At 41.3% G+C, this 144,179-nt stretch overlaps 3 protein-coding genes and 1 pseudogene across 4 annotated transcripts; 2 read left to right on the top strand and 2 right to left on the bottom strand.

Moving 5' to 3' along the window:
* Window positions 1-51,086: 51,086 nt before the first annotated feature.
* Window positions 51,087-61,882, bottom strand: CBX3 (chromobox 3). Its single transcript, XM_065883505.1, has 6 exons — window positions 61,806-61,882; window positions 60,580-60,631; window positions 57,524-57,666; window positions 55,918-56,080; window positions 52,886-52,980; window positions 51,087-52,416 (listed from the first exon to the last, which is right to left on the bottom strand). Exons 2-6 carry the CDS (start codon window positions 60,601-60,603, stop codon window positions 52,290-52,292), a joined length of 552 nt encoding a protein of 183 aa, XP_065739577.1. The 5' UTR covers window positions 60,604-60,631; window positions 61,806-61,882; the 3' UTR covers window positions 51,087-52,289.
* Window positions 61,883-62,825: 943 nt separating this feature from the next.
* On the top strand, window positions 62,826-71,262 carry HNRNPA2B1 (heterogeneous nuclear ribonucleoprotein A2/B1). 2 transcript variants are annotated; one of them, XM_065883674.1, is made up of 12 exons: window positions 62,826-63,050; window positions 65,816-65,851; window positions 65,949-66,059; window positions 66,227-66,373; window positions 66,691-66,901; window positions 67,056-67,157; window positions 67,232-67,312; window positions 68,015-68,077; window positions 69,361-69,480; window positions 69,730-69,852; window positions 70,525-70,607; window positions 70,765-71,262. In XM_065883674.1, the coding sequence occupies exons 1-11, from the start codon at window positions 63,045-63,047 to the stop codon at window positions 70,584-70,586; spliced, it is 1,062 nt and encodes a 353-aa protein (XP_065739746.1). In that variant the 5' UTR covers window positions 62,826-63,044; the 3' UTR covers window positions 70,587-70,607; window positions 70,765-71,262. The 2 variants fall into 2 exon arrangements, with proteins under 2 accessions (XP_065739746.1, XP_065739748.1); XM_065883676.1 differs by lacking the exon at window positions 65,816-65,851 and having other exon boundaries at window positions 62,847-63,050.
* Window positions 71,263-77,698: 6,436 nt separating this feature from the next.
* NFE2L3 (NFE2 like bZIP transcription factor 3) lies at window positions 77,699-107,598 on the bottom strand. The gene is made up of 4 exons (XM_065884225.1): window positions 107,023-107,598; window positions 84,303-84,470; window positions 79,634-79,717; window positions 77,699-78,949 (listed from the first exon to the last, which is right to left on the bottom strand). Exons 1-4 carry the CDS (start codon window positions 107,596-107,598, stop codon window positions 77,699-77,701), a joined length of 2,079 nt encoding a protein of 692 aa, XP_065740297.1.
* Window positions 107,599-139,574: 31,976 nt separating this feature from the next.
* Window positions 139,575-140,258, top strand: LOC136127914 (ribulose-phosphate 3-epimerase pseudogene; annotated as a pseudogene).
* Window positions 140,259-144,179: the final 3,921 nt, after the last annotated feature.

Below are 144,179 nucleotides of genomic sequence, written 5' to 3'. Positions count from 1 at the left end.
TTGGCTTAACAACAAAACTTCTAAATCTACAACGTTGTGTCTTAATATCTTGGATCCTGACATTGCATCGCTGAATCTTGAATCACCTGTGTTTAATTTCCTAAAATTGCACCCCAGTTATAACACACAAGTGACTGTAAACATGATCACTTCTGAAAATCGAATTAAAGTGTATTTTTCAAATTCTTTTCCCTATGCTCCACAAAGAAAAGCATTGACTGGAAAACAAAATGCAATATGTGTCTAAGATCCTAAGAGCTTCTGCAAAATTAAAATCTTTCTGGATTACTATCATCAAGGGCACACCCTTACAAATGTGGGCAGAGCAGCAAAAAAAAAAAAACCTTTAGAGAGTCTATAGGAGGTCATTTAAATATCTGTTAGAATTATGGCCCTAGAAGAAAGGAAGAATATGAAAAGAATTCAGAATAGAATGACGCAATGGATTTTAATCCACTCCATCAGGGTAGCTGCTAGGTGGTGTTTCTAGTTTAAGAATTGTACTGTGCAACCTGAATCCAGGGGACTGAGCTAAGCGACCATCAATTTTTTTAGGTTGTGACTTTTTGTTATACTATCAGTGGGCAGGTAAAAAACTGGGACTCTCTTGTGCTTAAGAAATCCTAGCATGCTAATAAAACCACCATAAAATTGCTCTTAAGAAGAAATTCCCTTACCTGCCCCAATCCTGCCTCTGCAGTAGCTCCTAGGGTCAGGTTAACTGATTCAAACCCCAGCTTTACTACCTCTCACTATGTGATCCTGGGGAAATAACTCTGTGGGCCTCATTTTATCATCTGAAAAGGGGAGATAATAATAATAATAGATGATAATAAAGGGGAGATTATAATAATGATGATAATAGAACCACCCTCATAGGGTTGTTGTGAGGGTTGAGTGAAATAATCCGGTAAAACTCCTGAACTGTGCTAGATACATTGTAAGTGCTCGATAAATTTTATTTATTATTATTGAAACCAAGTGGGGCCCTATGGGGCTCCCAGGTACGGAGGCCTTTTTGTCCCCCATTTCTTGTAGGCAAGACTCCAGCCTCCATGATCTTCCCTGAGGTCCAAAGGGCAGATTCAACAGTTGCAAATCAAGGGAGGAGCAGCCAGGAAACCACCTGAGACAAGATTAAAGGGACCAGAGAAGCTCATCAAGATTAGGAGACTGGGGGCTTCCCTGGTGGCACAGTGCTTAAGAATCCACCTGTCAATGCAGGAGACATGGGTTCGAGCCCTAGTCCCCTGGTCCGGGAAGATCCCACATACCGTGGAGCAACTAAGCCTGTGTGCCACAACTACTGAAGCCCGCGCCCCTAGAGTCCGTGCTCCACAACAAGAGAAGCCACCACAATGAGAAGTCCACACACTGCGTGGAAGAGTAGCCACCGCTCTCTGCAACTAGAGAAAGCCCACACACAGCAACAAAGACCCAATGCAGCCAAAAATAATTAATTAATTAATTTAAAAAAAAAGATTAGGAGACCATCTGAGACCCTGCACACCCCCTAATCTTGTTAGCAACCCCACCCTTTTGAAACTGCAGAAGAAAGAAGAATGCAGGACTGTTACTGTCTTGAGCCTTATCCCATACCCCTGACCACAAGCCCTGACTATAAGACCTCTCCCTATTCCCCAGGGAGGGGAGCACAGTTCTTGACATGCCAGCCTGCTGCGTTCCCCTCTTTGCCTGGCAAAGAATGAAGCCACCCTTTCTTTCTCCTCCAAAACTCTGTCTCCATATCTCATTTCGGCATCTGTGTAAAGGGAGCCAAGATTCTGACAGCATTATAATCCTGTTATTATAACGTCATCCTCCTCTTGAATCTCTTCCATCTCCAGGTAAAGTGCCCTTAGTTAGACCTATTAGGGAAAGCCAGCTTTGTGCCCTGCCTCTAACTCAAGAGTCAATAAAAAGACATTGAGTTCTTCATCCATCTCCTGGGAAAACTGCAAAATCCACAGACAATAAAAATGGAAGCTGCCTGAACTTGGTGTTCAGAAGTTATAATTAACTGATACTATGCTATCTAAAACTCTATCTTTAAATTTACATGAATTGTCCCACCTTCTTGAGAAACACTGTCATGGTACATACGCATACTGTACAAAAGATGGTTTTATCGTCAAACAACTAATAATGGGATGGGAGCAAAAATTTTAAACAAATAATTTGGATTTTGATTTCTCATTTTACATCATAATCTTTTTTCAATAGTATGAAGACATGTAGATTAATGTGAATAAAAATAATCACTCGACTATTGTTGATGAAAAATTAATCAATGTAAGAAAGAAATGGAAAATTGTATTCACGCCAAATTGACGATTATAACCCAGGAACAGCCTCTCAGAAAGCTCAGAGAACTGTTCTGCCCATTAGAGGTCAAAGCACTGTTATATAGGTTTTTGAGACAGAGGGCTGTATATTAAATGACATAGTTTTCACCATCCGGATCTGCAGGTACACAGTGGTGGGTCACTGTGACTCCTTACGAAATCAAGAAGGAATGTTATCTTTAAGGAGTTGTCTTGTTGGTGCTAGGAGAATGTTGTTCTTTATGGCTGAGCAGGCATTTCTGCTGGTGGGTAGGTCTGGTAGATGCATAATGCAGATTAGGGCAGGGAGAGGAGGCCAAGGGGCAGACAAAGATTTTTATGTTTAAATTTTCCTTGACTTACCTTAGAATATGAATGTTATGCATGTCATCATATGCTTCCTCTCCTGCTCCAACAATCCCATATTACTGTCCACTGCCCATAAATCTACTTCAAGGAATTTCCCCTTGGTTGCTGTGATGGAGGCAAATTGGGAGAAAAACTTTGTCTCTTTCCTCTCGTGTGAACTTCAGCCCTGACCTTGCCCAGATGTTCTCCCACATTGCTCTCCAGTGCGTGAGACACACCGCCCCAATCAAGTCCACCTATTGCTATGTCGCTGCGCAGGGGAAGACATTTAGCTCTTTCCTCAAGGCAAGGCAGCTTTGAGGAGCATTTCAGGGACTCAGACAACCTGACAACTTCAGAATGGTTTCCTGCCAGCTATGGTTTCCCTTCCTACCCTGGCTGGCACTGGCTCTACTTTACAAGCCTCCCAGCAGCAGCTGGTCTCTGTCTCCATGGCAACAGACAGGCCTGAAGGAGCACACTCTCCAGCTTCCCTCCACAGGACAAAATTAGGGTGCCCACAAGTAGTTCATTAACGAAACAAACACAGTGGATTAAGAGAAAATGGGAGAAATAAAGGAGCAACAGAACAATGATCTGAACAATGAACAAAATAAAAGAATAGAAAGAATAAAATGAACCTATGGACCTAGAGATTACCATACTAAGTGAAGTAAGTCAGACAGAGAAAGACAAATACCATATGATATCAGTATATGTGAAATCTAAACAAATGGTACAAATAAGCTTTGTTACAAAACAGAAACAGATTCACAGACATAGGAAACAAATTTATGGTTGCCAAAGGGGAAAGTCGGGGGAGGGGTAAATTAGGAGTTTGGGATTAGCAGATACAAACTACTATATATAAAATAGATAAACATCAAGGACCCACTGTATAACACAAAGAACTATATTCAATATCTTGTAATAACCTATAATGGAAAAGAATCTGAAAAAGAATATATATATCTGAGTTGCTTTGCTATACACCAGAAACTAACACAACATTGTAAGTCAACTATATTTCAATTTTAAAAAGTTAACAAAAGCAAGAGAAAATATGTAAGGATGGAAAGAAGCAGTGAAAAATGGCAGGTTATAAAAGGTGTGTAAATTACCCTTTCATTTTTGTTTTCTTAGAGAAGGCACATATAGTAAGTACAAAGTGGTAACCATAATCTAATTTTTTCAGCATATGACCCATTCCTCTATTTTGTTTATGAAAATAAATCAAACTCTAAACCCTACTGCACTGGATTAGTGGGAAAGTCAATCTTAGGCGTTACTAAAGGCCTCTTAATGCCTTCCCCACAATCCAATTCCTGCTTCCGTGCCCTGCCAAAAAAGGAGCCAGAGATTTTACTCAGAGCTAAATATATGAGGAAGTTTCAGATCTCTAGTCTCCACTGGTTCTCACTGAGATACCCATTGTCCAAAGTCTCATGGTCCTTTTATGTTATTTTTGTGCCATGGAATTTGATGAAGCTGCATGGAAAAAAAACACTGAATGTTCTAAGGATGTTAAAAGAGACAAACAAATGAGCAATTCCATTAAAGAAAAAAGAAATTATAAATCCATAATAGGCAGAAGAAAAACAAGAATCATTGGATATAAAAAATTGCCAACTAAAACTGAGGAAAACTGTAGTCAATGAAATTTAGAAGTCAATGCATGAGATAAACTCTAGGCTAGACACAGGTGAAGAAAGAATTATTAAACTGGAAAACATAACTGCAGCATTTGCCTAGAATGTATCACAGAGACAGTTAAGAGATGTGGATAATAACATTGAGAGAATCCAAAATAAATACAAGTAGTGCTCAAAAAGAAGACATTGGATTAAATGGTAGTGAAGTGATGTTTAAGGTGATGACAGTTGAGAATTATCCAGAATTGTTAAAAGGCATGATTCTTCAGATAGAAAATTCACTCTAAAATCCAAGAAGGAAAAATAAGAATAAAACTACACTTAGAGCAGTAAAAGTACTATTCTAGAACATCAGGGATAAACGGGTATCCATGAAGCTACCAGAGAGAAAAAGCAGATTATAAAAATTATTTAGGGCTTCCCTGGTGGCGCAGTGGTTGAGAGTCCTCCTGCCGATGCAGGGGACACGGGTTCGCGCCCCGGTCCGGGAAGATCCCACATGCCGCGGAGCGGCTGGGCCCGTGAGCCATGGCCGCTGAGCCTGCGCGTCCGGAGCCTGTGCTCCACAACGCGAGAGGCCACAACAGCGAGAAGCCCGCATACCGCAAAAAAAAAAAAAAAAAAAAATTATTTACACTGGCCATAGAATTCTCAGCGGTAGCAAGATATCAGAAATGCTTAACAAAAGCAACTGACAACCTAGAAATTTTTATCCAGCTAAGTGATCATGCAAGAGTGAAATCAAAATTTGAGATACACATAGATAAAGGGAATTTCCTACCGACAAACAAACAAAATCAGGGCTCTTGAAGCAGCCACAGCTCTGGCCCAGTGAGATCAGGTGTTGCCAAGAAAATGCACTGGCTCTGAAAACAGTTGCCATGAATTGGTGTCCCATGTGCCAGGCATTCTTATGCACCATCTTTATCCTTCAATGCCCCTGCCACAGGAGTGGTCAAAGTACATAAATGTCAAATGGGGGAAATACAGGTATTCCCTGCTATGCGTTACTCTGTCTCTGCCATAACTCATTTTTCTGACATCCTTGGGGAATAGTGTTACACATTTTCCAGATGAGATGAAATAGAAAATAATACCTCCACTCACTAGAGAATTCTGGCCAGAACAACTGCTTGCAACAAAACTCCACAATTATTGCAAAGAAGGTACAAGCCCCATTCCTAAGGCCCAACATCTCACAGGTAGGAGACCCTTAAAACTCAGCTAGACCTCTTTTCCTTTTATTTACTGCAGTTCTTCACTATCAGGTAGCCCAGAAAGCAGAAGTGGACAGGAAATGTTAGAGGTAGATATGACAACACCAGCAAAGAGGGAGAAAAACTTTTTGAAAGCAAGTCTGAAAAGATTCTTGAAGTTCCAACCCTACCACAAGGCTGATGTCCACCCTCCCCACAAGACTATGAGCTTCCTGAGGGCAAGAACTGTGCCTGCAGACATCTGTAGCTCCAGACACAGTGCCTGACACACAGATAGTAGGGCCTCAATAAATAGTCACTAGGATGGAATGGGGAGGAGATGAGGGAAGGAAAGGAAAGGAAAAAGGAAGCGAGCTAAAAGGAATGCTCTGAAAAAAAAAACCAAACAAACCCGCTGAGAAAGCCTCAGTCAGCTTATCCTAAGGTGTATTGATTTGTTTTCTCTATATTTGATGCTCTGCTATTTGGGGTCTTGATCCTGGAGAGACTGTTCCCCACCCCATCCCCAGGGCCAGCCAATTCCTAGAAAAAACAAACGACTCCCCTGCAAGTACGCTTTTGATATACAAACAAACAAACCAATCCAGACAATCCAGCGGTCTCACCCCAGCCCTCTCCTTATCAAACTGTCACACATCAAGCCAGTATTCTCCCTGCCCTAAAATGCCCCAGGGCCAGGTGCTGGCAAGTAGGGACCACCCAAATAGCCCAGGACCTGCTGAAATTATTCAAACCATCCAGTCCTAAATCTCTTCAGTGTACCTACTCTGCCTGGCCATTCCTTTCCAAAAGAATCTCGATAAGGCTCTGGGCCATGCTCTGCCCTCTCCCACTCTTGTGCCTCCTGACTGTCACTGGTCCTTCCCCATGTGGCCCTGTGTGGACGGCGTGGTATGCCTCCTGTATCTAGGGTTTAGGGAGGATAAACATCTTCCTTCATGACAATCATGTCCACGTCTGTGGTCTTACCACATCTGATTAAAACAAATTCTAGGTGCATTTTTTTTTTTTTTTTTTTTTTTTTTTTTATGCGTTACGCGGGCCTCTCACTGTCGTGGCCTCTCCCGTTGCGGAGGACAGGCTCCGGACGCGCAGGCTCAGCGGCCATGGCTCACGGGCCCAGCCGCTCCGCGGCATGTGGGATCTTCCCAGACCGGGGCACGAACCCGTGTCCCCTGCATCGGCAGGCGGACTCTCAACCACTGCGCCACCAGGGAAGCCCTAGGTGCATTTTTAACACATAAAGGTAACCTTTCTTTCCTTAGAAATACATTTCCTGCTAAATAACAGAATTGTGTGGAGAATAGAGAAAGCATTTGTGAATTTTTCCTGTAATATCTATTTCATAAAGCAAAGGGAACCTTGAAAAAAAACCCACAAATTTTCTGAGAAGAAAACAAACAGCCCATATCTTTTCATCAAGCCAAAGATATGAGTTATTGAAAGAGAAGGTCTCTTCTAACTCAGGTTACACCTTGGTCAAGCCCTAAAAAGATTATAGCTTAGTTCTGGAATTTTTCTAAGTGTTACTATCTAGAAAGCCTATTTCAATTTCCAGTTGAGAGAAAATGAAATTAACAAGAGAAATGTTCAGCTCCTTTTGCAATCAGTACAAGTAGCATCGAATTGAGTGAGGCAGCATTGAGACAGAGCTAATCACAGTCTGTCCTTTTCCAGTGCCTTATTTGGAATATTTCTCTTTCTTCAGTTTCACTGTGATTCACTTTTCCTGGAAATTAGTGTGGACCAGATGAAGCCAGTCACACGCTGTTCTGGAGTATTTTTCCTGTACAGAAATTAATATACTTCAGCTGTATATCAATGCCCTAGTTAGAAAACATCACCTCCATACCTACTTATTTTTTTAAAAATATTGAAATCTCTGTTCTCCACAATTCCCTCTGTGTAAGAAAGGCCATCAAAGTAAACTCAGAACCATAGATGATTCCCACCCTTTCCTTTGCCCCTGCTTTGGTTTATATTTATCTTCTTAAAGTTTATTCATTCATTCAATATGTATTTACTGAGCACCCACTAGGTGTCAGTCCACAAGCTAGTTGGCCCACTAGATATTGTCCCTCTCCTCATGGAGCTAACAGTCTAATAAGAGAGACAGATGTTAATCTAATAACCAAAAAGTTAATAAGTATCATCTGTATTAAGTGCTGTGAAGAAAAGGTATTGAATGTTATGAAGGTAAAACCCAAAAGACCTGACCTGGGGGAATCAAGTGAAGTTTCACTGAGAAAATGGGATTTGACACAAGATCTGGAAGGATAGGGAAAGAACACAGGAGAGTGAGGCATTTGGAACAGCATGTGCAAAGGTCCTGTGGCTGAAGCACAGAGCTGGGGGATGACAGCAGGAGATGAAGCTGCTAAGGTAGTTATAGGATAGATAATCGCCAGGTTAGAGATTTGGGGCTAAATTCTAAAGCATCATGAAGCCGGTGAAGCATTTTACATAGGACAGGAATATGATCAGCTTTCTTTTGGAGGAAGATCACTCCGGATTGTGTGGAAATGCGGAAGGGAGTGGGATGGAGAAGAGTGAATACAAGGAGACTAGTTAGGAAGCTATTACAAATGTGTAGGTAGGAGATGATGGCCTAGGGTGTTGGCAATGAATGTGGAGAACATGAAAAGTTTTGAGAAACATTCAGAAAGCAAAACTGAAAGGCTTGATTAACTACAAGTGGTTTGGTTGGCAGTAATTTCAGAAAAGAATGCCATTCTCATAATGCCTGAGAGGTAGCAAGTTAGAATGGGAAAAGCCTGGATTGTGGAAGGAAAAGTACATTCAATTTTTAACTCTGCTGCTTATTAGCTGTGTAGTCTGGGATGTGTTATTTAAACTCTCTGAGCTTTAATTTCTTTGTTTATAAGTAACCCATGTTCATGTCACTCTATAAATTCAGGTGTGCAAGAAACACCTTGACTTTCTTTATATCAACCACCTGGCTCTGGTTCCCCATTTCACTTGACCTGTGAGAAATTCAATCTTAGTTATTCTTGGTGCTACCTCTGCTGTGGTTGGGCAAATGTCTTGGGGTCTTACACAGTTCCAAGGGACCAAGGAGCCCTTGGATCATCAGATAACAACCTATGCTAGTTACCATCAAGTCACCCACAGTTTTAGAGCCCAGGCTCTGCCTCTTTCATGCCTGGCAGGAGGAAAGGATCTGGGGTAAAACCCAGAGGTCATTTGTCAGAGGTCAGACTTCTAAATGTACCACCAAGCCCATAGGCCTCCCAGGGCCCTGGACCTGCCAGAAAATGAAATGCAGCTACCCAGTCCTTCCAGGCAGGGTTCAGACAGAGGCATTGTGTGTAGTTAAGACAAACTACCCAGCCTGAAGTCTGGAAGAGGGTCTAGGACCCAAATATAAACTCATGTAAAGATTTTAGTCTGGGGCACCCTTGCAGGAGGGCCTCCAGTTTTTTCTACCAGGCAGAACAAACTTTTGGTTGTCCTTCTTGGAGAACTTACATACCTTCCATCCAGGGAATCTTTCCATCACATGATATCTCAAAGGCACCCCCTTCTTTCAATTCTTCTGGGACACCTTGAAAAATGTCTCCATCAATGATCTCACAATGGGTAGAACAACACCTTGTCAGGGTGGTAGGGAGAGTAACATATGAGTAAATCTAGCTAAAGTTCTGACATGTTGTCATTCCCCTTCCCTTAAGATTCTGGAAAGGTGATAAGTTTGGGGGAAAAAAAACATGAAAAAAAATGTTCAGGACAGAATAATACACTGAAGATAGTATCTAGAAGGGTAGAAGGCAGGTATAAATCTGCCAGCCTCGGCTGAACACGGTGGCCATATGGACACAGTACTGTGGGACAGAACCACAAGAAGCAAGGGAATAGGATCCTGTTAAGGCTGAGGTTAATTTCCAGTCACTGAAGGAGCAGCTTTTAAAAGAGGAAGTTCAGCCACCGAATGCAGGCAACCATAAGGTTAATCCTGACAGAGAAACACAAGAGGCCAAGATAGCCTAAGGAAGAAGAGTAAGAAGAGTAATTTCTCCCCAGAAAGTATCACTCTTTCCTTGTGACTCTAAGTAGTCTCTTTCCACACTCCAATATCTGGTCAGATTTTTCTCCACATCAGTTTAAATCCAACATGTATGGTCAGGGAAACAAATTACATACTTAGGTTGTTCTCAGACTTTTTCAGAATTGTTTTGAATTCTTGATGTTCTAGTCAGTTCTCAGGTCTCTACCTGAGAGTGGTACAAAGAATTGCAAGGGACAAGAGGACTACACACTGAGGTGAGAGCTGGGCCTGGGGTGTTAACCTAGATGCAGGTCTGGCCTCCACACGCTAAGCTCTAGCCATCATGAACCACTGTGGCAGGATAATATTTTAAAGACATTATCTCATATTCTTCCTTCTCCTCTCCCCACCTCTTGCTCATCCACAGTGCTTTCCTTTTTTTTTTCTCTCCATTCAAGCAAAAACCAGAAATATCATTAAGTCTCCTGGCTGGTTTCCAAAATCCTAACCCCACTGAGATTAACCTAAGTGTCCCTGCGTGACACATCAAGAAAAATCAATATGACTATTAAGAATGTATTTAATCCAACAAACAGTGGTTTAATAAAGAGGATTTTCTTTTTTCCTTATACAACAGATAGTCCTGAGGTAGGGCTTTGCTCTTTGGGTTCAGAAACTCTTCCATACCAGAGTTCTGAGTCCGCATCTTTTGAGTTCTATCTACCTTCCCATCATGGCTGCAAGATGGCTGCAGTGGCTCTCACAACCATTTCAACAGGGCAAGCAAGGTGTGTGTAGCAGATGCGATCACCCCATATTCCTATGGCCTGTTCCATTTTCAGGGGTGCTGGCCCAGCTTCCAACTGCCAGCATCCCTCACCCTGCTGAGGTCTCTCTCTGGCCGCCAAAACCTCCTTGAGCAGCACTCAAGCAAGAGTTGACGAGAGTTGGTGAGTAAACCCTGCTCCTTCGCCCCTGGAAGGGGGATCACATTAAAGTTATGTTCTACATTGCTCCCCCCAGGGGGAATATGTCTCAGTTAGCCACACTGGGTGACTTGCCCTGATAACTCATCTTTTACTGGCTTCACGACCTTCCTGGTCTCTTTTCCCCACTTCCCTACCAATGTTTCCTGGGAACATCTTCCAAATAAACCCCTGATGCTCAAATCCTTGCTTCAGAGTTTGCCTATAAGGGGACAGGAAGTGAGTGACAGCAGCACCAGAAGCCCTATTACCCTGGTGCTCTCCCCTTTGGGGGGAGGGGGAATTTCCCAGAAGCCCTCGGGGGACTCCTCTTACAGCCTATTGGTCAAACTGGGTCACGTGGGCTCCCTCAGCTGTTGAGAGGCTGGGAGAACAGCTCTGGTGGAAGATGGAGGAGAGAGCGGGGCTCGGTCATGGCGCTTGAGTTGGCCAGTATATTAGTTAGGATAAAGCTCAGGGGTAAGGGACGGAAAACCCCAAACAAGGGAGACTTAAGATAGAAGTGTATTTCTAACATAAGAACTGAGAGGCCGGTACACATTGGTTAGGGAATACGCCTGGCTTCGACCCCAAGTTCACCATGTGTTCTGGAAGTTTTCCTACGTGACAGGTACTGTTCTAAACCTCTCATATGCATTACTACATGTAATCCTCTTAACCTTATGACGTAAGTGCTATTATTACGGAGATACGGAGGGCTTAAGTAACTTGCCTGCTGCAAAGTGTCAAAGCCAAAGGCACTCTGCATCTTGAGCCGCGTTTTAAAGATAATATCTTCCTGTCCAGGGACATGGATATATCTGCGTTTAAGTGTTCTTTAATGTCTTGTATACTTTTACCAAATTTATTACCAAGTCCAAGACCTGGGTTCTTGGACTCTTTAATCAATAGCAATTGATAGGGCTTCCCTGGTGGCGCAGTGGTTGAGAGTCCGCCTGCCGATTCAGGGGACGCGGGTTCGTGCTTCGGTCTGGGAAGATCCCACATGCCGCGGAGCGGCTGGGCCCGTGAGCCATGGCCGCTGAGCCTGCGCGTCCGGAGCCTGCGCGTCCGGAGCCTGCGCTCCGCAACTGGAGAGGCCACAGCAGTGAGAGGCCCGCGTGGCGCAAAAAAAAAAAAAAAAAGCAATTGTTAAGATGCGGGATGAGGAATTCAGGCAAGGCTTTATTGGGACTGGTGGAGCAGGAGTGAGTGGGAGAGAGAACAAGTAACAGGCGCCCTTGCTTGTTCCCTGAGGGGGAGGCGGGGGTGGGGAGCTGGTCCTTTAAATGCAACAAGGGTTGAGGGCGGACCTGTGGGTTGGGCGGGAGGGGCGGCGTAGGTGGTCTGCCCACCCCCTTGGTGGTGCTGTGTGCAGGGATCATGTGGTAGTACCTTGCTTTTGCTCCCTGCACCTCAGAAGTGTGGCAGTTGGGTTTTGGCTTTTGTGTATCTCTTTCATAATGTGCCCCAACTGTGCATGCCTGCAGTTATTTTTATTAATTAATTAAATAATTTTTGCTGTGTTGGGTCTTCGTTTCTGTGCGAGGGCTTTCTCTAGTTGCGGCAAGCGGGGGCCACTCTTCATCGCGGTGCGCGGGCCTCTCACTATCGCGGCCTCTCTTGTTGCAGAGCACAGGCTCCAGACGCGCAGGCTCAGTAGTTGTGGCTCACGGGCCTAGTTGCTCCGCGGCATGTGGGATCCTCCCAGACCAGGGAACCCGTGTCCCCTACATTAGCAGGCAGATTCTCAACCACTGCGCCACCAGGGAAGCCCTGCAGTTATTTTTAGTCTCTTATAATTTCATCAGTATTCTGATGCTGGAGGAGACGTGTGTCCAGGTGCAAGCATGACACTAAAAGGCCCCAGGTCCCAGCCTGTCTCATTACTAGGGTCTTTATTTTGCTATTGTTAATGGTATTTTGGAAATTAAGTTATCTTGTGGCTGGTGAATCTAAATATAATGGATTTTTTGTATATTGGCTTTATATCCAGCCATCTTACTAAATGTATTCATTTGTCTGAATAATCTTGGGTTTTCTGTGCAGGTATTTATCATCTGTGAATAAAATCAATTTTGTTTCTTCATTTCTGACCCTAATGTTTGCCTGCCTTTCTTCCCTCCTTCCTTCCTACCTTCGCTTCCTCCCTCCTTCTTCCCTCTTTCCCTTCCTTAATGCACTGGCTAAAACTCTAGTACAGTGTAGAATAGAAGTGATAATAGTGAGCATCTTTTTCTTGTTCCTGGTTTTTAAGGAGAAAGTTTCTAATGTTTTATTACTAAGAATTATTTTGATTGTAGGTTTTTTGTAGATACTCTTTATCTGGCTAAAGAAATTTCACTCTATTTCCTGGTTTGCCAAGGTTTTTTCCACAAATGCTTTCTCAACTATTGAGAATATAAGGGTTTTTCTTCTTTAACCTATTAATGCAATGAATTGCATTTATAAAACGTATAATGCTAGATTAGACTTGTATTCCAGGAATACGGTGAATTTGGTATAGGTGTATTATCTTTTCTGCACATTGCTGGGTTCAGTTTACCAATATTTTGTTTAGGGTTTCTCAGCTATGTTCGTGCATGAGATAGGTCTGTAATTTCCCCTTCTTCCAGAATGAATTGAGGAGTGTTTCTTCCTTTTGCTTTTTTGGTTTGGTTTGGTTTGGTTTCTGGCCACACCTCTCGGCTTGTGGTATCTTAGTTCCCTGACCAGGTACCGAATCCGTGCCCCCTGCAGTGGAAGTGCATATTCTTAACCACCGGGGACTGCCAAGAAAGTCCCCCTTTTGTATTCTTTGGAAGGCTTTTATTAAATTGGAAATGGTCTATTCCTTGAAAGCTCAGCAGAATTTTCTTGTAGGCGTGGTGATTTGTTTTATTTTTTGAACATTGTCTTAACGTTTTGTTTTTGAGTAATTTCAGCTTACTGAAAAGTTGCAAGTACACTACAAAGAATTCCCGTTTATCCTTTACCCAGATTCCCCCAATTGTTAACATTTGATCGTATTTGGCTTATTTTTATCTTTATGTTGCAAATGTATTTTTCTGAGAGATTTAAGAATAAGTTGCAGACATGAAGTCTCATTACATCTTAATTCCTCAGGGTGTATTTCCTAAAAACAAAAATGCTCTTCTACATAACCACATACAACCAACAAAATTAACATAGATATTGTATGTCCATCTATCCACAGACCCCATTCAGATTTCACTGTTAGTTCCAATAATGTCCTTTAAGGTCTGAGATCCAGTCCAAGGTCAAAATTGCACTCATTGTTATGCTTCTGTAGTCTTTTCATTCTGGAACAGTTTGTCTTTCATGTCTTCCATGACCTTCACATGTTTTAAAAGAACAGTTCGGTTACTTTGTAGATCGCACTGAAATTTGGGTTTGCCCGATGATTCCTCGTGATTATGTTCAAGCTATGCACTGTCGGCAAAAAAAACCACACAAGTGATGCTGTGTTCTTCTCAGTGTAACATATCAGAAGGCACATCATATCTATTTGTTCCACTACTGGTGATGTTAACTCTTATCACTTGGTTAAGTTAATGTCTCCCATGTTTTCCCACTGTAAAGTTAATTAGTAAGTATTTTGTACTATTAATAAGTAATCAATGACTATTTTTGTGAAGAGATACTTTATATAAATATCCTGTTTCTCATCCACCTTTCAACCATAAACTTTAGGATTTATTGATGATTCATTTATTCCTATTACAGTGGTTGCCAATTGGTGTTTTTCTAACTTTGTCATTCCTTCTACATTTATTTGGTGGCATATTACTAAAAGGTAGAAATTACTTTCTCCATTTGTTTATCCATTTATTTTTGTGACAACCGACTCAAGGATTCCTATTTTATTCAATAGGTTATAATCTGATGCAATGGCTTATATAAATCAAAATTATTTTTATAGCACAAATTATTATATATTGTACAGTGGGAGCCCCTCAGCACTGGTTTTATGTCCTTTTGACATGCCCCCATAATTCTTTGAGCACTTCCTTACATTTCAGCACAATAAGACATTCCAGGCCCATTTGTAGTCTCTCTGCCCTGGCCCTGAATCAGTCATTTCTCAAGGAGCATTGATTCCTTTTCAGGGAGAATGATGTTTAGTTAATGTAGAAATGAAGACCTGGGTGCTAGGTGTGCTCATTGCTTCTGATATGTCTTGCTTCTAGTCCCTCTCAATGGACAGAGCTGGGAAATGTAAGTATGTATACACATATATACACTTATATCTATCTCAACTTCTAATATATGTATATGTATTCAAAATCATGAGATACATCAATGCCTCCAATTTGATACCACAAGGTTTATTCTTGTCTGCCTGCGTTTCCCCAAGGGAAATCAGAGAGGTTTAAAATAACTCACAAGGTATTGGGCATCTGGGAGATTCCCAAGAGACTTACAACTCGAGGCTTGATTAGGACTATTAGGGCAATAAATAGTAAGTGCTCGATAGCATATATTCTACCACATATATAATACCTGCTCAAGCAGTGGTCATGGATATTAATATACGCAGGGCTGAGGATGAGATAGTAGGAATTTTTCTTCCATGTTATTAGTCCCAGTAGCATAGTCTAACTGTCTTATGCATTTCTTGTAGATGAAATAGGCAATTCTGGCCCTAGTTCCAAACAACTGGCTGATAAATGAACTATTAGAAAATAGCCTCTTCTTCAGTTAAAGGCTGCTGCTGCTTTTTTACTTGTTATTGTCAATTTTGATTACCAGATACCTCAAATTTCAAGTGTATATATAGTCCAGATTGGTGAGAAATGGGAATTTTCTCTTCATTTTATAGCCAGAAACAGAATATAATTGTTCCTTTGTTAGCTCACCAGCACATAAGAATGACTGGAAGAGAACTTTGCTTCTCAATGACTGCCTGCTCTTCAGAGCCGTGCTCCATAAGGTGCATCCCAGAACCAAAAGAAGCCAACAGTAATTAAGCAAAATTTCAAAGAGATTGTGCCTTTGCATGACCAAGATATCTTTCCATTTTCACTCTAAGGCAGGTGCAAATAAGACTTGTTACTGTAGATTGAATTAAGCTGCCTTTAAATTCTCTGTACTGGATTTTAAATGACCTGAAGCCAGACCGGAGCTACCAACCTAAGCAGCGCTGTTTCTTCATAACAACAACAAGAACAATAATAAGTAATATGTAATATAGAATATGTGATAAATCGCAACAATAGTGATATAATATGTATATTGTAAACGTAAAATAGTAGTAAAATGTCATCTGTCAAGTCTTTTCACAGGTGCCCTAATACTCTTAAAATACAAACTAATTCTTCTGGACAGATTTTTTAAAAGACACCTCTCTGAGTTTCAGATGTCTTTTCTTTAAAATGGGAATCAGGGCTTCCCTGGTGGCGCAGTGGTTAAGAATCTGCCTGCCAATGCAGGGGACATGGGTTTGAGCCCTGGTCTGGGAAGATCCCACATGCCGTGGAGCAACTGAGCCCATGTGCCACGACTACTGACCCTGTGCTCTAGAGCCCACGGCCGCAACTACTGAGCGCACATGCCACAACTACTGAAGCCTGTGCACCTAGAGCCCATGCTCCACAACAAGAGAAGCCACAGCAATGAGAAGCCCGTGCACTGAAACGAAGAGTAGCCCCCTCTCACAGCAACTAGAGAAAGCCCGCGCACAGCAACGAAGACCCAACGCAGCCAAAAATAAATAAATAAATTTATAAAAAAAAATAATAAATAAAATGGGAATCAGAAGTCCTTATCTGCCCATTGCAAAGGTTTGTTTAAAGAACCAAATGAAATCATGCACGCATAAGAAGTTTGTGAATAGTAACAGTTGTACAGATATAAAGCTTTGGTTTTGGCTTGAGAAATATTTCCAGATCCATCAGCATTCATCTCTATAGCCATGATGAGCTCCCACCAGCTATTTGTGTCAAGCCAAAAATTAATGTTTTGGTTATAATAAGAATTATAATGACTTAAATAGAGAATAATAATAGCAACAAACACTACATACAGACATTATTTTGAGTGCTTTGTATATATTAACTTATTTAATTTTTATAAAACTTTATAAGGTAGTACCATTATTTTCCCCATTTTATTAATGAGAATTTTGAATCATAGAGTGTTTAAGTAACTTGCTCAAGGTGACACAGCTAGACCCTTGTGTAAACAGAATTAAAATAAGGGGATCTTCTGATGTGATGCAATCAGAAATACACAATATCACCTATGCAGTGTTCTTTCTAAATGATTATGAACAAAGTATTGTCTTTCTTTATTTTCTCTAAATCAATCTAATTATTATCGAGTCTTCATCCCACCACACTGGTGAGAAATTCAATCTCAGTCATTATTGGGGCTCCCTTACCTTCCACACAAGAGACTGGAGGGCTCCAGGGCATCTAGAAAACAACAGAGGACCTCAGATTTCTAGGTCATATCCATTCCATCAGTCACCACTCATATAATCATTTCCAAGCCACATGGTCCCTGTTAAGTCTGGCCACCCTGCGAAGTGGGAGTGGGGGACCAGGAATCCCTGCAGAGGCTAGGATCCCTTTGTCTGGGTCTAGCTTGCCTGCCCCCTGCTGGGGACACTACCAAGTTTGCGGTCTGTTGCCCACCTCTCCCGGGATCTATTCCCGATCCACTGTCCTCCATGCCCATTCCTGGATTCCTAGCATAATCTCTTCACAAAAGGCAGGAATAGCCATTTTCAAGAAGTTTCTTTCTTCAAGTCCTGTAAAAAAGACATAAGACAAGGACATTTAAAGAGCCTAACTACCTCCTTGGAGCGCAGAAATCAAGGAGAACAAAGCATAGAAAGTATCCAACTGCAAATCTAAGTTGTCCTGCTGATACCTGAAGACCAGATCCTTGCTGGTCCTTACAGAACAGTGGTGAAATTCCCTGTAAGATGAGCACCGTCCCTATCTGCTTATGTGGAGCAGATCCAGCCACAGCCATGCCATATAACGTAAGCACCAAATCTAAAAGATGATACTGCATATTAAATCTTGATTGATTTACTTTCTGACTTGAAAGAACACCTAAGTAGAGGGCTTCTAAATGTGACACCAACTAACCAAGTTCTCACAAAACCCCTTTGGAGGACCAGTGAGAAAAGGATAATTCTACTGCATTTTTTTCCCCTTAAAGATCCTCCTCTGATGGCAATCCTTCAATAGTTTCCCACTACAGAGTAAAAGCCGAAGTCCTTTCAGTGATCTACGAGGTTCTACATGTTCTACCCCCTCTACCCCCAGTAATGTTAACTTTAAAACTTCTTATCGAGGGACTTCCTTGGTGTCACAGTGTTTAAGACTTCGCGCTCCCAATATAGGGGGTCCGGGTTCAGTCCCTGGTCCGGGAACTAGATCCTGTATGCCTACTGCAAATAAGAGTTTGCGTGCTACAACTAAGGAGCTGGTGAGCCGCAACTAAGGAGCCTGCTTACTGCAACTAAGACCCAATGCAGCCAAATAAATAAATAAATATTTTTTTAAAAAGACAACTGAGTCATATCTGACTTAAGAAAAACAAACAAACAAACTTATCATCGAAAGCATAAGGCCCCACCTGTGATGACCAGTGCCTTGATGTTGTCACAGCATTTTGGGGTCTCATGCATAGATTTGTGGCTCTAGAAATTTGATTTTGTCCATAAGCCAGAGTTAAGCAGACAGACTTAGGTTAACCATACCATGTCTAGTTGTTAATTTGACAATGAAGAGCACATAAGTATCCAGTGAAGGGAATAGGCATGTCCTCTATCAACTGTATTCCTCTTCTGCCCAGGGGGCAGAAGTACTGACCAAAAGGCTTCCTGGAAGCATGGAATCAGTGTATGGATTTATGGAGGTGAGGGTGGGGACGGTCTGACAGAGGTATATTTACCTTGAACCACAAGGGTTTGAACTGTGCTGTCTACTTATACCAGATTTTTTTCCCACTAAATTCCTACTATAGTTCTACATGATCCACATTTCTTTGAATCCCAGGATGCAGAACCACTTATATGGGGGGGCCGACTGTAAAGTTATATGTGGATTTTGACTTCGTGGAAGTTGACGCCCCTAACCTCCGAGTTGTTCAAGAGTCAACTGTATTTAATCCACGAAGTGGATGCTCTCATACACTTTGATGGCAATGCAGATTGGTATACCTTGGGGGGCAATTAAGTACAATCTATTAAACTTTAAAATGCATATACCTTTTGGTATAATGATTTCACAACTAGGAATATAGTGTGGCTTTCACTTATGGAAAGGACTTCTACCCAGAGATATTCACTGCGGCATTGTTTAGAAACAATCTAAATATCTATTACCAGAGGACTGGTTAAATAAGGAAATGGAATATCAGTTGATAAAAAAGAATAAGTTAGGGGGCTTCCCTGGTGGCGCAGTGGTTGAGAGTCCGCCTGCCGATGCAGGGGACACGGGTTCGTATCCCGGTCCAGGAAGATCCCACATGCCGCAGAGCGGCTGGGCCCGTGAGCCATGGCCGCTGAGCCTGCGCATCCGGAGCCTGTGCTCCGCAACGTGAGAGGCCACAGCAGTGAGAGGCCTGCGTACCGCAAAAAAAAAAAAAAAGAGTAAGTTAGTTATGGATTGAAAAATAATGTCCAAGGTGAATTTGTAACCACTTTGTTAAAAGTTACGTAGAGACACTATCCCTATACTTATATAACCCAGGAAGGACAGATGAGAAATGGTAATAATGTGCAGCTATGGGCAAACCACTTGGGTCCACCCCTACCAGTCAGGGGGCCACACCAGCTTTGAAGTCAGGTAGATGAAATCTGCTTAGCATCCCTGTGATAGGAAATAATGTAAAGCCCTTTTAGTAGCCCTTGTCTCTTTGTGTCCAGAAACGTCCATCCCTCTATCTTGAAAAGAACTTTGGGCAGTGCGATTAGATTATAAGCAAACGGGCTGTGAAGCCAGACCATCTGGGTTTGAATTCCAGCTCCACGGCTCATAAATCCTGCGACCTTGCTCAAGTTACTGAACTCTCTGGGATACAGTGTTCTCAGCTGAAAAATGAGATCATAAATTGAACATATTCTGAGAGTTGGGGGGGAGTTGAATGAGTTAATATTTGTAGGAAGTTTAGTTTCTGGCACGTAGTAACCACTAAAAACAATGTGAGCTATTATCATTACTATACCTAGAGAGGGAAGGAAAGCAATGTCTAACTCTAGCAATCTTAAGACAAGGACACTTGCTTTTTGCTCTATAAATATTAGTAATGTTTGATATTTTTTCCTTTGTGAGCATAATTTCCTTCAGGAGAAAAAAATTATTCTGCTAAATTGAAAAAAAAATCCAGGTCATGGTAGGTTTGAATGAACTATTTAGCTCTCCCCCCAGGGTACCCTGGGGCAGGTCATTTATTCATTCATGAGCATTAGGGTCAGGTTCCCTCTCCCCTCGATACAACTGGCTAAATGCACCCAAATTTGTCATGCATATCGTCCTCTTTTTGTTAATTCTTTCTTAAAGGACAATATAAATGATTCAGTTTGATCTTTCTTAGTCATAACCACATCCGTCCACACTGTCCTGATATTTCATCCAGATGGTTTTAATTGGATTTTGACTACCCTGAAGTGCCAATCCCACCTTCACAGCCTGCTTCACACCTCAGTACTTCACATCAGGTCTCCCTGCCTCTAGGCCTCCTCCTGAAACTCCAGCCCTCACATTGATGAGCTAAGTCCTTCCTTCCCTGCTGAGAAGTTTCACTGGCTCTCTCAACTGCATATAGAAATAAGTACTAATTAAAACCGAGATAGAATAACAAGCTGAGGTTTTTATTTTGTTTGTTTGACTATCTGGTTGGCAAAAATTAAGAAGACAAGGAGTGCCCATTTTGGTAAAGATGTTGAGAAACAAGAATTCTCATACCCTACTGGTGAGGTTAACCATCTCTTGGGATAAATCTGGGAATATGTATTAACATTTTTAATGTGTATGTCCATTGCCTCAGCATTTCCCCTTCTGGAAATTTAATTTAAGAAAATAATCCGAAAATACAAAGGTGGTTGTACAAGAATTAAATGTAGCTTTAAATGATAATAGTAGAGAATTTGTTAATTACTTATGGTGTATTATAGCATGGAATACTTTGCTCCCATTGAAATGATTATACAGATTTATATTTATTGACATGGAAAAATAGTATATAAAACAATGTTTTATATACTATTGTAGATATTCAGTAATATCTATTACATGAATTCATTATAATATATTAGGTTTAAAAAGTTATAAAACAATATGTATGTTTCCATTTTTTGTTTTTTAAAAACATACATATCTCTGTGTTACATTATATTATATATATTATATATGTCTCTGTCTGTCTGTCTCTGTCTCTCTGACCCCCCACTTTCTCTATCTATCATCTGTGTATCTCTACCTTACTATCTGAAAAAATCCTGGAAAGATATTGATAAAACAGTGGAGAGTAGAGTTGGGAGAAGCAGGGTTTTCACTTTCTGCTGATTGGCCTTTGGTACTGCTTAATTTTTTAAATTAACATATATCAATTTTATGATTTATTTCAATTCTGAAAGATCAAAACCATATTGTGTGGAATGTACAAATAAATAGAAATTCATAGTATGATGGAACGGTAAATTCCTACAATCAAGGATAATTTGACATTTTGTTTCAAAATCCTTAAACATTAGCATATCACGTGATGCTGCAACCTCAGTTGAAGGAATTTGTGCTAAGGAAGCAAATAAAATTCCCACTAAAATGTCTAATACTAGAAGGTAGTTAAATAAATTACAATATCCATATGAGGGAGTAAGTTGCAGTTGAACAAAATGTAATTACGTTTGGGGGAGATTAAGAAAGGATCCCCCACATTTCCTAGAACCATTTGCTCTCTCCCCGTTCAATATGTGGTAGTCATCTCAGTGGAAGAGATGAAGATTTTTAAGATTCAAAAGTTGAGGAAGCCAGTGTAGATAGATGAAAATGAGCTCAGACCTGACATTAGCCTTCTCTTCCCTCCCCCCAGCCTTGGGCAGAGAAAGGGGAAGGATATTAACTCTACTGAGAGTCAATTTCTACTCCTAGATGGAAGGGGGCTTGAAAAAAATATTAAGTTCATTTATATAGAAGAGTTTCAAAAGTTACAGTCCTTGCACAGCTGAGTTTATATCTAATATGACTCTAAGATTTTTTAAAGTATGCATGAAAAAGATTGAAGAATATATATCAAAATACATAGTGAATTTTTCTCAATTTTAGCATTTCTTTTTTAGAATGAATAAGAATTACCTTTGGAATTGAAAAATAAAACAATGCTATTAGAAATGCTTCTAAGCACAACTTCTCCTGCTTTGCCTTTAATAATATACTGTAAATACTCAGTTTCCACTTTGCTCTTACCATCAAGGTGTTTTGCTAATAGTTCTTGCTTTGCCAAGCTCGCCTTTTTTACTTTGTATTAAATCCAGTTTTCTGGGGATTTTTCTCTCAATTATGCTTGTGTTTTTCCATGTTCCCATGGTGAAGGCAGAAGTAGGCACTGGAAGCTGTTGTCATGGATATAGATGACACCATGTTGGCTTAGAAGTATGTGATGTTATGGAAGCAACGTAAATGCCCATTGACAGATGAATGGACAAAGAAGATGTGGTACATATATACAATGGATTATTATTCAGCCATAAAAAGGAACGAAATTGGGTCATTTGTTGAGACATGGATGGATCTAGAGACTGTCATACAGAGTTAAGTTAGTCAGAAATAGAAAAACAAGGATCATATATTAACGCATATATGTGGAACCTAGAAAAATGGTACAGATGAACCAGTTTGCAGGGCAGAAATAGAGACACAGATGTAGAGGACAAACATATGGTCACCAAGGAGGGAAAGCCGTGGGGGGGGTGGTGGTGTGATGAACTGGGAGATTGGGATTGACATGTATTCACTGTTGTGTATAAAATGGATAACTAATAAAAACCTGCTGTATAAAAAAATAAATAAAATAAAATTCAAAAAAAAAACCGCAAGAAAAGATGGTGAGCATAGAAAGTGATTGACTTTTAGGTAAATCCAAACAAATATTTCCTTATAAAAAGAATACTGTTTAGGGACAAGGGTACTACTTCTTCGCAGCTTTTTCAGTTTCATCACTGGAGATAAGAGATCATGGAGCTGTACATATTTTCTGTCAACCACCACCTCCCACACCAGCATGTATGCTCCCTGAGAATAGGGTCTCTGTCTGGTTTGTTCACTGCTTGTGTGCAGTGCCCAGAACAGTGCCTGGCACATAGAAGGACTCAATAAGCGTATGTGATGACAAGATAACAAAAAGTAATTATGTAGTCCCTGAGACAAAGTAGTCCTGTTTTAAAAAAAATTGTCAGTGAAAGAAAATTTGACTTGTTTCCCTAGAGTATTTTATGCTTTCATTGTTCTTTTTAAATTATATAGCTATGAAGAGAGATGTCTGGTGGTGTGAAGGTCAAACCTGGACATGACACAAAGCTGATCTTACTTCCGTCACTAATCCACTGTGTTCAAGGTCCTCTGAGCCCATTTCCAAAAGGGTTTAAAAAAATAACCTGGGAAAGCCTCGCAGTGTTCAGAATAGTGCCCTAGCTCCAGTTTTCAAAATCTTTTTGCGTGCAGATTTTTGTGCCTTTCTCTGTACGTTATATATTCTGAAAACAATAAGGTATTTAATTTACAGATGATGAAATTGCGAAAGAGATAGATTAAAAGTTGACCAAGGTCGCTCAGCTGGGTTGGGAGACAACAGAGATCCAAACCCAGGACTTCAGCCCCTGGAACACTAATCACTACAGGAAAAACACACAAGCAACAAACGTTTGTGAAGTGCATCCCGTGGGCAGGCACCGCAACAGGACTCACTCATGGTGCTTTAAATTTCCCCACAGCCACGAAGGCCACGGGAGAATTATCATTCCCATTAAACAGATGAGGAATGGGAGGCACAAGAAGCATTTGTGACTTCCCCATAGGAAAGGGCAGATCTCAGGCATGAACCCAGCACTTCAGGTTCCATGTCAAATGACCTTGAATGGATTTTTGAATAACCATTTCCCCGTGGCTTGTGGGATCTCAGTTCCCTGATCAGGGACTGAACCTGGACCCTCAGCAGTGAGAGCACAGAGTCCCTGGACTGCCAGGAAATTCCTGACCAACCTTTAAATATTAACATTATGGTTAAAATGAAGGTCAGATGACCTCTGGGGTGGGGATGAGGATTGGCTGGAGATGACCGTGAATGAACTCTGTGGGAAGAAGGAAACGTTCTCTACCTCGATCTGGGTGAGTGTTCAATAGTTGTAAACCTATGAAAAAGTCATTGAGCTGTATACTTAAGATTTAGGCATTTTATTGTATGTAAATTATGTCTCAATAAAATACTGTAAAAATATTACTCACTGTTCTACCGCAACACCTGTTTTATATCAGTGTCATCAGTGTGTATGTGCAAGGATGTGATATTTTCTTTTTCACTTATTTTGAAAACATTTTCCCACGTTGTTTCATAATGTCCATATTTGTCATTTTGAAATGATGATGTTGACATGTTTAGAAATATTTTCCTATTCTTTCACTTGATTCTTAAAGCCCCTCTGCAAGATAGGAGAGACCGGCATTATTTTCTCATTTGGTAAACAGAGAAATAAGACTCGGAATTTATTTTCAATCTGCTTTCAAAAAATATTAGAAGTGGCAGTTAAGGGACTTTTCCAAAGCGCTGAAGAAGTAGGGGTAGAACTAAGACTAACTCTGGGATTGCTACTCATTCTCCTGGACCACAGGTTCCCATAGCTGCTCCCATCTGTGCATCTGACAGGGGTGTGTACTAGGGCTCAACACAACTGTCCACATGCCACCTGGACATCAAACTGGCCTCTGATTGTTTCAGGCAAGAAGATAAGAAAGAATATGCAGCACAGCTGTATGCCTAAGTTTCTCCCCCTTTTTAAAATTACAGAAGAACGTACATTTTAATTGTAGAAGAATTGGAAATCCAGGTTAGGCAGAAATTCAAATAATCACCGAAACAGCAATGCTCGGACATAACCACTATTAATATTTCGGACTGCATCCTTTCAAACTTTGTGTTGGTACATGCATAGCTGTATTCTCTTTAGGTTAGCATCATATCAGCAACATTTATCCATATTTATAAACATAAATCTGCATCATCTCAGTAGCTATACAGGTCTCAGGATGTCACCACACAGTTCTCTTGATGTAACTGACCCTATTTTTAGCAGCATAGGTTACTTCTAATATTTCTCTATGATAAATAATGCTTATTTTGAATAATCTTAAATGTATATCTTTTCTATTTTACTTTTTTAGACTACATTTCTAGAAATAGAATTGCTGAGTCAAATTTCTAGGTTTAAAAATATTAATATATTTTAAAATTACTTACACAAGCATATTTTATCAATAAAGGCAATTCATGAAATAAAGTCATTTTAATTCTACCACCTGAACAAACTTTTCTGATCTTTTTGTTTTTCTTTTTATTTATTTATTTTTAACTTTAAAAATTTATTTATTTATCTATTTATTTTTGACGGCATTGGGTCTTCGTTGCTGTGCGCGGGCTTTCTCTAATTGAGGCGAGCAGGGGCTACTCTTCGTTGTGGTGTGCGGGCTTCTCATTGTGGTGGCTTCTCTTGTTGTGGAGCATGAGCCTTAGGCGTGTGGGCTTCAGTAGTTGTGACGTGCGGGCTCAGTAGTTGTGGCTCGTGGGCTCTAGAGTGCAGGCTCAGTAGTTGTGGCATACGGACTTAGTTGCTCTCCGGCATGTGGGATCTTCCTGGACCAGGGCTCAAACCCATGTCCCCTGCATTGGCAGGTGGATTCTTAACCACTGAGCCACCAGGGAAACCATGTTTTTCTTTTTAAGCCTTGTCCATAAGCATAAATGATTTGTATAGTTACAGTTTACTTACTTTTCTGTCTTTTTTTAATTATAACTTTACTATAAACTTATTAGCACCTACTTTTTCTAATTTTCGTTTTTAATGACTGTATACTAGTTTATCAGCTTGAAACACTATATTTTTATTTAACAGTCCCTTATTGTTGGACATTCAGATTGTTTTCAAACTTTCAATTTTATGCTATTTTCGTTGCTGTGGATGCAGGCCTAATAACATTTTGGCTAGGTTTTGAAGTCCAGGATTAGCCTAAAAGGCATGTTCTTGGGTTAGTCCAGTGACCAACCACAGCTTCATGATGACATGGGACATACCAGATGACCTTGCAAAGCAGGGCCTTTAACACCTGGAGCTATAGCTGGTCCCAGTATCAGCACAATTAGGAGAGGCTAGCAAGGGCCTAGGTTGGGCTCACGTAGTCCCTGCATCTTTTGATTTACCTCTGCCACAAGAAATGGTCTTAAAACCCACTGCCTCTAAGACACTCTCTAAAGACTCCCCATCATGTAGAGTTACCTATTAATACCACCAACCCCAGCCCTCCCCCACCATGCTTGGTTGTACAGATTCTGCTCTGCACAACCGTAGTGGGTGCAATACAATGGGATACTCCCTTCTTACCACAAATCCAATCCCAAAATAAAATATATAGTTATGAACTCAACTGTTAAATTATCTGTGTGGCCCCTACCTTGCAAGGAAATTAAAATCACTTAGAAATTTTAAAAAATGCAGTCATGAGTAGGGGTTATGTAATAGGTGTCATCTATTTACTAATACAGACGGTCTCCGACTTAACGGTGGTTTGACTTATAATTCTTCAACTTTAAGATGGTGCAAAAATGATACGATTCAGAAGAAACCATACTTTGAATTTTTTTTATTGAAGTATCGTTGATTTACAATGTTGTGTTAATTACTGCTGTACAGCAAAATGATTCAGTTATACACGTACATACATATTATACATTCTATTTTTTTAAGTTACTGAATTTTTTTAAAAATTAATTTATTTATTTTTGGCTGTGTTAGGTCTTCGTTGCTGTGTGCGGGCTTTCTCTAGTTGTGGCGAGCAGGGGCTACTCTTCATTGCGGTGCGCGGGCTTCTCATTGCAGTGGCTTCTCTTGTTGCAGAGCACGGGCTCTAGGCGTGCGGGCTTCAGTAGTTGTGGCATGTCGGGCTCTAGAGTGCAGGCTCAGTAGTTGTGGCGTGTGGACTTAGTTGCTTCGCGGCATGTGCGATCTTCCCGGACCAGGGCTCGAACCCGTGTCCCCTGCATTGGCAGGCGGATTCTTAACCACTGCACCACCAGGGAAGCCCTAAATGCATTTTTGATTTAAGATATGTTCAATTTATGATAGATTTATTAGGACATAACCCCATAAGTTGAAGATCGGTACTTTATATCTTTGGTGTGTCACAGACATCTTTCTGTCAGTTATCTGTGATTTGCCATGGTGATAGTTTAGTGGGCAAGGAAAGGTGTCTTACTTTGTTTTTTTTTATTATGAAAATGATATGTGTCATGCAGAAAACACAGCGAAGAGAATATGGTTGTTAACTCGTTGCTTGTTTAATATATAACATGCCCTTGTGCTAAATACATTGCCTGTATTTTTTCATTTAATCTTCACATCAATCTTATGAAGTAGGCACTGACATTATTAACATTATCCCCATTTCACAGATTAGGAAACTACAGCATAGAGAGGTAAAGATTAACTAGCAGGCCAAAAGTTATATAGTTGTTAAGTGGCACAGCTAGAATTTTTAACTCCAGACCTACTGGTTGTATTATCCTATGAGGAAACACCTCCTGCTCTACATGCCCTACCAAAAAATTCTCCTATAATGTCACTCCCAGTGACAATCACAATTAAAACTTCATGCATACCCCTTTTCTTCTTTAATGTATATTACTTAGTATTACATTACGTATTCTATATATATATAGTGTAATACTCTATATAGGTATAGTTCTATATTAGCAGTAGATCCATAACGTTTCTCAATTTCAATGTTCTTCATCGAAATTCTTTCAAATGGTTCTATTAAAAGTCCATAATATATCTGTGTCATAATTTACCATTCCTCTGGTGTTTGACATTTTGCTCTTCATGTGCCATTTGAATTTTATTTTTATACCTCATTTAATAGTTTTATAGAAGTAGAAGTTCAATGTACAATTATTGAGTGAGTCGCCAACCCCCTGAAGACAAATGAGGGGAAGTACATAAGTGTTTTCTCTCTCCTTTATCTCAGCAGACATGCTCAACCTAGCATAGTTTCATGGGTATAATGAAAATTTTTTGAAGATTATACAGATGTTAATACTTCATTAATAAAGAATAAACACTAGGGGCCATCTAATGAGGTAGTATTCCTCCTTAAAGGATTATTCACTTGCTTGATTTTTTGTCCTAGGTTTATTTATTTTTTCCCATGCTGGTGTTCTGCTAGATTAGCAAAACTAACTTCATCCAGTTTTCTTAGAGTTCTCTCTGTGAAAGACAAGGAAGTCATCTGTATTAGTTATCTATTGCTGCATAACAAATTATTCCAAAACTTAGCAGTGTAAAACAGCAATCATTTATTATCTCATACTAGTTTCTGAGAGTCAAGGATCTGCGAATGGCTTAGCACAGTGGTTCTGAGAGTGTCTCCAGAAGGTTGCAGTAAAGGTGTTGGCTGGAGCTGCATTTATCTCCAGGCTCATCAGTCCAGTCAGAGAATCTGCTTCCAAGCTCACTCACGAGGTTGTTGGCAGCCCTCAATTCCTCACTGGCTGTCGGCTAGAAGCTTCAGCTCCTGGCCAGGAGGACCACTCCGTAGGACTGCTCACCACAGAGCAAGTGATCTGAGGGGGCAAGGAAGGGACAGGGGTAATTTGAGAGCACCCAGACAGAAGCTTCAATCTTTTATAACCTAATCTTGGAGGTGGCATACCATCTTTTCTGCTGTATGCTCTTGGTCACACAGACCAAGGTTGGTACAATTTGAGAGAGAACTACCTAAGGATGTGAATGCCAGGAGGCAGAGTCCTTGGGGGCCATCTTGGAGGCTGGCTACCACAGCACCTAACCAACGCTTCCTGTCTCTGCAGCCTGCCTATGCCTCATGAAGATCAGTAGAAACAGGGGAATATAATTTCACTTTTAAACAGTGAGCTTCCTACTCAGTCACCCTGGGAATTGTAAGCTTACCCATGGTTCACCAGGCCCTATCTGGTTTGTAGAGGCATATGTTGCTGGGAGTGGGAATTTCCTTGCTCTCTTGGTGGTATTTAATTGGCATTTTGTGCTTATCTGACACCCGGACGTTGTATACTATGTACTGTTGGTATTCGTTATTTTATCGTAGGTCTCTATTTCCTTACTGAAGAAACTAGCTTTATATAACATTTTACCAGTTCTTGACTTATAAGATTACTGGTGTTGTTTTTTTTTTCCCCAGAAGCTTTCCACCTTTATTTTAATAATTATGACATCTTTTCATAGAGTCTTTGTTTTACTGTGAGCTCAAATTCACATATTCCAGCATGTTTCAGAAAAGAAACACACATACCATTGTGGACATTGTGGGCATGCAGCTGTATAATTTACTCTTAAAGTTTCCTATACCTAAATAAAAGCTTCTATTAGTTAACCTACAATTTAACTTAAAAATCTGTGGATGAGGACTTCCCTGGTGGCGCAGTGGTTAAGACTCCGCCTGCCAATGCAGGGCACATGGGTTCGAGCCCTGGTCCTGGAAGATCCCACATGCCGTGGAGCAACTAAACCTGGGCGCCACAACTACTGAGCCTGCGCTCTAGAGCCTGAGCGCCACAACTACTGAGCCCACATGCCCCAACTACTGAAGCCTGCGTGCCTAGAGCCCGTGCTCCGCAACAAAAGAAGCCACTGCAATGAGAAGCCTGCACACCGCAACAAAGAGTAGCCCCTGCTCACCGCAAGCAGAGAAAGCCCACACGCAGCGACGAAGACCCAATGCAGCCATAAATAAATAAATAAATAAATAAATAAATGTTTTTTAAAATCTGTGGATGAAAGGTATTTACAACTAACATTCTACAAAAAGGGATGAGAGATCATGGAAAAAATACTAATACTTTTGCTTTCTCCTTGTGTCATAGGGTAATAGGCATTCTGTTTCTCAATAAAGGATACAAATGCCCAATGAAGGATATTAACTGTGATGGTAATGGTGTAATCTTAGGTAACTGCTCTTTACAGTTAAAAAGGAATTATAGATAGAAATCCACATTTTATTTGTTTTCAGGCTTAGTTTTCTTTTGCTTACTAGATTTTTGCACAATTCAAGTATTTCTGCACACTGTCCAAGGACGTACACCCACTGTTGCAGGACTGAGGGGATTCCTTTCTGGGCCGTTACGCAAATTGGAAGAATGACGACTTCTGACTTCTTTTCAAACAATAAGCTGTCCTCATTCCGGAGTTCTGTCTCACAGCTAGGAGTGTGCTGCTTTCTGCACTGGGGTGCCGAGTAAGATAGCCCATTCCTCGGAAAGAGCCACACTCATCGCTGACTTTTGGCCTTTCTGCCTCTCTCCCATTCCTACTTTGCCCAATAACATTAACAACTCCATCGCCCCTCTGCTCCACCGAATCCTCCAGCTGGGGGTGCCTGCTTTGGTCTTTTGCTTTGGTCTCCTTCGTCCTCCACATCCAGCCTCAGCAGGCCCCACCATCCTCACCCACCTGAGTCTAACTCGGATCTTCATTCCCTCTTCCCGAAGCCTGCACTGAAATGCAACTGCCTGCAATAGTGTTCTCACCAATATAACGTTCCTCTGACTCCAAACTCAGTCTGGCACCTTATTATGGCACAGCTGACACAGTTCATGCCTGTCTTCCTGCCACCACAGCGCTCATGTCCTCACTTACTATGATGGACACACAGCTTGGTGCTCTGTTTCTTGTATGTCCTCTCCTGTAAACTAAACCAGTCTCTTCAAAGCAAGAAGCATTAGGGAATAATGGTGGCCAGGGACTGTGGCAGACACTTTATATAACGCCAGTGGTCCTCAACCAGGGGTTGTTTGTGCCCCCCAGGGGAGAATTGACAACATCTGGAGACATTTTTGGCTGTCATAGCAGGAGGGGGTGTTACTGGCATCTAGTGGGTAGAGGCAAGGGATGTTATTTAACATCCTACAATGCACGGAACAGCACCCACAAGAAGAATTATCCAGCCCCAAATGTCAGTAGTGGCAAGGTTGAGAAACCGTGCTATACACTGTCTCGTTTAGTCTTCACAGAAGCCCCACAAGGATATTATCCTCTTCTTCCAGATAAGGAGGTTTTCCGCTCCTCAGTTTCCTTTTCCAAGAAACTGAGGCTGAGAAGTTTTTGCCCCAGTTTCACCCTGTGGTGGGAGGAGAATTTGCATTCACGTCTTAGAAAAGCTATGGTCTTTTTTCTACTACCTCCTGCCTGGAGCAGGGCTCTCCTGACTGCCAGTCAGGAACAGCTGGGCAGGACTGAGCATGATCTATGGCAGCATTGTTCAAACTGCAGGTTCCCATCTATCAGTGGGTTGTACGTGACATTAGTGGTGGTCTGGGACCAGCAAAATGATAATTATCATCATCATAATAAAAATTAGAAAACGTATTGTTTTGTGAAACTTTAATTTCAGGTATGTGTGTGGGTGGGTGTGTATACTTATGCTCATGTGACGTTTATATCTTACTAAGATTTACCATCAAAATGTTTGAGAAACCTGCTCCATGTAGTTGCTGAGTTGTGGGTGTAACCCATTAAGGAATCCTTAGCTGTGATCTCTGAGGATCATGAAGCCAATTGGATCTAATCCATGGAGGATAGGAAGGGAAAGGTAAAGTGGGGTTAATTACATACTGGAGACACTATCTCCCCAGTAATCATTCGTTCATCAAATATTTACTTAGCATCTGCTCTACCTGGGCTTATTCTAGGTGGTAAAGGTACAGTGGAGAACAAAACAGTTATGCTCTAATAGAGCTTACCTTCTGGTGGGGGAAGGCAGGCAACAGGTAGACAAAAAGTAGAAATGACCCACCTAGTATAGACTGCAGTCACTTTCAGAGCTGCTGTCTTCCTGGGAACTTCCGCCGCCCCAACTCTCCAGTCTGCCATTCCATTCACAGGCTCTACCCTGGTTTCTAGTGATTCCAGTTCCTATCTCCCTTCAGAATCAATGCAGTGATCAGCCTCAGCACACACAGAATTTAGAGACAGGAAAGATTAAAAGAAAAGGGCTGAAAATGAGTGAGAGATCGGATAGTGTAATCCCCAAGCCTTATTATTTACTATAGCTTTTAAAATACTGTTAGGATGCTTCAGAATTGCCATCAGGAGATGGCAATAAATTGTAGAGCTTTTAGCCCTCCACTTAAAAATATTATAAACTCAAGCAATTTGTCCTCCCTCCCAATTTGTTTTTTGAAGAATGGATTTCTTTACAGCTTTTTGGGCATCTATTTCATGCTTATAGATAATGAACAATGGATTCTGTACATAGGAGCAAGTGAGCTATGAATTATTGATATGGAGTCAATAAATAATCAGACTAGTGCTTCCTTTGTTGCTGTGATACAGTAACACTGTGTGATATAGATGTACTGTTACAATATGTTGGACATATTTGGAATTTTACAAGGTGGCGTGTACATACATGAACTGCATCTGTCTAGGGCTGGAAGTGTCTGGTTTGTGAAGTGAGTTGAATTGTTTTGGTCAAAGGCCGGTAAGGACATTATGAAGAATAAACCTGTTAGCTTAGACGGAAATGGTCTTTAGGCTCTGGGAGCATGTGGATGTGTGTGGTGCTTGAACAGGGGTAACTGGTTGAGATTTTATTCACATCTTTGTCAAATGGTTAATAAGAACCAGTTGTGTGTGTGCTAGACTGAGGCTCAAACAGTGACCAGGACACAGTCCCTGTCGCTTAGGAGCTTGTCATAGGAAAACAGGCAAATGAACTAGCAATTACAATACCATGAGAGGTAAGAGGTGTGATGAGGTAGAGACAGGAAGCTCATGGCAGGAAGTCTAACTCATAAATTTCTTTTTAGGGGAAAAGTGTAAATTAGTAGGTAGAGGGTAACTGAAGGCAGAAAGAATTTGGTAAGAAATGGAGGAGGTAAGTAAAAGTAGGGAGAGATCACAGAATGGCAGGGCATGTCTAAGTCTATATGAGCATTCAAAGGGGCACTTTGAGTCCTCTAGCCTACCAGTAATTCCAACTTTGTGTTTGGGTATTGTTTTTATGACACTGTTAAAAGTGCACACATATTTAAAGGATGAGGAAGGAGGGCCAAAGTATTTCCTTAGTTTGCCTAAATACTGTGAATAAACAGTATTTTTGGAGGAGGGGAGTGGGGAATATATAACTCTTTTTAACATAGTAATTAAATTCCACCACAGAAGACAGTGCAAGATTATTTCCCTCTTTTCCATTTAACAAATACAATTGAATAAAAATACTTTCTTTTGCAAGGAGACTTCCTTTCTTCCTTCTACGGATTTCATGGAAGCCCCCTGCGGCCACTCTGATGTAGCTGCAGCATCCACACCTCCAGCTCCAGCTGTGTCCATATCCTCCCACACAAACCACCTTCCCCTTTATGGAGAGGGCTGCATCTCATTTAACATGCCTGCAAATATTACTTAGACGTGATTCTGAAAGATAGGAAACAGGATCTGTGGGTTTGCAAAATGCTGCAGAAAAGAACTGAAACAGTAGTCTTGAACGAACTTTTGGTTGTAGAATTAATTATTTGAGAATATGTTCCAATTATGGGCCACTTCCCCAGACACACACACATGTGCGCACACACACACACACACAGAGTTTTGCATTAAATTCATGGGGTCTCTGGCATCAGGTTAAAAAGGCCCAGCTTAAAGCACAGGTGTGGATAGTCCGCAGTGGAGGAGAGCCGGGGCAGCTGTGGAGGAACCAGTGAGGGCACGGGGAATCTCGGGAAGTGAGGAGGAGGGACTCAAATAGAAATCTCACGATTTTCCAGACATTGGCCCTGGAAGGTAATAGTGTACGATGATTTAAAAAAAGCTATGCCATGCTGGTAATGTAGGGTAAAGATTCTTAACCATTCTTTTAGAGAGAAGGTTTATCCACACGCTTAATGCTGTAGAACAAGCATTGGCAAACTACAGCCTTCAGGCCAAATCCGCCCGTTTTTCTGTGACCCAAAAGCAAAGAACGGGTTTTACATTTTTAAATGGTTGGGAAAATATCAACAAAAGAATACTTTATGACTTGTGAAAAATATATGAAATTCAAATTTCAGTGTCAATAAAGCGTTTTATTGGAACACAGCCACCCTCGTTCATCTATGGCTGCTTTCCTGCTACAGTGGCAGAGTTGGTAGTTACCACAGAAATCATATGGCCCACAAAAGCCTGAACTATGTACTATGTGGTCCTTGATAGGCAAAGTTTGCCATCCTCTGCTTTAAATAAAGCTAGTAGGCGTCGGAAGACCTAAGCGATGATGTGAATTATTTGGGGCTAATATCAATGAAATAATTATTCTCATAAAAACAGATCGTTGCATTTCTTATACACCAGTTGGACTAGAGAGAGATTTTACAAAGATCTTTCTCATGTACTCACATTCATATTAATCCTTAGGGAACATATCACTAAAGCTAAGACAATTTAAAATATGCAATAAATCTACATATGAACTATTAATCTAGGGTGATTCCTTATTTAAAATATAGGGGAAAGTCAAGGGATATAAAATCAAGGTATAATTTTAGAGTTAACTCACTTCACCTTCTACCCCCTTACTGGAATTGTCTGTTCACTGATTGGTATGGATAGCCATTCTGCCAGACTTCAGTGCGGTCATATTTATTTTAGCATCTCTAGCAACTTTCTACGCTACAAATACAAGTACTATGACAATCACAACTTAAAAAAAATTCTTCTAAAATTTAGTTGACCACTTTAGTACAGGAATCCTTTCAATGAGCATGAAATGTGACACCTCTCAGGAAAATTTCAATCAAGGACTCCTCTATGATCTGCAAACTTCTAGAGCCTTTATCCTAAAGAGATTTATTTCTTGTGTTTGAGAATTAAACTCCTGGCTTATTGCTGCATAGGAACAAATTGGTAATAATAGTTAACTTGACACATTAGGAGAAATTATTCCAAAAATTCACCAGCTTTTTTTAGTACTTTATTGTAGGGTTTTTCTTTGGGTTACTTTAGAAATTGCTTTGCATGTTGATTTTGGAATTTGGTTTGGGGGAGGGGGTCAAGGAGAAATCAGTAAAAATCAATCAGTAAACAAACAGTAAAAAATGGGATATTTTTTAACTTTCTGTTGAAAACCTGCCAAAGTTCAAGAACTGTCAAGCCTACCTCAGCCTTTTCTTTAAAAGAAAAATAAACTATTGAGATATAATTTATATACCATAAGGTTCACCTGCTTAAATTGTACAATTCAGTGGCTTTGAATATATTCAACTGGAGGCATGACTCTTAAATGTGGCATATTCTTTCTCTTGGCTGGCTACACGTGGTGTCACAATTGCATGTCTTTTATTCAATGCTTTATTTTCAGGCCAACCTGATTGGGTATTCTCACCAGTGTTCATCTTAAAATGTAAATGCCAGCAGGAAGAGAAGTATGTCTGTCTAAGATAGATCTGGGTCCAACACCTAGGACAGTACCAAACAAGAACAGAGCAAATGGACAACATTTATTTCATAATAATTATACCATTTTAAACTGGAACCTGTTTGTTGGAAGGGATGATAGTGATTTCTGTGGTGTGCTCCAAGGACAAAGAACAAGATAAACTCAAAAGGTCAGAACAAAGAGTTACAGGACTCATATCGCTCTGTCACAATGAGACCACTGCAATGTCCCAGAGCCCTCCGAAGCAGCATGCCTTGCTCCTTTCCCATCCCATATAAAGGTATTCATCCCACTGGAAACATGCAGACCCTACCCAATCGGCAGGTGACTCACAAGTCCCTTTGTTCCCTGGCTATAAAAAGACAAGCAACCCATGCTCATCATCGACTTTGCCTGGCTACCAGGAAGGTGGCCCGCTGTTCTTGCAGCGACCGTTCTCTTTAATAAACTCTATCTTCCTTACTTTCTGCCTTGTGTCTGGAAATTCTTTTCCAACCTGCGCTCAGACCATGACAGTTTCCACCATTGATTTAATTCATCCATGAAAATGAACATGTACTCACAATCTCTAAGTTCTTCTCACTTCTCCTCCTTCCTCTTACTTCTTTCAGGTCAAAATAGGACGATTTGAATCCAGTTTTCTTGGAATATATATGCTGAATGGGGAATGCATATTTGCTACTGAAGACAAATACGCTTTAGTTAGACAAATGAGAAGTAATAGAAGGAGGAATTATAAACAGTTTAAAAACACTGATAAGCACAAGGGAGGCCATTACAAATTACATGGGAGTAAATTCAAGTAGGCTTCATGATTCTGAAAAAAAAAGAGTGAACATTCCCAGACGTATTTTATTAATTCAGGCACTTAACTCACCCAAGCGACAGCACTTTAAATTTTAAAATATATAATTTTGCCCTTTCCAGCCTTAATATGAGGTCCGTATACTGAGCTTGCTCTATTTTAGGGATTTACTTTATTTTTGCCTTTTTAAAATTTATTTATTTTTGGCTGCGTTGGGTGTTCGTTGCTGCGTGCAGGCTTTCTCTAGTTGCGGTGAGCGGGGGCTACTCTTTGTTGTGGTGCGCGGGCTTCTCATTGCGGTGGCTTCTCCCGTTGAGGAGCACAGGCTCTAGGCACGCGGGCTTCAGTCGTTGTGCCACATGGGCTTCAGCAGTTGTGGCTCATGGGCTCAGAAGTTGTGGTACACGGGCTTAGTTGCTCCGTGGCATGTGGGATCTTCCCAGACCGAGGCTCGAACCTGTGTCCCCTGCATTGGCAGGTGGATTCTTAACCACTGCACCACCAGGGAAGTCCCTGCCTTTTTAAAATTAAATTAAATTAAATTTTTTTTACTGAAGTATAGTTAATTCACAATGTCGTGCTAATTTTTGCCGTACAGCAAAGTGACTCAATTATACACATACATACATTCTTTTTTTATATTCTTTTCCATTATTCCAGGAGATTGGGTATAGTTCCCTATGCTATACAGTAGGACCTTGTGGTTTATCCATTCTAAATGTAATAGTTTGCATCTCCTAACCCAAACTCCCAGTCCATCCCTCTCCCTCCCCTGCCTCCCACTTGGCAACCACAAGTCTGTTCTCTACAGCTGTGAGTCTGTTTCTGTTTCATAGATAGGTTCATTTGTGCCATATTTTAGATTCCATATATAAGTGGTATCATATGGTATTTGTCTTTCTCTTTCTAACTTACTTCACTTAGTATGGTAATCTCTAGTTGCATCCATGCTGCTGCAAATGGCATTATTTCATTATTTTTTTATGGCTGAGTAGTATTCCATTGTATATATATGCTGCGTCTTCTTTATCCATTCATCTGTTGATGGACATTTAGGTTGCTTCCATGTCTTGGCTATTGTGAATAGTGCTGCTGTGAACATAGGGGTGCATGTATCTTTTTGAATTATAATTTTGTCTGGGTATATGCCAGATTGCTGGCTCATATGGTAGTTCTATTTTTAGTTTTCTGAGGAACCTCCATACTGTTTTCCATACTGGCTGCACCAACTTACATTCCCACCAACAGTGTAGGAGGGTCCCCTTTTCTCCACACCTAGGTTACGGGTTTACTCTTTTGGCAGATCCATTTTCAGTTTTTGAATGGTAGAAACACTATATTACAAGCCCAAATTTAAATCCAGGGCCCTCTCTCTCTCCATCACTCCCTTCCTCAAATTGATGCCAGGCCCTCTTGTAGGTACTAGGCACACTACAGTGAACAAAGAACAAGTACTTGCTCCCATAGCACTTACATTCTAGAAGGGAGAAAGTAAAAGTTCAGAGTCCTCCTCTGCCCTCAGCTGCATAACACCCACCTGTAGAGAGATCAATATTCTATTTATCTATGATAATATGAGAGAAGTGTAATTTAAGAATCCTCTCCTATTAGGTGTAATGTTCTGGTGCTAGAAGGTTGCTGAGAGTGGCTTTCTCTGGAGAACAACTGAGATTTCAGAGTAAAACTGAGTTTTTCATTGTGTTACCACGCTGTATAGCAAACTGCAAGAAAGCTACAGCATTCGCTCTGCAAACTTTACAAACACTTATCCCTTTCAGCCCATCAGAGATAAGTTTCTAGTACTCCGAAAGTTTTCCTGGTGTAGAGGAATCAGATATCCATGAAAACTAAATAAAGAGACCATAGGAGTGAGGAGGTATGATAGGAGCCTCATTGTGACACTATTTGCTAGAAAGATGAATTCGCTTTAAAGTGAGTCCACCTTGGGATCTATCCAAAGGTATTCAGTTTCTGAAATACCGAAAAAGCCTTGTTAAGTGCTAGCCTGGATCCTGAATGTAATATGAATCTTCTTTGGCTTACCAATCTCATTCTCAAATTTCTCCATGCCCATTCTCACCTAGATTTTTCCCCTGGATATCTGCCCCTCGTTTCTCTTCCCACTTGATTCTCTCCTACTGCTCATCAAAATGGCTAAGAGCTTTGAGTGACCTTGGAGCTCTAAAAATATAAGCTCAATTTATACAACAACCACTTCAGGACATTGTTTTAGGGTGTTATCAGTATCCAATAAAGGCATCAGGGGAAGAGGTAGGTAGGAGTTGGTGGATACCAATGACCTTGATCTGTATAGTCACACTGAAATATCACAATAATGAAAAAGGTTGCTATGCAAGGTCACAATATTAGTTTCAGTGTCATTATTTTCTCCTTTAAGAAGGTAAAATGCAGGACTTCTGAAAAAGGATAAAAGGTTGAATGTATGGTTTTATTTTTAAAAAGTGAGGAATGACGTCACCAAGATGGCAGAATAGGTCATTCCTGACTTTGGTCCCCTTCACGAGAAGAACGACTAACAACCATTCAAGAACAAGACATCACTGAGAGAATCCTAGAACATAAGGGTGAGGCCCCTGCATCAGAGGGCCATGCTGAGAGGTCTCCCTTGAACCTCTAGCTTCTGCAGTGGAAAAAAAGAACCCAGGGAGCTAGTGGAGGGAGCTAACCCCTCTAGCCTTGGGTTGCTTTGTGGGACCCCCAACTCTGATTCACTCCACAAGGAGTGCTCAACAACTGTGAGACTCAACCACTGGGAATCTGTGATGGAGAAGAGGGAAGGGCTTGCAATAACCAGTACACAGATCTTGGCAGACCAAGTTCAAACCTGCAGTGCCCAAGTAGTAATCCCAACCAGCAGCTTTGCTCATATGCAGAACCAAGTCTAGGGTGCACTCTGACCAGGGAACTCAGCAGGGTGCAGCTCTGCCTGATTTGGATCCTCAAATGAGGAGTTTTGCTGGCCATAGAGCTTGGTTTGCCCATGCCCAGGCAAAGAGCCTCATGCACTGTGAAGAGAGTCTTTCAGCTGCATCTGACCAGAGGGGCTGGTGACAATTTCCGGAAACTGTGTCCCAGTGCTGTTGGAGCTGAGAGGTGGGGGAGCACAGTCAGTTGCCTCCAGAGCAAAAGCCAGTACAGGGAGGGTTCCCATGCTATGAGTAGGCAGGGAGATTAATCCATAGCCAAGGCTAAGGGTAGCTCCTGGCCCCTTCCAACCAGAGAGCTGGTTTGGGAAATTGAGAATAGCCTGCAGCAACCCCTCCCCCTCACACCCAGGAAAGGAAGCTGAGACATAGTCCCACTCACTGTGGAGAGTGTCTTCTGGCCCCCTGACCAGAAGGGCTGGTGACAACCCCTGGAAGCTGTGTGGCCCAGCAATGCTTGAGCCCAGAGAAGGGCAGGCAGAACAGATAGTTTGCAAAGTAAAGCCAGTGGCCTTATTCCGCCAGGGAACTTGGGATTTGGGTTGGCTTAAGTTAAGACAACAGACAAAACTCTTCCTCAGCTTTAGAGCTACTTCTCCTGTTGCACTGGGCAGGGAATCTAATTCACAGCCCCACTCATTGCTGAATACAGCCTTCAGCCTGTTTGACCAGGGAACCTAACACAGTTAGCTGCATAGGCCATTCAGCAGCCCTGTGTACTGTGGCACTTGAACAGAAAGCACAGCCTATGGCTTCCCTTGTCTGCAGAACAAAACCAGTAGCCTCACCCAACCAGGGAATTCAGTGCACACTTTGGCCTGATTGAGGTCCCCAAACAATGAGCTGGACCCTATCCTGTTGCCCTGCAAGGGCAAGGAAGCTAATTCATAGCCCATCTACTACTGAATATAGTGCCCAGTCCCAACCATGTAGTAAGCCTGACCAGAGAATCCAGGCAGCCACAGAGCTCATGCTGCAGCATCTCTTGGGTATGCCAGCAGTCCTATTCAAGCCAGCAGTCCTATTCAACTGTTCTCACCAGAGACACCCCACCCCCATCCTCAGAGCTTGAACAGTTGCCTTGCCCCAAAACAGACCATAATAGCAGGTCCCACCTGCCAAAGGACATTACCAGCAGGCATATCCAGAAACCCATACTGAGCTGACTGGTGTAGAACAGTCTCTGCCAGAGCAAACCAGTAAAGTCTAAAAGAGGAGGCTGATCATGAAAAATTAGGTAAATAGGACACCTCCAAAGAAATCTAATGAAACTCCAATAACTGACCCTGAAGAAATGAAGATCTATGAACTGTAGGACAAATAATTCAGAATAATCCTCTTAAGAATGTTTAGTGGGGGCTTCCCTGGTGGCGCAGTAGTTAAGAATCCACCTGCCAATGCAGGGGACACGGGTTTGAGCCCTTGTCTGGGAAGATCCCATATGCCACGGAGCAACGAAGCCCATGCGCCACAGCTACTGAGCCTGTGCTCTAGAGCCCATGGACCACAACTACTGAGCCTGTGTGCCACAACTACTGAAGCCCGCATCCCTAGGGCCTGTGCTCCTCAACAAGAGAAGCCACCGCAATGAGAAGCCTGCGCACCACAATGAAGAGTAGCCCCTGCTCGCAGCAACTAGAGAAAGCCCACACACAGCAATGAAGACCCAACACAGCCAAAAATAAATAAATGAAATAAATAAATTTTAAAAATAATAAAAATAAAAAACTAAAAAAAAAAGAAAGTTTAGTGAACTACAAGAAAATACAGACAACAAAATTAGGAAAACAAGGCATGAACAAAACAAGAAGGTAAACCAAGAAATAGCAACCATAAAACAAACAAAAACAGAAAACAAAATAACAGAAGTCCTAGAGTTAAAAAATACAATTACTAAACTGAAGAATTCAATAGAGAGTTTCAAAAGCAGACTCAATCAGGCAGAAGAAAGAATCAGTGACCTTGAGGATAGGACATTAGAAATCACCCAGTCAGAGGAGCAGAAAGAAAAAAGAATGAAAAAGAGTGAAGAAAGGGCTATGGGGATTATGGAACACAATAAGAAGAAACAATATTCACATTATAGGAATTCCAGAAGGAGAAGAGAAAGAGAAGGGGACACAAAGTATATTTGAAGCAATAATGTCTGAAAACTTCCCCAACCTAGGGAGAAATGGACATTCAGATCCATGAGGCCCAAAGAACCACAAGTAGGTTGAACCTCTATAGGGCTACACCAAGACACATTGTAATTATCAATAAATTGCCCAAAGTCAGAGATAAAGAAGATGTCCTTCAGATACACAATATAAAAGACATGTAAATTGTAACAGCAATAACCTAAAATGTGAGGGGAAGGAGAAGTAAGAGTGCAAAGCTTATGAATTCTAGTGAAGTTAAGTTTTTATCAGTTTAAAACAGGATGCTATCAGTTTAAGATGTTTTATGTAAGCCTCATGGTAACCACAGGGAAAATCCTGTAGTAATTATCCAAAAGAACATAATAAACAAGTCAAAGCATACTTATACCAAAAGAAATCAAAACACACAAAGAAAGACAACTGGATAGGAAACAAAGAACAGTGGATCTACAAAATGACAATAAATCAATTAATAAAATGGCAATACAGGTTGTCCCTCAGTATCATGGGGAATTGGTTCCAGGACCTACTGCAGGTATGAAAATCTGCAGATGCTTAAGTCCCTTTTAAAAATTGGCATAGTATTTGCATGTAATGTACACACATACTCCTGTATACTTTAAATCAGCTCTAGATTACTTAACACAATGTAAATGCTATGTCAGTAGTTGCAGTCCACTGTCAAGTTTTGCTTTTGGAACTTTATGGAAAATTGTTTTCCAAATATTTTTGATCCACATTGGTTGAATCTGTGGATGTGGAACCTGTGGATATAGAAGGCTGACCATAGTAAGTCCTTACGTATCAGTAATTAAACATAAATGGATTAACTTCTCCAATTAAAAGACAGAGAATGGCTGATGTATATTAAAAACAAGATCCAACAATATGCTGCCTATAAGAGACTCACTTTAGCCTTAAAGACACATGTAGTCTGGGAGTGAAGGGATGCAAAAACACATTTCAAGTAAATGGTAACAAAAAAAACAGACAAAAAAACACAGCTATACTTATATCAGAAAAAACAGACTATAAAAATAGTAAAAAAGAAACAAAGAAGGTCATTATATAATGATAAAGGTGTCAATCCATCAAGAAGATATAGCAATAGTAAATATTTATGTGCCCAACGTTGGAACACATAAATATATGTAAAAACTAACAGAACCAACAGGAGAAATAAACAGTAATACAATAATAATTGGGGACTTTAATCCCCACTCTCAACAATGGATAGCTCATTCAGAGTATCAATAAGGAAACAGAGGATTCAAATAACATTATAGACCAAATGGACCTAACAGACATATATAGAATGTTTTATCGAACAACAGCAGACTACACATTCTTCTCAAGTGCACGTGAAACATTTTCTAGGATAGACCATATGTTAGGCCACAAAATAAGTCTTACGTAGCAAATTCAAGAAGATTGAAATCATACCAAGTATCTTCTCTGACCACAATGGCATTAAAATAGAAATCAACTACAAGAGGTAAACTAGAAAATTCACAAATACTTAGAAATTAAATAACACTCTTCTGAACAACCAAAGGATCAAAGAAGAAATTAAAGGGGAAATAAAAAGTTTGAGACAAAGAGAAATGGAAACAGCACATCAGAACAAAATGTGTTGAAGCAAAAGCAGTTCTAAGAGGGAAGTTCATAGCAATAAATGCCTACATTAAGCAGGAAGAAAGATCCCAAATAAACAAGCCAACTCTGCACCTTAAAGAACTAGAAAAAGAAGAACAAACTGAGTCCAAAGTTAGTAGAAGAAATGAAATTACAAAGATTAGAGCAGAAATAAATAAAATAGAGAACAGAAAAACAGTAAAAAAGATTAACTAAGCTAAGAGTTGTTTCTTTGAAAAGATAAGCATTATTGACAAACCCTTAGCTAGACTAGCCAAGGGAAAAAGAGAAAGAACCCAAGTCAACAAAAGTATAAATGAAAAAGGAGACATTACAAATGATAACACAAAAATTCAAAGGATCATAAGAGGCTACCATAAACAGCTATACACCAAAAGACTGGAAGACTACCAAGACTGAATCAGGAAGAAATAGAAACTCTGAAAAGACCAATTACTAGTAAGGAGACTGAATCAGTAATCAAAAATCTCTCAACAAAGAAAAGCCCAGGACCTGATGACTTCACTGGTGAATTTTACCAACCATTCAAATAATTAACACCAGTCCTTCTCAAACTCCTCCAAAAAACCTAAGGGGAGGAAGCACTCCCAAACTCATTTTATGAGACCAGCATTATCCTGATACCAAACTCAGAAAAGAACACTATAACACTATTAGAAAAGAAAACTGGAGGCCAATATGCCTGATGAATATTGATGCAAAAATTCTCAATAAAATACTAGCAAGCTGACTTCAGCAGTATTTTAAAAGGATCATTCATCATGATCAAGTGGGATTTATCCCTGGGATGCAAGGATGGTTCAACATATGCAAATTAATTAATGTGATCCATCACAGTAATGGAGTGAAAGAAAAGAATGATATGATCATCTCAACTGATGCAGAAAAAACATCTGACAAAAATCCAACATACATTCATGATAAAAACTCTTAACAAATTAGGCATAGAAGGAACATATCTCAACATAATAAAGGTCATATATGACAAGCCTACAGCTAACATCATACTCAATGGTGCAAGGTGGAAAGAGTTTCCTCTAAGATCAGGAACAACACAAGGGTGCCCACTCTCACCACTCCTATTCAATATAGTACTGGAAGTCCTAGTTAGAGCAATCAGGTAAGAAAAAGGAAATGAAAGATATCAGAATTAGAGAGGAAGAAGTAAAATTGTCTCTGTTTTTCTTTTTTTAAAATAAATTTATTTACTTTATTCATTTTTGGCCGCACTGGGTCTTTGTTGCTGCGCATGGGCTTTCTCTAGTTGCGGCGAGTGGGGGCTACTCTTCATTGCAGTGCACGGGCTTCTTATTGTGGTGGATTCTCTTGTTGCAGAGCACCAGCTCTAGGCACCTGGGCTTCAGTAGTTGTGGCACGTGGGCTCAGAAGTTGTGGCTCGCGGGCTCTAGAGCACAGGCTCAGTAGTTGTGGCGCACGGGCTTAGTTGCTCCGCGGCATGTGGGATCTTCCCAGACCAGGGCTCGAACCCATGTCTCCTGCATTGGCAGGTGGATTCTTAACCACTGCACCACCAAGGAAGCCCAAAATTGTCTCTATTTGCAGATGACATGCTTTCATGTATAGAAAATCTTAAAGACTCGACCAAAAAACTTTAATCAATGAATTCAGTAAAGTTGCAGGATATAAAATTAACATAAAAAATCAGTAGCATTTCTATACATTAACAATGAATTTTCTGAAAAAGAAAGAAATCGATCCCATTTACAGTAGCACCAAAAACAATAAAATACCAGGAATAAATTTAACTAAGGAAGTGAAAGATCTCTACTCTGAAAACTAAAGGACACTGATGAAAGAAATGGAAGAAAACACAAAGAAATGGAAAGGTATCCTGTGTTCATGAATGAGAGGGATTAATATTTTTTAAAATTTATTTAAGTATAATTTATATGAAGTATAGTTGATTTACAATGTTGCATTAATTTCTGTTGTACAGCAAAGTGATTCAGTTATACATATATATATTCTTTCTCATATTCTTTTCCATTACGGTTTATCACAGGATATTGAATATAGTTCACTGAGCTATACAGTAGGACCTTGTCGTTTATCCATTTTATATATAATAGCGTGCATCTGCTGATCCCAAACTCTCAATCCATCCTGTAATACCTGAAACCGTAAGACTCCTGGAAGAAGACATAGGAGTAAAGCTCCTTGACATGGTGTTTGTAGTGATTTTTTGGATATAACATCTAAAGCACAAGCAACAAAATAAAAAAATAAGTGAGATTACCTAAAACTAAAACCTTTCTGCACAGCAAAAGAAACCATCAACAAAGTGAAGAGACAACCTATGGAATGAATAAAAATATTTGCAAACTATATATCTGATAAGGGGTTAATATCCAAAATATATAAAGAACTCATAGAGCTCAATAGCAAAACCCCACAAATAACCCAATTAAAAACTGGGCAAAGGACCTGAATAGACACTTCTCCAAAGAAGATATATGAAAGACCAACAGGTACATGAAAAGATGTTTAATATCACTAGTCATTAGGGAAATGCAAATTAAAACCACAATGACCTATCACCTCACACCTGTTAGAATGGCTATCATCAAAAAGACAAGAGATAACAAAAATACTGTTGTAGATGTGGAGAAAAGAGAACCCATGTGCACTGTTGGTGAGATTGTAAGTAGGTGCAGCCACTATGGAAAACAATATGAAGGATCCTCAAAAAATTAAAAATAGAACTACAATATGATCTAGCACTTCCACTTCTGGGAATATATCCAAAGGAAACAAAAACACTACACTAACTCAAAAAGTAATCTGGGGGACTTCCCTGGTGGTGCAGTGGTTAAGAATCCACCTGCCAATGCAGGGGACATGGGTTTGAGCCCTGGTCTGGGAAGATCCCACATGCTGTGGAGCAACTAAGCCCGTGTGCCACAACTACTGAAGCCCTTGCACCTAGAGCCCGTGCTCTGCAACACGAGAAGCCACCACAATGAGAAGCCCGCGCACCACAATGAAGAGTAGCCCCCACTCACCGCAACTAGAGAAAGCCCGCACCCAGCAATGAAGACCCAACACAGCCAAAAATATATATATATAAAATAAAATAAAATTTAAAAAAGTAATCTGCATCCCCATAGCAGCATTATTTATAATAGCCAAGATATGGAAACAGTTTGTGTCCATTGATGGATGAATGGATAAAGAAGTTGTGATATATATGTTATATCTATATCTATCTACAGTACACACACACAGGAATGTTATTTAGCCATAAAAAATGCGGAAGTCCTACCATTTGCAACAATATGGATAGATCTGAAGGCATTATGCTAAGTGAAATGTCAGATAGACAGACAAATACTGTATGATCTTACGTAAATGTGGAATCTTAAAACACAAAAACAAAAAACTCAGAAAAAGAAATCAGACTTGTGGTTTCCAGAGGTGGAGGGTGGGTGAGGGGGAATTGGAGGAAGGGGGTCAGAAGGTACAAACTTCCAGTTATAAGATAAATAAGTACTAGGGATGTAATGTACGACATGATGGCTATAGCTAACACTGCTGTAGGATATATAGGTTAGTTACTAAGAGAATAAATCTTAAAAAATTCTCATCACAAGGAGAAAAAATTTTTTTCTTCTTTCTTTTCTTTTTATTGTGCCTGTATGAGAAGATGGATTTTAGCTGAACCTAATGTGGTAATGATTTCACAATATATGTAAATCAAACCCTCATGCTGTATGCCTTAAACAAGTAATGTATGGTAAGTACTTCTCAATAGAGCTGGAAAAAAAAAAAGTGAAAATTCTCTATGCACTCATAGAGCTACAAGAGCAGTTTTAAATATCAATGCTCTTGTCCTACTCTCTCAGGTCAATTTTCCCCCCAATACTTAAATTTAAGTAAAAGGGCAGATTTCAACCTTCATTTGAAAAGTAGAGTTGGTAGGAAGTTCCAGGGTGTTCTAAGACACTGAAAATATTCACATTAGAAGTTTTCTAAAAGGCAAGGACAGAGGGTATTTTAAGAAGGTGTTTTCAAATTGGCTGAAATCCTATGCATTAGTTATACATTTTGTTTATATAAAATATCCACCTTTTTTCTGGAAAGCACTCTTCCAGTGATTGATCCAATTATATTTCTCCACACATTTGGTTATAGTTGATAGTTCCAGGGAGAGCATCTGACCCAAGCCTAACAGACCTCTTAAAGGATTTTTGAATTGGACGTCAGAGAAAGAAAAACTCATCGTTTCTTTAGAGGCAGATTTGGAGATCTGGGAGCTGTCAGCACTTCTGTTTTTGATTTGCAGAGATCAGTTCCAGAGAAGAGAGCCAATAACCAGAGATGGCAAGTCTTGGGGTTGTGCCAGTCCAGGGTTGCAGTCATCCTGAGGTTTACAGTGGAGATTGGTAATATTTATCTGGTCCTTATTAAGTACTGGAGATTCAGCTCTGGGTGTTTTTTATTTAACCTTGAAAAGCCCATGAGATAAATACCATCAAGATCATCCTCCTAGTTTTATAGATGCGAATATTGAGGCATAGGGGTTAAGTAACTACAATAAATAGCTGAGCTGGGATGCAAACCCATGGGGTCAAACTTCAGAGCCCATGCTCTGAACCAGTTATTATTATTATTTTTAAAATAAATTTATTTATTTTTGGCTGCATTGTGTCCTCATTGCTGTGCGCAGGCTTTCTCTAGTTGTATCGAGCGGGGGCTACTCTTCGTTGCAGTGCATGGGCTTCTCATTGCAGTGGCTTCTCTTGTTGTGGAGCACGGGCTCTAGGCACGCAGACTTCAGTAGTTGTGGCGCACGGGCTTAGTTGCTCCGCGGCATGTGGGATCTTCCCAGACCAGGGCTCGAACCTGTGTCCCCTGCCTTGGCAGGCGGATTCTTAACACTGTGCTACCAGGGAAGTCCTGAACCACTGTTATTTTGTCTCTAGGCCAGCAGTAATTTCCCTTATCAAAGCAGGTTTGAGTTGGGTATCTCCTACTTCTGGCCAAATTATGTAATGTGTTCTAAGCATACTAAGTAATATACTAATCAAAGGAATACCTCAATATATGTCCAAAGCCACTTTAATATCCTCCCCTTCAAGGTTTCTCCTAGGTTCCCTTTCTCACTAAATCACATTTTCATCCATCCCAGAAAAAATGAATACTTGGGAGTCATTCTGGATCCCTTTCTTCCTGACCTCCACATCACCTCATTTTATATCCAAAACCACTTTATTCTACAAGCACATATTTGGGACTTACTATGGACAAAACCCTATCCTCAAAACGAGTCCCCTTCTCTTTATTCCCATAGTTAATGCTCTTGTTCATACAACTGACCTTGACCTTCTTCAGCCTTTTTGTGCCCTAGTTTCCTCACCTGTAAAATGGGGTCAATCATGCCTACTCTAGAAGGCTATTTTGAGGATAAATGAGATAAAATATAAAAAAGTATTCATCAACTGTTATTTATTCTACGAATGAAACAATTCTTATGTGTGGTCATGGAAATTTTCATACTGTTTGCTTTTACAGTAAAAACGTGGGCTGTAATGGGAAAATAAAGATTCCAAATGAAGAGTTTCATAGTTTTGTATTTTCCAGGTGACATGATCGCCTGCAGAAATCTTTTAACGTAACATAAATTCTTAAAACACACATAAAACCCCACCAAAAAACCCAACAGCCCTAAATCCCCCCTTCTTATTCGCTATTAGCAGATACGCTGATGATGGTCATGTATCTGAATAGTGCAACACATTTAGAAGAGCTACTACATCCATAAGAAGAATCAAGCTATGAAGATTGGCATCTACTACAATTTCCTTGATTATACCAAATCACCTACTGGAGCTTTAAGTTGTTAAAATTGCTCTCCTTGATCAGTGAATAATTAAAGGTACAAATTCATTTTTTCAACAAAAGATGAAAGGGTCTATGTATCATATAGGTTACATACAAATATACTATTCCTATTCAGCTTTATGTTAAGAGATTTTTATCTTTTGCTCGATGCCAATATTTGTCCAGGTATTTGAACACATTTCAGGCCTTTTATGAAAAAGAAAAACTTCAGTTTTATATGTTGGCCAAGTCTTTTTGTAGTGGCATAATGATTATCTTTGATCCATGAGATTAGGGAAACTGCTACCTACACATCTACTTCTTCAGAAGCACTGATGTCCATCTTGGGAAACAAAAGTCAGAAACCTTCACAAACATATTCAACAAAATCTCAGATTAAAGACCTGACTGTAAAAATGAAATGAAATGAAGAAAATGAAAATAGAAGAAATTTTAAAAGACTATCCATGTAACTTCAGAATGGGAGAGGTATTTTGAAACAAGACATGAAATCCAGAAGACATAAAGACTGACAAGGGTTGACCACATAAAATTTGGTACGACAAAATGGTTATCATAAATCATGTCGAAAAACATTGGCAAAAAATATTTGCAACACAAAAAATTAATAATTACATAAGGAACTGCTACAAATTAAAAAATCTGTAAAATTGGCAATTCATTTATAGATGAGGAAATGCAAATAGTAAGCATGAAAAGAATGTTCAATAAAAATATCAGACATGCAAATTAAAACAAGATGCCATTGAATTGGCAACAAAATCAGTCTTAGTATTATTAATCTGCAGTACAACTAAGGATATGGGGTAATGACTACTGATGGAAGAATCGTACACCAGTACAAGACTGACTTCATTAATTTCTGGAAATCCATCTGTATCTACTTTTCACTATGTATTATGTAAAAGAATGTTCACCACCTTGCTTCCCTGGAGTCCAGTGGTTAAAAGTCTGTGCTAGCAACGCAAGGGGCACCAGTTCAATCCCTGATCTAAGATCCTTGGAACTAAGATCCCACATGCCCCGTGGCATGGCCAAAAAAATAAAAATACCTAGTAATAAATCTAACCAAGGAGATGAAAGACCTGTACTCTGAAAACTATATGCCACTGGAGAAAGAAATTGAAAAGACACAAAATGGATGTTCACCACATTAACAGCAAAAAACTACAAACAACCTAAGTGTTCATACCCAGCAACTGATTAAGTTGGGGAACCTCCATACAACAGCCTATGGTGTCCCTACTAAAAATAGGTAACACACATTGTTATTACCACATACAAGGCATTGTTTTAAGTGTCATATGCTTATATTTCATCTTGATTTACCTCTATTTTATAGATGAGGAAACTAAGGTAGAGAGAGGTGAAGTAACTTGTTGAGACTGTGCTATACTGAAGATGGAAGGGGCCTGGAACCAAGGAATATAGATGGCCTCTAGGAACCAGCCCTAATACCTTGACTTTTTAAAATTTTTAGGCCATGCCGCATGGCGTACGGGATCTTAGTTCCCCGACCAGGGACCAAACCTGTGCTCCCCTGCAGTGGAAGTGTGGAGTCAACCACTGGACTGCCAGGGAAGCCCCAATACCTTGACTTTGTATTTTGGACTCCAGAAATAAAGAAATTTGTTGTTTTAAGCCATTCAAGTTTGTGACAACTTTTTATAGCACCAGTAAGAAACAGATACAACATAAGGGGTATTAAAATACATGGACAACAGTTTCCAGAAGTGCTCTAAAATTCAAGGTACAGTCATCAATTTCTGATCTGAACAAAAGGTTCTGTATCATTTACAAACCCACTGTTGAGAGCAGTGCTAGGTCTACAAAAAATTGATTAACAGCTTAGTATAGATGATTTCCTTTTTTCTGTATAGATTTTGGAAATTAGAAGAAATGTATCACAACAGTATCAGTCCTATCAGAATACCTGTTTTTTTTTTAAGATGGCAGCTTCAACAAACTAGAGTCTGAGTATCAAAATTTCACTTTAATGAAACAAGCTCCTCTTAGGCATCACCTGAAACTTATTTTTTTAAATAAATTTATTTTTGGCTGCGTTGGGTCTTCATTGCTGCACACGGGCTTTCTCTAGTTGCGGTGAACAGGGTCTACTCTTCGTAGCAGTGCGTGGGCTTCTCATTGCAGTGGCTTCTCTTGTTGAGGAGCACGGGCTCTAGGCACACAGGCTTATGTGCTCCGCAGCATGTGGGATCTTCCTGGACCAGGGCCCAAACCCGTGTCCCCTGCATTGGCAGGTGGATTCTTAACCACTGAGCCACCAGGAAGTCCACTGAAACTCATTTTAAGAAGAAAACCTTTTTGTGTTAATACATATTCTACTTGAAATTCCTAAACTCAAAGGATCTAGAACAGGTACTCTTAATGCCTTAGTGATATCACACTATTTACAAATATGAAGTTAATACAGTGAATGTGTTTCTACTCCCACTATAAAGTCATCAGATTAAAAAAAAAAGTCTAATCAATCACATAAAGGAATATAAAACTATTTATTGACCACTGTTCACCAGTATTTACAATAAAGTAAACAATATACAGTTGAATAACATTCTGATTACTACAAAGTTATTGTTTTTCCTGGCTTCTGCTGAACCAGTAACCCAAAATACTGAGAAGACTGAGCCTACATGTAAGGAATGGGTTGGGGTAAAGTTTGAAAAAACATGCAGGTCAAGTTTAGATTAGAAAACTTTGTTCACTCATTTATTCCTGCAGATCCTAAACTGCCAACATCTCTAACCATCTGATTAGGTTTCCATTAACAAGTCTGAGACATTGCATGTATTACAGTCTTTCATTAAATACAGCACACGGATTTCAACTTCTTAGAGTGGTTTGCCAAAAGAAAGCTTTAAATGTCCATTTAACTAAGTCTTGCTTGGCTAATAAAAACATACCAGAATTTTTCTATTTTTTTCATTTGGGTTGACAGAGATAAAATTTTCCTTTCAGGGAGGTTTTACATATAAAACTGCATTTATATGATGGTAGATATGGATGCAGATTCTGATAGGGCTGCTTTAAAAAATTATCCAATTTAAATTGTTTAATTTGTCTCATTAATTACAAAATTATTTAATTTGAAAGGTTAAGGCTTAAATTTTCAATTTAAGTTGAAGTGATTTCTTATATTGCTCAAAATGATAGAATCCCAGAAACATGGGCTCATCCATGGTTGTGAAAGGCTGTTTTTGTTTTGGTAAATGTGTTTAAACAATAACCAAAAAAACCCCAAACGATTTACATATGTATTTTATGTATACACATACAGAAAATCCAGAATGGTCCTTAGGCATATATGAGTTAAATGCAAATTCTAAATTCTGACTGAGTAATGACTATGGAGATTTTCCCCAACATTTAGAAAAGCTGTTCTCTAATGCAGAGGAAATAATATATCATGGTATCAAATGTTCTTTTCTGCTAAAGGAAGCAACTACAGAAAGCTTTTATTTGTTCAAAGTAACCAGTGCTACAGATGCAAAAAAACCAAAAACAAAACTCCCAAAAAACCCCCCAAAACCCAACAAACTTCCCCAATACTACTTCAAAACGAACATATCAAACTTGACTTTCATTAGAATGTAGTTATTTCTTCACACTAATAAATCAAAAAACCAAGAACCAGATTTTATATATATATATAAATATATATAAAAAGCAATGCAAACAATTATTGAGCTTCATCTTCTGGACAAGAATGCCAAGTTAGTCTCTCCTCATAAAAAGCAATTACAATTTGAGGACACTTTACATTTGCCTCTTTTGCCAGCACCAAGTCCGCCTCATCTGAATCTTTCCTGTTGTGAGGAAAAAAAATATTCAGTTAAAAAGTCTAAACTGTTTTTTGTCAATTGATAACCATTCACTTAAGGATCATAACTCAATCAAAAGGTATTGCTTCAGGGTTATGTGGTTACTTGTGGCTGTGTTCCAATAAAACTTAATTTTCCAAAACGGGCCACAGTTTGCCACTTGTTGCTTTAGCAAAGTAACTAGAATCATCCTTCTAGCAGATAATTACTCTCTACTTAATGATGGTCAACTATTTATAAAACCTAGGTAGATATGTTTTCTAAAAATGCACAAGTTTTTAAAAAACATTATCTATTCTTACTGTAAAATATAACAGAAATTCATGAGAAACTTATGAATTTACCACTTCATGAGAAACTTTAATTCTTGAGAATTAAAGTTACCACTTCATGAGAAACATTAATTACCACTTCATGAGAAACATTAATTCTTACCACTTCATGAGAAACTTACCACTTCATGAGAAACATTAATTCTCCACTGCTGTCTGTGGCACCAATTATTCGCTCTGGGTCAAGACCTCTGGCAAAACCTCTTGGTTTATCAGCCTGTTTAAAAGAGGTTAAATGATTATTTACATAAATGTTCCCACACATTTTTTTCAGAGAGCAAACTAACAATGTTAACTTCCAATTTGTTTTCATGATATATAACTTTTAAATAAAAACCTTCTGATGGTGAAACAAATGACCAGAGCAAGAGCCCATATTTAGTACTAAAACACGTATTGATTTCCATTAAACTTACAAGCAGAAAAAACAAATCTGGATGTCTAAAATATTCTGAATCATAAATTAAGAAAACAGACAAAACTTTCTTCATTCAAAGACACCAAAAGGGAGGGAAAAAAACCCCAATCTCTTTTTTTCTGGTAATTCTAAATCAATTAATAATTATAAATTCTTGAAAGTCAGTATTTCAAATTACTTCTAGGAATCGTCTAAATTACCCATGTTATTTTTTTTTTTTTTTTTTTTTTTTTTTTTTTTTTTTTTTTTTTTTAGCGTTACGCAGGCCTCTCACTGTTGTGGCCTCTCCCATTGCGGAGCACAGGCTCCGGACGCACAGGCCCAGCGGCCATGGCTCACGGGCCCAGCCGCTCCGCGGCATGTGGGATCTTCCCGGACCGGGGCACGAACCCGTGTCCCCTGCATCGGCAGGCGGACCCCCAACCACTGTGCCACCAGGGAAGCCCACCCATGTTATTTTTTAAAGCACACAGAAACTATAAATAGCAAAGTAATAAAAACTTCAAAATGAGACTAATCAGTATTGTAATCAATCTGAATTACAGTAAACCTTATAAAATACTTAGTATAAATCAAAACTGTGGCCTGAGGGACTCCTGGGGATGCCTGAGACCTTCTGGAGTATCTGTTTATCTCTGCAAGATCTCCTCTTTTCATGTATCTGTGACTTTAGATTGTCTTTGCATATCTCCACCAAACAACATAGCACAGCAAATCGAATACAGGACTAATGCCTTATTAAGACAGACACTGACAAGATCTGCAAAAATGTAAAATGCCACTCTTCTCATTTAAAGTTATTTTTCATGAAAAGTTATGAATAACATGTAATAATCTTCGTCCTTCTTAACTGAATTTACAAAACTGTGTAAGTTTCTACTTTAATTTCTAATGCAGTTAGTACTGATAGTTATAATCCATATAAACAAGTTTTTTGGGATCCTCAATAATTTTCTAGAGTGTAAAGGGGACTTGAGACCAAAAAAGAGAAGTGCTTACATAACAAATCCTTTCTCCCCATGAGACTTTTTACATCATTATCTCGAGCTCTGGAGTCAGACTGCCTAGGTTATAATGATGACTCTAACCTTCACTCGCTGTGTGGCTTTGGGCAAGTTAACCTCTTTGTGATTCAGGTTCATTTTCTATAAAATACATACAATTAATACTATCTGTTTCATAGAAATTTTAAAGTATATGAAAAGCAAATTAAGTCATTTAGAACACTGCTTGGCACATTACAAGGGCTCAATACAGGATGACTATTGTTATTAAACAGTGCTTCTGTTGAGCATCTGGTTGACTTCCAATTTACTTACAACTGATTCTTAAGATTGTTACCTTTTTGCCTTGGCTGCTAAAGTGTTCAGAACCAAATTTGTAGCCCACCTCTCTTTCCCTTCTGTAAAAAATGCGGGTAATACCTATGATCTTGACAGAACTGTCATTAAGAGTTATTGGACTGGGACTTCCCTGGTGGCACAGTGGTTAAGAATCCACCTGCCGATGCAGGGGACATGGGTTTGAGCCCTGGGCCAGGAAGATCCCACATGCCTCAGAGCAACTAAGCCCGTGTGCCACAACTACTGAGCCTGCGCGCCTAGAGCCCGTGCTCCGCGACAAGAGAAGCCACCGCAATGAGAAGCCCACGCACTGCAATGAAGAGTAGTCCCCACTTGCCGCAACTAGAGAAAAGCCCGCATGCAGCAACGAAGACCCAACACAGCCAAAAAAAAAAAAAAAAAAAAAAAAAAAGTTAATGGACAGCGAAGTACTTAGCATCTAGTTCAAACGATCAAAATTTTTTTTTTTTGCGATATGCGGGCCTCTCACTGTTGTGGCCTCTCCTGTTGCGGAGCACAGGCTCCGGACGCGCAGGCTCAGTGGCCATGGCTCACGGGCCCAGCCACTCCGCGGCATGTGGGATCTTCCCAGACCAGGGCATGAACCCGTGTCCCCTGCATCAGCAGGCGGACTCTCAACCACTGCGCCACCAGGGAAGCCCCCAAATGATCAAATTTTAAATCCCAAGTCCTTATCAATAAATCTGTATTGTATGTTTAGTCCCCAAGCCTAGATATAATTTAGACCCAAGACCTTTTCCCAAATTGCCGTGTTAGGCCAAGAGGCAGGACAAGTATGTTTTAAAGTTGAGGGTAAAAGCAAGGATTTATGTAATTTGCTCAAAGCCACAAAGAAATCAACGAAGAAAAGATTGGCTCAAAATACACATGCAGTGAATGAACCAATTATCTCATTTTATGCTAATAAAAATTAATAAAAAAAATTATTATCCAAGATTATATACTTCAAAATCAAAGTACTGTTTGGCAATACAAGGATCATGTGCCAAAGTTTTAGTCACTGCCACTAATGATCTATCATCAAAATGTGCTATGTAGATTGTTTTCACTGTACTGTAAGGGATTTGCAGTGATCAATCTTGTACTGTTTTTACTTAAGACAACTGGTCTAGATCAGAGGAAATCGTCTGATCTGAAGTCAAATTCATCTCTATCCAAAGTAACACTAGCACAATTTTAAGTGGTGTAAGCACTTACTAGACATTTACACAATGTAGGGTAAACCATGCCTATCCTTTCTGTCCCAAATATTAAATATTTAACAAAGGCCTTTTAATGATATTTTTAAAGTACTTGAGTTTTAAAAAGCATTTAAAAAATCAAGTCATCCTTTTACAAAAAGCCAGTTTGCTGGCCAATGTTTTATACGTACAGCATCTCTTTTCTTCTTTGATTTGCTATCATCAGATTCACTGTCAGATAAAGATTTTCTTTTTGTTCCATCTTTTTCTTTACCAGCTTTTTGAGAATTAAGAAATGCTTCAATCAACTCTGGACAATCTAAATTTTCTTCGGGTTCCCAAGTATTGTCTGCACTGTGTCAGTTAAAAAAAAAAAAAATTCATTCAATTAAACATGGTTCATCACCATCATCCAGATCCATTTAATACATACCTGACAAAAAGTCCTCTGTACTGCAGATATTAATCATTTCCCCCCTCCCCTCACATTCTTTTGAGGAAATCTATACTTCCTTTTGTGTCTACTTTCACAGTTCGTACTAAGTGGGTAATGTTATTACCTCCAAGGTTAACTGAACCTGACTCTAGCAGAATAACTGGAACCAATATTTTTCCAAGTTATGCGGACAACTCACTTTAGAATTTCTCTGGAAGAGTCTTTAAGTAAGGTGGACTCCTGGTTCCCACCTCAAATTACTTTATCAGATTGTTCTTAGGGTTGAGGCCTCCAATACTGTGTTTTAAAACACAGCAATTCAGAGGCGCTCTCAAATGTGAGACAGTATTTTCAATTTCTGCTGGGTACTCAAATTGGGAAGTGATATAAAACAGGGGTTGGCAACTCAAAGTCAAATCCAGCCTTTTGTATGGCTGGCAAACTAAGACTGTTTTTTACATTTTTAATTGGTTGGGAAAAAATGTCACAATAAAAGTCATATGGAATTGAATTTTGGGGCCCATAAACAAAAGCATTATTAGAACACAGCCATGTTCATCTGTTTAACGTATTGCCTATTGCTGCTTTTGTACTACATTCTCAGAATTGAATAGCTGTGACAGAAGCCCACAAAGCCTAGATTATCTACTATGTGACTCTTATTAAAGTTTGCCAATCCCTGATATACGGCAGAGATGACCATTTCCATGTGTTTTTCAGAAGGGCTGGAAAGAAAATGAATATCAATTACCAAGTGTGAAAGTAAGATCACCCTACACCACTAGTTACAAGATTGCTAACTTTGTGTGCTCTGATCCAGAAAGCCTTTACAGAACTAGGCAGAATGAAATTAATCATTTTAGAGATGCTAGGAAAGATACTTTTAACCTCTGATTACAACTTGGTCTATTGATGCCCAGATTCTACTTCTTAGAGATTAAGATACAGTAAACCTAGTGCAGGACCTGAATTATGATGAGCACTTCTGTTTAAGACCCACTAGTATACCTTACATAGCTTCACTATTTTTTAATGTCCTCTGTAGGAAAACCGTGTACATTAGGTATTCTTGGTAGTACAGTATCCAAAGACATTAAAAAGCAAACTGTACTCTATATTATATAAATCTGACTCTCCAAGGTAATCAACTAGACTCAAATCTGCTAGGTTACCTCTGCAGGCAAAAGACATGGATGGCTCCTTTTAAACATACCTCAAACAAGATACCCTGGATTAAAGGTGCTTTTAAATTTAAAGAAACTTACAGAAAATGGATAAAAAGATCTTAGACTAAAAACAAATTTTAAATGTTACTTAAGTGCAGTTAAACATATAATAATAAAAGCACTGAGATCTCTTACTCTGTAAATCCCTTCCACTTCAGGAAATACTCCACCTTCCCATTCACTACACGTCGGTCCAGTACTTTTTCTACCACAAATTCTTCAGGTTCTGCCTCTTCGACTTTTTTACTTTTTCCATTCTGTTTCTTTCCCATTTTTTGCTAAAACAAAACAAGACAGATTTAAGAAATGTCCTTTTTTGATTTTTTTTAGTACATTTTAAAGGCTAGAGTACTTATATTACCATTGCATTTGACACCTAAATTTCCACTTCTATATCCCAGAGCAGATACCTTCTGAAAAGGTAAAAGTTAACAGATAATAAAATAAAGGAATTCTTGATTCTGTGGGTTTAACTCAAAACTATCACCCATCACCCTTCAGTGAAATAATACAATCAAAAACATTCTTTGAAAGCACTGTTTTATCTTTTCCTGGTCTTATTTCTATGTAGTCTACAAGACCAATTTTAGTAAAGTTTTCACTCATTTTAACCACAGGACAGCAACAAACAACTACTAGAGAATGATACAAAGGAGAATAACTAGTAGTGACAGGTCTTATTAGTGAACCATAGACCCATTAAAACTACAGCCCCCAAACACTAAGACCCCCTTTCCCAATTGAAACACTGATGTTAAAAGCCTTGACAATTTAAGAGAAAAGATAACTGCAGAACAAAAACATGGTTCAGAACCCTGGTATCAATTGCAGGGTCAACCAATGAGACCATAAATAGGTTAAAAAGGACAAGATCATTGCCCCATAATCTCTGTACATAATGTCACTGACCACTCGGAACAAACCTATAATGCTGTCACTTTAAGAGGCCAAAATGCTGGATCATTTTAATTATCTAATGTGAAAAAATCCTTTTCTTGGCTTCTCAAGAGAAAGACTCTAAAGTGGTAGCCAATGAAACTAACTTACAAGTTTTTAGGTTAGATTTTATTTTTTTTTTTTGGTATAACACTCTTTGAGAGAAGCAGGAGACCAAGCTCAACAGACCAATAACTCGGAACAGATTTGTTATTGAAAATGGATAAACTTTCAAAAAAACCCAGAAATGGTTATTAAGAGACTAAGGGGGGAAATCTCACGTTATGTTCATCTTGGAATCATTTCACCTTAAAACAGGTGCTATTAAAAAAAAAATTAATTGCTCAGTCACTAAAGTCAGCCCTCCTAAAGCATGTAAGCAGAAAAATTAACAGCTATGCCTCAAGACTGCAAAGGACATTTAAAAATACGTAATCATTTAGAGGTGTACACACACATGTAAGAAATAAAAATCCTCGGAAACTTAAATAATGCAGCAAACACCTGATTTTGTTGGATACCATTCCCCATGCCAGGTCTTATAACTTGCATTAGTCAAGATACTTGGGTACTACTGCACCCAGTCAAATAGCCTTCTGCCTCCATACAGTACAAGGAAGGTAATGATGGTGGTAGTGGAAAGAGTGAAGAAAAACTGGTATAGACCAAAGCTTATCAGACACTGATCCTAAATGAAAAACAAAAAAAGTATGTCCATGAAATTAAGAGGCTAACAGAGTAAACAGGAAAATAAAAACAAACACAGAAAATGAAAGCTAAAAAAAATTTGGTCAAAGAAATAAAGTATTTACTACTATGGCACCCATAAACTAGTTTCAAATGCTCATCCTTTTCTTTATAAAGGAAAATCCACCCACTTTCCCATTTAAATTACAGCACACATTATCTCACAACACTAATAAAATTATTTTAAAATGCAAAGTTAGGTAGATTCTGAAGACTATCAAACTGTATGCAAAGCAATTGAATTTTAATAGAAGCATCTATTTGCTTTCTGTATCTATACTCATCCTCATAGTCTCAGGGACAGCTATTTCGTTTCCCATCCAATACTTCTGATACTGGTGATTGTAAAGCCAATTTAATTATCTACATTTTGGTTTACTGATTATGAAATTTGAAGGACAGTTCAATCCTGAGGAAGCACAGATTATGCTTTGTGCTTTTTCCATTGATGGCTTTGATGGGAATAAATTATGCCACCAGACAGGCTTTATATTTAAATGTTTCTCAGGATGTTTGACTTTGAAGTGCAATCTAATGATGAAACAAATTAAAAATCACCAATGTGCCCTTTATATTGCAAAACTCAAGGGGAGAATACACAAACCAAAACCATTTTGCTTTACTTAGATGTTTACACTCACCTTTATATACTTGCAATTGTTATTAACGCAGTGTGTTAGAATTAAATACCGTGGGAACCATAACTTTGAATTTCGTGATTTTTATGTGAATATTCCAATGATTATGTTAAAACTCCAAAGTTGACATGGCTGAATACATACATGTCTACAGGTTTACAGAAATTTTAATGAAGCCTAAGAATGCAAACTGTGGGTTTAAGAAAACTGCTGGAGAGAAAAAGCTTAATTGCTCAAAAGATGCAGATCTAGTTTCCTCTTTCCTGGACGTATGTGTGATGTTTTTTCATGTTGTGTATTAAAAAAAACCACACTGCAATGATTTAAATTTAAGACCCTTCTGTATTTTAGAATAAGCAAGTTTGAAATATGACAGTGACCAAAACAATTCGAAACATTCAATGACTTTTGTCTCCATCTAAGTGTACAAGGTAACCATTCTTTAAACAGGGCAATGCTGAAAATACCTGCTTTCCCTAGAATTCAGGAGAGTGATTTCGAGAATAGTATGCCAATCAACAAGGGCTTTATTGCTTTGTCTGTGTATGCTTATAACATTCTTCCAGGTCACATAACTTTTTGTATCTTTATTTCAAGATAAGAATACTTGATAAAAATTTATTTCATGCTACTCTCCCAAGATTAGGTTTCCCTAAACGAATCAAGACACTATTAAACCAAGTCAATAAATATCTCAATGTAGTAATTTCCTTTTTGCTCCTAACTCTCCCCATAATAACAGCAGGGAGAGAAGGGACTGGAAACTATTATATGGATGTAAATTTCTCAACCACAGAGATGCAAAGTTATAATTTTTGAAGAAAAAGTTTGTGTTAGATCCTTAAATATTTTAGGTTGTCATTAACTTACCAATGTAGTTTTATTGGACGCCATTTTTTATTGCAGACTTGAAGAGCTATTACTAGAAAAATGCATGACAGTTAAAAAGTTTGCAAGACACGAAAAAGTAGCTAAACATAAGCTTTGTTTGGATTCCAACCCCCACCTAGGTAACTCACGTTATCAAACATGTATACAAATCCACAGAGAAGCAGTTTTGAGATTCTGCACAAACTAGTGATACATGCCTAAGAGTATATCAGTGTTGTAACTAAGTGTACCTAGATAAGCTTACCGGGCACGTTAGTACCCGAGAAAGCTTTAGATAAAAAATAGACAATTTTTTTTTCCCAATCCAAATCCCACTTATAACCATAGTCAGAATTTTTTAAAAAATGGCCAAATAGTTTGGTTCAAAATCAAACGACTGCCCGAACGATCACAATAACCAATTATTGTGAATTTCTCCTCTACACTTAACAGTCCAAAGAGTCGCCTATGTAATGTAATCCCAACCTGGTTTCTTCTTAGCAACCCTCCCTTTCCAATCACTAGTTAAAAAATTGAAGGAAAAACACACCGAGATGTTCCAGTCCCATTTCGTGCCACTTTTGAAACCAAATCACTTCTTTTCTGCACTTTCATCCGCTCCCCTCAAGCCCCTGCCCCACTCGGCTTAACAAGGCCTTAGCGCCCGGCCCCCGCCCCGCCCCCTCCCCCCTCGGGAGCGCGGGCCTCGTGGTCAGCGCATCCGCGGGGAGAAACAAAGGCCGTGGCGCGGGGGCTCAAGGGCACTGCGCCACGGGGCCCGCGCCTCCCCCGACCAGGCGGCGGCCACGTAACGGAGCGCCCGCCGCAGCCTCCGGACATCGGGCCGCGCGGATACGGGAGAATGCACCGCCCTCCCTGGAGGCCCAAGTCGCCGACCGAGGCCGGGAGGGAAAGGAGAGCCCCTCTTCTTGATCCGGGATGGGGGAGGGGAGAAAGAAATGCGCTTTGTCTAGAAATAAGGCAGTTGTCGCCACAGCTTTCAACCTTGGGGAGGAGTCTCTCGTCCCCTAAACCAACTACAGTCGCCGGCCCAGCGCCAGGCCCGCCGCGGGGGCTCTGTTCGCTTCTCCTTTCCTTCCCACCAGCTCCTGATTCAGGGTCGGGCGGAGAAGGGATGGGAAGCGGGGGAACTGGGGGCCTCTGGGGCGCATATGGTATATTAAGCAACACTCTAGTGAAAGCTAGAGAAAAAGAAAGACACCGACTTCACCGCCTCCGAGCTGCTCCGGGTCCCCGGTCTGCACCGTCTCCGGCCCTGCGCGCCTCAAGCTCCAGCCACATCCGAAGGAGGGGGCTGGGGAGCTGCGCGCGGGGCCGCCGCCGGGGGGAGGGGAAGGTGGCACCGCCCACGCCCGGCGGCCGCGAGGGGCGGGGTGGGCGCGCGCCGCGCAGTGCCCGCCGGGAGCCCGAGCCCGGGAGGGAGAGGGGGAGGGGGCGGCGACAGTGGCGCTTACCGTTCGTGGCGTGGCGCCTGGTGGTCCCCGGAGGGAGGGGAGGGAGAGTTAAGGTTGGGGGGTGTTGAGGGCCGTGACCGAAGTCTCGGCGGAGGTTTTTTCTGCTTTGCAGCAGTAGTGGCTGGCGCCAAAACAGGACTCCGCCCACTTCCTTGCCCCTGGGGTTGGGTGCCTCCGAACGCTGGGGGTAGGTGGGGGGGGGGAAATCGGGAAATAAAAACGAGCGCCCCTTTCGACTACCCGCGAGGTCGACCCCGAAAGCGTTGGACAGGGTTGGGTTGGTGGAGCGTGAAGTGTAATTTTTTGACTAGAAGTCGCTTCGGGTGTTTCCGGAAGGGGCCGAGTCGGTCCTCCGCGCAAAGGAGGAAGGGTGGGGGAGGGAAAAAGCCGTAGAGAAGGCTACTAGGTTTTTTTTAAGACAGGGGTGGGGGGAGATTATCAAAGCGTTGCTATAAAGACCACCTCCGGGGTTGAGGGGGCTGGACCTCTGGGCTGAAGATTAAGCTCCTCCCAACAGCGTTAATTTCAAAATGCGCGACCGTTTCTCACCTGCCCTGCGCTAAGGCGGGGGCTGGACCCACTTCCGAGAGTCAAATACGCAGAACTCGAGCCTTCCACAATTCACAGAGCCCTTTTACGCAACTGACGTCAAGCACCACTACTGGCCGCAAGGGGGAGGGGCACGTACTTGGCGCAAGGAGGTCGTAGAGCGTTCCCGCCATTGGCGGCGGTTAGGGCGTTTACGCAACGGCCTGACGTAGGGGAGGACGCGTTAGTCGGGGGGAAGGTTCTAGAAAAGCGGCGGCAGCGGCTCTAGCGGCAGTAGCAGCAGCGCCGGGTCCAGAGTGGAGGTGCTCCTAGCGGTGTTGTTTCTCGACCAGCGGCAGTTCTCACTACAGCGCCAGGACGAGTCCGGTTCGTGTTCGTCCGCGGAGATCTCTCTCATCTCGCTCGGCTGCGGGAAATCGGGCTGAAGCGACTGAGTCCGCGATGGAGGTAACGGGTTTGAAATCAATGAGTTGTTGGAAAGGGCATGGTGAGGCCGTTGGCGCCTCATTGGAAGTCGGCCATCCGCCTCCGTGGGAGAGCGGCAGCGAAATTGGGCCACTTCAGAAGCGGCTGGTCTCAGGATGTTTTTGAAGAGGGGTCGTTAGTGAGGCCTGATTGTACAGCGCTTTCCCCACCCTCAGTCTCCCGGCGCCATTTCCCTTTGCTGGGGGTGGGGGATGGGGAGCTTCCACATGGCGGACGCAGCCCCACTTTAGTGAAAATGGGGCGCGGAGGCAGGAATTCTTACTCCCTTTTTACAGCACGCTGGTTTGGGGGCCCCGGCGTGTCCGCGCTTGAGCGTTTCGGCGGGCCTCGGGTCCTCGCGAGCGGGACTGCGGAGCTTCCCCTCCCCCCTCCCGGGAACCGGATTTGGCGGCCGCCATTTTCATTTCTCTCTTTCCTCGCAGTGTTTTCCTTTTAACTCTCTAAGTTCAACTAGTTTGACTCTTTTAACAAAGAATAGAACTGGTTAACTATTTTTTTTTTCTCGGACTGTTTTCATGCCGTTTCGAGGTGGACTCCTAGTGTCTTGTGAGCTCGGGTCTTTAAAGTCTTGCGCACCTCATTAGAGGCTCGCTCCCTTCCCCTCGATGAAATGGCGCCATTGCGTTCAGGAGCCGCACCGAAGGGCGGGGGAGGGGGCGGCGTTCTCCGGGGCGGGTTCGCAAGGCTTAGGAGGTAAAGCCGTGTAGGGTGTCGGGCCCGGTTTAAGGCGAGCGGTAGTATGAAGACCACAGTTTGTTTTCCAGCCCTTGTTTATTTGAGTAATTGTTTTATCTGGGTCTGCGGTAACTAAAAAGGCAGTTGAATCGTAGGAAACTTCAGAAATGAAGAATCAGATTTAGAGCCATCAGCTTACTACCGACTATGTGGGGAGGCCGTGGGGGAAGGAGGTCTGTGGGGGGCGGTATTTGGTTCAGAATCCTTTATTTTCCTGAAGGATTCTCTTTGAAACGTAGTATTTGTATTTTAAATATTATTTTTACTGGGAAATTTAATCTTTACTGGGCAAGACCACAGGTATTTATTAGTGGTAAGTTAGAAATCATGATGAAAATGAAATAAAAATGACTTTATAGTTGTACTCTGGTTAAAACATGGCTCAGTCCTTCAATGCGTGTATTGCTATATACAGCACTTTTAGGCTGGGCCGCTATGTTTTTGAACTTTGTCACTTGCTTTTCTCGTTTATGTTTGCAATCATGGTTGATGATTACATTGATAAGCATAAGGTCTCAAGCGAAGGGGGTCTACCTGGGTATTTTCCTTGACCCTAAGCACGCTTATAAAATAACTTTGTTTGTAATCGATAGTGGACAGCGGGTAAGTTTGGAAGATGAGGTAAGTAATGAGTTTTTGCCTTTGTTAGTGATTTGTAAAAGTTGTTGTAGATGTATTTTTTAATCTATTTAATTTATTTGGGTTTTAAAAGGCCTATTAACTGACAATATTTGGAGTAAATAAAATTTGCTTAAGAGTTCAAATATCAGTATGCTAAGTAACTTCTATAATTGTTTTTTAAGTGTCTCAGGAGCTAGTTTGATAATTTGTTTTCAAAATTTTCCGAATCCTGAAAAGTTAACTATACAGGGAAAAAACTGAATTGCTTATCGCTGTATTTTCTGAGCTGTTGGGAGAATGTCATGCATGGAGAGAGGAACTTAATAGAACTATGGGTTGAAAGTTGTAATGCTGTTTGATAACAGTTGGTCACGGACATTGTGACTAACTTTCATTTCTGAATATTCTTAGTTTTTTAACCTAGTCAACTGAAAACAATGACCCAGCCTGCTTTAACTCATAGCCCCAAATACAGAGCTGTTAATGCAACTTATTTGCTTGCTGGTGTAAGGATTGAGTTTTCAGCCCAGGCTCTTTTTCTTTTCACATGTGAAAGTTGTTTATGCTGTGTAATTTGCCAGAAGACCACTAAGTTCAACATGGTGAAGTGTAAATTGTAGTACTTTGTAGCTACGGGATAGTCACAGTGGTCATTTAAATATTTTTATGGCTTTGAAAAGTGAGATGATCACAGTGTCTTCCTATGTTTCTGCTTTTAAGCTCAGTAACGGTTCAGATTGTTTCTGTGTTGTCTGCATGTTAAAAACTAGCTATGTTAAAACTTTACTAAGTTTTAGACACCGTTAATTATGAAAGTTATTCTGCCTTGGTCAGAAGAGAGGTAAATTTTATGGATATTTTGGTACATACATTGAACGCTTAAAATTTTCTGTAATGGAGAGTTGGTATATGGGGAGAGAACAATACTAGGTTTTTGAAAATTGCGTTACATTAGAATCACCACCAGAGGGAGCAATGAAGAGAAACTCTTTTCAAATAACTGAATCCTGAAATAAATGGCAACTCTTGGTTATAAAAAGGCAACAGTTTTTAATATTAAAAATTTATATTTAAACGGAATATTTAAAAGTTCTCTGTTCTGGGTTATAGGATTGAATGCAGGTTTTGATAAGAATCTTAACTTTTCAGTCACCAGGGAGTAGATTTGCTCCTTTTTCTTCAGAAAGTTTTTTTTAAACTAAGTTATGCTAGATTTGTTTAAAATAATTTAATGTGAAGTAAATTTAGATCAAGCGTTAATGATTTTGAAACTTGTGTAATTCAGCTGAGGCAATTTTTTTGGTGTAACACAACTAATGCAGTTTAACATATGGTTTAAATTTGATGTAAGTTTTTTTTTTCCCCCCCAGAAAACTTTAGAAACTGTTCCTTTGGAGAGGAAAAAGGTACTCTGCCAGCAGGTCACCTCATATTTAAGAATTTAATTTCCTGCATACAAAGAGAAAATGTAAATAAAAATTGAAATGATGTTTTCCTTTGCAGAGAGAAAAGGAACAATTCCGTAAACTCTTTATTGGTGGCTTGAGCTTTGAAACTACAGAAGAAAGTTTGAGGAACTACTACGAGCAATGGGGAAAACTTACAGATTGTGTGGTACGTTAAGTGTGGAAGTGCTTAGGGATAGTAGTCCTTCAAGTGTTGGGTTTCTCTGTTTAAAATGAGTGAATCATGGAGAAAATCACTTTAAAATTCATATTCATTATTTTAAAATGCTGTAAGTGATGAGATTAAATGGTAACATCACTCCTTTGGATTTAAAGGTAATGAGGGATCCTGCAAGCAAAAGATCAAGAGGATTTGGTTTTGTAACTTTTTCATCCATGGCTGAGGTTGATGCTGCCATGGCTGCAAGACCTCATTCAATTGATGGGAGAGTGGTTGAGCCAAAACGTGCTGTTGCAAGAGAGGTGAGCAAGTACATAACTTGTTTGTTCAAACAGTTTTGAGGAAAATTCCATTTCGCTCTTGCTCAAGATTAGAAAGTGATTTTTGAAAGAACAAAGTTATCTGTATTTAGCTCAAAGTGTTTTTGTTTCTTTAATAGAGCTTCGTTGGGTTTCTGTACTTATAATTTCCTAGACTTAAGTTATTTCAAAGATTAGGTTCTTATTCATAAGGCGCCTTAGTATTTGGTCATAGGATAGAAGCCATGTATGTTATTCAGATAGTGTGCCTTCGTTCATGTTTGTGGTTTCTTCAGTCAGGATGATTTTTTCTGTTTCAGGAATCTGGAAAGCCAGGGGCTCATGTAACTGTGAAGAAGCTGTTTGTAGGTGGAATTAAAGAAGATACTGAGGAACATCATCTTAGAGATTACTTTGAGGAATATGGAAAAATTGATACCATTGAGATAATTACCGATAGGCAGTCTGGAAAGAAAAGAGGCTTTGGGTTTGTTACTTTTGATGACCATGATCCTGTGGATAAGATTGTGTGTAAGTGTCCATAAGTGCTAGGGGTGTGGCTTTTTCACATTTTAAGTTTTGAGTATGTTAACACCTAAAACTTTGTTAAAGTAAAGTTTAACTTGTAACTTGGCTAATATTATATAGGATGCTGACTTAATGGACTCTGAACTTTTCATTCCAGTGCAGAAATACCATACTATCAATGGTCATAATGCAGAAGTAAGGAAGGCTTTATCTAGACAAGAAATGCAGGAAGTCCAAAGTTCTAGAAGTGGAAGAGGAGGTAACTTCAATTCCATTTTTTTCTTAAGATTTATTTGTATAAGTGTTTGTTACTAACCAGGGTATTTATTGTAGGCAACTTTGGTTTTGGAGATTCTCGCGGTGGTGGTGGAAATTTTGGACCAGGACCAGGAAGTAACTTCAGAGGAGGATCTGGTAAGTCCGCCTTCTATGTTTAGAAGGGTGAATGTGCTTGAAAACTGAGTTTTAATTAGAATCTAGGAAATCCAGGCTAATTTTTAAAAAGTTATTCTTAAGTTCTAATGTAGGTTCTGTCCTGATGGGATATTCTGATTTGGCTAGGCAAGAGGTAACATTTTAAAAGTCCTGTAGTTATAGTCAAGGGCAAATAATTGCATAGATCCTTTATGGTTTTCAGTTTCTGGAAAAGTTAAGATAGTGCAGCCATCTTAAATTTATGAGGTCTTCCTGAATAGTCGGTGGAAATACTGTAGAGACTTATATGTGTAGGTTTGAAGAGGTCTGTGTCTTTGTTTTTTGCTTTGGGCTTTATATGTAGGTTAATCTGAATTAAAGTAGTGGGGTGCCAACGGAAATACTGCCCCTGTCCATTGTCATTCCTTTTCATAAATGAATATCTTAAGTGGAGGTTTGCCAAGTCCAAGCCCCAAATCAGGCAGTTATCCTGATGATGAAATGGAATCACATACTTTAGTGTATTTTTAACACTAAAATACAGCATAAAATATACAGTAACACCAGTGTACAGCTTAAGGGGAATGGGTTCCTAATAATTCTTATTCATAGATACTAATAGATAACGTGGAGGAAGGGAGGGTAAGGAATTGAGTGGCATGAACCACAGGAAAATAATCTTTTTTTTCCTGCCCATAACAGATGGATATGGAAGTGGTCGTGGATTTGGGGATGGCTATAATGGGTATGGAGGAGGACCTGGAGGTCAGTTTCTTCTACACGTCTTAAGGTTTAATCACACTGTTGTCCGTTTTTGAGTGTATACATGAAATTTTTCTTAATGTTTTACCTTTTGTAAAGGGATTAGGTGATAATGGTTCAGTTATTTGGATTTTTATTCTGATTTGCATCTTACCTGTTGTAAATTATAAAAGGAAAAATATGGTTGTAGGTGTTTGTATTTTTGCAAAATCAATTGGGTAGATTTTAAAGGAGAATTTAAAAATGCTGTTTAAAGCTGTCTTGTTGTTTTTCAAGCAAGAGAATTGGAGATAGATGTGATATTTTGCATACTGTTTTCCTGAAAAAGTATAGAAAAGTGGTTACGAGCAAGATCAACATGTAAGGGGAATGTATATAAGAGTCCTGTGTTGTCTTAGCTCTTACCAAGATGAGTCCAGGAGGATAATGTTCCAAAAGTCCCCGAAGGAACTTTTCCAAAACATACACGAGTGTGCTCCTGTGTCTAGCTAAGGTGGTGAGCCACTGTTAAATTTATCAAGTGATATGTTTTGTTGAAGTACAGAAAAGAGTGATACTTGCTGACAAATGTCTTAATAGAAAGGAACAAGACATTTAAAACTGATCTAAATAATAGGCCCTATTTCTGGTTTTGACCTCATTAGGCATGACTTAGGAGTCACATAAATCTCACTATTTCCAATATTGCTTTGAAATCCAAATATTGATTTGGTTTGAGAAAGATGAGTTTTTGTACTTACTGCAAGCAATCTGAGAATACCAGTTTAAGTTTAATTACATGCGCAAGTTTGCTAATTTCTGGTCCTCCCCCCCATTTCTACTCAGGAGAAGGGTGGTGGGCATTTTATTTAAGAGACATGGTAATTCACAGGGAAACATGAGTTGGGAACTTAATCTTTTTGACCAGCAGGAAGATGTGGTACTTCTACTTTGTTCCATTAGTCTGCACATCTTGTCTGCCCCACCCCACCTACAACCTTACACAAAACATAAATAGGATTTCAGGATACCTTCCAGAGAATCCATGATGTGTCTTTAGTTTTAGGGGAGACCTGTGGCATTACAGGTATTTGTTTATAAAGGTTTTATCCAGTTGTTAGTGGGTAGGCACTCCCCACCCCCAACCGTTTACCAAGGATGGATATTAGAATCTGCCCTTGAGGATTTTAGAGATTTTGTAGAACGAATATCTTACTTAAATAGTACGTGTTTTGGAAAGCTGGAAGTGGGTGTTCAAATGGCATTGAAAATATTAAGTAATTACTTAAAGGCTTATTTTATAATAGGTGGCAATTTTGGAGGTAGCCCTGGTTATGGAGGAGGAAGAGGAGGATATGGTGGTGGAGGACCTGGATATGGCAACCAGGGTGGGGGCTACGGAGGTGGTTATGACAACTATGGAGGAGGTAATAAATTCACCTGCATCTTTATGTGGGAATTTGGATTGGAATTAATGATTTTCAACACGTGAGATTTTTCATTTCATTGTTGTTGATGGTTGTCTTTTTAAAAAAAAATGTAGAATTGTAGATAGGTGTTTTGCATTTATTCTGATTTGTTTCTGTGGGAATTTTAAGTACTTAGCATGTACCACTGGTTTAATATTTGGTTGTGTTATGGGTTTATTGTACAGAAATTTCCAAATTTTTTTACAGGAAATTATGGAAGTGGAAATTATAATGATTTTGGAAATTATAACCAGCAACCTTCTAACTACGGTCCAATGAAGAGTGGAAACTTTGGTGGTAGCAGAAACATGGGAGGACCATATGGTGGAGGTAATTTATTAGATTTTTCAAATTTGTGATGAAAATATTAAGTGTTCCATGACTTTGAAGAAAGATAACTTTCAAGTTTATTTATGCTTGGGTAACACTTCCCATCAAATACAGTGTTATTGAGAGTAAATTTTTGGGAAAATAAAAATGTAACATCACTGGGGGGATTGTTGTGGTGGGATGTTCAGTGATATAAAATATTTTGGGGTTAGTGAAGTGGATTAGATGTTTTCAGTGGCTTTGGCTGATTAAGAAAAAGCCAGATAAAATTGCTGAGCATATTGCAAGTGGTGTAAATTTTGTATGACTCTTAGAAAGCTAATTTAGTAAATCTGAACTTTTCGTTCAAATCATCGTTGAGAGTTGTTAGTGGGACAGAAATAGATTCCTTATGTTTCTTATGCTGGGTATACTTTCTTAAAAAATCTTTTAAATGATCATGGAAGAGAGCCCTCTAAAGGAGAAGCAGTAGTAAAATGTTTTCAAGTTTAAAGGAAAAAATTGAAAAATCTGTGAATCTGGATAATTTAATCTTGAGTTAATGAGGCTAACTAGAAACAAGTATGGTCTCTGATCTGCATGTTTTAGGGAGTGTATGGCTGTAAAATAAAATCAACTGTAGAACTTGGGAAATCAAAATAAGTTTGCTTTCTCTTGTTCTAATAATTCTAGGAAACTATGGTCCAGGAGGCAGTGGAGGAAGTGGGGGTTATGGAGGGAGAAGCCGATATTGAGCTTCTTCCTATTTACCATGGGTAAGTAGCTTTTAAGTTTCATGTTATTAATGTCTTGGGAGACCTAGCTGCCAGGAGTTAAAAGCTTTTTAGGATCATGTTATCTTTCCTTAAAATCTGGTTAGATGGATAATTTCATAACCTATTTTTTTTTTACTCTTTACTTCTGTTGAAACAGGCTTCACTGTATAAATAGGAGAGGATGAGAGCCCAGAGGTAACAGAACAGCTTCAGGTTATCGAAATAACAATGTTAAGGAAACTCTTATCTCAGTCATGCATAAATATGCAGTGATATGGCAGAAGACACCAGAGCAGATGCAGAGAGCCATTTTGTGAATGGATTGGATTATTTAATAACATTACCTTACTGTGGAGGAAGGATTGTAAAAAAAAAAAAAAATGCCTTTGAGACAGTTTCTTAGCTTTTTAATTGTTGTTTCTTTCTAGTGGTCTTTGTAAGAGTGTAGAAGCATTCCTTCTTTGATAATGTTAAATTTGTAAGTTTCAGGTGACATGTGAAACCTTTTTTAAGATTTTTCTCAAAGTTTTGAAAAGCTATTAGCCAGGATCATGGTGTAATAAGACATAACGTTTTTCCTTTAAAAAAAATTTAAGTGCGTGTGTAGAGTTAAGAAGCTGTTGTACATTTATGATTTAATAAAATAATTCTAAAGGAAATTGTGTAATTATAGACTTTTTATTTTAAATAAGTTAAGGAGTGGGTAGTATAATTAAGGTCCATTGCAAAGCTGTTGTTATATTTGTGTAAGATAAATGCTGGTCAGATACAAGTGTGTTGTCTGCAATTCATCAGGATTAAATTATCTAGATAACTTAAGGGATATCTCTGCAAGGAGAAACACCTTTTTAGATCTTTTAGATGCTGCTTCTTCAATGCAAGGAAAGGAAATAACCCCAGCGAGGTACTCTTCAGGGATACAGGTCTAGTACAAGAGAACTCTTGACGGCTACTAAGTTCAGCCAGTCTTAAGAAACTGTGCTGTTTCTACAAAGCTTTAACTACAGTAGTTTATAAGGATGCCAACGAAAGCTGAGGGTGTAGAGCAAAATAGTTCTAAGCTTCAGTTAAACTTCTTTAGGTAAGATCTCATTTACTTTTCCTTTCTTAATTTTCCTCCCCAAAAGATAAACTAATACTCTTTAATGGTCTTTCAGTATAGTGGTTCTCATGTAGTTTAACATAGCTATAAATTGAGTTTAACAATTTATAAACTCAAGAGAATAATTTTATAAACCCTGTTTTCCAATCTGTCATTTACTTAAATTATTTTGGTTGTTTTTTTTTCCCTTTTTTTTCCTTCTTTCCCACCCCCCTCCCCTTCTATGAAGATTCAGGTGCTTAACATATCATTTTTTTCCCTGCTGGAATTTTAGCATTGATATGAACCATGGACACGTATATTCTGCTGCCACAAAGACTGTAAAGTGCTTCATTTCAACAGCTGAGGCAAGCCAAGTGATCATTAATAAAGCTTTTCTTGGTTCCTTCAGTGGTGTTGGTAGTGAAATGGTAGGTAAAAGTTAGGCTGCAAGTTGAATGAATCATGAAATTTCCCATCGTTACACCCTTGTGTATTCACATTTCTTGGATCAAGCGTTTTGAGTGAACTAGGGATTTTTTTTTTTTATTAAAAATAAAGATGTTTTGTTCTTCTGTTATTTTGATACGGTTCTAGCTTTACATGCTTATCAGGATCAGGCTAAGGAGAAGGTAGGGCAAGATGGTTAAATCTACTTTCAGATAATTTATATTTATGAATAAAAGTGTCTACATTATAAATCTTGTATGTATCCAATTCTAAATACTTAGGTTTAAATGTGGTAATTCTTTCCCAATCCCTAACCTATAGGAGAGACGTAGGTTGGCTGCTGAAGTTTCATTTCTTAGATGTCATCAGAGATTGATTGCCTGGCTTTATTGCCTTTTCAGGAATATGATAATCAGGGCATATTCTACTGTATGCACCTGTGAGTCTTCTTTGATCCTAAGACCACCACTGAAATTATTTAGGTTCTTTGGACAAACATGATAAACTTCTTCAGATACTTTTTTTTTCCTTTGGCAGGAAGGTGTCTTGCTGCAGGTAACTAATGAAGAAGTGTTCAACCACAGAATCTTCAAGAAATAAGAAATTCTGTACCATCTGAAAGTAGTTCTTGTTGGTGCCTTCATTTTAAAAAGCACTCTTTAAGATTAAAGGGAAATGTTTTCTGATAAAATAACAGACTTCATTTAGTACAGGTTCTTAATATAAAACAATTACAAATTGAGTATTGTTTGTAACAGAGTAACATCAGTTCAGCTAGAGAGAGAAATGTATCGTGTTTTGAATTAGGTTTTGTGAGTAGACAGATTAAAATTCTATTTTAAATATAAAGTTTATTAAAATAAATACTTTTGTATTCAAATACTTGGTGTAATGTTTACACATAAAATGTGAATCTTGTTCTATGAACATTAAGTTGTCTAAAGGATTGCCATCCACTAGATTTCTAAAGCAGTTTCACAAAGCAATGCATATTGCCATTTTCCTTTCAATATGGATAGACAAACGAGAAAAGCACTGTGGACATTATTGGCTGTCCCTAATAAAATGCCATTCTTTATACACTGTATATTCAGCGTTTGAATAATGCTACAGATTTCTGGCTTTGCCTTGTATGTTTAACATTGCTGGTGGTGTTTTAAAAGTCATTACAGATTCTAACCAGCTAAAGTGGTCCAACCAAGTTTAAGTGGCTATGCAAAAGGCACTGAGACAAAATCTGTCATTAGTTTCTCTCAAATGTGAATTAGCTCTGTTTCGTTATACACTTAGTATCAGGTGGTTGTCTTGAAGGGTTAAACATGGTGGATAAAATTTAATAGCAAGCAGTGAGTTTCTTACTTGGATGTTCACCTGAAATGATGAAAAACCAGAAAAATAGTAGGGGACAAAGTAAAGTTGACTTGTTCTAACTATCTCTTGGTTTTGATATGAGGTATCTTACAGGTAAGTCAAACTAATGATGGCTAACGGAAGATGAGCTTTGCGTCCATTGTCAGCTATAAATTTGTTTACATTTGGCTGTGGATTTACTAGGAAAAAATAATTCTTAATGTCTTAAAAATGTCTAGCTCTTCAAAGAAGTTAACTTTTGAAGATAAATCAAGTTGGTATAATACAACCCTAAAATACCCAGCATTTAACACTAGCACAAATAGGGGAAGACATCTGTATTATGTATTAACGGGGCGAAATGACCTAGTTTATTGAAACATGCAATAGGTAATGTTGAGTATTTTGTGTGTGTATATGTTGTTGAGCTGCTAATTTTCTTTTAGAAATTGAGATTTAAGGACGGTTTTGTTCTAAAAGGAAATATTTTAGAGAACTTAAATTTTCACCTCACTGTTTTTGTAGGTCAGCAATTTGGAAACAGCTTAGCTGTGCGATTTCTAGCTGAAGCTTAGGGTTGTGTGTAAGTCAGGGAAAACATGACTTGGGCTGGAATATTTGAATCCAAAATGGCCTGCTGACAGGACTGAAGGTTGGTACTGGCTATTTCCTTTACCCATAGTGAAACAACAAAAGAATCCTCAAAATACAACCAGTGTTTTTGTAAGTTGTGATCACAGTGTGGGAGGGGAGGGTTTTTTTACTCACATGACGACCAAAAAGCACGATATTTGGGAGCCATCTTGGGGGATGGCTCCCATACCTGGAGTGTTTTCCTCTTTGGTAAAAGCTTTTGAAATTGGATCTTCTGTGTGGTTTTCAGTATTGCGATTAAGTGCATGAGTACGTTTAAGTTGGTCTGAAGTGATTCTTAATATTTAAAAGTACTGAGGCAATTAAGGGAGGCTTTAAAAGAATTGTGTCTTGGTTCCTTAGTAATGACAATTACTAGTTCAAACGTGTGGATATGTGGTGCCTTTGCAGAAGGTAGAAAACATCACTAATCTCAGTATACCCAAAGTGCATGTGTACATTGTGGCTTAGTTATATTTTAAATCAGTCTAAAGTTTGGAACAAATATTCTCAGGTGGTATACCCAATGATTTTTTTTTTTTTTTTTGCGGTACGCGGGCCTCTCACTGTTGTGGCCTCTCCCGTTGCGGAGCACAGGCTCCGGACGCGCAGGCTCAGCGGCCATGGCTCACGGGCCTAGCCGCTTCGTGGCATGTGGGATCTTCCCGGACTGGGGCACGAACCCGTGTACCCTGCGTCGGCAGGCGGACTCTCAACCACTGCGCCACCAGGGAAGTCCCCCTACCCAATGATTCTAATGCTGCTCTGCTATTACTGCAACTAAACTATTTAAGTGAAAAATATTTAAATTATTAAGCACTAATATGTACTCCATAGGATGACTTTGTTCACTTTGTTGTTCTGGCAGCTAGGCTGACTTCTTAACTGCTCCTGTATTCTAAAGGTCAGTGCTGAACTGGAGCCAGCCTAGAAATGGAACCCAGATATCCAAATCATGTTGAGCACACGTTGCTTGAAGATTACACGCAATAGTTCTAATTTCCCTGTGAGGATTTCATCATGGCCTGTTGTTAGCTACGAAAAGTAAATAAGGTTTTAATAGGAAAAGGACAAATGCGATGCTGAGCGCCTGTCGGAACCAGATTTCACTTTTAATTCTCAACTGATGTAATTCTATGACAAAGGGATGATTTCAGGAATAAAAGTATTTTCTATAGGTAAGGAAGGTAAGACTGCTTTTATGTTGGGAGTAGTAAAAAATGTAAGTTTGGGCCAGTCCACTGAAATCAGGAGGGAAAATGATGCCTAGCAAAAAACATGCTTCAAAGAGGCCGAAGGCCAGTTATACAGACTACCAGATTTACAGGTGTAAACACTGCTGATCTTACCTAGTTCTATGGGTCCTTTTGCGGCTACAGTCTGTATTTAAACCCCCAAACAAATACTTGGAGACACTTGGGAACTTAAGTTTATCATCCCCCAACCTTGATTGATGGAACTGTTTCTCAATTCAAGTAAGTCTTTACTGTTTATCCATGTCTTGTTCAGATTAGCTGAAGAGTGATTTCACTACTTAAGGAATGGGTCAGATAGGTCAGATAGCTAACAGCTGTTCAACAATCAGTAAAGTTAAAATGCATATGGCTTCCATTAGAACTTGATATTTTGATCTGTTTATAAAAGCTTGAGAATCAAATTTTCTCAACACGCCACCTATTCCTTTCAACTGATAAAACCTGGCTTTTTTTTTTTTTTTTAAGACGACTGAACTAGCAGAATATTCAATCTTGGTGTATCTTAATCTGTAAGTAGGGAGCTTAGGCTAAAATAGTGGTGTGAAATTTTCACTGCTGACATCAGTGATGGAAAGCAGTGTGGTATTTGTTCAAAGGGACTGTCCAGAAACTAGCCTATGGCAAATGAGATGAAACTGGCTGGTGAAAGCTGCATTCGTTGACCTTTGGTCACAGTGCACCAAATACCTCATGGATCTCAAATTTTCAGTTGCTGTGAATGTTTTGAATCCCAGCTGTCTCTGCTGTGTGCCTCTTTTTTGCCCATTTGATGTTCTTGATATTTTCAGGGATTGGGGAGAATGCTGAGCCTGAAAAGAGCAAGCACTGAAATTGAGCAAACTGGGATACCTGCAGTTTCAAAACTTATAATTGGCTGTGGCATTTTACATTGTATGTAGACTTGAAAGAATGTGCCTTGAAGCTCTGTATTTAAGAAGCTAAGACATCTGAGGTGGGCTCCCTTGCAAAAAGCCAGCCTGTCACCATTGAAAAAGTGGTTATTGCACAAAACTGGTCAGAAGAGCGAAACTTGCATCTAGAAGCATTTTGCTACTACGTGGCGCTTGGAACAAATTCCTAGCTCCAACTTAAAGTATAAAGGTTTACTATAAAAACCCACACCCTGCATTTCTGGAACCCAAAATAACTTTGACTTGTGACATCTATGTTTTTGGGCAATTATAACCGCAGAAAACATCTGACAACCTTGATTCTAATTTTGATATTAGACTGTTCATGTTAATGTTCTCAAACCTTGACAGGGCAGTTGTCTTCAGAAAATTCTTGAGGTTTCATTTCAAGTGCCATTCCTATTGTCCTTTTTATCAAATGGCTGTCTTTTTGCCTCTTTGAATATCTTTCATTTTGCTTCAGCATTTTCATTTCTTTACAAAGTCTGTGCTTATCATCCCTTAGTGGTGGCCTGCGTTCTTGTAGGGCCTCCTGTACATGCTTGATTAAATCTTACCATATTTAAGCAAGTTAGGGTTTTTTTTGGTGTGAGCTGTCAGTGTTCCAGATGTGGAGCTATCCCTACAGGCTGGCTTTTACTGCCAGGGAATTAGTCCTATTTCTGTATATGCAGGCAAGTCTAGTTATGGGAGGCACTTTGTCTTCGGGTGTTAAAGCCTAATGCAGTAATATTTTAAAGCTCCAGTTTGTTTTGTTTGGGCATCCTGGTGTAGAGCTTGGTCTATTTCATGTCATGTTTTGTGTGTTAGGTCTGAGGGGGGGGTGGGATTTCGCTTGTCAGTTCAGTGTTGACTATATTCGGTTTGACTTGAGTCTGATCAATTTGTGTAGTTTTTAAAATTCAACACTGCTGCCCGATTTGCTAGATATTCACCTGTGTTTTCAAATGTGGGTATTTTGGAAGAGAAGTTTGCTTAGGATTTCTGTATAAAAGGGGAAAGTTAGTACTTTATAAAATCAAATACAAAATTTATTTCCACAGAAAAAGCTACATAAGTTTTCATCTATTAAGCTAAAACAGTTCTTGAAAACTCTAAATGAAAATATTTTAAATCATAAAAACATGTTTTGAAATGTGTTTGCTCTCTTTGAAGGGACCATCTTACTAAGAAATGGCTAGTGAAAGTTACCAAGTTTTCACGTCACCCTATTTCTACATTAGGTCATGAAACAGGCCCCCAAGTCTGATATTGAAGTCCTAAACTGGTCCATATAAGCTTCAAAATGTAGCCTTAATTGAGTGATTCAAGTAGCAGTAGATAACACTTGAGCTAAACTTCAAAGCAGATTCAATGGGTTTTGATCAGTTTCTGAACATTACGACTTTTGCATATGGATGGAATCCATCTTCAATTTCTTCTCTCACTTTTTCGTTTTCCTTTTTGGTTTTCCTTTTTTTGGCCTGGGGTCACCAATTCCTTGGGTACAATCAAAACACTTCCATCACGGCTGCACTGAAGAGCATACTGGTTTGGATTGACTGGCCTACCTTCATCATCTCTTAACCTACTAAAAACATCGTGATAGAGATCGTGCAGTTTCTGTTTCATTACATTTATAGCTTTGTGACACTGGGATCGCTCTCTCTTAAGGGTTTCCTTCTTTGCTTGCAAGTTACATATGTCATCTTCCAGATTCAAAATTACATCCAGTTTGCGCCTACGGCAGTTCTGAGCAGCAACTTTATTCTTCCCTCTTCGTCTAATATCACGGATGAGCGACACTTGAAAATCTGTCAGGTAGTACCTGCTTAGCATGCTGTTGAAAGAATCTACAGGCATCTGGACAATTTCATCCACAGAAAAAGGGATGTGCAGAGCTTTAGCACGCCGTTCATCACGGCTTAAGTTTCTGTCTGTGTCATTGAGGTACCCACGCCTTATTTTCTGTGACTTCCCAGGCCACGAAAAAGATTCATAAGTGGATTCTAGTGCACTTGGCTGTAAGTGGTAAGTGTGGTTATGTAATACGGGTTGAAATGCAAAGTCCCCATGAAAATGAGAATCACTTCTGTGATCCATGTGACAAAGTTTAGTGGGCTCTGGGTAGTAGCCTCCTACAGCCCCTTCTAAGTCACGGTGGGAAAGAGATTCACTACTAGAACGTGAAGCACCTTCACATACAGAGCGTGAGGAGTTAGACTTGGTGACAGAGGTGCTATTGTGGCTTGAGTTTAAGGAAAGCCCAGAATCAGAATCTGGTTCTTCAAAAAGCTGAGAAACTTCCATTGGATCAAAACCTTCTTCTGTGGCCAAAGACATTAAATTTATCTCATCAAATATGTTTACATCAAGGTCATACAGAAGGTCTTGGTTTGTTAGGTCCCTCATCTGATTGTCAAATGGAAGAAATCCTGGCAAATTAGTTCCAGCAAGGGTCTGTTCAGGATTGGTAAGAGGAGAATTTAACTGCAGAAATAGTTCTTGTGGCTGTGAAGTCCTTGCTACTGGATCCCTTCTAAATGTATTGTCAGGACACAACAACATGGCCTCATGGAGATTTACATCGTGACTTACAGCCTGGTTATAATTTGCATGTGTAGGAGAATTCATGCCATCATTGATACTTCCTGGGAGAGCACTGTCTCCCAGTGAGATGCCCTGAAAAAGGAAAGGAAAAAAGAGCACTATAAATAATGTAAAACTATTTTAATAGCAGTTATAGTACCTAATACAGTACTTGTTCTTCTCTTGTGTTAATTCCTCTATGTAAGTAAGGATATGCTGTTGGCTACGAATAACTTCCCTTAGTTAAATAATGCAGGCAGTAGAATACGTGATGTGAGCCCAGGTGAGAATATGCTATGTCAGGAAAGATCTGTTTTTTGAACATCATGGGAAATTAGAAAGATTTATGTTAGTGTGAAAGCAGGTCTTGTTATTCAAAAATTCTAATATCTTACTAGTGAAACAGTCTTAACTGCAGGGAGAGAGGTATCTAAAAGCAAATTGGACCAGCATAAAGTGTAATGCCAGAAAAACTAAGGTGTGCCTTAGTTTGTCAAGTTGTGTACTGCCGTTTTGATTCAATATGGATTTTATGAATTTGATTTTATATCTTTATGATTATTTGGAAGGGGGAACTATACATATTTGGCTAATTCTCCAAAGAAGTGTTTCTATAAGAAGTAAATCTTAAGTCTGTGCTTAAATAATGCACTAGAAACCGTTATCTAAGTATTAGTTTAAACTGCTATGTATCCTAGGTAATAAGGTTGTGTTTATTCACAGAGAGATCACTGCAGATATTTTTCCTGCAAGGATAAAAGCCAAGATTCCCATTACCTCCAGTGGATTTTCAGGCTGTGATGAAAGCAACTGAAATAAGTCTTCCAGAGAGAAAAATGTGTCTGTTCCATTTCGATGTATCTAGAAAAAGAAGGTGCATCATTCACTTAAACAACTGAAGTGGTTGACTGGGGCTTTTAGGCTTAATCTGGAAAGGGTAACCAGGTGTTAACATCCATGCTGGATTTTTATCTCTAGTTTGAAATTTTTACGTTCTATTCCTTTTTTAGTACTTAGTATTTTAACATCCTGCTGTAAACAACCTTTAACTTGATGACTCCTCTATTCCTGCCCTAACCGTTCTTCATCTTATGTCTTTAGCTTATATTCTTAGTTCCACCTTATGTGTCCCTCTCCACCCAACTTTCCAAATTGATTACAAGATATTTAGAGTTACCAAAGTTCTGTCAACTTCTTGTTATTGCTATGTCTCCTGCCTTAAGGGTTTAAGTTTGTTGAAATAATTACTTTTGATAGTTCTCTAGAGTGGCTCCAGGAACTCTTTAGTCTTAAGTGATAGTTTATCTCTCAAGCTTAATGTTTTCCTTCAGCCCTGTCTTATGGCATTTATTACTACTGATATGCTATCGGTCTGTCATTTTATAACAGCTAATCTTTTTTTCTCTTGGGTAGTTTTAAAGATTTTTTTTCTTAGTCTTTGTTGCCCTGCCATTTCACTGTGATATGTCTGGGATTTAACTTACTCTGCTTGGGACTCTGTATTCCTCTAATCTGAGACATAAGATCATTTTAATTTTGGATATATTCTGCCATAAACTCTCTGAATACTGCTTCTCCTTCATACTTCCCTGCCTCTCCTGGGACTCCTATTAGAAATAATTTAGATTTTTGTATTCTATCACTTTTTTCTTTTTATATGTAAAGGTGAGCTCGTCTTTGTTGAGAACAGTTTCTATAGCAGTGACACATACCAAGGGTTTATGATCCAGGTTTTATACTTTTCTCTGCAAGGACCAGTTCTTCTTGGGGACTCTTCAGCCTTGGTGCCTGATTGTCTTAAATTCTGGATTTTGAGATCCCTCTTTGCTGCTTGTATCTGTAGAGTTCTGTGTCTTGCTTTTGAGTTCACTTATACATGTGAAGATATTATCCATTCTGTCTTATCCAGGATTTGTGCACCTGATGTGTCAAAGGGATGTCTTTACATGTTAGCAAGTTCATATTCCTGACTCGTGCTGTGTGTAACTGCCATCCCCAACTTTTTACTTTAGGGGTTTCTTTCTCTGTAAAATACCTTGGGTTCTATGAAGCCATGTTTTCAAGGCTTCTATTTCTATGGATGCTATAGGACTTACTTAAGGTAAACTGGTTAATAAGATTTCTTGTTCTTCTTTAACTGGCAAACGACACATTCTTACATTCTTAGTGGGTAGCAGACTTCTTCACCAGTTGGATTATTTAAAATGATTCCTAGTTAAGAAATTTCATAAACCTGATTCATCAGTCCTGGCCAGCCATTGACCAAAATCTGCCTGATGTGGTCACAAGTGTGTGAGAATGAGTAACAACATCAGCACAAATCTGCATTCCTGCAAAAACAATCCTTAACTGGAGGTAAATAACACTTCATAGAAAAGAAACCCTTAATATGTAGAACATACAAATATGATGTATGAAGATCATTCTGCTTAAAATGAATTATGGACTGATCCTTAGTCAAAGATGTGTTTCATTAGATACCTGTTTTCCTCTTCAGTGCCCCTGGAGATAGAGGTCTGAGGAGCTAGCCCCCTGGGTGATCCACAGGAGACAGAGGCAAGAGATGGGAGGGTGCAAGGTGTGACACAGTCCCTTAGACACCTCATCGAGCTGTATTTCTCCCCTTTCTGCTCTTGAGGGTGGTATTGGCTGTGGTGGCTTCAGGTAACTGCTAGTCCATGGGGGGGGGGGGCTCCTTCTTTCTTTGTGTTTCCCTTAAGTTTAACTGCCTTTACCTCTTAAAAAAAATCTCATTCACTTCTCTTCAGAATCTCACGGGCTGATGCCTTCTACTTGAGGGCTTTAACTATGGACAGCATTCTGTTTGCAGTCATCCTCCTTCCTAAATCTTCACATAAAATACAAACAGTTCTATTTTTCCTCAAGAATTCACTGCATTTTGAACAGAGATCACTAGGAGTTTATACCTTTTAAAAGATAAAGCAATATATAAATTCAACTTGTCTTTAGTGAGAGGAAAGTACCTTCAGAGCAGTATATATTCCTATATATACTGTGTATTTTACTTCATTAACAGCTAGCCAAGTCCAGGCTTGCAGTGGGGCTAGAAAGAACTTACTGTTAAAGAGTGAATTATGTCAGTCATCCTAGGTATTTTCAAATGCTAGTGATTCACTTTGGTCACAGACAACTCCCTCCTAAGTAACATATCTCAGTACGAGAGCAGACGCGTTGTTAGACGCTTCTACAAGAAATGTATATAATTGTCATGTCATGTTCTAAGTGATGTGTTTCTAGAAGGTTTTGTTCAAATTGATGTTTGTCTCAAGTCAAATTTTAAATTCTGAGGAAAGCTCCCTACTTCATCTATCTCTTCATTATTATTTAACGAGTGCACTACCTTAGTTACTATAGGTAATTCTAGAGAACACAGTTGCTACTTTTCTGGGAAGTCTGGTGAAGGGGTGTAATTGCAAAGACATAACCAAGAGCATAAATCTATACACAGTGAAGTGGTAAAGAGACTCGTAAAAACATCTTTTGCCTCAAAAAAGATAACTTGGGAGGCATTCAGGAAAGTGAGCTGAAATGTCTCCTTCAAAACAAATATGGTTCTTTCAGTGTTCACTGGCACTGATGTGTGTGTATAAGCAGGTGGTAAAGCCACAGGAAGGTACATGAATTACAAGGAAAACACAAGGCCTGGGGAGAACAACAGTGGGTAAGAGCAGAGGCAGATGGAAACACCTGCATTTCACAGTGAAATGCCAGGCTGCAATGGGATCCTCAACTGTGGGTCATAAAAGTGTTGAACAGCCTGAGAGGTAAAGTGAAAATGGGAGGGTTCCTTGGGGTGAGCTCCCCACTGTGAGACTAGCAAAAAGGGACTTAGAAACCACATAGAAACATGGTGTGTTTAGGGAACACAGCAGATATGCAGCCAGAGCTCGCCTGAAAAATGAGGGCAAGAGGCCAAGCAAGGGCTTGTTAGAGAAGTGATTGGACTGATAAAGGTGGTGAGGTGCAGGTTTCCAGGGCCAGCACGTGGTTGAGAGGCCACCTGGAGGTGGGGGTGCGTGTGTCCTTGTGAAGAGAAGAGCAGGTGAAGGACTCCCAGCTGGGCGGTGGGGTCTCTCCAAAGAACCTGTGACGTGAAAGAGCCCATCCAACAGAGAAGCAGTTCTAAATAACATCCTACAGTCCAGGGAAAACAGTTTCAGGCTGGCACCAGTCAAGGAACACCTTTCCTAAGCTCCTACCACCCATCACACCCTCAGCTCCAAGACGGCTGGCTGTACAAGCAAGGGAGGAAGAACTGGGGAAGAAGAGAAGCTGGCCACACACACCCCTTTCCACTCAGCCAGGCTTTGAGGCTGCAGCAGGGATAGGTGGGGAAAAACTAAATTTCAGTTCAGTTTTTAACACTGGTTATATTTATCAACTGCTGCACTGGGATGACCGGAGAGAAATTTTTGTCTTATTATCTAGAAGTCACAGGGTCTGTCCCAGGTTTAACCTAGCGTGTAGGGGAAGAACTAGTTCCCTAGAACAGCTTAGAACAGGCTGGAGGGGGTAGGGGATGGGGGGCGTGGTGGGTGGGCAAAGGGAGCAGAGCTGTTTTCTAACTCCACTGTCAATCGTGATTTTCGGTGTGATGTTACATAGGTAAGGCTACAATGATGGTGGGCTGTCTGAGAAGGGCCAAGGCATGGCCCAAATGCCACCTGGGGCAGTTCAGGGCTGAGAGACCCATCAGGGCAAGACCTGCAAGGGTGCCCGGGTAAGTGTCAAGTGGCTAAAGGTCTGTGGAACCTCCAGACCCGTCTGGAGCATTTGTTTGCCAGGCTTGTGGGCTATGACCTCAGCAGGGCTGAGCAGAATTATGTTCCAAGTGAAAGAAGGGAGGAAGCACAGGCTACAGGAAGAATCCATCCCTTCAGCCTAGCTTCTGGAGTTCATCTTTCTACACACCCTTTTCACTGCTGGTGAGTGTGGTTATAGAAAGGAGCCAAGGAGGTTATCCTACTCGGCCTGGTCAAAGATGCAAAGTGGGCTCCTGGACTGCCCCTTCAGCATGGCATACCAGGAGACTGAGTGAGGACTTGCGCCCAAGTCCCAGCTGACTGAGGGTGATAATGCCTGCAGGGGCCAACCTGGCTGCTTCTGCAAATGGTTGGCTGGTTGAAGATTCCTGGGTTCAGGATGCCAGCCATCTCTTTATCCCTTGCAAACACAACAAAACCTGCTAGCAAGTTTCTGGATGGGTGTCTGTGAGTTTAACCAGATGTAATGTTCTGTGGACTGATTCCTTTGTCAACCAAATAACCACATCCATAGTTTTATAAAAACATGTATTTTCATATATCAGATTTACTTAACGGTAAGGCACACATATACAAAATTCATTCTCAACACAAACTATCAAAAGCCGTAAAATCTACCTTAAAGCCAAAATGGTACGGCCAGGATATTCTAACTTGCTTACCTCGTTTCTAGGTTCAGAGGTCTTTTCTGCTTCCCAGGCAGGTTTATCTGCTACTTTATTTTCATCTTCATTCTTCTGCTGTAGTGATTTCTCCCTCTGGGTTGATGCTCTTTGCTCATTTTCCTCATGCTGGGACCTGTGATCCACAGCTCTTAGTACCTCATTCTCCTATAAAAGGACCCCAAAATGTGCTAAGTACAAATCCGCGTTTCATCAATTAAGTCAAATCTTTAAAACCGTTGTGTACTTAACTGCTCAGTGATCAGGAAAACGCACAAGTCAAAAGCTACGTTATCAAACATTTAATTCTGAAACAAAGGTCAGTTTTGTGTCCTGTCCTTTTTAAGAACTCACTGTGAGACAGGCTGTTCTGATCTGGATAATTAAAATTATATGCCTTTATAAAGCCCCTGGACTTCAGGGTGGGTTAGAAGAGCTGACTTCACTTTATACATTTCTGTACTGTTTGAATATTTTACAACAAACATGTATTTCTTTTACAATCAGGAAAAAGGTAAATATATTTTTATTTTGAAAAAATAAAGTTAACAATAAAGCTTAAACTAGCATCTCTGATATTTTCAACTATACCTATTTACGCAGATGAGTCCTTCCACCTTTGAGGAGACAAAAGGCAAGAGAATTTTTCTGAACATTCAAATAGTTATTATTTAGCATATACTGTATATTCTGATACTTTCAATTATATTAAAAGTTCTCTGTATAATGTTTCCCCTGTAACATAACATCAAGGCCTCTTAAATCCTTTCAAAGGATCTATTTTTAATTTCTTCCAGCAACAAAACACACTGGACTAATAACTCAAGGACAGCACCACTGCCCCCCACTCTAAACCACAGAAGTGTTCATCTTAACAAAAAAAAAAGTGAAGGTCAAAGAAATGGAAATCCACAGATGCCAGAAACAAGGAGAGAAATCAATGCAAGAACAGAAAAGGAAGTTGATGTGCTGGTGGCCCACTTGGTTTTACTTGCTTCTCTGTTCACTGTACCAAACTATACAACAAACTCAGCCTCCCTCTTGACACTGGATGCTAGTCTTCCTGCCTCAAATGATCTCTCCGTTCAAGTACTTGATCACAAGGAGCTCGTGTGCTCAAGAACATTGCTTCTGCTACCCTGTCCTCTTTTCTGCGTCAAGTTGTTTCTTGTCTATCAGCTGATTCCCATCAGCCTACTAACACACAATAACACCTCCCATCTTGAAAAGTCCCTCCCTTGGTCCCACATTACTCTTTAGATCCCATCCCATTTTTCTGCTCCTCCGGAGAGCAAAATCCTCTAAGAGTCATCTGTCTCTTTTATCTTGCTTTATTTTTTTTCCGATAGCATTTAGCACCAGCTGATATATTTATTTGTTTGTTGTCTATCCGACTAGTATGCAGATTCCCTGCGGGCAGGGACTCTGCTTGGTTCCTGCTGTATGCCCACTGCCTACCCCTGAGCCTGGCACACAGTAGACCCTTAGTAATAGCTGTTGAATAGATGAACTCCCAAACACAACACCCTAAGACTTTGGTAGGGATCTGATTTCTGATGGGTGAGATACCATAGTCTTGCTCTTTCCTGCAATTAAAACACTGATTCCTATCTAAATTCAGGGAAGAAAGGAAAAGGTAGACTGGTCATCACTCTTTAACCTCAGTCTTTTGCCAAGGGAAGGTTTCTTTTGTTGAACCTTAAGAAAATCTAACTCAAAATTCTAGATTCCTGAGGCAGCTAACTTTGTTTACAAATAAATTTGCTGTTGGTGGGCACTGGAGCTTCTTATCTCTAATTCACATGATCTATTTTAGAGCCATGAAGCAGGGTCCCCTTAATCTGTAATATTTGAGTTAACACATGTGGAGACACACATGAACTTGCAAACATAAGAATGTTATCTTTAACAATATATAAATAAACAATAACAGAGGGAACAGGTGGCTAATACACAACTAGATCAAGCCCATAAGGAAACTGATCAAACTTTTAGAGTGTATGAGAGTTTGGTAACAAAAGTATGTAAGATGGGCCTGCCTAAAAACTCGGGAAGAGGAGAACGGAAGGTAGAGAAATTCTGTACGACTACAAATCACATGGCAAGAAGCAGAAAATAGGTTAAAGGACTTGCCTGGTGGCACAGTGGTAAAGAATCCGCCTGCCAATGCAGGGGACACGGGTTCGAGCCCTGGTCCAGAAAGATCCCACATGCCACGGAACAACTAAGACTGTGTGCCACAACTACTGAGCCTGCGCTCTAGAGCCCGTGAGCCACAACTACTGAAGCCCGCACACCCTAAAGCCTGCACGCCGCAAGTGTGCCCATGCACCGCAACTGCTGAAGCCAACATGCCTAGAGCCCATGCTCCACAAGAGAAGCCACTGCAAAATAAGAAGCCCACGCACCACAATGAACAGTAGCAGCCCCCGCTCACTACAGCTAGAGAGAAAAGCCGGCGTGCAGCAACAAAGGCCCAACGCAGCCAAAAAATAAATTAAAAAAAAAATCATAAATGAACGCTAAAATTAGGGAATAAAAATTTGATGAAAATAAGATCAACAGTCTCAAAGCGTCACTCCACAGATTACTTTTTAAACACAAAGAAAAAGATAACACTTTAGGAGAAACCTGGCAAACACCATCTAAACCAAGTGGTCAAATCTATCATCACAATACGGTGATAAACCAAGATGCCTCCTGATACGATATGAAGGATACAAGACCACGTCTGTGGTATTCAGCATCTCAGTGTAACGAGGAAACATCAGATAAATCAAAATTGGGAGCCACTTTACAAAATAACTGATTGATGCTCTTCCAAAACTTAAAGGTCAAGAACTGAAATACCTTTTCCAGATTAAAGATAACTTACGAGATTTGAGAACTAAATGCAATGTGTGATCTTGGGTTAGATGCAGACCCAGGAGAAAAAGTAGTTTACACAGGACGTTACTGGGGCAATAGATAAAATCTGAATATGGACAACAGATTATAGTCTTAAGCTTATGTTAAATTTTCCTGATTTTGATTAATTGGTTATAGAAAAAATCATTTTGTAGGAAATACTATACACAATAGCTTCAATTCATCCTTAAATGTTTCAGAATGAAATAATTATATGTGTACAGAGATGTAATTATAAATAGGTAACTCAAACGGGGCAAAATGTAAACAATAGGTAAATCTAAGTAAGGGATATATACTATTCTTGCGACTTTAAAGTTTGAAATTATATCTGATTAAAGCTATCCCAAAAATCCCTACATAGCAAAATCACTTTGGCCAGGGCAACAGCAAAAGGTAGACTCAGGAAAACTATTCTTCCATTATAATTTCTGTTCATCTTTATTTTTCCCCCAAAGTATATATAGTCATATCAACTGCTTTACTAATTATTTTCACCTCTTCCTTCCCAACATTTAAATTTATTTCATTTTCTTGTCTAGTTGCTTTGATCATGCTTCCAGAATACTCTTCAATAACAATGGTGATACCTGACGTAAAAGAGAACACTCTTCGCCCCTCTATTCTCAATAGTCTACTACTTCACTACTTCACTTCTGACACCTGATGTGTGGGTCTTCCATACACCTAGCAATTCTGTGACATCAGCTGGGTGTCCTATAATTTAACTCAGTTCTGACACCATCTAATTGGGGATAATATCAGATCCCATAGCTTAAGGGCTCGGTCTCAAAGACGCCACCTCCCCCTTCAGAGGTCAATTCCAAGTCCAGGTTGTCACCTGTGCCTCCCACCAAGTGCCTATAAATAAAAGGTCCCCACAATCCCTCCTCCTCCAGTTTAATTTGCTAGAGTGGCCCACAGATCTCAGGAAAACAGTTTACTTACTAGATTACCATCTTATTACAAAAGGACAAAACTCAGGAACAAACAGATGCCTAAGAGCAAGGATTGTGGGAAGGGGCACAGAGCCTCCATGCCTTGCACCACTCTTCCAGCACCTCCATGTGTTCCCCAACCTGAAAGATCTCCAAACCCCACCCTTCTGGTTTTTTTTTTTTTTTTTCCCTTCTGGTTTTTTATGGAGGCTTCATTACACAGGCATGGTTGATCAAATGATTGGCTATTAGTGACTTAACTCAGTCTTCAGTTGCTTCCCCAGAGGTCTGGGAGATGGGGTTTAAAATTCCAACCCTCTCATCACTTGGTTGGTTCCCCTGGCAACCAGCCCCCATCCTTAGGGGGCTCTCCAAAAGTCACCTCATTAACATAAGTCAGGTGTGGTTAGAAGGGGCATGTTATGAAGAGGAAGACACTCCTTTCACTTTTATGGCTCTGGAGCTATTTCAGGAACTGAAAGACTGAAAGACCAAATACTGTAACAAAAGTTGCTCCCATTGCTCTTAATGCTTAGGAAATTCCAAGGTCTTTGATAGCTCTGCCAAATGGGGACTGAGGGGGAGATGAGGACCAAATACACACTAAATCACATGATCACACCTGACATTCTTTATTTTTATTTTAATGTTTCACCAATAAGGATAACATGCAGTTTTATTTGAGATTCAAGTCTTTTTTAAAGTCGTTCATTCAATCAATACATATTAAGTGCCAAATATTGGGTTGGCCAAAAAGTTTGTTCGGGTTTTTCGTAAGATGTTATGGAAAAATCCAAATAAATTTTTTGGCCAACCCAATACTATGCTATTGATAGATGCTGGGGATACAATAGTGAAAAAAGAATTCTAGACTGCCCCTTCAGAGCTTACATTCTAAAGGGAGAGGGAGCTCAAAATACAAGTGAACTAAGAAAATTTGCAAGTTATGGCAAGTGAAAGAGAGAAGAGGGGGCCCTCCTTTAAAAGACTGGTTAGGAAAAAAAATAAAAATAAATAAAAATAATAATAAAAGACTGGTTAGGGAAAGCCTCTCAGGGGAGGTGATATTTTAGCTGAGATCTAAAAAAAGAGAAAGAGCTGTGTACAGAGGAGAGAAATGAATACATTCCTGTTACCATAACGTATTTGATTGGTTTCTTAATGATGGATATTTAGATGTTTCCAGTCATTTCTTAAAAAAAAAAAAGATACTAAAATATCCTCACACACACTTATTTGCACTCATGTGCAAGTAGAATAAATTCCTAGAATGTATGCTAGGTCAACAGATAACTTGTATTTTTCATTTGATGGAACGTTTGTGGTAACTTACAATAATCCTACCAACAAAAGTGCCAGTGTGATAGATGAAAACTGGCATCTCGCTGTAGTTTTAATGTCTATTTCTCTTATTATGAATGAGGTTGAACATCTTTCACAAGTTTGAAAGCATTTTTATTTCCTTTTCTGTGAACTATTTGTGGTCTTTTCCATTTTCCTATCTGGGTCTTAGTCTTGATCAGTACTAGCATAAAATTTTTACTCACCTTCTCCCATTCAGTCTCCGATCGATGCACATATGAAACAAGTGGTGACTATGAAGACAATACGGGAGAGAATGCCTGAGTACGCCTAAGGATGGAGGCATGAGGAGCAAAAGGGCCAAGGGAGGAAAGTCACAGAGCAGGAATCTGAGCTTCCTCTGCAGCCACACAGCAAGGGGCAGAAGAGGCAGCGTGAGAGCTGGGGCGAGTCACCCCAGTGCTGAAAGCCTGGTTTCAGAAGAGGGCCCTTTCTGACACTCCAAGCGTCCGTGAATAAGTGGCTATATGATATATCACCCAAACCAGTCCATTTCTGAGAAGGTAAGAGGGTGCTATTAACAATTAAGCTGGACAACAGGCATAAATCAAGACTGTCCCAATGGCCACCCTATCTACGAGGGCACAGGGGAAGAAGACCGCGTGACTGTCAAGAATCTTGGTGGAAGAATAAAAAGCACTGACTGAATGCCAAAGCCCTGGGGAAGACAGATACTTTAACTTGCACAGCCTTAGTTATTCAGTGAGTATTTTTTTAGCTAGTCCTTCACTTATTCATTCAACAATCATTTACTGACAGCCTACTATAAAGCCAACAGCAACAGGTGTAGTAAGAAGTGACGGACGAGAATTTCCCCAGGTCAGCGTAACGCACATGGTGCTGTGCAACCCAGACGACAGCCCTAAGCTGGGCCTTTACGGAATGCCTCGCCTACCCAGGGCCACCTCACCCAGGGCCACACACTTCCCAAGGCACCCACATCCAAGGACTGAGCAGGGAGGGCCCAAAGGCCTGGCCACCTCGGCCCATCACGGGATAACTATGATATGCCACTTTAGCCCCAGAGCTCCTGGCTTTGTCAGCCTGCTCCGCAGCTTCACTTCTGCCTCTGTCCAATGTGCTTTCTTATACTTCCTTCCGCAGCTGTAAATCCCAAAGGTATTCCCTTAGAAACATCCTGCGCACTAAACTTGGGCTCAGAGTCCCCTTCCCAGAGAACCCAATTTGTGACAGTCAGTAATCTGCAGGGGGGAGAGGGGTGCAGACACCAGGATCTCAAGGCAGGGAGGGGTGGAAGGTCCAACATTATAATATTTCTATTTAGAAAGTGAAAACGGCCTATTGCACTTATAGTATAATTTGCACAGTCTGCAAGGCCCCACGAAAGCCTTGCGGCTAGGAAGGCTCAGGTCCAAAACAGGCTGAGTAAAAGAGGCCCATCCTACTCATACCAGCTATGTGACCTTGACCCGTTCTGACCCTCAGTTTCCGTGTCTGTGATGTGAAAGGGTAATATTTCTAATTCACATTTTAAGGAATTAGTTGAGAAAAAGCATTTTATACATTTTAAGATGCTATACAGACATTAATCACTACTCCTTTCTACTGCTTTTTCATTCTGAAGAGTTGCAATTAATAACTGGTGACAACTCAATCGAAACCCCAACAGAAAGTGAGTCCAGCCCTTAGTAGCCAGTAATTACTACCTCTTTGCTCTCTTCTTTTCCTGTCTTCCTCAACTCAATGACATGGAACTGAAATAGACGGTACACGTGTTTTATAAGCACTGTTGTATATACTGGAGATTTATGGCCCCTGCCCTTAAAGAATGGGTTAGCTAAACCCATTATTAGGTTACTTTTTATTTGTGTGTAGGTAGGTGATTTTTACTCTCGTGGGGCTGGGACTCAATTAAAAAAAAAAAGGAGAAGAAAGTTTCCACGCTCACCACAGGAAGCCATCATAAACTTGTGAGCTGGGGTGTTTCATCACAACTAAACACCCAGGGACTTGTACTGAACCGGCAGCTGCTGGTAAGGCAGGCCCTGCCCACCACAGCCCTGGCTGTTGGGAGCTGACCCACCCCATCCTCTGCATGGATACAGAACCTTCTCAGTTTGGGCCCCTTAGCTAAAACTGGGTTCTTCTGTCTCTAAAATCCCATGGCTTCTAGGGTTTCTCCTATGACATTTCTTCTGCTCTACGTAAAATTACAATTATTTGGGTCTCTTCTTTCCTACTGGGCTGTAAACAGCTTTAAAATTTTTTTATTTTATTGGGTTGGCCAAAAAGTTCATTTGGTTTTAGGTAAAAATAAAACACACTTCATTTTCACCAAGAACTTTATCGAACATATTCATTAACCAAACGAACTTTTTGGCCAACCCAATATATTATAGTTGATTAACAACGTTGTATTCATTTCAGGCGTACAGCAGAGTGATTCAGTTATACATATACATGTATCTATTCTTTTTCAAATTATTTTCCCACTTAGGTTACTACAGAATATTAAGCAGAGCTCCCTGTGCTATACAGTAGGTCCTCGTTGGTCATCTATTTAAAATATAGCAGGGTGCACATGTCAATCCCAAACTCCCTAACTATGCCTCCCCCCACCCTTCGCCCCTGGTAACCAGGGCTGTAAACTTCTGACACCTGTCCTGCAGCTGTGAACTCACCTTTGCCACCAACACAGGGAGCAGAGCTGAGCCTGGCATGAAGGTTTTCTGAGACAATGAAGGTAGTGGGAAGGGGAAGAAAGAAAGAAGCAAAGCTGGGCTTTTCTGCTCTCTTTGCTAAGTCTCTGAAGCTCCTGATAACTGGCAACATGATTTCTGAGTCTGTACTTACTCTACTGTATTGGGACCTGAATGGTATGATGGAGAATTTGACCCTGAAAACACTCTTTGTGAACAGTCCCAGCTGGCTTAGCTGGGCCTTTCATTTAGTCATCTGGGGTAGGAAGGACTGAGACCTGCTGTGACCTTCAGGGCTGGATGGACCTTCAAAGACAAACAACAGTGCAGGGCCTATGAGAAGGATGACATCAGAGGGACAGGGGTGAAGGCCAAAGAATTCTCAGGCCCATCTCTAGGCTGGAGGCAAGCTGGAGTCATCAGGTCTAGAGAGAAGCAAGGAGCCAGGTAAAGAGAGACTGTGACCTGTTTGGCCCGGGTGGTATCTAGCAGCAGTTTATAATAATTAGAGCTCACACTTACTGAGCACCCACTGTGGGCCAGGCAACACATACATGATCTCACTTAAGTTGCTTGGCATCCCTGTAAGGTAGGTACTGTTGTTATCTCCTCTTACAAAGGAGGAAACAGGTCCAGGGAGGTTAAGCAACTTGCTTTAAGTCACAGAGCTAGTAAGTGACAGGACCAGGGTTTGGCTGCAGGTGCTTTTACTTGATAGCCAGTGCTTGGACACTGCACTGATTCTTGTTTGCCCCTCCAGGTCCCCGCATGTACCCCAGAAGCTGACCCCTGCAAACTCCGGGGCTCCCAGCAAGTTTCACCAATGGGAGGCTGCAGCAGGACACTGGAGGGGGCTGGAGAGAGGGGGGGAGAAGCCCGGGCATTCCTCCCCGTATGCCGGGCTCCGGTAGTCACCGGGTGTCCCAACATCCCGGTCCGCTCCTGTGAGGAGTCATTCACTGAAGACTCTTCATTTGAGCCACTGGGGTGCCTTCGGCGGGGATGCCAACTGCACAACCACCCATGCTGGCTCCCACTTGCTTCACATAGTTGAGAACAGCAGAGGTGGGAAGAGCTCATGCCGCCCAAATAAAGCAAGTTCCTCTCTGTCTGAATAGCACCGTATCAGGCAGAACAGCTAGCAACAGTGCAAGGCGCTGATCTTACTTGGACTGCGAGTCCAACAAACCAACTGAGAAAAAACGTATCATGAGATAATTGGGGTTAAACACCGACTGGATATTTGGTGATAACAATTTTTTGTTGTCTTTTTTAGATGTGGTAATGGCACTGTGGTGATGTTTGGAAGAGTCCTTATATTTTAGGGATGTACACTAAAATATTTGTAGAAGATTTTGGGAGTTGATGAAGGTTGTGGGAAGAGTGAGAGAGGAACAAAACCAGGCTTTCCTCTTCTCTTGGCTAAGTGCCTGCAAAGAGCTGGTACAAGAATCACAAGAAAATGATGTCTGGGACTTGTTTCAAAATAATAAGGGGAGGGCCAGGGGGAGTGACAGATGACCTAAGACTGTTAAGCTGGTGACAGGGACGGGACTCCATTATCCAATCTCCACTCTCTCCCCTTATTATATGTGCTGGAAACTTTCCACCATAACATGTGATATAGACTAAACTCACTTCTGAAGGCCCCTGGAGAAGACAGGGAGGCAGCTAGAAAACGGGCAGGCGTCCTCCACGTGGTCGAAACAGCCATGCAATGTGACTGCCCACCAGGAGAAGCTGGGTATGAAAATAACCAGTTTCTAAACAGGAGCCTCAACACCTAGGACACAAGGGCATGAACGCCAACCTGCAGGCTTTGCTTTTAAAAGGAGCTGCTTCTCCTGCAAGTCACCCCTGGTGCAGGCTGAGGGACCGGGAGAGGGTGGGGCAGGGGAGCAAGAGAGATTCACTTATGGTTCATTTAAGGCTAGATTACTCCAGCAGGCAGGACAGGCCTACTGGCTTTCAAAATGCATGATGTTTTTGTATTTTCTTTATAATAGAAAATTTCAAGCACATAAAATAAACAGAAAGCAGAATACAGTAAGCCCCCCAGGTGCCCATCACACCCAGTGGCAACAATTACCTGCCATTCTTATATCACTAATACTGCCACCCCCTCCCCATCACTCAATTATTCTTTCAGTTTTTAGGCAGGATTTACACCGGCCAGAAATGCATAAACTTTAGCTGTACAATTCTGACAAATGGAGGCACCCATTTAACTCCCACCTCAACTGTGAGGTAGAACATTTCTACCTCCCAGAAAGTTCCCTGCTATTCTTACATTTTTACCTTAGCATTACCTGTTCTAGAACTTAAGCACGAGTTAATTTTAAACTGCACTTATTTGCAAGTTAGTTCTGCATTCATAATTAGTTTCGGGGGCAAGCTAGTTCCCCAACCCCAGCAAGGAACTAGAGAGATCTGGCTTTAACTTTAAAACAACAGCTGGCGTCCCACAGTGAGAGACTGAGCGAGGAGGCTGGAGCTGCTGCTGGACTGTGCGCTTGCGGGATCTTGGCTCCCAGGCCGGAGGTCGGGCCCGAGCTCCTGTGGTGGGAGCTCCGAGTCCAAACCGCTGGACTAACAGAGAACCTCAGACCCCAGGGAATATCAGTCGGAGTGAGGCCTCCCGGAGGTCCTCATCTCAGCACCAAGACCAGGCTCTGTCCAACTGCCTACAAACTCCAGTGCTGGAGGTCTCAGGCCAAACAACCAGTAAGACAGGAATACAGCACCACCATCAAAAAAAAAAGAAATAACAAAAAAATTGGTCACAGATGAAACAGCAAGGTAAACCCCTATAAGACGAAATAAATGAAGACAAATAGGCAACCTACCTGAAAAAGAATTCAGAGTAATGATAGTAAAGATGATCCAAAATCTCAGAAACAGGGCTTCCCTGGTGGCGGAGTGGTTGAGAGTCCGCCTGCTGGTGCAGGGGACATGGGTTCGTGCCCCGGTCCGGGAAGATCCCACATGCCGCGGAGTGGCTAGGACCATGAGCCATGGCCGCTGAGCCTGTGCATCCGGAGACTGTGCTCCACAATGGGAGAGGCCACAACAGTGAGGGGCCCCGCATACCACAAAACAAACAAACAAACAAACAAAATCTCGGAAACAGAATGGAGAAAATACAAGAAACATTTAACAAGGATCTAGAAGAACTAAAGAGCAAACAAACACTGATGTACAACAGAATTACTGAAATTAAAAATACTCTAGAAGGAATCAATAACAGAATAACTGAGGCAGAAGAACGGATAAGTGAGCTGGAAGATAAAATGGTGGAAATAACTGACAGGGAGCAGAATAAAGAGAAAAGAATGAAAATAATTGAGGACAGTCTCAGAGACCTCTGGGACAACATTAAACGCACCAACATTCGAATTATAGGGGTCCCAGAAGAAGAAGAGAAAAAGAAAGGGTCTGAGAAAATATTTAAAGAGATTATAGTTGAAAACTTCCTTAACATGGAAGAGGAAATAGTCAATCAAGTCCAGGAAGCACAGAGAATACCATACAGGATAAACCCAAAGAGAAACACACTGAGACACATATTAATCAAACCATCAAGAATTAAATACAAAGAAAAAATATTGAAATCAGCGAGGCAAAAGCAACAAATTACATACAAGGGAATCCCCATAAGGTTAACAGCTGACTTTTCAGCAGAATCTCTGCAAGCCAGAAGGGAGTGGCAGACCATATCTAAAGTTATGAAAGGCAAAAAGCTACAACCAAGATTACTCTACCCAGCAAGGATCTCATTTAGATTGCACGGAGAAATCAAAACATTTACAGTTAAGCAAAAGTTAAGAGAATTCAGCACCAACAAACCAGCTTTACAGCAAATGCTAAGGAACTTCTCTAGGCAGGAAACAAAAGAGAAGGAAAACACTTACAATAACAAACCCCAAACAATTAAGAAAATGTAATAGGAATATACATATCGATAACTACCCTAAATGTAAATGGATTAAATGCTCCAACAAAAAGACAAAGAATGGCTGAATGGATACAAAAACAAGACCTGTACATATGCTGTCTACAAGAGACCCACTTCAGACCTAGGGACACATACAGACTGAAAGTGAGGGGATGGAAAAAGATATTCCATGCAAATGGAACTCAAAAGAAAGCTGGAGTCGCAATTCTCCTATCAGATAAAATAGACTTTAAAATAAAGACTATTACAAGAGACAAAGAAGGACACTACATAATGATCAAGGGATCAATCCAAGAAGAAGATATGACAACTGTAAATATATATGCACCCAACATAGGAGCACCTCAATACATAAGGCAAATGCTAATAGCCATAAAAGGGGAAATCGACAGTAACACAATCATAGTAGGAGACTTTAACACCCTACTTTCACCAATGGACAGATCGCCCAAAATGAAAATAAATACGCAAACACTAGCTTTAAATGACACATTAAACAAGATGGACTTAATTGATATTTATAAGACATGCCATCCAAAAACAACAGAATACACTTTCTTCTCAAGTGCTCATGGAACATTCTCCAGGACAGACCATATCTTGGGTCACAAATCAAGCCTTAGTAAATTTAAGAAAACTCAAACCGTATCAAGTATCTTTTCCGACCACAATGCTATGAGACTAGATATCAATTACAGGAAAAAAACTGTAAAAAAATACAAACACACACACACACACAAAATACAAACACATGGAGGCTAAACAATACGCTACTAAATAACCAAGAGATCACTGAAGAAATCAAAGAGGAAATCAAAATATACCTAGAAACAAATGACAATGAAAACATGACAACCCAAAACCTATGGGATGCAGCAATGGCAGTTCTAAGAGGGAAGTTTAAAGCAATACAATCCTACCTCAAGAAACAAGAAAAATCACAAATAAACAACCTAACCGTAAACCTAAAGCAATTAGAGAAAGAAGAACAAAAAACCCCCCAAAGTTAGCTGAAGGAAAGAAATCATAAAGATCAGATCAGAAATAAATGAAAAAGAAATGAAAGAAACAATAGCAAAGATCAATAAAACTAAACGCTGGTTCTTTGAGAAGATAAACAAAACGGATAAACCATCAGCCAGACTCATCAAGAAAAAAAGGGAGAAGACTCAAATCAATGGAATTAGAAATGAAAAAAAAGTAACAACCGACACTGCAGAAATACAAAGGATCATGAGAAATTACTACAAGCAGCTGTATGCCAATAAAACGGACAACCTGGAAGAAATGGACAAATTCTTAGAAAAGCACAACCTCTGAGACTGAACCAGGAAGAAATAGAAAATATCAACAGACCAATCACAAGCACTGAAATTGAAACTGTGATTAAAAATCTTCCAACAAACAAAAGCCCAGGACCAGATGGCTTCACAGGCGAATTCTATCAAACATTTAGAGAAGAGCTAACACCTATCCTTCTCAAACTCTTCCAAAATATAGCAGAGGGAGGAACACTCCCAAACTCATTCTACGAGGCCACCTTCACCCTGATACCAAAACCAGACAAGGATGTCACAAAGAAAGAAAACTACAGGCCAATATGACTGATGAACATAGATGCAAAAATCCTCAACAAAACACTAGCAAACAGAATCCAACAGCACATTAAAAGGATCATACACCATGATCAAGTGGGGTTGATCCCAGGAATGCAAGGATTCTTCAATATACACAAATCAATCAATGTGATACACCATATTAACAAACTGAAGGATAAAAACTGATGATAATCTCAATAGGTGCTGAAGAAGCTTTTGACAAAATTCAACACCCAGTTATGATTAAAAACTCACCAGAAAGTAGGCATAGAGGGAACTTTCCTCAACATAATAAAGGCCATATATGAGAAACCCACAGCAAACATCATTCTCAGTGGTGAAAGACTGAAACCATTTCCTCTAAGATCAGGAACAAGATAAGGTTGCCCACTCTCACCACTGTTACTCAACATAGCTTTGGAAGTTTTAGCCACAGAAATCAGAGAAGAAAAAGAAGTAAAAGGAATCCAAATCGGAAAAGAAGAAGTAAAACTGTCACTGTTTGCAGTGACACACTATACATAGAGAATCCTAAAGAAGCTACCAGAAAACTAAAAGAGCCAATCAATGAATTTGGTAGAGTAGCAGGATACAAAATTAATGCACAGAAATCTCTTGCATTCCTATACACTAATGATGAAAAATCTGAAAGAGAAATTAAGGAAACACTCCCATTTACCAACTGCAACAAAAAGAATAAAATACCTAGGAATAAACCTACCTAAGGAGACAAAAGACCTGTATGCAGAAAACTATAAGAAACTGATGAAAGAAATTAAAGATGATACAAACAGATGGAGAGATATACTATGTTCTTGGATTAGAAGAATCAACATTGTGAAAATGACTATACTACCCAAAGCAATCTACAAATTCAGTGCAATCCGTATCAAACTACGAATGGCATTTTTCACAGAACTACAACAAAAAAATTTCACAATTTGTATGCGAACACAAAAGACCCCAAACAGACAAAACTATGTTGAAAAAGAAAAACGGAGCTGGAGGAATCAGACTCCCTGACTTCAGACTATACTATAAAGCTACAGTAATCAAGACAGTATGGTACTGGCACAAAAAAAGAAATATAGATCAATGGAACAGGATAGAAAGCCCAGAGATAAACCCATGCACATACAGTCACCTTATCTTTGATAAAGGAGGCAAGAGTATACAATGGAGAAAAGACAGCCTCTTCAGTAAGTGGTGGTGGGAGAACTGGACAGCTACATGTAAAAGAATGAAATTAGAACACTCCCTAATACCATACACAAAAAGAAACTCAAAATGGATTAGAGACCTAAATGTGAGGCCAGACACTATAAAACTTAGAGGAAAACATAGGCAGAACACTCTGTGACATAAATCACAGCAAGATCCTTTTTGACCCACCTCCTAGAGAAATGGAAATAAAAACAAAATAAACAAATGGGACCTAATGAAACTTAAAAGTTTTTGCACAGCAAAGGAAACCATTAACAAGGTGAAAAGAAAAGCGTCAGAATGGGAGAAAATATTTGCAAAGGAATAAATGGACAAAGGATTAATCTCCAAAATATATAAACAGCTCATGCAGCTCAATATTCAAAAACCAAACAACCCAATCCAAAAATGGGCAGAAGACCGAAATAGACATTCCTCCAAAGAAGACATACAGATGGCCAAGAAGCACATGAAAAGCTGCTCAACATCACTAATTATTAGAGAAATGCAAATCAAAACTACAATAGGTATCACCTCACACCAGTTAGAATGGGCATCATCAGAAATCTACAAACAACAAATGCTGGAGAGGGTGTGGAGAAAAGGGAACCCTCTTGCACTGTTGGGGGGAATGTAAATTGATACAGCCACTATGGAGAACAGTATGGAGGTTCCTTAAAAAACTAAAAATAGAATTACCATATGACCCAGCAATCCCACTATTGGGCATATACCCAGAGAAAACCATAATTCAAAAAGAGTCATGTACCACAATGTTCATTGCAGCTCTATTTACAATAGCCAGGTCACAGAAGCAACCTAAATGCCCATCGACAGATGAATGGATAAAGAAGATGTGGTACATATATGCAGTGGAATATTACTCAGCCATAAAAAGGAATGAAATTGGGTCATTTGTAGAGACCTGGATGAATCTAGAGACTGTCGTACAGAGTGAAGTCAGAAAGAGAAAAACAAATACCATATGCTAACACACATATATGGAATCTAAAAACAAAAAAAAGGTTCTGAAGAATCTAGGGGCAGGACAGGAATAAAGACACAGACACAGAGAATGGACTTGAGGACACGGGGATGGGGAAGGGTAAGCTGGGACGCAGTGAGAGAGTAGTAGTGACATATATGCACTACCAAATGTAAAATAGATAGCTAGTGGGAAGCAGCTGCATGGCACAGGGAGTTAAGCTCGGTGCTTTGTGACTACCTAGAGGGGTGGGATAGGGAAGGTGGGAGGGAGACGCAAGAGGGAGGGGATATGGGGATATACGTATACATATAGCTGATTCACTTTGTTGTACAGCAGAAACTAACGCAACACTGTAAACCAATTATACTCCAATAAAGATGTTAAAAAAATAATAAAAGAAAACAACAGCTGGCAAACCAGGGCACTAGCCCAGGTCCTGCTGCCGAAGCAGGTAACTCTGGCCCAGTCCATGAGCTCTTCTGGGCCTTCAATTCACAGAAAGGCAGTTTTCAGCCAGGCACCCCCTCCATTCACACGTTGCCGGGTAGTCAAAGGTCCTGGGGGAGGAACACCGTGGCTGAGGTCAAGCTTGGGCAGCAAAAGTATCACCTGGAGGTCTTCTAAACTGCAGAACCCAACCCAGGTCCCACCTGAGAGGCTCTGATTCAGCCAGTCAGGGGTGGGCCCTGAAATCTACATTGTAACAAGCAACCCCGGTAATTGATACAGTCACTGGGATGAGAAACTCAGCTCTAAAGAAAGGCTGAGAAGCTCTTCCTTCAGATGAGCCTTCAGGCTTCTGCCTCCCCAACACGCCCAAGGCCTCCTTCATGACCTAGCAGTCTTCCGTTATGTCCTCTGGAAGACAGGACTTTCCTGGGGATTCAACCCCCAGCTCGGGGCACTGAGAGCAAATCATCAGTTGAATATTTATTAACATGCCAGGAATGGTCCTAGTCCTTTAACATACAGCATTATTTAATCCTCAAACTCTCCCAGAAAGAGGTTAATATTCTCCTTTTACAATTTGGATACCACGGCTCATGGAGGTTGCCCAGGAAGAGACAGAGCTGGGATGGGGTGACGACGAGTTTTAGGTGTCAGCGTGGCCAGGCTTTCGTACCTAGAAGTCAATCGAACACTAACCTAGGTGTTGCTGTGAAGGTATTTTGTAGATGTGGCTAACAGCTGCAACCAACCAGGTGACTTTCAGTAAAAGAGATTAACTTCTGTAATCTGAGTGGGCCTTATCTCATCCAATCAGTTGAAAGAAAGCCTTTAAGGGCAAAAGTGAGGTTTCCCCGAGGAAGAAATTCTGCCTCAAGCCTGCAGCATTACCTCCTGCTGGTGGTTTCCAGCTGCCCTAGAGTCTGGATGTGCCCAGCCTCCACAAACACGCTAGCCAATTCCTTGAAATAAGTCTCTTACACACACACACACACACACACCTCATACTGGCTGTGTTCTCTAGAGAATGCTGGCTGATGCCAATGGGAACCCGGGTCTGCCCAATCTCAAAAGGCCGTGCCTTGCTTCTAGCCACTGCCCATACTCTGCCAACCACCACCTGCAACTCAACCAAAAACCACCCAGCTATGTACCTGAGGCTCAGTCTGCTCCAGCTCTCCAGAAGTGTATTTGAATATTAATGCAGATCCTTAACTAGATTTTGAGAATAAATTATTCATATCGAAAGGCTGCCACAAATGGGAGAAGCTTGTTTTTACGTTTTAAGTTTTGTAGTGGGTGGGAGGGAGGCATGGTTTACTCAGTGCTTAAGAACAGTGACTTGTGTATTCTGGGCACGGTCACTAACTTGCTATATCACTTTAGGCAATCCTGAGTTTCGCCACCTGATTAATTATGACGCCAACCTGCAAGTCTGCTTGCCACTGCCCCATCCACTCAAACTGGCATTAAGTGGTCAGATGGCCCATCAGGATTTCGGATATGACCTACTTTCTGGTTGGGACTCTGGCCGTGAAGGTCCCAAGACATATTCAAGCTCACAGCATCTTGGAAGTTCTGCAGAGCCAACGTGGAGGATGGATGAGGGGCGCTCAACAGACGCTGGCTGAACTGGCCTGTGCTCCCAACCCTGTCCCTGGGCGCCATTTGCAGGTTAAAAGCAAAGATCCAGTTTCCACATCAAGACACTGCGGTTCAAAGTAGAGGATGCAAGTCCCACAGAAGAAATGTCACAAAGTGCAATAGGGCTCAAAGGAAAGAACAGGAAGTGCTTGTAGATGAGGTGATAGTGGAGAGAAGTCAGAATTTAACAGTAAAAGACTTGAGAGGAATGAAAGGAGGCATTCTGGGCAAAGGCAACAAAGTAAATGGCAGGAAAGCACTGCTGTCTGGGGAAAAGGGGAGAAAGTTAGAGCGGGAAAGTAGGCTATAGGTGGAGGATCAGAGGGAGATGAGCTCAGCTAGGGGAGCCACACTGGCCAAACGGGGAGCCTTGAATGACAAAATATCAAATTGGTAGGTAACGGGGACCTAGTGGGAAGCTCCCCAGATGAAAATGGTAAGGACCAAGGCGTGCTTTGGAAACCTGCACGTGGCAACGGAACGCACAGGAATAAGTTGGGAAAGGGCATTAGAGAGGCCCCGCTGAATTAACAGCAGCTGCTGACATTATTGAGGGCTTACCACGTACCAACCCTGCTGAACCTGCGTGATCTCTTTTAACCCTCACGACAGCTCCTGAAGGTACTCTTACCATCCCATTTTACAGATATGAGAACCAAGGCACGGGGAGGTCAACAACTGTGCTCTGGGTCATATAACGAGTCAGCGGTGAGCTGAGACCTACAGCTACCCACGCTGGTCTAACTCCAGGCCCGGCACACTGACCACTAGAACAGCCTGCCGGGGTCTGCTCGCCGGTGCAGATTCTGAGTTGAGCTGAGAAGCAGGGGGAGCAAAGAGGAGACTCATACACCGCAGAGATGACCTCTCCGTAACCTACTACTTCGGGTGAAGGGGGCTGACTGGGAAGAAGTCTGGAGTAAGGTTGCTGGGGGTTGTGGCACATCAAGCCAGCAAAAAACCCCGACTTCCTCATGAACTTATACCAAGTCCTTCTGCAAATGCCACTACGCATAGCCTAGCTGCTTCCAGGACGGCTGACTTCATTTTCAACAACTGGAGTATATACTTGATAAGCAAGCCGAACACCCCAAGAGGTGCCAGGAAAGAGAGATGGTGACTGCATAACAGATTGGCTTGAGTCCCTTGAAATTCATATGTTGAAGTCATAGCCCTCAGTGCCCCAGAATGTGACCTTATTTGGAAACTGGGTCGTTGCTGACGTGATTAGTTAGGATGAGTAGGGTGGGCCCCTAATCCTATATGACTGGTGTCCTATAAAGAGGGAAATCTGGCTACAGACATGTGTACAGGGACAATGCCATGTGCAGAAGGCAGAGACTGGGGTGATGCAGTAGAAACCAAGGGTTGCCAAAGATTGCCAGCAAACTACCAGAAGCTAGGAGCGAAGGAACCCTGCTGAGACCTTATCTCCAACTTTTTGCCCCCAGAACCGTGAGGCAATGTATTTCTTGTTGTTTAAGCCACCTGGTTCGTGGTACTTTGTCGCAGCAGTCCTAGGACACTAATGCAGTGACCCATGCCATCCTTTCCAATAAGACGACCATAGGTGCATCTTCACTGCATATTTTAGTAAGTAAAACAAAGTCTACTGTGAAACCTTGTACTGCGACGGATGTAATTACATATAAGACTATCTCTGTACCATGGCTGTGAGCTGAAAACTGGCAAGTGTTTGATATTTCATCTATCTCCAATTGCCCGGGCATCAGGGACTATCTTTGATTTTGAAACAAAAACCAACTTTTACTTTATCATCAAGGACCTTCTTTCCCTTCCCTTTACTTTTAGAAGCAAATATTGACTGTATCAGATTCTTCCTGTGACCTGAAGAAACCAAGTCCAAAGGACAGTAAATCTGAGGTCCTGCTGTAGCCCTCTCCCAGCAGAGGGTCCCCGGTCTGTCCCAGGGCATGAAACCACATCAAGATGACCACAACCCCTCTCAGTTGTAAAGTGGCAACAGTTCTCTGAAATACGGATACTGGCTTTTAGCAGTCACGCCATCTTCATATACGCTCACACACGATTCTGCAACAACTGTTCATTTCTTTGTTTAACCCATGCATGACTTTGAAGAACATGCGCTTCACGGGTTGGGAGTGAATGGCTGTGGTTAAGAAGGGAAGCTTGTCTACCCTGGGGAATTCCACGTACTGTTTGCAGCTAATGACTAGCCCCACTAAGAAGTGACACCAAAGCAGTACTTCTTTTGATACTTGGAAAATCCCCTACTCCAAAATATTTTTGCACATGTACAAAAATTATGGAAAGTTACACTATAAAACTGGAATCTCCTACAGCTCAAACGTAAGCCACCAGAATTATCTATTTTAAAACAAAACAAACCTATGATGTTCCTATGGGGCACAGCACTCACTCTTCGAAGTTAACATTTATTGAGCATTTAAGATGGGACAGGCACAGTTCTAAGCCTGTTGCATGGAATGAATTGTTTAATTCTCACAACAACCCCCTGTGGTAGGCACCATTATTATTCCCATTGTGCAGGTGCGAATGAAGCACAGACTGGTTAAGAAATGGCCCAAGGTCACACAGCAATGCGTGGTAGAGCTGGGATCCCAAACCAGGCAGTCTGGCTCCAACACACCCCACCCCCTTAACTAACAAACAAACAACCAAGCCAGACATAGAGACAAACAAGACAAAAGGGAATAATGTGAGTGGGGACAGGTTAAGGAGGGTGTGTTGAGGATGGGAACAAAAGAAGAGAACAACAATTACATCCCAGGCACTGGGCTGGCACTTCACACGTGCTTTTCCTACTTAACTGGCACAACACCCTTGAGGGTAAGCATTACTTTCCCACTCAACAGATGAAACACCGAGACTTGGGGAGATTAAAGCAACCTATAACGAGGGCAGATTATTATGTGACGCCCCAACATGCAGCTTTGCTGACTGCAAAAACCAGTGCTGTTTTTTTCAGCTCATTTTCTCCAGAGTCACGGTTTCAAATTGTAACTTTGGCATTATGGATGGTGCAATCTGCTTTTCAAAGTCAATCCAGCATTGGAGAGCAGTGGTGCTGGGATCAGGAGTGGGGCGCATTGCCCCATTCCAGCTGCAAGCTTGCACAGAAGACCTGAGTACAGCGTAGATGCTCAATGTGCCAGCCCGGGAGCCAGGAAGCTCAGGGTCTAGACCCACTTCTGGCACTCATTAACTGTGTTGGTTTAGCCAAGCCCCCCAGCCTCGGTGGGCCTCTGTTTTCCGTAAATACGAATTGGATATAAGGATGCCTGGCCTGTGGACCTCATACGGGCATGTAAAACGTGTTACCAATAAACGTGAATTGGCTGTGAAAACTGTAAGGTGCTCGACAGCTGATCATCGTCAGAATGAACAAAATCAGGTCATCCCAGCAGCTACCACGGTCCAGCAGGTCCACACATGCCAGCTGGGGAAGGCAACACCAGAAGAATGGCCCAGCGTGAACCTCACCCTCTCCCCTAGGAAATCTGGGCTCAGGGCATCCAAGGTCTGGCTGGGCCTAGGTCCTCAGAGCTTCCCCCAAGGCAGGCTTGCTGGTCTAACTAGGTATCAACCAGGCTGGGCCGGGGAGGGAAGTCCTTGAAGAGCGAACAGCCTCATCTCCCTCACTGCACATTTTGCAGGCCGGCTGGCATTCAGCAGTGATAAGGGCAGGGTGCCACCTGCGCCGGCAGCCCGCACTGGCTTTCATCCATGTATGTTGCAGGATCGGGAAAGGTAGCAGTGCAGTGCGTACCACTCCTGCAGGGGCAGGGGATTCAGGTGAGACCACCCCACAGGGTAGAGAGAGACTGGACAAGTGAGCTGAAAGAATCTTTCCCTCCTGGTGTTCTGAACAGACAGGAGCCCACCGAGACTCTCACCAACCCCCTCGCCATTAGTTCCGGCCCCAGGAAGAGGAAGGAATCAGATCTGCATAACACTGAATCACCCAGCACTTAGGCACAATGACCCCTCCAGGAGAGGGTGGAGAAGCTCGTCTGGCAACTGCCTACACAAACAGGGCAATTCTGAAGAGCAGCAAACAAACCAGTCTGGCCCCAATTCCCATTTTGCATAAGATTGCAGTCCACAAAAAACAACGTCCAAGGAACCCTTGTTGATCACTACCGATTGTTAACACTAAGGTTTGGGCCAAGAGAGAATGAAAAAGGCCCCTTTGAGGGAACTTTGGATAAGGCCATTTTGTGGAAATCGCTGTGCGACTCCAACTTGCCATTGGGAGCACCAGATGCTTCAGTCAACAGATCTCGGTGAACTTTGTTTTAAAAGAAAGTTACACTGAAAGGTTTGAACCTACAAACCAAAGGGGACTTGTTAGTCACTAGGTGACTGTCAGGGTACCTGTTTTCTTTATGCTAAAAAGGGGTTACACGAGTTCCGGGGGCTGGAGGATTGTTAGGTGTGGGGGATGGTTAGGTACGAGCAGGTCCGTTTGTGTGCTAGCCTCGGAGCTGACACTCACCACAGCTGCTTAATCCAGGGACGCATCAAAAAACAAACTGCAATGGGTTAAAATCCAGAGGGGGCCACCGTATTGGGCCGGGTGCATGGTTCTTAAGAGAAACGTGCATCCTCCCGGGGGCCAAGGCCTCCTTCGGTTCCAGAAAAAGACATCTCAGCTTACACGAGGTACCGAACGAAGAGAGTGGGCCAGAAATTTTCCAGCATACCGTCTCCTCTCCCCTCCCCACCCCCGAACTACCCTTGATCACCGTCAAACACACGAAAGGTGTTCTCTAAAACCTAACTTATGATTTCATGCACTTCATTCCCAAAAGCCTAAGAGCCACAGCGACAGCACTAAGAGGCTTCGTTCGGATTCACAAAAAAGGGAGGCGCACAGTCGTCCGCAAACCCGCAACCCCCCGGGGGCGGAGGGTGGAAGAACGCAGAGTTGCCCCCGCCCAGGTCCCTCGCTACCCTCCAGGGCTCCCGGCCAGGTCCCCCATCACCCCGCTCGCGTCCCGCTCTCCTGTTACCTCGCTCGCGTGTCCGCCGGCGTCCGACATTTGATACGTCGGTTCCGCGGGAGCCTTCTCCTCGTCCCCGGCGGCCAAGGGGCTACTCGGAGCCGCTCTGGGATTCCCGCCGCTACCCGGCGCAGCCTGGCTAACGCCGTTCACGCCGGCGCCCACTCCTCCGGCCGAAGAGGCGGCGGCGGCGCCGAGCAGCGCGTGGGCCCCGTCGGCGTCCCCAGCAGCCACGCTGTGCACCAGCCACGCGTCCACTCGGGTGCAGGGAATGAAGGGGACCCCCAGCGCGCGCACCTCCCGGAGCAGCTGGCCCTCCGGCGGCGCCACGGGGTCCCGCTCCCGGCCCTTAGGGTGCAGGAGCTCGGCGCGCCCCCACCTTCCCGAGGCCGGGAAGGGGCTGAGCGCGTAGGCAGGGCTCGTCGGGCCGCCCGAGAGCAGAAGCTCATCTTCGAGCAGGGTCCGCGGCGGGAGCAGCAGGTAGAGGTCCAGGTCCAGGTCCAGGCGAAGCCCCGCCAAGCTCAGCAGGATGGTGAGGTGCAGGAGGCTGCCACCGTCCGACCACCACGGCTTCAGGTACTTCATCCCCCGCCGCGCGCCAGGGGACGCCCCTGCCGGCGCCCGCGGGTCCCTGCGCGCCGGCCGCCGCTTGGGCACGTGCGGCCCCTGCGCGCCGCCGGCACCTGCCCGGAAGAGACAGAAACAATGGACCCGGGCGTGCAGCAGCCGTCGCGGGCCCCCGGAGCCGGGCACAAAAACAGTCCAACCGCAGCCGCCCAGGTGCCTGCGGCTCGGGAGAGGCGGAGGAGGAGGAGCCAGCTACGCGCAGAGCTAGCCAGCTTAGCCGCCCCGCTGCCCCGCAGCCGCGCGCTACAACCAGGCCCCGCCCCGGGCCACGGGCGCCGCCACCGGGGACACGCCCACTGCCGCCCCAGGCCTGCGTGGGGCGGGGCTCCCGGGCTCAAAGGCTCTTTATTCGGGGGGAACGCAAAGCTTTCTGGGAGGAGAAGTTGTTCTGGGCGCCAAGTGGCCCCCAACCCTGTGGCCGTGGGCTGGGCGGTTGTGGCTGAATGCGCGGGGTGGGAGTAGGGGGTCCGGGGTAAAGGTGGGTGGGAATGGACCGGATGTGTAGACTTGGGGGGGGCCGAGGGGGGGGAGTCGAGGCACTGGGCAGCACGCAAAGGGCTTCCACCCACACGAGAACACTGAGCTGGCACAGTGGGTTCACATCCCAGCGCCACTACCAGTCGTGTGACCTTGAATAAATTACTTCTCTGTGCCTCAGTTCTCTTATCTGTAAAATGGGGATAGTAGTACCTGTCCGATAGGGATGTGGTGAAGTCAGAGGAAATATTAAATGTAAAGCCCAGAGTTTGACATATAGATTCCACTGCTACCGTAAGGATCAAACAGCACTGCTCTCCATTCCCTCCCCCCATTCCCGACCCTGTGCTCCAGCCTCACAGACTCCTCCCTGTGTCCTGGGCTACCCCTGCATGAGGCTATGCCTTCCCTCATGGTCTCCTTTGCTCCTGAAGTGACGGTTAAGAGCACCAGCGCTAGAGTTATCGTGCATGACTTCAAAGCCCCCTCCATTTCTTACTAGCCTGGAAACTTGGACAAATTGGTCACTCTCTGTGCCTCAGTTTCCTCACTGTGAAATGGGACTAATAAGAGCATCCCCTCAGCACACCTGTTGTGAGCCCCAAATGAGCTGTATGTATACCACCAACCACAGTACCTGGTAGGTAGGAAGCAGTCTCTGAATGTTACCCATTATTTGTACTACCTATCCTCCAAGGCTTAACCCAAAGATACATCCTCTGAATTTTCACCATTTGTGATTCTCTTCCCCCATCTGTTCTCCCACGGTGATTTCTCCATATGCCAACATTGCAACACCTGGCACTTTTCACTTTGCGTTGTAGTTGAAATTGTTCTGATTTGCCCATTATGAATTCTTGAGGGCAAAAAAACCTGTTTGGCTCACCTTTGTGCCCGCGTGGTACCCAGCACTGGGCCTTGCCATTGTAGGTTTTACTAACTCCCATTTCCTTCCGGGGCGGGGGGGGGGGGCGGGCAGAGAGGGAGAAGGTGGTGATGCCTACCTGAGGGTTGGCAGTTGTGTAAGAAGTTGAGCAAGACTTGTTTTTTGGTTTTTTTTGCGGTACGCGGGCCTCTCGCTGTTGTGGCCTCTCCCGCTGCGGAGTACAGGCTCCAGACGCGCAGGCCCAGCAGCCATGGCTCACGGGCCCAGACGCTCCGCGGCATGTGGGATCTTCCCGGGGCACGAACCCGTACCCCCTGCATCGGCTTGCGGACTTCCAACCACCGCGCCACCAGGGAAGCCCCAAGACTTGTTTTTAAAGGCCCCTTCCTCCACCTGGTTTTCTCCTCTGTCTTGGGCCTACTGTAATGAGAACTTCACAAGAGATGTCAGTTTGCCCCGTGAGAACCAGGGGAGCTGAAGCAGACTTCTTCAAAGTCACTTCCGCTTTAAGCCTTGGGGGTGGGGTTATGGGGTGGTGAAGAGGCTGGAAGAGAGACACTCGCAGGGTTAGTGAGATTTGGTACAGTAGCCCTGTTCACAGCATTTAGTCCCTGGACAGGGATTCAGGTTCTGGGCTCGGTTAACGTCTGCTGAATTCAGATATTTACCTCAGTTTTTACTGAGGACCCACTGAGCTGCCTGACACTGTGAAGGATAGGACATGATTTCATTAGGGACGGAAAGAATGTTCTCAAATGCCTAAATATTTTGGAGATATAGATGACTATACAGGAAGTGCCATAACCCAGGTGAGAACAGAGATGGTACCTTCTTTAAGGTGGTATCTCCTAGAACCTCACATGCAGTCGGAGCTCAAGACATTTTTTTCAGTTGAATTGAGGCATTTACACTTGAGATGCGTTTTGAGGGATCCTAATAGACTAGGAACAGGAAGGACCTTCAAACTTCCTTCCTAATGTGGTTGGCGATAGAGGTTGACCCTCCACCTTTAAAATGTGAGCTGATAATCACAGTATCTGTCAGACTGCTCAATTCAAACGTGTGGATTATGGACTGGTGAGAAGGGGGGGCACAGAAAGGACCCTGAGGCCAAATATGAAACAGGAGACTCGTAATCAGTCCTACACACCTTTGACCTTCAACATAACAAAAGTTCCCATTTTTAGGAAGGCAGAGAGAGTGGAGTGAGAATGGGTTTTTTTGTTTGGTTGGGGTTTCTTTTTCGCTTTTTTTTTTCTAGAATACCTCCACCATTGCCTTGTAAAAGTCTTGAAAAGTCATCTATGTTTATTAAAATCCTTAAATCAGTGCTACTCAAAGGATAGTCCAAAACTGGGATCAGTCCACAAACTGTTTCTGGTCCAGATGAGGAGAGTAATAGAATTGAGAGTGTTTAGAAATGTTTATAGTAATTTGACATTGTTGTAACAACCAAGCCATGATCAGTGGGTTTGCTTTTGTATACTTTTGTTACTTAATTTTTCTAGAAATGAATTTTTTTTTAATTGTACAGAAGTACTGACCTATAACAAATTGGGGGAAAAAAGCTGGTCCTTCACCGGGATTAGTTTGAGAAGCACTTAATGCATTCTTGGGAGGTAGGCAGGTTCCAAGATGACGTCTAGTCCTCCCCTTTCCTCGAGTGTGGGCTGAACCTGGTGACTTGCTTCTAACAAACAGAACATGGCAAAAGTGATGGGATGTCATTTCCAAGATTAGTTACAAAAAGACTCAGCGTCTTCTGTCTTGCTTACTATCCTCGTCGGGCTGCTATAACAAAATACCATAGAACTGGGTGGCTTATAAACAGCAGAAATTTGCTTATAGTTCTGAAGCCTGGAAGTACAAGGTCAGGGTGCCGGCATGGCTAGGTTCTGGTGAGAGCCCTTGTCTGGGTTGTAGACTGCTGGCTTCTGATTGTATCCTCACAGAGAGGAAGGGGCAAGGGAGATTTCTCAGCTGCTTTCTTAAGGGCACTTATCCCATTCATGATGGCTCTGTACTCATCACCTAATCACCTTCCAAGGGCCCCACCTTGTAATACCATCACCTTGGAGGTTAGGTGTCAACACATGAATTTTGGGGGGATAAAAGCATTCAGACAGCACTACCTTCTCTCTCCATCTCTTGCTCTCTCCCTCTTGGAGAGGGCTGCCATGTTGTGAGGATCCCTATATAGAAGCTCATGTGGCAAGGCACTGGTGTCTTCAGCCAACAGCCAGTGAGAACCTGAGGCCTGCCACAGCCATTTGAGCGAGCTTAAAGCAGATCCTTCCCTGGTTGAGGTTTGAGATGATGGTAGCCCTAGCCAACTCCTTGATCGCAGCCTTGTGAAAGGCCCAAGCCAAAGGGTGTATCTAAGCTGCATGTGGATTCCTGACCCAGAAATGACTCGAAGATAATAAATGTTTCAAGCCACTAAGTTGTGGAGTTAATTTGTTACACAGCCTAGTTAACTAACAACCTGTGTCAGAGGCGGACATCAGACAAGTGGAAGGAAAAACTAAAAATGCAACTGCAGTTGTGTAGTATGATTAGAGATATTCTCCATGAACATTACAGTAGTATATTCTGGGTCCTTCATGCAATAATCTGGCTTACGCCTATAAATATAAGATTGTAACTTGGCATGAAAGATATCACTGTCAGCTGGTGTGAGGTGACCACAAGCATCAGCATCTTCTCCCATGGCAGTTGCTTTTATCTATCCGAAATAAATAAGAGGGCTGCCCTGGTGGCGCAGTGGTTGAGAGTCCGCCTGCTGATGCGGGGGACACGGGTTCGTGCCCCGGTCCGGGAAGATCCCACATGACGCGGAGCGGCTGGGCCCGTGAGCCATGGCCGCTGAGCCTGCACGTCCGGAGCCTGTGCTCCGCAGCGGGAGAGGCCACAACGGTGAGAGGCCCGCGTACCACACACACACAAAAAAATAATAAGCAAGAAAGAAAACAGGTCCGAACATTGGCATCCTTCTTTTAGAAAGTTTCTGCTAATATTAGCTACAAGAAATTTAAATTCGTGGTAGAAATTCCAGGGTTAAGCAAAAAAAAAAAAAAAATTCCAGGATTAATACCATATTAAAAACCTAAGACATAAATTAAGATATAAGTCATGTTATCTAGGAGGAAGAGTTAAGCATAGCTAGTTTCAAAACAGGCACAGTCACTAGAATTTAAATGACTCTGCAACTGTTGAGACATTTTGCCAAAGGCTTCTGCAAAATAGGTTCATGAATGGCCTAATTTGCAATCTAATATCTAACAGTCTTGGTGATGATGAATCAACTGATACTTCGTGAAGAGGAAGAGTTTATCCTCATTCTCTTATCAGTCTATAATCTTCTGAAAGTTGCTCTGGACTTCGGGATGGTGATGCTCACCATCTGTGTGTTCACACATGGCATTCATTGGAGGAGCTGCGAGGTACTGAACCCTGCTCTGTGCTGAGACCTTTCCAGGCACAATCTCATTTACTAGTCACAGCAACTCTATGAAGTAGGTATTACCTCCATTTTGTATTATCTAGATAAGGACACTGAGGTTCAGCGTCCTGATACCCTGTGCCCACAGACATGCCGCTGGTAAATGGCAGAGTCACAATTCAAGTGCACAATCTCTCCACTTTCCACTGCAGTTCACACCTCCTCTGTGCTGTCTGGCTTGTTTATTCATGACTCAACCTCCTGCTCCTGCAGGAGAGAATGCCCTTCCTCAATCACTGCATTCTTCCCACAGCTTTTGAAAGTGTAAAATCTGCTCGCAGTTTATCTTCTCTGCAGAGTTTCAGGGGAAATGAAGTATTGGTTTTGTCTCTCTGTACGATGTTCCACCTTCTTGATCTTTTACACAAAAATAACCACCTCTGTATTTAGAGCAGCCTGTGTGGTTTGGTGATCCCTGCACAGTTTTGACTCCTATGGATCCACGTCAGCCTCAATTACCATCAGTGACAAAGCAGGCCCCCATTTGGTGACAGTCATTGGGATACAAAGACATGTAAGACAAGAGCTTACAGCCTTATTAGGGAAGCAGGATGTGCACAGGGTGAAATGCATGCCACTGATCTGGGGGCATAAGACTCCTCATGTGAGAAGTATGTTTAAGGCCAGGCCCGTGCCAGGGAACTCACAAGCTAAACAGCTTTGCTGCCCGCCACCTAGTCTCTGTGGTGTGAATTCTTACATTCAGGTCAAGGTTCCAAAGTCTGCAGTTGCTCTGTGTGTGTGTGTGTGTGTGTGTGTGTGTGTGTGTGTGTGTGTGTGTGTGTGTGTATGTAAGGGGATTGCAGGGACAGAAAGGAAATTAGGAAGAGAGGTCTAGGGGACATTGGAGTGAGGCCGGTCGGCAGGGAATGAGAAATCTACAAGTCTGCAGTAGAGACATTTGGGAGCAAACGGGAACTGCCATTGCCAACCCTCGTCCTGTCTATCACATCCAGAATGCTGGACCCCTAAGCTATCGTGGGCCTGTTCTGTTGAACCACAGACCTAGTCAGTGTGGCGAACCACTATAATAAACAACTCCCAGACTCAGTGGCTTAACCCAATGAAAGTTTACTTTCTTATTTCACAGTCCAGAAGAGGGTTTAGGATAAGGGGAGTCTGTGCTCTTTGGGGTCATTTGAGGACACAGGCCCTCTTCTTATGTGGCTCTGTCCTCCTCTGGGTCCTCAGCATCCTCTCCATTCAGCTGGCATATGGATAAAGAGAGTAAAGAGCAAGCAGAGGAGGATTTTACGGGCCAGACCCAGGAGTGGCCCCCATGACTTCCACTCACATGCCATTGGTCAGAACTTGGCCATGTGGCCTCACCTAAGTGCAATGGAGGCTCAGGAGGTGGGCCTAACTGTCCTCCCAAGACCAAAGGGAAAGGGTGGATACCTGTCTTTGCCACATCTGTCCCTTGGTCTTATTTTGCATTCTATTCATTCAGAAACCATTTATTCAGCACTACTGGGTATCTAGCTCTTTTTGACTAAAAATATTATTTTAGCCGCTCATAGGCAATTAGCACACAAATGCAAAACTAGAATGGCTTGTTCAAGGCAGAGCAGCACTTTACACTGACAGTCTGAGTGTTTAAGAAATGCTGACTGAAACAGCACGGATGGACCTAGAGATTATCATACTAAGTGAAGTAAGTCAGACAGAGAAAGACAAATATCATATGAGATCGCTTATATGTGGAACCTAAAATATGACACAAATGAACTTATCTACGAAACAGAAACAGACTCACAGACATAGAGAACAGACTTTTGGTTGCCAAGGGGGAGGGGGTTTGGGGTTAGCAGATGCAAACTATCAATATTATATATAGAATGGATAAACAACAAGGTCCTACTGTATAGCACAGGGAACTACATTCAATATCCTGTGACAAACCATCATGGAAAAGAACATGAAAAAGAATATATATATATGTATGAATCACTTTGCCGTACAGCAGAAATTAACACAACATTGTAAATCAACTATACTTCAATAAAATTAAATTAAAAAGAAAACAGAAATGACGCCTGATGAGAATGGTCAAAGCCGATGGTACATATGTGGCGAGAGCTTGGGATTCCCCAGTCTAATCCCAGTTTGGCCCAAGCAAGTCATTTTGGGAAGGGCACCTATGTCTCTGGACGCTGCACCTCTCACCTGCACAGTCAGAACTTGAACTGGACAGGTTCTAAGTTCCCTTCTCACCTTGAGAGTCCCTGAAAATCTTGGTGACCACTGATGACGATGTTAGATTACTACTAACTTCAGGCGCTCGGCGGTGACCACCGCGCAGACCGGACTTTAGCTCGCTCGCAACTCAATCTGCTTCCTCTGCAACCCTGTCTGACAAACCCGATATGGGTGAGACTGAGAAATTCAATAAGTCGAAGTTGAAGAAAACAGAAACGCAAGAGAAAAATCCATTGCCTTCAAAAGAAACGATTGAACAGGAGAAGCAAGCAGGTGAGTGGTAAATGAGGCGTGCGCCGCCAATATGCACTGTACATTCCACGAGCATTGCCTCCTTATTTTACTTCTTTCAGCTGTTTAACTTGGTAAGATGCAAATAGGTTGGATCAAGTTTAAATGACTGTGCTGCCCCTTTTCACATCAAAGAATGGAGAACTACTAACAACAAAGGCCGCGCCTGCCTCTCCCGTCCGCCTGCCTGTCTGGCTGGCAGGGAAGGAAAAGAACTTGCATGTTGGTGAAGGAGGAGGCTGGGTGGGACGACAGTGAAATCTAGAGTAAAGAGCAAGCTGGTCCACAGTGTCCTGCGGGCTGTAAAATGCAGTTTAATCAGAGTGCCATTTGTTGTCGTTGTTGTTGAAATGATTTTAATCATTGGAATGCACAATTTTTAAAAATATGAAAATAAAAAGTTTTAAAACCTGAAAAAAAAAATTACTACCAGGTCTGTGTTCTCACTTAACTACGAGGCTATCAGACCTAAAGCACCACCACACAACTTTAGAAAAGAAAGCAAAAGACAATACACTCCACTCTTAACCATCTCCAACTAGAAGAAGAATCTGAAAGGCATCTCTCTCTGACAAGTTTGCATCTTTGTGATGCATCTTCCTTATTTTTTTTGCACATGCCCCGTCTGATGATGACATTCTGAAAGTCTAACACTCCAATTGATCTTCACTCTCCAACTTTACACTATTTGATGATAGGGAAGCAGCACATAAGTTAGGTTGTGGGGAAAGTCACTGATCATTCACAAAGTAGAAAACCCAAGCAACCACCACTGAGAATGAATGTAAGTGCAGTTTACAGAGGACTGATGTATTGCTCCTTTGCTATAAGAAACTCGTTTTGAGGCCAGTGACCCTGATCATTGTTTAATAAGGTTGATGGTTTTTAAAAATCATCTAACAGAGGTTTAGTTTAGCACCTGAACTCTCTCATTTGCTTAATCGTCTCCCTTAAGCATATTTGTATTTTTGATAGCAGCTATAACGTTCTCTTTACTAATTCACATCATTAACCAATTCCTCCTAACTGTTTCTTTGTCCCTGCTGGTTTTCTCTAATTCCTAGTTTTATCTTCGTGAATTCTGGAATCTCTATCTGATCTTAACTCAGCAGCAGCCTTTTGATTGCCAAACTATTGATACAAGAACAGAAGGCAGGGCTTCCTGGGCCATCTAGATCTGCTTCTGAGCCCCTGCCAACCTCTGCCTGCCTTCGCCCACCTTTTAAAAAGGTATATACTAGTCATAGTTTCTGCTTGCTGACCAAATGTTGTCTATGATATTGTAGTAGGTTGGATAGACCCCCCTGATTTCATGTCACCACACAAAACCTCAGACTGTGACCTTTTTTGGAAATAGGGTCTTTGCAGATGTAACTAAGGTAAGGATTGAGGTGACATCATACTGAATTAGGATGAGCCCTGAATCCAACGTGAGTGTCCTTTTAAGAGACAGACAAGGACACACGCACCTATAGAGAAGGAGGTGATGCGAAGACAGAGGCAGAGATTGGAGTTAATGCTGAACAAGCCACCAGAAGCTGGAAGAAGCCAGGAAGGATTCTCCCCTTGAGCCTTCAGAGGCAGCACAGCCTGCCCGCGGCTTGATTTCAGACTTCCGGGTCCCTGGAACTGTGAAAGAACACATTTCTGTTGTTTTAAGCCACCAAGTTTTTGTGTGGTCATTTGTTATGGCATTTCTAGGAATGTAATACACATAATTTTACAATTTTCCTTCTCTTTTTGTTTTGTTCTTGTTATTATAGAAGAACGATTTTTATCCCTGCGTAAAGACTGGGATACTCTGGGTACTGTCACGTTCATGGCAACCTCAGAGGCAGGATAGAGGAAGGAGCGTCGCTGAAACAGGAGTTACATTAGCACTCAGGAGGCCTGTTCAGGGAAGGGCAGATGGGTGGGTGGCTCGTCTTGGAAACCACCTGAACCTTGGGCCTCATCCTTGTGTCTTACCTTCAAGGCTCCATCTGCACTGACTCTTGTCCTGTCCCCCACCTCTCTCCTGCTGGGAGGCCCCAGCAAAACACTGCATCAGGCTTTTGTAAGAGAAGCTGATAAAAACTTATCTGTGACTTCCTTCCTACAAACTTGAAATAACTTTCAGTTTTCCTCCTGATGATAAAAGTAATATGTGCTCCTTGTAAAACAACACCAACAGATAAGAGAGAAAGGAAATAGGAACTTGAAATCACCTAGAATTTCCCCACCCAACATAGTATGCACACCTGTATTTATATTATTTTTATAAAAATAATTTTTATAATTTATATAATACTATATGTAAGTTATATAACAATTTTTATAAAAATAATTTGGTTTTGTAACAAATTGTTTTTGTAACTGCTTTTTAAAAACCACTATAAGCAAATATAGTTCCACACTGTCATCTTTATAAGCTGCAAAATATCCCAGAACACAGATGTGCCTTGATTTAGTTAAAGAGTTTACTACTGATAAATGTTTAGGTTGTTGTCATATATTTTCACTATTATAAACAATTTTACAATAAACTTCTTTTAGACATAATTTTGGGCACATATCTGGTTATTTCTATAGCATGAATTCCCCTAAATTTTTGAGTGAAAGAATATAAACTTTTAGAGGAGTTAGATATAGTCTGCCAATTACTCTCCCAAAAGGACCATGTATGATGACTTTCAGTCCTTTTCATCAATATATCCTAATTTTGAGTTACAGTAAATATTCCCTAATTTTCTGAATAAAACTATCATAACCTTGCTGTTACTAACATCTAGATTAGAAAGGATCTTAAAAAAAAGAGTTTCATACAGTAACTGGAATTTTTTTGGAGTGCATTTTCCTTCAGTTGTCTCCTTTCTCCCTTTCTGTCTTATTTCTGTCTGAAAGTGCTTTGTGATCACAGTGTGTTATTTACTACTTTGTGACTCTTACAAGCATCAATTAACCATGAACATGACTCACCCTGATGTATGTCTTTCTTAATTCAGTGGGAAGTGCACTTTCCCAATTCCGTTGCACTAAATATCTCCAAACCTTCAGGACTGCCAGAATGAGTTAGGAAGAAACAGTATCTGGATCTGTTTCCTACAGAAGTGTCAATATTTGCTAAAACAAAGAGCTGGGACTACCCCCAATGGAACGCCATCTGTCCTTGTCTTTGAGAGGCTGCAGGAAAACCCTTTCACAGCCAAGAGATGGTTATTTGGCATAACTGATACTGAAATTCAGCGAGGTGGCTTTCAGAGGTGAAACAGGCTGATAAAGAGAGACTTTGCTGTGTGAAAACGGGAAGTTTAGAAATGTGTTTCAGTTTTGAATCTATAAGGATTATTTACTTTACCAAAATATTTCCCATAGGAATCTTTTAATCAGCACGATCACCTAGCTGACTTAAACGTTCCGGTCATGAACATGTTATTTTCTTGTACAGCTTTTCAGGAAGTAAGCAGCTGGTAAGATGAGACACAGCTTCCTTCTCAGAGTCTCATTATTTCAACCATGCTGTTTCTTAAGCAGATAAGCTCCCTACTTTGTTCTACGATATATGGAAGCTCAGTTCTGTTGCAGTTTTAGGGTGGAGGCATAAGACACAGAGTCCAGCTTCTGAAGTATGGTTAGTTGCCTGACTCGGGTTCCAAAGGAAACCTGGTCACCTGGCTTCCTTTGGAGAAAACCCAGATTCCTTTGAACAGCAACCTGAAGAATAATTGAAGAGATCATCTCAGGTTGGAGTGAAATTCTTCAAAATACATTCGACGGCTTTCAGGGCCCAGTCCTCCTCCAGAGCACTGCTCAGTGGGATGTTTGCCACTTAGAATTTCAGTCCATCTGTGTAGTGTCCAGCTCTCCCCTGAGAACACATTCATTTGGGAACCTCGAACATTCCATAACATTCTTATGATTCCCCACTTTATCCAGCTATGTCACTTCTTCCAAGTTTATTTCCAGCAGATGCTGCCAGCCCTCAGTGGGACCTTCACCTAATCTCATTCGTCTCAGGAAGAGAGCAGTCATCCCAGCCTCAAGAGGGCTGTAGGCCACCTCCTCTAGCTGTCCCTGCTGTAGGCTGGAATGAACCAGGAGGGCAGATCTTCCCACACTGCTCTGCATCTTGGCCCAGGTTAACTAGATCCAGCTAAACCAGAGGGTCTTGGCCACTATGGAAACATATTTCAGCCCCCAAAGATACATGGGTATGTTTCTCTAATGGCTTTTTTTTTTTTTTAACATCTTTATTGGGGTATAATTGCTTTACAATGGTGTGTTAGTTTCTGCTTTATAACAAAGTGAATCCGTTATACATATACATATGTTCCCATATGTCTTCCCTCTTGCGTCTCCCTCCCTCCCACTCTCCCTATCCCACCCCTCCAGGCTGTCACAAAGCACCGAGCTAATATCCCTGTGCCATGCGGCTGCTTCCCACTAGCTATCTACCTTACTACGTTTGTTAGTGTGTATATGTCCATAACTCTCTCTCGCCCTGTCAAAGCTCACCCTTCCCCCTCTCCATATCCTCAAGTCCGTTCTCCAGTAGGTCTGCGTCTTTATTCCTGTCTTACCCCTAGGTTCTTCATGACATTTTTTTTTTCTTAAATTCCATATATATGTGTTAGCATACGGTATTTGTCTTTTTCTTTCTGACTTACTTCACTCTGTATGACAGACTCTAGGTCTATCCATCTCATTACAAATAGCTCAATTTCGTTTCTTTTTATGGCTGAGTAATATTCCATTGTATATATGTGCCACATCTTCTTTATCCATTCATCCGATGATGGGCGCTTAGGTTGTTTCCATCTCCGGGCTATTGTAAATAGAGCTGCAATGAACATTTTGGTACATGACTCTTTGAATTTTGGTTTTCTCAGGGTATATGCCCAGTAGTGGGATTGCTGGGTCATATGGTAATTCTATTTGTAGTTTTTTAAGGAACCTCCATACTGTTCTCCATAGTGGCTGAACCAATTCACATTCCCACCAGCAGTGCAAGAGTGTTCCCTTTTCTCCACACCCTCTCCAGCATTTATTGTTTCTAGATTTTTTGATGATGGCCATTCTGACTGGTGTGAGATGATATCTCATTGTAGTTTTGATTTGCATTTCTCTAATGATTAATGATGTTGAGCATTCTTTCATGTGTTTGTTGGCATTCTGTATATCTTCTTTGGAGAAATGTCTATTTAGGTCTTCTGCCCAGTTTTGGATTGGGTTGTTTGTTTTTTTGTTATTGAGCTGCATGAGCTGCTTGTAAATTTTGGAGATTAATCCTTTGTCAGTTGCTTCATTTGCAAATATTTTCTCCCATTCTGAGGGTTGTCTTTTGCTCTTGTTTATGGTTTCCTTTGCTGTGCAAAAGCTTTGAAGTCTCATTAGGTCCCATTTGTTTATTTTTGTTTTTATTTCCATTACTCTAGGAGGTGGGTCAGAAAGGATCTTGCTGTGATTTATGTCATAGAGTGTTCTGCCTATGTTTTCCTCTAAGAGTTTGATAGTTTCTGGCCTTACATTTAGGTCTTTAATTTATATGGACTAAATTTATGCATTCATTCAATACATACTTAGTGAACATTACTATGCGTCAGGCATTGTTCTGAGAACATATTTCTGTGAATAAAACAAAGCCCCAGGTTTAATAGAGTCTGTAATCCACTGGGGGCAGACAGACAATAAATAATTTATCAGAGGGTGATACATGCTAAGAAAAATAAATAAATAAAGCAGGGAAAAAGTGTTGAAGGGGAGGAGAGTGATGGTGGGTGTGCGGTGCACACAACCATGTTACATAAAGAGGGAGACATGGAAAGTCTGACCTGCAGGAGGTGAGGGAGAGCACCAGGCAGTTCAGTGGGGAAAAGCATAGCCCAGTTAGTGAGAATAGCAAGTTCGAAGGCCCTGAGGCAGAAGAGCACCAACTGTGTTCAAGGAATAAGGGGAGGCCATGCGGAGGAAGGGAGAGCAGTACCCGGTGCCAGCTCACGCTGGACATGATAGCATGGTGAAGATTCTGCATTTTACTCTGAGTGGGATGGGAAGCCAGCAGAAGATTGTGAACAAGAAATTAATACATGTAAGACACTTCAAACACTGTGCACAGTAAGTACTGAAAATTCTAGCTTTTGTTTTTACTTTTCTTGACTCTAAAGGTAACTAACCTCCATTCTGAGAATGATAATTTTTAGCCTAAAATATGGCACAAAGGATAGAAGTCCTGATCTGACAGATCAGATTTGTGGTTACCAGTGGCCAGGGGTGAGGGGAGGAGAAATTGGAGGAAGATGGTCAAAAGGTACAAACTTCCAGTTATAAGATAAATAAGCACTAGGGATGTAATGTACCACATGATCAACATAATGAGCACTGCTGTGTGTTACAGATGAAAATTGTTAAGAGAGTAAAGCCTACGAGTTCTCATCACAAGGAAAAAGTTTTTTTCTATTTCTTTAATTTTGTATCCATGTGAGATGTTTACTAAACATATTGTGACAATCACTTCACCATGTAAGTAATCAAATCATTATGCTATGTATCTTAAGCTTATCTGTATAAGTGCTATATGTCACTTATATCTCAATAAAACTGGAAGAAAAAACCTCATTAATATTGAAAAATCCTGATCTTACAAACTTTAGGTCCAATTTTAACATCCTACATTTACAAAGAGGATTGATGATTAGAAAATTACCTCATGTCCAAGACTAGGTTCTTTTCATCTGCTGCTTGGCAATTTATTCTTTCTTTCTTTTTTAAAATTTATTTATTTATTTTTGGTTGCATTGGGTCTTTGTTGCTGTGCATGGGCTTTCTCTAGTTGGCAGTGAGTGGGGGCCACTCTTCGTGGCAGTTGTGGGCTTCTCATTGCAGTGGCTTCTCTTCTTGCGGAGCACGGGCTCTAGGGGTGTGGGCTTCAGTAGTTGTGGCAGGTGGGCTCAGTAGTTGTGGCTCGTGGGCTCTAGAGTGCAGGCTCAGTGGTTGTGGCGCACGGGCTTAGTTGTTCCGCGGCATGTGGGATCTTCCCGGATCAGGGATTGAACCCGTGTCCCCTGCATTGGCAGGCGAATTCACTTTTTTTTTTTTCAAAAAGCAGAAAAATCATTCTTATTTTTATGCAAATGCAGCATATTATAACTCTCCGTTCTACACCTTATTTTTCTTACTTATTGATGTGTCTTAGAGTCCTTCCCTATTAGTACCTTTTTTTTTTTTATACAGCAGGTTGTTATTAGTCATCCATTTTACACACATCAGTGTATACATGTCAATCCCAATCTCCCAATTCATCCCCCCACCCCCCCCACCCCCGCCGCTTTCCCCCCTTGGTGTCCATACGTTTGCTCTCTACATCTGTGTCTCTATTTCTGCCCTGCAAACCGGTTCATCTGTACCATTTTTCTAGGTTGCACATATATGCGTTAATATACAATATTTGTTTTTCTCTTTCTGACTTACTTCACTCTGTATGATAGTCTCTAGATCCATCCACGTCTCAACAAATGACCCAATTTCGTTCCTTTTTATGGCTAGTAATATTCCATTGTATATATGTACCACATCTTCTTTATCCATTCGTTTGTCAATGGGCATTTAGGTTGCCTCCATGACCTGGCTATTGTAAATAGTGCTGCAATGAACACTGGGGTGCATGTGTCTTTTTGAATTGTGGTATTCTCTGGGTATATGCCCAGTAGTGGGATTGCTGGATCATATGGTAATTCTATAGTTTTTTAAGGAGCCTCCATACTGTTCTCCATAGTGGCTGTATCAGTTTACATTCTCAAAAACAGTGCAAGAGGGTTCCCTTTTCTCCACACCCTCTCCAGCATTTGTTGTTTATAGATTTTCTGATGAAGCCCATTCGCCCATTCTGACTGGTGTGAGATGATACCTCATTGTAGTTTTGATTTGCATTTCTCTAATAATCAGTGATGTTGAGCAGCTTTTCATGTGCTTCTTGGCCATCTGTATGTCTTCTTTGGAGAAATGTCTATTTAGGTCTTCTGCCCATTTTTGGATTGGGTTGTTTGTTTTTTGAATATTGAGCTGCATGAGCTGTTTATATATTTTGGAGATTAATCCTTTGTCCATTGATTCATTTGCAAATATTTTCTCCCATTCTGAAGGCTGTCTTTTCGTCTTGTTTATGGTTTGCTTTGCTGTGCAAAAGCTTTGAAGTTTCATTAGGTCCCATTTGTTTATTTTTGTTTTTATTTCCATTACTCTAGGAGGTGGATCAAAAAAGATCTTGCTGTGATTTATGTCAGAGTATTCTTCCTATGTTTTCCTCTAAGAGTCTTATAGTGTCCGGTCTTACATTTAGGTCTCTAATCCATTTTGAGTTTCTTTTTGTGTATGGTGTTAGGGAGTGTTCTAATTTCATTCTTCTACATGTAGCTGTCCAGTTTTCCCAGCACCACTTATTGAAGAGACTGTCTTTTCTCCATTGTATATCCTTGCCTCCTTTGTCATAGATTACTTGACCATAGGTATGTGGTTTTACCTCTGGGCTTTCTATCTTGTTCCATTGATCTATGTTTCCGTTTTTGTGCCAATACCATATTGTCTTGAATACTGTAGCTTTGTACTACAGTCTGAAGTCAGGGAGTCTGATTCCTCCAGCTCTGTTTTTTTTCCCTCAAGACTGCTTTGGCTATTTAGGGTCTTTTGTGTCTCCATACAAATTTTAAGCTTTTTTGTTCTACTTCTGTAAAAAATGCCATTGGTAATTTGATAGGGATTGCATTGAATCTGTAGATTGCTTTGGATAGTAAAGTCATTTTCACAATATTCATTCTTCCAATCCAAGAACATGGTATATCTTTCCATCTGTTGGTATCATCTTTAATTTCTTTCATCAGTGTCTTATAGTTTTCTGCATACAGGTTTTTTGTATCCCTAGGTAGGTTTATTCCTAGGTATTTTATTCTTTTGTTGCAATGGTAAATGGGAATGTTTCCTTAATTTCTCTTTCAGATTTTTCATTAGTGTATAGGAATGCAAGATATTTCTGTGCATTAATTTTCTATCCTACAACTTTACCAAATTCATTGATTAGCTCTAGTAGTTTTCTGGTGGCATCTTTAGGATTCTTGATGTATAGTATCATGTCATCTGCAAACAGTGACAGTTTTACTTCTTCTTTTCCAACTTGTATTCCTTTTATTTCTTTTTCTTCTCTGATTGCTGTTTGCTAGGACTTCCAAAACTATGTTGAATAATAGTGGGGACATCGTTGTCTTGTTCCTGATCTTAGAGGAAATGCTTTCTGTTTTTCACCATTGAGAATGATGTTTGCTGTGGGTTTGTCGTATATGGACTTTATTATGTTGATGTAGGTTCCCTCTATGCCCACCTTCTGGAGAGTTTTTGTCATAAATGAGCGTTGAATTTTGTCAAAAGCTTTTTCTGCATCTATTGAGATGATCATATGGTTTTTATTTTTCAATTTGTTAATATGGTGTATCACATTGATTGATTTCCATATATTGAAGAATCCTTGCATCCCTGGGATAAATCCCACTTGATCATGGTGTATGATCCTTGTAATGTGTTGTTGGATTCTGTTTGCTAGTATTTTGTCGAGGATTTTGCATCTATATTTATCAGTGATATTGGTCTGTAATTTTCTTTTTTTGTAGTATCTTTGTCTGGTTTTGGTATCAGGGTGATGGTGGCCTCATAGAATGAGTTTGAGAGTGTTCCTTCCTCTGCAATTTTTTGGAGGAGTTTGAAAGGGATGGGTGTTAGCTCTTTTCTAAATGTTTGATAGAATTCACCTGTAAAGCCATCTGGTCCTAGACTTTTGTTTGTTGGAAGATTTTTAATCACAGTTTCAATTTCATTACTTGTGATTGGTCTGTTCATATTTTCTATTTCATCCTGGTTCAGTCTTGGAAGGTTATACCTTTCTAAGAATTTGTCCAGTTCTTCCATTTTATTGGCATAGAGTTGCTTGTAGTAGTCTCTTAGGATGCTTTGTATTTCTGCAGTGTCTGTTGTAACTTCTCCTTTTTCATTTCTAATTTTATTGATTTGAGTCCTCTCCCTCTTTTTCTTGATGAGTCTGGCTAATGTTTTATCAATTTTGTTTATCTTAAAGAATCAGCTTTTAGTTTTATTGATCTTTGCTATTGTTTTCTTTGTTTGTATTTCATTTATTTCTGCTCTGATCTTTATGATTTCTTTCCTTCTGCTAACTTTGGGTTTTGTTTGTTCTTCTTTCTCTAGCTCCTTTAGTTGTAAGGTTAGATTATTTACATGAGATTTTTGTTTCTTGAGGTAGGCTTGTATAGCTATATACTTCACTCGTAGAACTGCTTTCACTGCATCCCACAGGTATTGGATTGTCGTGTGTTGTCATTTGTCTCTAGGTATTTTTTTATTTCCTCTTTGATTTCTTCAGTGATCTCTTGGTTATTTAGTAATGTAGTGTTTAGCCTCCATGTGTCTGTGTTTTTTACATTTTTTCCCCTGTAATTCATTTCTAATCTCATAGCATTGTTGTCAGAAAAGATGCTTGATATGATTTCAATTTTCTCAGATTTACTAAGGCTTGATTTGTGACCCAAGATGTGATCCATCCTGGAGAATGTTCCATGCGCACTTGAGAAGAAAGTGTAATCTGCTGTTTTTGGATGGAATGTCCTATAAATATCAATTAAATCTATCTGGCCTATTGTCTCCTTTAAAGCTTGTGTATCGTTATTAGTTTTCTGTTTGGATGATCTGTCCATTGGTGTAAGTGAGGTGTTAAAGTCCCCCACTATTATTGTGTTACTGTCGATTTCCTCTTTAACAGCTGTTAGCAGTTGTCTTATGTATTGAGGTGCTCCTATGTTGGGTGCATATATATTTATAATTGTTATATCTTCTTCTTGGATTGATCCCTTGATCATTATGTAGTGTCCTTCCTTGTCTCTTGTAACATTCTTTATTTTAAAGTCTACTTTATCTCATATGAGTATTGCTACTCCAGCTTTCTTTTGATTTCCATTTGCATGGAATATCTTTTTCCATCCCCTCACTTTCCATCTGAATGTGTCCCTAGGTCTGAAGTGGGTCTCTTGCAGACAGTATATATATAGGTCTTGTTTTTGTATCCATTCAGCAAGCCTGTGTCTTTTGTTTGTAGCATTTAATCCATTCACATTTAAGGTAATTATCAATATGTATGTTCCTATGACCATTTTCTTAATTGTTTTGGGTTTGGTTTTGTAGGTCCTTTACTTCTCTTGTGTTTCCCACTTAGAGAAGTTCTTTAGCATTTGTTGTAGAGCTGGTTTGGTGGTGCTGGCTTCTCTTAGCTTTTGCTTGTCTGTAAAGCTTTTGATTCCTCCATCGAATCTGAATGAGATCCTTGCTGGGTAGAGTAATGTTGGTTGTAGGTTCTTCCCTTTCATCACTTTAAGTATATCATGCCACTCCCTTCTGGCTTGTAGAGTTTCTGCTGAGAAATCAGCTGTTAACCTTATGAGAGTTCCCTTGTATGTTATTTGTCGTTTTTCCCTTGCTGCTTTCAATAATTTTTCTTTGTCTTTAATTTTTGCCAATTTGATTACTGTGTGTCTCGGCATATTTCTCCTTGGGTTTATCCTGTATGGGACTCTCTGCGCTTCCTGGACTTGGGTGGCTATTTCCTTTCACAAATTAGGGAAGTTTTCGACTATAATCTCTTCAAATGTTTTCTTGGGTCCTTTCTCTCTCTCTTGTCCTTCTGGGACCCCTGTAATGCGAATGTTGTTGCGTTTAATGTTGTCCCAGAGGTCTCTTAGGCTGTCTTCATTTCTTTGCATTCTTTTTTCTTTAGTCTGTTCCACAGCAGTGAATTCCACCATTTTGTCTTGCAGGTCACTTATCTGTTCTTCTGCCTCAGTTATTCTGCTATTGATTCCTTCTAGTGCATTTTTCATTTCAGTTATTGTATTGTTCATCTCTGTTTGTTCTTTAATTCTTGTAGGTCTTTGTTAAACATTTCTTGCACCTTCTCGATCTTTGCCTCCATTCTTTTTCTGAGGTCCTGGATCATCTTCACTATCATTATTCTGAATTCTTTTTCTGGAAGCTTGCCTATCTCCACTTCATTTAGTTGTTTTTCTGGGGTTTTATCTTGTTCCTTCATCTGGTACATAGCCCTCTGCCTTTTCATCTTGTCTATCTTTCTGTGAATGTGGTTTTTGTTCCACAGGCTGCAGGATTGTAGTTCTTCTTGCTTCTGCTCTCTTCCCTCTGGTGGATGAGTGTCTCCAAGAGGCTTGTGCAGGTTTCCTGATGGGAGAGACTGGTGGTGGGTAGAGCTGGCTGTTGCTCCAGTGGGCAGAGCTCAGTAAAACTTTAATCTGCTTGACTACTGATGGGTGGGGCTCGGTTCCCTCCCTGTTGGTTGTTTGGCCTGGGGCAACCCAACGCTGGAGCCTACCTGGGCTCTTTGGTGGGGCTAATGGCGTACTCTGGGAGGGCTCCCGCCAAGGAGTACTTCCCAGAACTTCTGCTGCCAGTGTCCTTGTCCCCACGGTGAGGCACAGCCACCCCCTGCCTCTGCAGAAGACCCTCCAACACTAGCAGGTAGGTCTGGTTCAGTCTCCCCTGGGTTCACTGCTCCTTCCCCTGGGTCCCGATGCGCACACTACTTTGTGTGGGCAGGCAGATTCTTAACCACTGCGCTACCAGGGAAGTCTCCTTGGCAATTTATTTTCTAAAAAACTTCTTATCATGGACATTTTCAAACTCAATACAAAATTAGATAGAATACCCAGTTTCAAGCAATTATCAATTAATGGCTAATGTTGTTTCTTCTGTATTACTATTTTCCTCCCCCTCCTCACACTGAATTACTTTACAGCAAATCCCAGACATATCTTTTCATCTGTGAATGCCTCAGTACATAGCTCTGAAAATAAAATCTTTCTGTTTTGCTTTACCATAAGACCCTTATCACACCTACAAATTTAATGGTAATTCCTTAAGATCATAAAAAATCCAGTCAGTCATCAGATTTTCCTGGTTATCCCATTAATGCTTTTTAAAAATAGTTGATTTGTTTAAATTGAGATCCAGACATGCACGTTGCATTTGGGTGTTAGGTCTTGTAAATCTTTTAAAATCTGACTATTCGTCCTTCCTGTTTGTTTTCCTGTCATTTATTTGTGAAGAAACTTGGTCTTTTGTTCCTTAGTTGTCCCTCATTTTGGATTTTGCTGAATTCCTCCCCACGGAGTTGTGAATATGTTCCTCTTTCCCCTTGTTTTTCCTGTAAACTGGTAGTTGGCTCTAGAGGCATAACCAAGTTGGATTTTTTGGCAAGACTACCTCATGGGAGGTGCTGTGAACTTCCTGTTACACCCCATCAGGAGTTATGTCCTGCCTCGCTTTCTCTATCTCTTATATTTGGTAAAATACACCTAACATCAAATTTACCCTCTTAGCCACATTGAAGTGTACAGTTCAGTGGTATTTAGTACATTCACCATGTTGTGCAACTACCACCACTATCTAATTCTGGAACTTTCCCGTCACCTCAAAAAGAAGCTCTGTACCCATTAAGTAGTCATTCCCCATCTCCCTCTCCCCAGCCCCTGGCAGCCATGAATCTTTTTGTCTCTCTGAATTTTTCATATAAATGGAATCATGTAATACGTGGCCTTTTGTATCTGGCTTCTTTCACTTAGTATAATGTTTCCAAGGCTCATGCATGTTTTTAGCACGTGTCAGTACTACATTCCTTTTTGAAAATAAATAAATAAATAATTAATTAATTTTTGGCTGTGTTGGGTCTTTGTTGCTGCGCGTGGGCTTTCTCTAGTTGCGGTGAGCGCAGGCTCCTCCTTGTTATGGTGCGTGGACTTCTCATTGCGGTGGCTTCTCTTGTTGCGGAGCACGGGCTCCAGTAGCTGTGGCACACGGGCTCAGCAGTTGCGGCTCACGGGCTCTAGAGCGCAAGCTCAGTAGTTGTGGCACACGGGCCTAGTTGCTCTGTGGCATGTGGGATCTTCCTGGACCAGGGCTTGAACCCGTGTCCCTTGCATTGGCAGGCAGATTCCTAACCACTGCGCCACCAGGGAAGTCCCCTGCATTCCTTTTTATGGCTAAATAATATTCCATTGTGTGGAATTTTATTTATTCCTCAGTTGATAGACATTTGGGTTGTTTCCACCTTTTGACTTCTGTGAATAGTGATGCTGTGAACATACATGTACCATTTTGCTGGAACACCTGTTTTAATCCCTAGGAGTGCGTCTCTTTTTGTGGTGTTAGGACTCATTGGTGGGTTCAGTTGGCCTCAGCCTGATCCATATATGATAATGTTCCCTGTGGGCCTTTCATCTATTGATTTTAGCCACTATTGATGACCACTGCCTGTTCCAATAGGGTTCCAACAGCACACTTCTCATAGAGGTCGAGGTGGTCTAACCATTTTACTTTCAGTTAACATTAAAGCAGCACTGTTCTGGGCAACCAAGTTCATGCATTCCTATGAGGGGAAGAAAATGGGGGGCAGGGGGGCTGGTGACCAAAAAGTGTGAGAAAAGCTGCATATGATGGATGCCCTTGCTGCAGACTGCAGTGCTCACTCACATGCTAAGGCCCCTGGGAAGCTGTGTAGTCAAAAAGCCTGTTTAGCTTTAACTCTGTATTTCCCAAGTTTATTTGACTATGAATATTTTTTTCTCTATACTTATTCTAATTATCCATTGGAACATGCTTTGGAGAATATTGTTTTAGTGTCTAGGTTACTTAAAATACTACTAATTAATTTATACCTATGTGTTTCTTAGCTGTTTGTAACTGACCTGACAGTCCCCAGAATCTTCTATTATCACTTAGTGGCCATAAGTTAACCATATTCTTGCAAAATCCCTGGACAGCAGAGTTGGCAATATTTCTGGCAAAGCTTCACCTGGAAACTCTGAATTGAGATTATGTCCTTGGGAATGAATGCTTGAGTCAAATAAGCAAATATCAATTTCACCCATCACCTCAATCTTAAGTGTCTGATGGACACCTGTGATAAACCTTAGAGAAGCACCATACTGATGTGTAAGCCAGAGCCGCTTATCATTCCTCTCTGCTCTTCATTGCTTTACTCTGCACGGCCCCCAAACCATGCCGAGGACCCCCTTCATGTTTTCCTGGGTCACACTGCTGGGGGCTCTGTCCCACCACCCACACGTCAGCGTGGTTAGATAATGCTAAACACTGAGGTCACGTGGAGAGAGGGTCTAGCAGACTCCTTGGTTGACTTTCTAAGGTCAGGGATTTGAGAGAACTCCTTTCCCGTGGCCACTTTAATGCATTTCACTTACTAGTTTGTTTTCAAAAGTTTTTAACCAGTCAAGCAGCCATGCAAAATGCTGTGATCTGCACCTTTGAGGCCAGAAGCATGGCACAAAGGTGGGCCTGCCCTCACCATTTAGGTGGGCTCAGCAGGGTAGCAGGGGCTTGTGGGGAGTGGGAGGAGGCTGGTAGGAGGAAGAGTAGTGAGCAATCCAGTGCGGGGAAAGTGGAAACCCTGGGCCATTTCACTGTTAGAGAGAGGACCCAGCTCTGTGAAGTGTGTGCTGTAACTGGGGCTTCTAGGTAGAGGCGGTAAAGAAGGTCAGCCAGAGTATAGCGTGGTTCCAGGTCAGAGATTGGCTGGGGATACAGGGGAAGGGGCCTGGCCAGAGTTGGGCAGGGTGCCAGGACCCTGGAAGTCATCTGCCTTGGTCCTGATGGGCTCAGGAGTTAAGCAGGGCCGAGTATGCTTGCGGGAGGCCTCACTGGCCTAACCTAAAAATTAACTTATACAACCTAACATCCAGCATCCTAGGACAGGCTGGCATTGAGAGGCAGAATAATGGAGTGGTTGAAAGCACAGATGTCGGTGCCAGACTTCCAGGGTTCAAATCCTAGCTCTGCTGCTCACTAGCTGTGTGACCTTGGGCAAGTCACTCCACCTCTCTGTGCCCCTGTCTTCCCAGGGAGGAATAAAAGTAAGACCTACCTTATAGGGTTGTTTATGAAGATTAAAGGAGTTAAGATATGCAAAAGCACTTAGAACCCTGCCTGGCACTTAGTGAAGTGCTGAGATTTACCTGTTATGATTAAATGGTGGGCTTAGAGGACAGATCTGTGAGCTGCTGGGCACTGAGAGCTGCTGGGGTGCTGGGTAAGCAGTGGGGAGGAGGGGGGCTCCAGGGCAGGTGGGCAGGAGCAAAGGAGAGAGGGAAGAGACTCTGCCTGTGGGCAAGCCAAGGAGGGGAGAGCTGGATCTTGAACTCACCAGACACCCCACCGTTTTTGGAACAGGGAAGGTTGCAGAGCCCCATTCCGTGCCAATAGGCCCAGATCACAGTTTGCTCCTGTCTCCCTAGGAGAAAGGGGGTCATGGCCATGTTCACATCCCTGTCCCCAGGTTACCTGAGTTCCCCTCCTGGCCTCCTTCTCCAGTGGTTCCCATGTGTCTCTCATCTGTTCTCTTTAGAACAGTCACAAAAGTTTCAACTAAACTTAGTATCAGGTTATAATTCTTTTTCCTGATGACTCAGCTTGCTTTTCCTTTTTATTTTCTGCATGAGAAAAGGGAAAACCTTCCCTAGGATCACTGAACACAGCCTTCCTTTCTCTTGATAATAGCCTGGTGAAGGTGGGGAGGGGGTAGTGCCCAGAAACTGCCAGGCAAGTAGAGCTGACTGTCCACACGTCAGTGTCCAGAGGCTTCCGTGTCCCCGTGTCCCCTGCTACCTGGCCTGTCGGCATCGGCTCCAGGGGGCTCTGCGTGCTCACTGGCCCAGCTTTCAGAACCAGGCCCCCAACAGCCAGCCCCGTGGGGGGCTCCAGCTCCATCCCCCCATGGTGATGTGGGATCTGTTTCATCTCAGTATATAATTATATACTCTAGCTAAAACTAGACCAAGTCACTGCTTTTAACAGCCCTTTTGCCTCCTGATCTTACCCACTCCCATTTTTGTTTTGGAAGGATCTTCCTTTCCACTTCAGGGTCCAGAAATATACATTTGGTTTTGTTTAAACATTGTTTTCTAAGAATATCTATGCGACCGCCTTACTCTCTAACTTTGCCAGCACCCTCCTGCCTCTGTTTCTTACCTGTGCCATTTCCTCTCTAGGTCATGTCCTCAGCCTTGTGTTTGGGCATGAAAGCATCCTGGACGTTGGGCATCTAGGTCTTCCCACGTCTCACCTCCACTTGTGTCCCTCTGTCTTCTCTCAGCACCACCTCTGGACCAGTTCGGTGGACCCCAGCCCTTGGTTCAGACCTTTCTGTTTTGGGTTCACACGGCAGCTTGGTGTGTTAAGGGCAAACCTCACTGGCATCTAGGTTTCCCCATACATTGCTTTGATGTTCCCTCGTCAGCAGCAGCCTCAGTCTCTGTGTCACACTGAGAGCCAGCCCCTATTTCATAATCACTATTAACTTTCAAAAGTAGGTCCATATTTGGCACTGCCCACTCAGCACGAGGTGCTAACGTCGGCACTATTCACTGCTGAGTTCTTTGTGAGTCTGAGTCAGCTCCTTACTTTCCCTACTCCGTCTCTAAAGGTGGCCTCTGCTTCTTTTCCTGTATTCACACTCTGGGTGAGGAGAAAGGTAGTGAGATGCTCTTAAGACCAAAGTCATGATTGCTCCCCTTTCCTGAGGGTCTCCAGACACACGTTCAGGGACACATGTAGGTAGTGTAGGTTTGTATGTTCTGAGGGGAGAAGTGATTCCACAACAGAAAGAAGTGGCCTCACAAGAATGAAAGGACAACTTCAAACATGCTGTCAGTAACTCATCAAATGACAGCGATGAAGTAACCCTTCAGGTCACGCCTGGCAGCCAACTGATCCTGGGCAGGGGAAACCAATGGCCAAAGAAAGGAGGAAGCACACCTGAGCCAACTTGCTCACAAGCTGCAATATGTAAACGTGGGTACAAAGCGGTTACTTAATTCCTGCACCTGTTCTGACTCAGCACACGCTTGAAGTACTTTTTTTTTTAAATTGTAACATCTTTATTGGAGTATTATTGGTTTACAATGTTGTGTTAGTTTCTGCTGTATGATGAAGTGAATCAGCTATACGTATACACACTTGAAGTATTGGGCCAGGATTTGACAGGATGCCAGTGCTGGCAGCACACGCAGAAAATTTCACGGTGACACCACCCAGATGGTGCCAGGAAAGGGACACAGAGCCCAGTGGGCTCTGCCTGCAGCTCTGGAGGAGAAGCCTTCCTCCTGCCTGCAGGGAAGACTTGGGCTGATGCCTGGCTCCCCTGGAGTAGCCTGCAAAATAAACTAGCATGGACCTGACATTTAAAAATTCGTCAGCTGTAGATTTTCAAAGTGTATCAATGGGGTTTGGGTTTCATGATTGCTGCTAAAAAAATGTGAGCAACTCGCATGACTATATTCAATTTTCACTGATTTAATTACTGCTAAGAAAAGAAACTGCCAGATGGAAAAGACATCGGCATCACATTTCTCACGGTGTTCAAGTTGGCATCAGCATCGATCAAAACCTTGCAGTGGCCTCTCGTTTCCATCCGTGGTTTTAAAGTGACTGTACTTAGCTGACTTATTTGTGATCCCCTCTTCATTACTGTGTCTTGGACAGTATCAAAACAGACCTGCCTGGGGCTTCCCTGATGGCGCAGTGGTTGAGAGTCCGCCTGCTGATGCAGGGGACACGGGTTCGTGCCCTGGTCCGGGAAGATCCCACATGCCGCGGAGCGGCTGGGCCCGTGAGCCATGGCCGCTGAGCCTGCGCGTCTGGAGCCTGTGCTCCGCGACAGGAGAGGCCACAACAGTGAAGAGGCCCGCGTACCACACACACACACAAAAAAGACCTGCCTGTGGCTGTTTATATAAATCTTTAAGTTCAGTATCTTGTGAGCTTCCAGAACTTTTGTTGGCAGAATATGGTAGTGCTTTATAAATGCATGTGGGAGAAAACCTTGAAAAGATGGTAGACTCGTTTATAGAAGAGGTAGCAAACAATGACCTTTCTGGAACATATAAAAAAAAATATATGCATCTGCTTTAAGCAGCTTTTTATTAGTGAAATGCATGGCTTACTTTATAAGTAGTAAAACCTAAGCCTTGGCAGCAGTTTTAATTCTCCAAGGAGCACAGATTATGTTCAAAGGGCTAAGATGGTTCATGGTAAGATCAGAATGGGTTATGGAACAATTAGAGAGAAAATTCAACTCAAAATAAATGTCGACTGAGTGGTTCTAGGACTGAGCATTTTTACTGGCGGGTGAGGTGGCTAACATTTGGATGCATTTGAATTATCGTCACAGAGTGAGAGAGGACCTTAGCTGTCATCTTCTCTCTTTTCCCCAGCCTCCAGTCCTGGAACCTCTGACAGCCCATATGGTTGACCTTGCCCAGGACCTCACAGGCAGCCTACCTCGTGGATGCTTGCCCAGATCTAAGCTTACACGGTTTCCCTGTGGCCTCTAAATACCCAGCTTCCTCTCTGAATGGCCCACAGTGAATGCATGTCTATAAGACAGGTTTTCTAATACCTGAAGTTAGGTCTCATGTGTCTTCCAGCTTGGCTTTTCCTTTTTCAGGCTGATCCTGTGGATCTGGCTCCTTCGTGAGGTGGCTCACTTAATCAAAGAGAGTGCACTTCCTGCAGAGAAGAGAGCAGTGCTTCAGCCAAGCGACGCTTGTGTAGCTGTGCTTCTAAACTAGACTGTCCAAAAAGCCCATGAGCATTTTCTAGACCAGCATCCCATCTCATTCAGCCTTTCCTCCCTTTCAGAGTTTCCAGAACTTTCACCATCCTGGAGGTCCAGCACTAGCTGGTATCAGTTAACCAATGGCCTTAAAAGAGATAATAATATTCCATTGTATATATACATATATATATACACACAGCATTTTGTCCATCTGTTCGTCCATTGATGCATGCTTGGACTGCTTCCACCTTTGACTCTTGTGAATAATGCTGCTATGAACATGGCTATACAAATATTTGCTCAAGTCCCTGCTTTCATTTCCGTGGGGTATACCCAGAAGTGGAATTGCTGGATCATATGGTAATCCCATGTTTTGAGGAACTGTTATGCTGTTTTCCACAGGAACTGCACATGATCATTTTTTTTTTTTTACTGCATATGCTATAGTATAATTATAACAATTTATTAGATATTGCCAAACTTTTTTCTAAAATTATATATATATACACACACACACACCCCTACCAGCAGTGACCCAAATCTTTGCCAACACTATTATCAGATTTCTTAATTTTGGCAAATTTAGTGGTTTTAAAATGATTATTTTATCATGGTCTTAATTTTTATTTCCCTAATTACCACTGCAATTACTCATTTTACATGTTTGTAAGTTTTGTTTTTCATATGGAAGTCATTAATCCATTAAAAATTAATTTTGGGGGCTTCCCTGGTGGTGCAGTGGTTGAGAGTCCGCCTGCCGATGCAGGGGACACGGGTTCGTGCCCCGGTCCGGGAAGATCCCACATGCCGCAGAGCAGCTGGGCCCATGAGCCATGGCCGCTGAGCCTGCGCGTCCAGAGCCTGTGCTCTGCAACAGGAGGGGCCACAACAGTGAGAGGCCCGTGTATCGCAAAAAAAAAAAAAAAAAAAAAGAATTAATTGTTGTGTATGATGTATGATAGAAATCTAATTTTACTCTTTTTTAAAATTAATTTATTTATTTTTTGGCTGTATTGAGTCTTTGTTGCTGTGCACAGGCTTTCTCTAGTTGCGGAGAGCAGGGTCTACTCTTCATTGCGGTGTGCAGGCTTCTTATTGTGGTGGTTTCTCTTGTTGCGGAGCACGGGCTCTAGGCATGTGGGCTTCAGTAGTTGTGGCTCGTGGGCTCAGTAGTTGTGGCGCACAGGCTTAGCTGCTTCGCGGCGTGATCTTCCCGGACCAGGGCTCGAACCCATGTCCCCTGCATTGGTAGGCAGATTCTTAACCACTGCGCCACCAGGGGAGCCCTTCATTCCTTTTTATGTGGATAACCAAATGTCCTGGCTCCATCCTTTTCCCATAGCCACTATCTCATATGTCAAGTTTCCATATATGGTTGGTCTGCCTCTGAGCTGTTTGTTCATTGGTTACTTTGTCAACCTATGTTAATGGCATCTGTTCTCTTTATCAGGAGGGGACAATGAGGTATTGAGAGAGACTGATCCTGGGTTAACTGGGCACTTACTGTCGGGCATTGTAATTGCACCTGGCTATGGACGAGGTGGTTGGAATTGGCCTGCTAGTTGAATAAAGTCCATGCACTCATGGAGCTCAAAGATACACATATTTAAATCCCGATGATGTAACATGTGGTAATAGAGGAATAGCTGACATGATATGAGAAAAAAACAGCAAAGAAACAACTAACTAGTATTTGGGTGTCCAAGAAGGTAACAGGGGGGTGACCATTTCAAATGAGCTGAGGTCTAGAGGTACACAAATTTAATATCAAATCCCAGTGCTCCTACTTATTAGCTGTGTGACCCTGAAAAATTCTCAATACATCGTTGAGCCTCAACTTCCTGTCTATTCAACAGAGGTAATAATAATACTTACCTCAGAAGGTTGCTGGGAACATTAAAACAAACCATATATCAGGAGCACTTAGCCCAGGGCCTGACACAGTGGAAGTACTCAATAAATGTACACCTATCAATTCATTCATCCAATAATATTAACTAAGTACCTACTATGTGTCAGGCATGGTAATAGGCTATAAGTACAAGTGTGAGAAGGCAAATGGTCTTTGCTCTCATGTAGCTTTTGGTCAACCAGGATACACATATGCTTATAAAATATTCACACAAATATATCATTACAGATTTGATGAGTGTTATAAAGGGAAATTATAGCATGCTAGGACAGAATAGAAGAGGGAAACCTGATTTATGATGAGTGTTTTTATTATCACTACACATTTCTGAGCTGGGACTTGAAGGGTGGATAGGAGTTTATGGGCACGGCAAGTGGGGATGGCCATTCCAGGCAGACTAGACTTCAGAGGAAAAGGCATGAGATGCGAAAGCTTTTCTCTAGGTCAGGGGCAAGTGCCCCCTCACTCAGGACCCCCCTCACTGCCCAAAGACTTAGAGGGATTCCTCATGTCCACCTTTTCCAGGGAACAGGCAGGAGAAGTTGAGTGCCTGTGGCCCCCAAACATGTCTGGTGGCTCAGTGAACTCTGATCTTTTGTCAGTGTGATAAACTGTTCTCAATCCACTGACCAGCTCCTTGGTAATACTGGGCTGAAGATAAATGGTGAAAATGGCTTAGATGAGCTGGATTACAGTGAAGTCCTTTTGATGTTAATGTTGGTCAAAAAAGTATTTAGGACTGACCTCAGTTTGGCACTCCAAAGCTCAAAGATAAAAAGAAGTGCTCAGAGAAAAGAAAGTAAAGTGATTAAAAGATTTTCCAAGACGTATGTGAAGTATTTTTACAAGCTAACGGTGCATACTGTTTGCCATTTAGAGCAGATGGGACAAAGAGTTATATTTGCAAGAAGGGAAATACAGATGCTTGTGAGGAGTTTTTCTGGAACAAGTACAATTCAATAGTTCTCAAACTGCAGTGTATATCAGAGTCCCTCCAGGAGCCTGTTAAAAATTTAGACTCCCTCTGCAGTGATGGCCATTGTCAGTGTGCTCAGGAGTCTGCATGGGTTCTCTCCCAGCCGGAGAGCCCTGGCTCCGCCCACTCCACACCACAGCTTAGCGCTAGGTCTGGGGCAGGCACGTCCTGGGAGAAGTTTGCCACAGAGGCAGCCCAGATCCCAGGGGGCAGCACAGCCACCTCAGTTCCTGCAGCCACTATGCCCCGACCCCCAGCCCCAGGCTACTCCACACCAGAGCCTTGCACTAGATCTGGGACAAACACAACAGAGAAAGGGTTGGGCAGCTTCTGAGCAGAACTGAAGCTGCCTGTGTAGGCAGTGCATAGGACCTCACTTGCTTCAGCATCACCTCCTTTGAGGCAGGGCTCACACTCACGAGCAATGGATCCTACTGAACCCAACCCTGAGGGCTTCTAATCCAACAACTGGGGGGGGGGCAGACCCCACTCCTGCCAGGGTGGCAAGAGAGGAAGCCCCATCTCATATCCTGCACAGGCTCTAGATACTACAACACCTACCACACCCCCTGTCCAGGGGATAACAGCCAGCACACCCTAAGGAAAGACGTGACTGGTGTCCATACCGAAACCAGCCCTTGCATGAAAACACGGGACATACGTAGTCTACACAGGGATGTTCTCACATAAAAACACCCTTTCAAGACCACAGCAGATAACTGTTTCTCTTAAATTCATAGAGACAGAGAAAGTTAAGTAAAATGAAAAGGCAGAGGAACTACACCCAATCAAAAGAACAAGAGAAATCCTCTGAAAGAACAAATTATGAAACAGAGCTCATCTGTCTACTAGATCCCAAGTTCAAAAAGGTGGTAATAAAAATGCTAACCGAACTAAGAAAGATCAATAGAAACACAGATCACTGTAACAGGAACTAGAAACTATAAACATGAACCAATAAAAAATAGACAATTCCATTGCTGAGATAAAAACCAATCTAGAAGCAATGAATAGCAGACTAAATGACACAGAAGAATGAATACGTGATCTGGAAGACAGGATAATGCAAATCACCCAATCAGAACAGCAGACAGAAAGACAAATGAAAAAAAAAAAGAAAGAAAGCAACATATAAGATCTATGGGATAATATAAAACATGTCAACCTATGCATAATAGGGGTTCCAGAAGGAGAAGAGAGAGGGAAGGGGATCAAAAAATGTATTTGAAGAAATTATGGCTGAAAACTCCTCAAACCTAAAGAAGGAAATGGATATCCGGGTACAGGAAGCACAGAGAGTCCCAAACAAGATGAACCCAAAAAGACCAAGACACATTATAATTAAAATGGCAAATGTTAAAGAGAGGATTCTAAAGACAGCAAGAGAAAAACAAAGAGTCATTTACAAGTGAACCCCCATAAGGCTATCTGTTGATTTCTCTGCAGAAACTTTGCAGGCCAGAAGAGAGTGGCAGGATATATTCAAAAAGCCTGCAACCTAGGATATTCTACCCATCAAGATTAGCACTTAGAATAGGAGAGGTAAAGAGTTTCTCAGACAAGCAAACACTAAAAGAATTCAGCAATACTAAATTTACACTAAAAGAAGTATTGAAGGGTCTTCTCTAAATAGGAAAGAAGGGCATCCGGCTGCAAGATTGGCCTGTCCATCCTCAACAGCGACCTGGCCAGTTTAGGGGCCGATTATCTGTACCTGGATGCATTTTGTTCCCAACATCACCTTTGGTCACCCTGTGGTAGAAAGCCTCCGAAAGCAGCTAGGCCAGGACCCTTTCTTTCTTCCTTTTTTTTTTTTTTTGCGGTACGTGGGCCTCTCACTGTTGTGGCCTCTCCCGTCGTGGAGCACAGGCTCTGGACGTGCAGGCTCAGCGGCCATGGCTCACGGGCCCAGCTGCTCCGCGGCATGTGGGATCTTCCCGGACCGGGGCACGAACCCGTGTCCCCTGCATCGGCAGGCGGACTCTCAACCACTGCGCCACCAGGGAAGCCCAGGACCCTTTCTTTGACATGCACATGATGGTGTCCAGGCCGGAACAGTGGGTAAAACCAATGGCTATAGCAGGAGCCAATCAATATACTTTTCATCTCGAGGCTACTGAGAACCCGGGGGCTTTGATCAAAGACATTCGGGAGAATGGAATGAAGGTTGGCCTTGCTATCAAACCAGGAACTACAGTTGAGTATTTGGCACCATGGGCTCATCAGATAGATATGGCCTTGGTTATGACTGTGGAAGCTGGGTTTGGAGGGCAGAAATTCACGGAAGATATGATGCCAAAGGTTCACTGGTTGAGGACCCGGTTCCCGTCTTTGGACATTGAGGTTGATGGTGGAGTAGGTCCTGACACCATCCATAAATGTGCAGAGGCAGGAGCTAACGTGATTGTATCTGGCAGTGTCATTATGAGGAGTGAAGACCCCAGATCTGTGATCAACCTGTTAAGAAATATTTGCTTAGAAGCTGCTCAGAAACGTTCTCTTGATCAATGGAACCACAAGGAGTCCAGTGTTTCTGCTTACGAGATCTCCTTTTTACTGGAAAACAAGAATATTACCTACCAAATCGTACTACAGTTGAGGCAGTGCTGCTTTTCTGAGCAATTATTCATTCCAGTGACTAAAATCCATTTTGCAGAATGTTCCAAGAGGTTAGAAATTGGTGTGTATTACATTTTCAGTGATGCAATTTAAAGATTAGTGTGGTAAAATACCATTTTTACTGGGAGACTTGATTTTCATAAAGAGTAAGAATATGGGTATATCAAGGTTATGAACAGAAATGTGTCTTAATGCCTAAGAAAGGCATATTAGCTACTATGAAAAAAATTTTTTTTCTGAATTTCTAAAAAGAATTTTCTTTGCTTCTTGGCTTTTCTGAAAGCAAAGGAAGTCCGGTTTTTCCTGTTTCATGTCATTTTTGACTTGTGTGTGTGTGTGATAACTAAGTTGGGATCTGGCTGGGATGGCTCTTCTAGCTTCAGAAACATCTATTTTTTACTTTGCACCTTATATTTCATACATAAAAAAACAATGTATTATGAAGTCCAGGGATTTTCAGGTGGTCTGTTGTAAAACGCAGGCACAAGTTTTATCAGGGTGTTTTCTTTGTTAGCTTTGCTCTAGGGGCAGGTTATTCAGTGGTTCTTCCCCCAAGCCCCACCCACCCTCCACCAACCCCATTTCCCCTTTTTCTTAATCACACCCGCTATTCTTAAGTACATAAGATGTTTTCCTAGCTCTATGCTAAAAGGAAAGGAAGGCCTCTATTTGGAAGTAATATTAAGTTGAATCCTGACTCTCTTCCCCTTTCTATTTGTTTGACCTTAGCAAACCAATCCAACCAACCTCTCTGAGCTGATTATTAACTGATTTATATATTGAATATAATCATAACAACAGTGGGGGGTTGTGTTGAGGATTAAGAGATACTATTAATTATATATGTAAAGCTTCCACTACTATTCCTAGAATTGTAGGGTAGTAGAATTTGAGGATGCTCAATACAAAGTAGCTGTCATATAAATTTATGCTTTGTAGATTATAAAGTATGTTGATATAATCTCATTAAACCTACAAATCAGTCCTAAAAAAAAAGAAAAGGAAAGAAGCAAGACTCTATAAGAAAGGGAAAATCACAATAGAAAAGGCAATATATGAAAGGATTGAAGATCACTTAAATAAGCCAGTACCAAGATTAAAAAATAATTAAAATTATAAAAGAGGTTATAACCACAATAAACAGTAAAAGGATAAGCATGAAAATGTAAAATAGGATGTCAAAATCACAAAATGTAGGAGAGGGGAGTATAAAATGTAGATCTTTTAGAATGTGTCTGAACTTAAATGACTATTCGTTTAAAGCAAGAAGATATAGTTATGGGTCAACATACTTGAAATCTATGGTAAACACAAATGAAAAACATACAATAGCTTCACAAAAACCAAAAAGGAAAGGAACTCAAGTATACAAAAGAAAATCACAAAAAGAAAAACAAAAAGAAGAAGAAATGAAAAAAGAAGAACTACAAAAACAACTGGAAAACAAGGATTAAAATGGCAGTAAGTATATACCTATCAATAATTACTTTAAATGTCAATGGACTAAATGCTCCAATCAAAAGACACAGAGTGGCAGATTGGATACAAAAACAAGAACCTACAATGTGCTGCCTATAAGAGACTCACTTCAGGGCAAAAGTTACACACAGACTGAAAGTAAGGGCATAGAAAAATATATTTCATGCAAATAGAAATGACAAGAAAGTGGGAGTAGCAAAACTCATATCAGACAAAAATAGACTATAAAACAAAGGCCATAAAGAAAGACAAAGAAGGCATTATATAATGATAAAGCGATCAATACTAGAAGAGGATATTACACTCGTTAACATATATGCACCCAATATAGGAGCACCTAAATATATAAAACGAATACTAACAGATGTAAAGGCAGAAATTGACAATGATACAATAACAATAGGAGACTTTAACACCTCACTAACATCAATGGACAGATCATCCATACAGAAAATCAACAAGGCAACAGAGGTCCTAAAAGATACAATAAACCAGTTGGAATTAATTGATATCTACAAGACACTACATTCAAAAAACACAGAATGCACATTCTTTTCAATTGCTCATGGAACATTATCTAGGATAGACCACATACTAGGTCACAAAATAAGCCTCAACAGATTTAAGAGGGCAGAAATTATTTCAAGCTTCTTTTCTGACCACAATGGAATGAAACTGGAAATCAACCACAGAAAGAAAAATGAGAAAAAAACGAACATGTGGAGACTAAACAACATGTTACTAAAAGAAACCAACAGGTCAGCAGTAAAACCAAAGAAATCAGAAAATACCTCGAGACAAATGAAAATGAAAACACCACTTTACAAAATCTATGTTTTGCAGCAAAAGCAGTTCTAAGAGGGAAGTTCATAGTGATACAGACCTTCCTCAAGAAACAAGAAAAATCACAAAGACCACAAAAGACCTAAAATTGCCAAAGCAATCCTGAGGAAAAAGAACAAAGCTGGAGGTATAACTCTTCCAGACTTTGGACTATACTACAAAGATACAGTAATCAAAACAGTGTGATATTGGCACAAAAACAGACATATGGATCAATGGAATAGAGAGCCCCAAATAAACCCACACATCTAGGATCAATTAATCTATGACAAAGGAGGCAAGAGTATACGATGGGAAAGACAGTCTCTTCAGCAAGTGATGTTGGGAAAGCTGGACAGCCACATGTAAATCAAGGAAATTAGAACATTCCCTCACACCACATTCAAGAATAAACTCAAAATGGCTTAAAGACCTAAATATAAGACATGACACTATAAAACTCCTAGAAGAGAACACAGGCAAAACATTCTCTGACATAAATTGTAGCAATATTTTCTTAGATCAGTCACCCAAGGCAAAAGAAATAAAAGCAAAAATAAATAAATGGAACCTAATCAAAGTTAAAAGCTTTTGCATAGCAAAGGAAACCATCCAAAAACAAAAAGACAACCTACAGAATAGGAGAAAATATTTGCAAACAATATGCTGACAAGGGGTTAATATCCAACATATGTAGACAGCTCATACAACTCAAAATCAAAAAAAGCAAACAACCCAATTGAAAAATGGGCAGAAGACTTAAATAGACATTTTTCCAAAGACATACAGAAGGCCAATAGGCACATGAATAGATGCTCAACATTGCTAATCATCAGAGGAATACAAATCAAAACCACCGTGAGGTATCACCCACACCGGTCAGAAAGGCTTTCAACAAAAAGTCTACAGATAATAAACGCTGGAGAGGATGTGGAGAAAAGGGAACCCTCATATACCATTGGTGAGAATGTAAATTGATGCAGCCACTATGAAAAACAGCATGGAGGTTCTTTAAAAAAACAAAAATAGACCTACCATATGATCCAGCAATCCTACTCCTGGGTATATATCTGGAAAAAACAAAAACTCTAATTTGAAAAGATACGTGCACCCCAGTGTTCACAGTAGCACTATTTACAATAGCCATGACATGGAAACAAACTAGTGTCTATCAACAGATGGTTGCTTTAGGAAGATGTGGTATATATATATATATGTATATATGGACTATTACTCAGCCATAAAAAGAATGAAATATTGCCATTTGCAGCAACATGGATGGACCTAGAGAATACCATACTAAGTAGGTCAGAGAAAGACAAATAATATATCACTTATATGTGGAATCTAAAAAATAATACAAATGAATTTATATACAAAACAGAAACAGACTCATAGACATAGAAAACAAACTTATGGTTACCAAAGGGGAGAGGGAAGGCGGGGGAGGGATAAATAAGGAGTATGGGATTAACAGATACACACTATTATATATAAAATAGAAAAGCAACAAGGATTTACTGTATAGCACAGGGAAGTTCAATATCCTGTAATAACCTATAATGGAATATAATCAGAAAAAATAACTGAATCACTTTGCTGTATATCTGAAACTAACACAATATTATAAATCTACTATAATTCAATTAAAAAAACAGGGAAGAGGATCAGCAGGTGGTAGGTCCATTTGTGCCACAATCTATAAACACTTAA

Source organism: Phocoena phocoena, chromosome 9 (genome assembly GCF_963924675.1).
Source record: "Phocoena phocoena chromosome 9, mPhoPho1.1, whole genome shotgun sequence".
NCBI lineage: Eukaryota > Metazoa > Chordata > Mammalia > Artiodactyla > Phocoenidae > Phocoena > Phocoena phocoena.
The sequence above is the reverse complement of the archived record's forward strand: the minus strand, read 5'-3'. Positions and strand labels throughout refer to the sequence as shown.

Excerpts from the sequence above, each read along its gene's own strand:
- NFE2L3 (XM_065884225.1), bottom strand. The coding sequence starts at position 107,598 with ATGAAGTACCTGAAGCCGTGGTGGTCGGACGGTGGCAGCCTCCTGCAC. Across the intron at positions 84,471-107,022 it reads CCGGCGGACACGCGAGCGAG|GAGAATGAGGTACTAAGAGC; the intron begins GTAACAGGAGAG and ends GTCCTTTTATAG. Across the intron at positions 78,950-79,633 it reads AGCCTGAAAATCCACTGGAG|GGCATCTCACTGGGAGACAG; the intron begins GTAATGGGAATC and ends TTCCTTTTTCAG.
- HNRNPA2B1 (XM_065883674.1), top strand. Across the intron at positions 66,902-67,055 it reads TCCTGTGGATAAGATTGTGT|TGCAGAAATACCATACTATC; the intron begins GTAAGTGTCCAT and ends TTTTCATTCCAG. Across the intron at positions 67,313-68,014 it reads TAACTTCAGAGGAGGATCTG|ATGGATATGGAAGTGGTCGT; the intron begins GTAAGTCCGCCT and ends TGCCCATAACAG.
- CBX3 (XM_065883505.1), bottom strand. The coding sequence starts at position 60,603 with ATGGCGTCCAATAAAACTACATTG. Across the intron at positions 57,667-60,579 it reads CGTCCAATAAAACTACATTG|CAAAAAATGGGAAAGAAACA; the intron begins GTAAGTTAATGA and ends GTTTTGTTTTAG. Across the intron at positions 56,081-57,523 it reads AAGTGGAAGGGATTTACAGA|TGCAGACAATACTTGGGAAC; the intron begins GTAAGAGATCTC and ends TAACTGACACAG.